At 41.4% G+C, this 144,179-nt stretch overlaps 1 protein-coding gene across 1 annotated transcript; it reads left to right on the top strand.

Moving 5' to 3' along the window:
* The first annotated feature begins 87,237 nt into the window (after nucleotides 1–87,237).
* Nucleotides 87,238–141,098, top strand: LOC149450657 (hematopoietic prostaglandin D synthase-like). Its single transcript, XM_089691629.1, has 6 exons — nucleotides 87,238–87,346; nucleotides 119,288–119,429; nucleotides 120,322–120,414; nucleotides 120,926–121,026; nucleotides 128,458–128,553; nucleotides 140,788–141,098. The coding sequence occupies exons 2-6, from the start codon at nucleotides 119,297–119,299 to the stop codon at nucleotides 140,950–140,952; spliced, it is 588 nt and encodes a 195-aa protein (XP_089547755.1). The 5' UTR covers nucleotides 87,238–87,346; nucleotides 119,288–119,296; the 3' UTR covers nucleotides 140,953–141,098.
* Nucleotides 141,099–144,179: the final 3,081 nt, after the last annotated feature.

Below are 144,179 nucleotides of genomic sequence, written 5' to 3'. Positions count from 1 at the left end.
CATTCCTACACCGCAAAGCACACCCTCCTTGAGCTGCAGCGGCAGAACGGAATTCCACAGCATCGCCTGATCTGCGACGTTGCAACAAGGTGGAATTCAACCCTACACATGTTAGACCGCCTTTACGAACAACGAAAGGCCATCACCGATTTCCTGATGTTACAAGCGGATAAAGGTACTCCCCTGTGTAACTTCGATGTCAGCCATTGGCAGCTCATGCGTGACACCTGCCGCTTGCTCAGGCCCTTTGAGGAGGCCACGCTATTCGTGAGTCGGCAGGACTATGGGATGAACGACGTCATTCCTCTGTTGCACGTCCTGGAACAAATGCTGTTAACAATGGCTGGTCAGGGTGCGGTAGACGTGGCGCACAGATCTCAACGCCACATGACCCCTGTGGGGGCAGGACAGGAAGAAGAGGAGGAGGTAGAGGAGGACATTTGTGCTCAGGAATTATTGAGTGAAATGGGTGGTTTTTCCACTCAGCGGACAGGAGTGGAGGAGCAGGAGCATCTGGTAGAGGAGGAGGAGACAGAGGACCCAGACGCACCGTGACAGTATGCTGTGGAGATGGAGGAAGGGAGTCCCTCGCATTCCTTGGCACAAATGGCCCATAGCATGCTCGGTTGCTTGCGTAGCGACAGCCGAATAATAACCATCAGACAGAGGGATGACTTTTGGCTGTCCACCTTGTTGGACCCTCGCTACCGTTCAAAAATGGTGGCCTTTTTCACACCTGCTGAGAGGGAGGCCAAAATAACGTACTATAAAAACCACCTATGTAGTCAGTTGGTCTCTGCCTTTCTGTGCCAACGTCCATCCTCAGACACTGTGGGCCCTGTGCGCTCGCGTTCCGCTGCCATGGCAGCAGGGGAGGGGTGGGGTGGTAGGAGCAGTGGCAGCTCCACCAGCAGCGGCTGCCTCAGTCTGCAGTCGATGATGAGTAGCTTTCTTCACCAGCGCAGTGAGGAAACTACTAACCAGCCGCAGCAGCAGCAGCATCAGGTGGACCTGGAGCAGGACCTCAAACAACAGACTTGGGCCTACTTGGACAGCACCCTGCCAACCGAGGTAGACAATCCCCTTGACTACTGGGCAACGAAACTTGACCTTTGGCCCCAACTAGCTGAATTTGCCCTTGAAAGGCTGTCATGCTCGGCCAGTAGCGTGGCATCGGAGCGCGTGTTTAGTGCGGCAGGAGGTATTGTAACTCTGCGGAGGACACGACTGTCCACCCAAAGTGTGGAGAGACTCACGTTTGTGAAAATGAATCAGGCGTGGATTAGTCTGGATTTCAAACCACCAGTTCCTGACACAACTGACTAAATCCGCCATGAATCATGCCCCAAACATGTGCCACTTTCAGGTCTCCTCACACTGCTGGTGGGTTCCATTTTGTCATAGGGTGCTGGCAGATTACGGGCCTCCCATTGCTGCTGCCAGGCCTGTAATCTGCCATGGGCCCCTGTACCGCCTCCGCATGCTGCTGCCAGGTCCAGAGTCTCTCATGGGTCCCTGTACGGCCTCCCATTGCTGCTGTCCCCATCGCCACACTCTGCCATGTGCCACTTTCAGGTCTCCTCACACTGCTGGTGTGTTCCATTTTGTCATAGGGTGCTGGCAGATTACGAGCCTCCCATTGCTGCTGCCAGTCCCGTAATCTGCCATGGGCCCCTGTACCGCCTCCTCATGCTGCTGCCAGGTCCAGAGTCTCTCATGGGTCCCTGTACGGCCTCCCATTGCTGCTGTCTCTTTCGCCACACTCTGCCATGTGCCACTTTCAGGTCTCCTCACACTGCTGGTGTGTTCCATTTTGTCATAGGGTGCTGGCAGATTACGGGCCTCCCATTGCTGCTGCCAGGCCTGTAATCTGCCATGGGCCCCTGTACCGCCTCCTCATGCTGCTGCCAGGTCCAGAGTCTCTCATGGGTCCCTGTACGGCCTCCCATTGCTGCTGTCTCCATCGCCACACTCTGCCATGTGCCACTTTCAGGTCTCCTCACACTGCTGGTGTGTTCCATTTTGTCATAGGGTGCTGGCAGATTACGGGCCTCCCATTGCTGCTGCCAGGCCTGTAATCTGCCATGGGCCCCTGTACCGCCTCCTCATGCTGCTGCCAGGTCCAGAGTGTCTCATGGGTCCCTGTACGGCCTCCCATTGCTGCTGTCTCCATCGCCACACTCTGCCATGTGCCACTTTCAGGTCTCCTCACACTGCTGGTGTGTTCCATTTTGTCATAGGGTGCTGGCAGATTACGGGCCTCCCATTGCTGCTGCCAGGCCTGTAATCTGCCATGGGCCCCTGTACCGCCTCCTCATGCTGCTGCCAGGTCCAGAGTCTCTCATGGGTCCCTGTACGGCCTCCCATTGCTGCTGTCTCCATCGCCACACTCTGCCATGTGCCACTTTCAGGTCTCCTCACACTGCTGGTGTGTTACATTTTGAAATAGGGTGCTGGCAGATTACGGGCCTCCCATTGCTGCTGCCAGGCCCATAATCTGCCATGGGCCCCCGTACCACCTCCTAATGCTGCTGCCAGGTCCAGAGTGTGTCATGGGTCACTGTACGGCCTCCCATTGCTGCTGTCTCCATCGCCACACTCTGCCATGTGCCACTTTCAGGTCTCCTCACACTGCTGGTGGGTTCCATTTTTGTCATAGGGTGCTGTATGGCCTCCCATTGCTGCTGCCTCCACCGCCACACTGTGGCTCCACACTCTGGTTTTGGCCCCGTGACTGCCCAAATGAGTGTGCGGTGATTCTAAGATCGACGGCACTCATCTGCATGTCATACTGACTGACAGTATTATTTCTCTTCCCCAGCAGACTCCAAGGGCATTTAAATTAAAGGTACAGTGTTCTGCACTAATATAAAGGCTCTCTGAAGCCTAGAAACACCCTTTTATAAGTTAAATTCGCAGCGAATATATTCGCATCGAATCGAATTTATTCCTCGAATTCGCCGAATCAGCCGAATCGAATATTTGAATACTTCGCTCATCTCTAATTTTGACCATATCCCAAAGCTGATGCCTCACTCTAAGCACAATACAGCTATGAACATATTCTTTACCTGGCTTCATCCAGTGAAGCAGTCCAGGGATCCAAATCGGTAGAAGCCACAGAGTACACTTGAAGAATCAGATGGTGAGTCACTCTGCTACCTTCTTGGCTTCTCCACCATCAAAAACTAGCAGTTGCACATTTGAAAGCTGTTGACCTCCATTGTTTCTGACACCCTGCATCAACATATGGGAAGATCCTAAATGCCCAGGTCAAATTCAGGTTGTTGAGCTTAGTGTAGACGAACTGATAAATCAAGTTAATCACTTTCAGCAATCAACCAACTGCAATGTAAACCATGTAAAGGTCCTTACTGAAAAGTTTAAATATAAAGCAGATCATGTCAAAACAATTTAAGAATGATAGGACTTCCAAAAAACTTTGTCCTACGCAACCTCCAGAAATTCTGTGCAATTACCATTCCCCAAGCACTTTGCCTCTGCGGGGTGGAACATGCCCAAATTACCTTGATTTCTCCAACAAACAGAAAATATTGTGAGCATAATGCACTTAATGCAACCAAACAATCAGGGCAGGGGGAAGGCATCTTATGAGATTTGCCTAGCCTTAGTGAAAAAAAGGATCAAGCTTGCCCCATCCCTGCCTGATATCATAGTCACACCCCAAATAGCAAAATTATACCATTTACATCTGCTGATCAAGCAAATCAATTTATTCTCACCCTGGCCAACAACCTACACAACAGCTAACCTAAGCGGGGAGATCCTATGATGCCACTGTAGGAGCCTAGAGCCAGGCTACAAAAAGCAAATTTTGTCTTCACTAGACACTTTCTTCTGGCAAGGACATATTCTGCTAATTTTTCTGAGATTACAGTTAAATTCCCAATAAAGTAGCTGCACAATCTTGCTGGTAGGATGGGAACAATTTGTTACTACACCTGCTTACAACTACATTCACCTTGGTCTTTTTGGTGTAAAAAATACTTTCATTCTGTATTGTATCTCCCTACTGGGAAAAAGAAGGTCACCTAAAACCACCTTATGTTATTTTTTCTTTTGTCACAATCAGGTATCAGCTCTATGTTTACCAACCAGCAATCTACATCAATTTGAGCAAAGGGGAGACTGGCACAGATCCCCACACACACCCACCAGTTAGGAAATATACAACTGCATGCCATCATGAATACTTTTATGTGTACATTGTGGGATCCAACACGGAAGGATAGTTGGAAGCAATGAAGGGATACCAATCTCCTCCAGAGATTAAAACACAAGAACAATTAAAGTGCTGGATTCAGATGTTCTAATGGTCGATGAAACTGTCACTGGACACACTGGCTTTTATTCTCATTTTAACAATGGTTGAATGACTATATCGTATATAATGTTGAACATGCTTATGATCTAGTTTTGTTTAGTTAAACTGCTAAAGTAGTGCTGCATGGCAGGTTTCTGGTCTATGTGACCCATCAGAAAAAATGACTAAAAAAAATACCCTGAGACCTGTAAACCGACACAAGTAACATACTGTACATTAAAAAAATGGCACTTGACTGCAGATATGGGAAAACTGTCTCAAAGCCAAATGCAGCTGTGACCATTAGATCTCTCACCATGATCAAAATAAATAGTTTCAATAATGGCTGTGAAGTTTTTAAAATTTGGAAACAAATTGGGTAGATTTTTAGCCAGCCTAGTAAGAGATAGGAACCCCTTACCTCACATTGGCAGACTGGCAGACCCTAAACTATTTTGAACATGTTAGAATAGCAAGTGCACGATTTCTATGTCAGCTGTTTTGATCTATGTATCTCCACTGATCAAGGTTTGCTCTATAAGTGTGTAATGCAAATCTGTAGCGTAAAGACGTTAAGACACTAAGTAGCATGGTAGGGAGCAAGCACATTTTCTCCATACTTTGAAGTAATGTTTTCCTTATAGGTAGAAACCCTGGCAGCAAATCGGGCATGATCTTAAAATATACATTTTGGCATCAAAAGGTGCCCACTAAAACTACGTAATTTTGCTTTCAAGCCCTATATTACAAGGTTGAGTTAATAGTTATAAATGTGACAAAGTCCCTGATAGATTTTGCACAATGTTGCACAATGAGTTTTGTATTAAACATTTTCTGAAACCTTTAGACCTTTAATATCCCTCTGGTTTTCCTTTAGCACATATTCTTAAAATGTAGCCATGCATGTCTAACACACAGCCTTCAACCCACTGTGGTCCCAATTAATACATCAACTCTTTGATGGACATTTAATTAAATTATAAAAGAATTGTTGCATAAATGTAAAAAAACAGAGAGTTCGATTTTATGGCATAATCATAGGCATAGAATATGAAACATCTACTCCTGTATGAATTCGTAGCCTCTATTCTAATCCAACACAATGGTTTGCATTACCATTATATGTGAGTGTACACTCGCACATTGATGCCACATAGAAGTGCAAATTCTATTTGCAAAGTCTACATAGTGCATCAGTAGAATTTATCAAATAGTTTGCTAAAGACTGTAAATTCTAGCATCAAGACAGATGCCAGTCAAGCCTAAAATAAATATGTGCTTGTTCTCCAAGGAGCTGCTATGCCTATATCTCTAGTGCCCAACCTGCAGCATTGGGGCCACATGTTGCCCTTTCTTATTTTTTATGTGGCCCTCAGGAAGTCTAAATTTTTTCTTACTTTAGCAAGTGGAGGAAAATATTTTTTTAGACTGGATTACACAATTTAATTGGTTTGGTTTATTTTGTGTACCCCATTTGAATCATGTTCAATGCTGTTCATCCATTTTCTCATTTTATATTTTTATAACGGATCTTGTTGAGAGAAATACCAAATGTGGACCAAGAAAGTTTATTAATACTTGTGAAAAAGTTGATTTTTAAAGGTGAAATAATGACAGAGATCTGTATCAGTTTTCTGTAACTTGTCTCTAGTCCATGGCTGTCTCTTGATGCATGGTCCCAGTCTCCTACAACCCTTATAACATATACAATATGCTCCTATAGCTCATCTGCAGTCCTTGACCCTCTCTTGTAGCATATGTGTAGCCATTGACCATCTCCTGTTGCATGTCTGCAGTCCTTCACAGACTTCTGTAGTATTACATTCTCTGAATATTATGTGTGGACCTTTAGTGGTGTCATAGGCAGCATTTGAGGCCTTTTATGTCCACTAAGTTGACCACTACAAGTCTATGTTATAATTCCAACGATTTGTTCAAAACAAGTTTACTTTAATGACCTTGTCAGGCTACACTGTTTTTCTGCAGTGAAAAACGTTATTGTTAATGCATGAAAATACATTTAGAGTAGAAAGCTCATTCTTTTCTATATTGATCATTCACATCCACACAATAAAGTTTATTGTGTGTGTTTTTTAACGAAACATAAGGTTCCATTTACATCTACAACTGCATGTTACAGCATGTGCTAAGCTGCACTTGTCTGACTCACAACTCCTTGCTTCCTAGGTGATTTTGCAATCTTTAACATTGTATATTTCTGAGGTTAGTTTATATTCTAAGGCATTTAATGACTATACACCACACATGTTCTTAAAGTGATTCTAAAGGTTGTAATAAAAAAAAATTGTTATACTTTTGCACAGAGCAGCCCGATCCTCTTCTTTTTGGGTCCCCTGCTGGCAGTCCTGACTCCTCCTGGCAGTCCTGGGGCTAAATGCCCCCAATTGCAAGCCTTTTGCTACGGAGCACTCGAGCCACGCTCCCTGCCCCCGGTCTCTCCTCTCGCATCGCTGGATGGAGATGGGGCTCAGGTAAATAAAGGGGGGGCGTTGAGGGGGAAGTTGCATCCAGAGGGTTTATTACTTTAATGCAAGAAATGCATGAAAGTTAAAAAAAAAACATTCTGCCTTTAGAATAACTTTAAATAATTGCTGTACATAACATACTATTTCCGGATTAGAGTTTTCAGAGTTTGCCTGAGTGTGCTTTTTGTCTATGAGAGCACAACTACATAATGCCTAAAGCTCAGATTCAGGAAGATAAAGGAAAATACCAGCTAACACCCTTATGTATTTATATTTGAAAGACAAACTGCAGTTAAAATTAGTTATGGATAAAGCAGGGAAGAGTTCTCTTCTTTATCCAAAACTAATCTTAACTGTCGTTTGTCTTTCCAATATCTTTAAAAAATACATAGGGTGTTACCTGGTATTTTCCTGTATCTTCATAAATCTGACCTCTGTCAAGTTTTAAAGTTAAAGTTTAGTTAACTCCTTCCAATCAGATGTACACATATATGCAGCTTTAAGGCCCATCCACCGAGAGGTCGCATATATGCGTACCTAAAGAAAAGCAGTAATGTGCCAAGAGCTTGCACCATGTGCACTCTCGACCAGGGGCGGACTGACCATTTGGAAACTCGGGCATTGCCCGAGGGCCCGGGGTCAGTAGGGGGCCCCATGAGATGCCCCTGGTGCCTTTTTCATAGGCTTTTTTGAGTTTGGGCAAGGACACAGGGGCCCCATGATCCCCTATTGCCCAGGTGCCCCATGATTTGTCAGTCTGCCCCTGCTCCTGACACAGTTACAGGCGGCTAATGGAAAGCTCCTGATTTATGATCAGGAGCTTTCTGATCATGTGATCATTGTGACAGCCATATGATCAGAAACCCTGCCCCACCTTCCGGCATCTGAAACCTCTTAAAGAACCAGAAGGTGTAGGTGCCAAGTGGTTAAACATTTTTTTTTCCAAAACAACTTTAGTTCTATAACTTATCTATAGGGAAATATGTCCTATAATATGCAGGCTGCTGGATTCTTTAGAAATCTTCACTGAAGGGCTGCCCTGTCCTCTTCCTGCTGCTGTACTTCCACTGTTATGTGGGTGAACAGCATCGGGTGTCCAGTCTCAGCTGCACTAAAGATGATCTGATTGGGACTTTACGCCTCCTGCCATCTATTACATTAAGAAAAGTTATTTCACTAATTACACTGCCTGTAACCTGAGATGTGAATGGGTGAGAGAATCCTGTGACTCATCAGACTTTAAATATTACATGTTTGGGTGCTCCTAATGATGTAATCTATGATGTAATGTGTAGGGCATAGTAAAGAGACATAAGTGGGGGTGTAGCTTTAAGACACAGGGAACAAGTTGGGAAGCACAAAGCTGGAGAGAGACAATGTCGGTGCTCATCTGTGAATGTTACACCTTAACACTTTCATGACAAAGATAAAACAAATCTTAATGCCTGAACACAATTTTGCAACTTTGACATGTGTTAGTAAAACTGTACATATCAATGCAACTACTTACCTTATCTATCTAGGTATCTAGTGTATCTAGGTGAATTATACCTTGTTTTTTTTTCAGGACAAACTGGACTTTCATTTGCTGGTAAATAGTAATGGATAGCTCCTGATTTTCTCTGATTATCAAAGGAAAATTGTCACAAAATTATTCAAAAATATTATTTTTTAAAAATGTAGTTGCACATTTCTTGCTATTACCACCAAAGAACAACTCAAAATAAATAATCCACACTGGCACTAACATTGATGCTAAGTAAAAAAATTATTTTAACCTCTTCACGCTGACGGTTCGCAAATATGCAGCCTCTCGGCGGCTGGGTCTTGACGCTGAGTGGCCACATATTTGCATACCATTTGTAAACAAACATGTGCTAAGAGCGTGTGCACTGTGCGCTCCTTGCACATGTGTTGGTGTCCCACAGAAAAGTCCTGATCTCTCCTTGTGATCAGGACCTTTCCGATCATGTCACGGCGGTCACATGACCCTAAACCCAGCCCCGCCTCACGGCATCAGAAACCCCTTAAAGGGCTGGGAGGCTAAGCCTACTTGAAATACACTAATCTTGACCTTTGACCCAAGTCTTTGACCCTGACTTTGACTGAGCATGACCTATGACCCTAACCTTGACCCTAAATCTAACCCTGACATGGACCTAAACCCTGATGTAGCTATTGTATCTTTCTTTTTTTTTTAAATGCACACACTCTTCTGTTTCCAATTTTCTCCTCTAGCAAGGAGAAAAGATACAATGTAGCTTTCTCTCAGCTCTGATCGCAAATGCTTTAAAATGGCAACCAAAACCCGAAAGACGTGGAAGAAAGCAAAAAACTACCATTCGAATGGATAGAAGAATAGCCAAAATGGCAAGGACTCAGCCAACAATCAGCTCCAGGAAGATCAAAGGTCTAAAGTTACCTGTGAGTACTGTTACAATTAGAAGACGCCTATGTGAAGCCAAGCTATCTGCAAGAAGCCCCCGCAAAGTCCCACTGTTGAAAAAAAGACGTGCTGAAGAGGTTACAATTTGCCAAAGAGCACATTGACTGGCCTAAAGAGAAATGGCGCAACATTTTGTGGACTGATGAAAGTAAGATTGTTCTTTTTGGGTCTAGTGGCCGGAGACAGTTTGTCAGACGACCCCCAAACACTGAATTCAAGCCACAGTACACTGTGAAGACAGTGAAGCATGGTTGTGCAAGCATCATGATATGGGGATGTTTCTCATACTACAGTGTTGGGCCTATTTATCGCATACCAGGGATCATGGATCACTTTGAATACATCAGAATACTTGAAGAGGTCATGTTGCCTTATGCTGAAGAGGGAATGCCCTTGAAATGGGTGTTCCAACAAGACAACGACCCCAAACACACCAGTAACCGTGCAACTTCTTGGTTCCAGACCAACAAGATTGACGTTATGGAGTGGCCAGTCCATCTTAATTCAATAGAAAACTTGTGGGGTGACATAAAAAATGCAGTTTCTGAGGCAATACTGTGGAATATAGTCCAATCATCCTGGGCTGGAATACCTGTTCACAGGTGCCAGAAGTTGGTTGACTCCATGCAACACAGATGTACAGCAGTTCTCAGAAACAGTGCTTATACAACTAAATATTCATTAAGTGATTCAAAGGAAAGCAAAATCTTCAAACATTGTTCAGTTTATATAGTGAATGTTTGAGTTTGTAAAGAAGAATACAAATGCTGCTATTTTTTTGAACAGTCTAATATTTACTTTTCTTCAACTTTTTTAGAGGAACAACACAAATTTGATATATTTTTCTTCATGTTTTGATTTGGAATAGAATGTGTAGTGTTCCCAATGCATTTGTGTGTATAGAAATAAAAGCTATCAGAAGGATTTTGAGCTTTATTCACTTTTTTCAACACACTGCTATTATTTTGAACACAACTCTGTATATATATACAAAAGGGGAGAGGAAAAAAAAGAGAGCAGCTATCCTTGGAAACCAAGTTGATATATAAAGATAAATAATTAATTAGAACAGAAATCCTCACCAAACTGTCTCATACCCTCTTTGTAATCAAAAATTGTATGTTCATCATTATTAGTGCAAAAATACTCTGCTGTACAAAATATGTGTAGTAACCATCCCATGGTTGTATCCCATGATGTATGTTTGATGAGGAGCACTGTTCTAATTAATTATTCATTTTTATAAACAATAAGCAAGGCCTGGAAATGCCCCAATATTTGTCTTGCAGAACCTAAAAAAGGCTATGATCTCACTCTTTTTTCCTCTTCACAGGTTTGCATTGCTGGTCTACATAGGCACACACTCATACCAATGTACAAAGTCTACCTAATACATTGTTTATTTGCGATACTTCACTGTGGGTTAAGGTACTTAACATGCAACTATACCCCACTCTGTCTCCAAATACACATGTACCACTATTGCAACTTAGATTTAATACTTAACCTCCCTGGCGGTATGATTATTTCAGCTTTTTGGTACTGAAAGCGGTACCATTATTTTGCATGGAAATTTGGCGTTTTATATTGTAGGCCTGTAATTCTTAGGAATAACTCACTGAAATCTGTCCGAACAAGAGTCTAGTAAACATCCCGGGTAGGATAAAACTTGAAACACGAAATCATAAATTATAATTTAATAAATAATCATAAAAAATAATAATATAATAATAATACATTTAATTCAATAATATAATCCAACCAAAAACACTCAAATATGAAATATAGCGCCAAGTTCGCACATCACTGAGCAAAGTCGCAAAATCTTTTTCAGTGTCTGATGACGAATTTCCCCACAAATCATTATCACTCAATTCTGCAAGTGGTTCTGATGTTCTCTAGCCGGTCTAAAACCACTTTTGACCTAAAGGGACGCTTTTTGGACGCCATGGACTTTTCTCAGTTTCCAGGCAGAAAGAACAGCAATAATGTAGGCAGGGCACAGGACAAAGCACTCGGGACAAAATGTATGTGAAATGGTTTGATACAGTAATGTTTTACTATGTGATTTTAGTGATTTTAGTGAATGTCACTTTTTGTAATTTTCAAATTTCCCGCTGTTCCGTCCCCCGTACGTCCCGACGCTCGCAGGGGATGGAACCCAGATGACAGATGCCGGCATCCGCCGGATTACATTGCCGGGGACACTGCAGGAGGGACATCGCGGTAGCGAAGGACAAGGTAACTGATCGAGGGATCGCAGAGCAGCGCCGCATGGTATTCCCGAGTGTAGCTCGGGGTTACCGTTTGTGGTACTGAAATTTTACCCCGAGCTACACTCGAGAATTACCGCCAGGGAGGTTAACAGAAACATTGAATATGAAAATCTATGAGCCAAATCCAAAAGGTTAGCAACAAGTAACAATGTAGATAGTATTTTTCCCTGAAGTTTACACCTGGACTGCAGCCTGAGGCGCTGCCCGCAACCTCATCCCCAAAACCAATCCGTATCACTTCTGCTCTGGCTATCTATAACTGTGATCATAAACACATTCCAATAACAGGAACAGTGGTGAACTGCATAGCATGTTGTGTCTCTCTTTGATTATAGTTATCATAAAATCACACAGACCAAAATTATCTTGGGGCCATGTTGCTACTATGACCTACATACAATGGGGCAAAAAAGTATTTAGTCAGCCACCAATTGTGCAAGTTCTCCCACTTAAAAAGATGAGAGAGGCCTGTAATTGGCATCATAGGTAGACCTTAACTATGAGAGACAAAATGAGAAAAAAATCCAGACAATCACATTGGCTGATTTGGAAAGAATTTATTTGCAAATTATGGTGGAAAATAAGTATTTGGTCACCTACAAACAAGCAAAATGTCTGGCTCTCACAGACCTGTACCTTCTTCTTTAAGAGACTCCTCTGTCCTGCACTCATTACCTGTATCAATGGCACCTGTTTGAACTTGTTATCAGTATAAAAGACACCTGTCCACAACCTCAAACAGTCACACTCCAAACTCCACTATGGTGAAGACCAAAGAGCTGTCGAAGGACACCAGAAACAAAATCGTAGACCTGCACCAGGCTGGGAAGACTGAATCTGCAATAGGCAAGCAGCTTGGTGTGAACAAATCAACTGTGGGAGCAATAATTAGAAAATGGAAGACATACAAGACCACTGATAATCTCCCTCGATCTGGGGCTCCAGGCAAGATCTCACCCCATGGGGTCAAAATGATCACAAGAACGGTGAGCAAAAATCCCAGGACCACACGGGGGGACCTAGTGAATGACCTGCAGAGAGCTGGGACCAACCTAACAAAGGCTACCATCAGTAACACACTACTCTACCAGGGACTCAGATCCTGCAGTGCCAGACGTGTCCCCCTGCTTAAGCCAGTACATGTCCGGGCCCGTCTGAAGTTTGCTAGAGAGCGTTTGGATGATCCAGAAGAGGATTGGGAGAATGTCATATGGTCAGATGAAACCAAAATAGAACTGTTTGGTAGAAACACAACTCGTCATGTTTGGAGGAGTGAGAATGCTGAGTTGCATCCAAAGAACACCATACCTACTGTGAAGCATGGGGGTGGCAACATCATGTTTGGGGCTGTTTCTCCACAAAGGGACCAGGACGACTGATCCATGTACAGGACAGAATGAATGGGGCCATGTATCGTGAGATTTTGAGTGCAAACCTCCTTCCATCAGCAAGGGCATTGAAGATGAAACATGGCTGGGTCTTCCAACATGACAATGATCCCAAACATACCATCCGGGCAACGAAGGAGTGGCTTCGTAAGAAGCATTTCAAGGTCCTGGAGTGGCCTAGCCTCAACCCCACAGATAACCTTTGGAGGGAGTTGAAAGTCCGTGTTGCCCAGCGACAGCCCCAAAACATCACTGCTCTAGAGGAGATCTGCATGGCGGAATGGGCCAACATACCAGCAACAGTGTGTGCCAACCTTGTGAAGACTTACAGGAAACGTTTGACCTCTGTCATTGCCAACAAAGGATATATAACAAAGTATTGAGATGAACTTTTGATATTGACCAAATACTTATTTTCCACCATAATTTGCAAATAAATTCTTTCCAAATTAGCCAATGTGATTGTCTGGATTTTTTTTCTCATTTTGTCTCATAGTTGAGGTCTACCTATGATGCCAATTACAGGCCTCTCTCATCTTTTTAAATGGGAGAACTTGCACAATTGGTGGCTAACTAAGTACTTTTTTGCCCCACTGTAACTCTTTTTGCTAATCCACTCTCTGGTATCTTTGTATTAACAACATGAAAGAATCATAACTACAATACATTAAATCCTCATGTTTAAAAAAAAATAACAATGATGCATTTTAGTATGTAGCAATCTATATTTTGCTTAAAAAGCTGATTGCCGATCAACTTCAAGTTGTAACCTAGGAAACCAAAAAAAGGTCAAATACAGCCTCAATGCCTATGTATCTGTAGTAAAAAAAAAAAAAGAAACTGCTTCAGTGAAATGTAATTTAGTAGGCAACTATTTTCTCTGGTACAAAAAGGACATAAATTAGAGAATAGACAACCTTGAAGCAGACTTGGTTGGCGTATAGTAGTAATCCTCTCCCTTCCAGTTTGACAGCAAATTACATGAGAACAGTACCAAGTCAAATTAATGCAAAGCTCCAAACAATAAATGCCCAACTAAAATGTATATATGTTTACTGATTATCTGAGAAAAAAGTTGAAATTGCTTACAGCCTTGTAATTTACACACACTTTACACTGTGCACAGCCAAATAAGTGACTTACATAGCTCATAATTAAAGGGATACTATAGTGGATTTGGGTTATGTTTTATGTATTGTTTATGTATTTATTCATTGCTTTACAAATAAACATTACATGACTAAGGATTCCAACAGCACGATGGGTTAACTAAAAAAAATCATAGCAGATGTTGCTTGCTTAAAGGCTGTATTTTTCTCTCTGAAAGTTTGGAGTAATTTATATCATAAAGTGCCCCCTCAGCTTCACCTATTGAGTTCTGTAAATAATGCTTTTTTTCATCAAACTGGAGAATGATTTATAGCTAAATATATGCATCTTTATTAAAAAACCGCTAAAATTAATTTTAGTGCACACAAAGCCAATTTAATCCCCATTTTTTGTACAAAATAAAAGATGAGGTGGTGTCAACTAAATAGATACCAATTATATCAAGTCTCAAAACTAAGTGCATCCAGTGTAATGACAAATCATTTGCAGTTATCAGCAGGTTATGCTTTTAATGTCCTTATAGCTCATCAGTGTAGAGTTAACCATAGATCATTTACATACACGTGTGTGTGCTATGTGTGCATTTGCGGTCATATGTGTGTGTCTGGAGCGACAGGTATGCTTTTATTTTTTTTTTGTTATTCTATTTATTTTATTATAGTTCACATTTTACATTTTTACTTTTCTTTCTTTTTTTTCATTGCTATCACAAAAGGGCTAAAAAAACCTCTATGTGATAGCACTGGGCAGTTGGCAGGTACCCTTTATGAAAACATCAAGGGTTGATTAGCCCACTAATGTCACAAGTGTCATCCACTGCAGCTGATTAAGCACAGACTGTGCTTGATTCACTTAGTACCCATCTTTCTAACCAGAATTCTGACAGCTGCGAAAACAGAAACACTTAGAGCTAAACACTTTTGGGTCACACTGGGCAGATGAGTTGAGGGAAAGGATGTTCCTCAGTTTCCTCCCTCTACCCATCCTGACATCATCTGGCATGGTCCTGGGCTTCCAAGTGGAGTGGGAGAACACATGAACCACTGATTGGGGGGCGTAGCAGGGTGGTTTGAGTTTTCTATCTGCAAGCACTGTAAAAGTGATTGGGCGGCTCTACTACTGCTCAGATTGTTTTTACAGAATAGCCCTGATCTGGCTGCACAGTGCAGAAACAAGCTCACAGCTGCTATGGCAGCCATAATCTTTTTTAAATCTGTTCCCATTTTGGACATGCTACACACATCCAAAACTGGACTGGAAACAGGATAAAACAGGCCTTTTAAGCTAGGCTAAATGTTCTCTGGCATGAGTTCTAATCTACCTGGGGATACTGGGAGTGGTGTACAGATTATAGAAGTGAAGCTGCAACAATCCTGTCTCTTGAACAGCAGGAAGGGAGTCATGAGCCAGATGCATACAGCCTAATGGGCAAATCAGAGCCCTCTGAGTGAGTACTAGTGACCCTGGGAGTAAGAAAGTAACATCAGGGAGTGCACCCAGCTGGGTAGAGCTATGAAGTGGGACACAGAAAGAGAGACTGGCACTATAGAATGTACCTTGTTAATCTCAGCTAGCAGAGCAAATATAGTATACAGGGGAAGGAGTCTCAACACTGTGGGCTCCCAAGAAGTGTAAAGATACTAAGGGAAGATGACTCATCAGTGATGTTCAATGTGCAGCTTTCACAATTGACTGCTACGGTCCGTCCACTATATGTGATTGGTGAAGTATACCAAGAGACACTGTCTACAGTATGTGACATGATATTATAATATTACCAATACATGTGGCAAAGTCATTTTTACGTCCACCATTTCAAGAACCTGTCCTTATGGCAACAACAGATTCTGAAAGAATTACTGCCAGTTTGCTGATTAGGAAACTAGTGGTAATTAAGACCAACAGAAGTACGCCAGTACTCAGCGTGGGGCATGTCTGTTCTGAGATGCTGTCATAAATGTACAGGGCTGTCTTAATGTCCAGGTGCGCAAGGTGCATGGGGGCCCCATGATAATCCTGCATTACTTCATACTTGCCAACTGTCCTGGATTTTCCAGAACAGTCACGCTTTTTACTAAGCTGTCCTGGGATGGCCCAGGCAGCATCCCAGAACCTGTACTGTACCCTCTTGATCCCAGTATTGTGCCCTCCTAACACCCCCCCCCCCGTACTGTTACTAAGAAAACACAAAATGATAAATCAAAATTGTAATCCCAGTTAACCTTCACCTGAGTTAGGTGCTGTCTTCGTAACCCTAAAGCCTATCACAATACAAACTAATCCCCATAAAGGGGGTATAGAGGTTACTTTTGAAGACAAATAATAGGAACTGGTGTAGAAAAAGTTAATAGGGTTTATTATAATATAAATCCGTTATCAAAATCCAATACCACATATGTAAAAACCATAGAAAAATACCAGTGTGAATAACAAGCATTGACAGGCTTAAGACACTTGTAAACACACATATAATACAGGTAAACAGACAAGACAAAACATAAACAAATAATCAAAATTAAATACGTCTGGACGCCTAAATAATACCATACAAAGGAATATACCGTGGCCCATGCTATATGTAACTGTTAATAATTCAATAGAATATTTCCAATGTATGGATATCGGGGATATGTAGTGGCCGCTATGCCAGTAATTGGTCAAGTACACTAAAAGTCCCATATGGGTAATTTTAATGACCCGGATGGTAATGATAACTCAGTAGAGATGGATAAGTGAACCACAGATTATGTTGTGTTATTGAAGTCCGTTCCATCTATTGCTAACAACCTCATTGCCAAGGCATAATATGTTAGTATGAAGTCCACAGAAAGTGAAATAGCAGTAGGATAGCCGTAACAGAATGAATACCAGCCAATCTTTCTTCTGAATGCGGGTAAAGCAACAGTTAGAGGCACAGCAGGAATTAACCAAGAACATACAACGCAGCATAGCAGCAGCGGTCAGAGCAGACAGCAAGATGTAGACAAGCAAATCTGGCTTAAATGTAGCTTAATGGAGTGGGAAACTCATATAGGTTAAGCTTCCATGGCCAAGTACAAACCCGGCTTACCCATCCACCATTCCAGAATACAGTCCCATTCATCTCCAGCATGTGTGTACAATTAGTCAAGTAAGGCTGCTCTTCTATGTTCTACTGTCCATACTGCTTTGGTTGTGGCATGTCCCGCGATCCTTGGATGTGCCAGTAAGCCATCCAGTGGACGTCCAGATGAAGCTACTTTACTTTCCAGCGAAATGTGTTGACTCACACATCACGTCACTTGATGCCATTTTCACTACGGGGTACTTTACTTTAGTGGCAGTTTACTGGCACATCCAAGGATTGCGAGACATGTCACAACCAAGTAGTATCATTTGGGCATCCAGACGTATTTAATTTGGATTATTTGTTTATGTTTTGTCTTGTCTGTTTACCTGTATTATATGTGTGTTTACATGTGTCTTAAGCCTGTCAATGCTTGTTATTCACACTGGTATTTTTCAATGGTTTTTACATAAGTGTTATTGAATTTGATAATGGATTTATATTATAATGAACCATATTTAGTTTTTATATACCAGTTCCTATTTTTTGTCTTCAAAATTAACTTCTATATCCCCTCTATGGAGATTAGTTTGCCCCCCCCCCTGTATTTTGCCCTTCTGCCCTCCCATACTGCGCCCTTTGTGTAGATTAGTATTGGATTTATGGCATGTCTTCATATTTTTTTAAATACATTTTATTGAAAGTGCTAATACATACAGTGGATATAAAAAGTCTAAACTTTCCTGTTAAAATGTCAGGTTTCTGTGATGTAAAAAAATTAGACAAAGATAAATAATTTCAGAACTTTTTCCACCTTTAATGTAAGCTATAAACTGTACAACTCAGTTGAAAAACAAACTGAAATCTTTTAGGTGGAGGGAAGTAAAAATAAAAAACTAAAATAATATGGTTGCATAAGTGTGCACACCCTTAAACTAATACTTTTGTTGAAGCCCCTTTTGATTTGATTCCAGCACTCAGTCTTTTTAGGCATGAGTCTATCAGTGTGGCACATCTTGACTTGGCAATATTCGCCCACTCTTCCTTGCAAAAACATTCCAAATCTGTCAGATTGCGAGAGCATCTCCTGTGCACAGTCCTATTCAGTTCACCCCACAGATTTTCTATCGGATTTAGTTCTGGGCTCTGGCTGGGCCATTCCAAAACATTCATCTTCTTCTGGTGAAGCCATTCCTTTGTTGATTTGGATGATTGTTTTGGGTCGTTGTCATGCTGAAAGATGAAGTTCCTCGTCATGTTCTGCTTTCTAGCAGAAGCCTGACGGTTTTGTGCCAATATTTACTGATATTTGGAACTGTTCATAATTCCCTCTACCTTAACTAAGGCCCCAGTTCTAGCTGAAGAAAAACAGCCCCAAAGCATGTTGCTGCCACCACCATGCTTCACTGTTGGTATGGTGTTCTTTTGGTGATGTGAAGTGTTGTTTTTGCGCTAAACATATCTTTTGGAACTACGGCCAAAAAGTTCAACCTTTGTTTCACCAGCCCATAACATATTTTCCCACATGCTTTTGGGAGACTTAAGATGTATTTGTGCAAAATTTAGCCGGGCTTTTTCTTCGTAAGAAAAGGCTTCTGTCTTGCCACTCTACCCCATAGCCCAGACATATGAAGAATTCTGGAGATTGTTGTCACATGTACCACATAGCCAGTACTTGTCAGATATTCCTGCAGCTCCTTTAATGTTGTTGTAGGCCTCTTGGCAGACTCCCAGACCAGTTTTCTTCTCGTCTTTTCATCAATTTTGGAGGGACGTTCAGTTCTTGCTAATGTTACTGTTGCTCCATATTTTCTTCACTTGATGATGACTGTCTTCACTGTGTTCCATGGTATATCTAATGCCTTGGAAATTCTTTTGTACCCTTCTCCTGACTGATACCTATTAACAATAAGATCCCTCTGATGCTTTGGAAGCTCTCTGCGGACCATGGCTTTTGCTGTAGGATGCAACTAAGAAATTGTCAGGAAAAACCTACTAGAACAGCTGAACTTTATTTGGGGTTAATCAGAGGCACTTTAAATGATGGCAGGTGTATACTGATTCCTATTTAACATGATTTTGAACATGATTGCTTAATTCTGAACACAGCTACAGCCCCAGATATAAGAGGGTGTGCACACTTATGCAACCACATTATTTTAGTTTTTTATGTTTACTTCCCCCCTAAAAGATTTCAGTTTGTTTTTCAATTGAGTTGTACATTTTATATTTTATACTAAAGGTGGAAAAAGTTCTGAAATGATTTATCTTTGTCTCATTTTTTTACATTATGCAAACCTGACATTTTAACAGTGGTGTCTAGACTTTTTATATCCACTGTATATGTTTAATTCTATCAACTATTTATACTTTAATTCTTGAGAGTAAATTGGAGCAGACTGGTAGAGGCCCCAGAGCAATACTTTGCCCAGGGGCCCATGATGTTATTAAGGCGGCCCCGTAAATATGACAGCTTATCCCCAGTCCCATTCACCTGTTTGTCAGGAGATTCCCCCCGGCCGAAAACTAAATACACAATAGGGACCAGGAATAGTGGTGATCTTTTAACACAAATACAGCAATGTTCATATTCAGAAAATGACTTGTCACTAGGTTGATGGAGCCCAAAAGGGAACTGAGAGACTTGTCCCCCATTAGGTCCACTCTTCTTTTTATTGAAAATGGCAGTAGGCAGTAAATGGCAGTTGGTAGATTTAAAAGCCACTATTGGACTGCGTAGCCACTATGAATCTGCCCATTGCCATGCTCTGTCAATCAAAGTAAAGTAGACCTGATAGGGAACTATTTTCTCACTTGTTCCCTGACACTTTTGGTTCTGTGCCCCAATGGAATTCTAAAGGGTGTCTAAGACACACTTTATGAACTTCAAGCAGATAAAAAGACACATTCCTGAAAAGACTTTTCCTGAAACATTTAAAAAAAAAGCTAGTATTTTTCTTTCAGTAAAAAAATGGTTAACACTATTATATCAGTTCGGTACAGTTGCTACTAATTCTGTGGGCCAAGGAAGGAAATTATTTTCTGTGCCTGCAATTTTTTTCTAAAATACAAATTATCTGCTCTCAAACTGCAAGTAAAATAGATAAATTTGTTTATTGGTTATATTTTTTTTTGGTTAACCTCTTCCCATCCAGCCAATGTACAGTAGACTGGAGATGAGGGTGGACAAACCCGTACATCCTTCACAATCGGCAGCTTGCGCGCAGCTCCTGGAGCATGCACCTTGGATTTCAGTGATCTCTACTGTTCCCCAGACACAGCGGATCACATGACTGGGTACAGGAACAATTAAATCGGTCCTGTACCATGCAATCACTGTTTCTAATCACAGTGATCACATGTACAGTAAAAATAAAGAATGTGAAAGTAAACATTGGTTCTTTCTCCTTCCACAGAGATAGTCTGTGGAAGGAAATAGAACCGCTACAGCACACAAAGTGAGTGTTACACAGCCTGTCACACAGTGCCAACCACCACACCAGTGCCAACCAGTGCCAACCAGCTTACAGTGTCCCTAACCACTAGCCCCCAGTGTAGTGTAAATAAACAGTGCAGCCAGCCACCTGTCACACATGTCCCACTTCACCAGTGCTGCCAGTAACACTGTACCTTATCACTAGCTACACTGGTCAGTGCCACAAGATCTGATCCTGATCACCGCCATACCAGTGCCAGTGTCAACAGAGCCAGTGTCCCTATTTGCAGTGATGCTAGACCAATATACGCCAGCACCAGTCTCCTGATCACCATCACACCAGTGTCATTGTCAACAGAGCCAGCGTCCCAGGTTGCAATGACGCCAGAGCAGTATACCCAAACACTAGTGTCCTGATCACTGCCATATAGTGTAATCATCAACAGAGTCAATGAAGCAAGCAATACTGTTATGATCGCTAGTCAGCAGAGCCGTTCAAACCAGTAACAATGATATGATCACCAAAACACCAGTACAGTGTCACCAGAACCTGAACACCATTTCCAAAAAGGTTCAAAAGTGAGGAAGCCTTTCTGATTCTGAGAATGACAGATGAGAATAGTGGGGAGCTCTCACAGTCAGATTTGGATTCTGAATATGAACCTGTGGAGAGCAGTGGTTTAGTAACTACCTCTGAATCAGAGAAGAAAAGAGTCTCCACAAAAAGAATCAGGTGTTCTGAACATCAGCATGCAAGCACTAGCATCACACTACATCCTGGTGAAGTGGCTAGCACCAGCAGTGCAATACACTCGGATAAAATGCCAAGTACAAGTAGTGGGGTGTCACACCAGCCACAAAGGATTAGGGTCCATACTAATGTTCCAGAGGAACTTTCAAATCCTTTGTTGCTACCTTCTAATTCAGCAGCACCTATCATCCCCCCATGTACAGCCCAACCAGACATTCCTTTTTGTTTCACAGAAGATTTATTTGATTCAATTCACTGTGTACTAATATAATCTGTATGCCCAACAGTACATCACTAATAATCCCAGTTCTGTTTATGCCAGTCCATTTGTGTGGAAGCCCATCACAGTTGAAGAATTTAAAATCCTTCTTGACCTAACGCTAAATATGGGACTCACAAAATACTGTACAGCATATTGACCATGCTTCTGCCTGACACCTGAACTGACCATGGCATGTTTATCAACCATGTTTCTACCTGGTGTCTGAACTAATCCTATGTCTGTTTGCTGACCACATCTCTGCCTGCCACCAGTACTGAACCATCTGTCCACCCCACTGAGTATGCTCCCGTGAGACACCAGTCTGATCCATCTTCTGTGTAAAGCTGCACTACTGGAACCAAAGGAACTCTTTTGTTCACCCTTGGTTCAGCCTCCTGTACTTCCTGGCCATTGATCATAGCATTGTGCTATGGGGTAGCCGAGTACCAGTATGTTAGGACTGCTTAACTTTTTGGAACAAGGACTGCTGTAGGCAAAGCTACACCAAGCTACATTCCCTGACCACTCATACAGAGGCAACCATAACAGTACTTTGTTTTGTATGCAGTGTTGATATATTTTTGTATTACAAAAGATGCAATGTCAGCAACATAATCAGTCCAAACATTGAAAAGGTTTTACACATATGGTATCTCCATGCTCAGGAGGAGTAGCAACATGTGTTTTGGGGTGTAACCATAAGTATGCCCAGACTCTGTGCTAGAAATATCTTATTAATTGACAGCTTTGTGTTAAAAGAATACATTTTAATTTATTTCCACATTTCAAAAAGCTGTAAAAAAATTACAGTTTCAAAAGACTCAACATACCTCTAAAAATACAGTGGGGTGTTTCCTCTTAAAATGTGGTAATTTTGTGGGTGTTTCCACTGTCCTGGTGCTCCAGGGCCTCATGAAATGTGATAGGAAGAACTTAGATGCATAATTTATGCATCTAATAAGTAAATAAAGTGGTTCTGAAGCCTTAACCTCCCTGGCGGTATTCCCGAGCATTTCAGTACCAAAAGCGGTAACCCCGAGCTACACTCGGGCTTACCCTGAGGCACTGCTCCGGCAAGTGTTCTTCACTTACCTTACCCTGCGCTCCCACGATGTGTCCCCTGCAGCGTCCCCGGCCATCTCCTCCGGCCGATGCCGGCATCCGGCTTCTGTGTCCTGTCCCTGTGACGTCGGGACGTACGGGCGCCGCAGCCGCCGGCGGCGGGAAATTTAAAAATTTTAAAAAATGTCATTTTTTTTTTTTTACATATTACCTAGTAAAACATTGCTGTCTCAACCAATTTCACATACATATTGTCCCTAGTGCTTTGTCCTGCGCCCTGCCTGCATTTTGTCTGTTCTTTCTGCCTGGAAACTGAGAAATGTCCATGGCGTCCAAAAAGTGTCCCTTTAGGTCAAAAGCGGTTTAGATCAGCTAGAGAACAGCGATAGTAAATCAGAACCACTTGCAGAATTGAGTGATAATGATTCGTGGGGGAAATTCGTCATCAGACACTGAAAACGATTTTGCGACTGAGCTCAGCAATGTGCAAACTTGGCGCTCTATTTCACATTTCAGTGTTTTTGGTTTGATTATATTATTGAATTAAATTTTTTATTATTTTTATATTATTTTTATGATTATTTATTAAATTATAATTTATGATTTTGTGTTTCAAATTTTATCATACCCGGGATGTTTACTAGACTCTTGTTCGGACAGATTTCAGTGAGTTTTTCCTAAAAATTACAGCCTACAATAAAAAAAATACATATTTCCATGCAAAAAAATGGTACCGCTTTCAGCACCAAAAATCTGAAATAATCATACCGCCAGGGAGGTTAAGGATTTTACCTTAACCCTTTGAGGACCAAGGAATGTATTTGTCCCATGTTTTTAATTGCGTGTATCATCTGATTAAGAACTTAAAATTCTTTTTTTTTTTTGGTTTGAGTCAAAATATTAGTTTTTATCAACAAACAACAAATGGGTCTAGCTTTTTTTCCAATTATTTCATGAAATGGCTTAGTTACAGCAACTGAAGTGTACGAACTTTAAAAACAAGAAAATTGATTCTTTTGGCGTTCCAAAATCTTACGGTCCTCAAAGGGTTAAGGCATTCTATGCATTAAGGTAAAAAACTTCTGTGCCTGGGATCCCCAAGCCCCCCTTATACTTAACTGAGGCCCATCACGATCACAAGATCAGTGGGTCTCTCTGTTCTGTCTCTCCTCACTGGGCAGATCCATAGTAGCAGGAGGCATTGACTACCGCTGCTTTCAATCAAACTCTGTGATGAGGGTGCGGAAGAAGGGGCTAGTCTGTGTCTATGGAGGCAAGCATCAGGGCCATACAAGAGTGCCCCCCATAGAAATTGGTTTTCTTTGGGGGCACTGGCTGAAGATGAAGAGCCAGGAGTGGCAGTGGGGGATGTGAGAAGATGAGAATCAGGGCTGCTCTGTGCAAAACCATTCATGTGCAAAAAGTATAACATGCTTCCTATTTTAATTTTAAAAAAGGTGAAGTTTTACAATTACTTTAAGATGCTCCTTGGATTTTCGACCTCTCTATGTGGTTAGCCTGTGAAAAAGTCTCACACATATCGTCATCCTTCCCTGATCACTTATATAGCAGTGACAATTACAGTACATTGGTTTTGATACAATTGTTTGATTCGCATGATACACAAGATACACCCACTCTCACTGACACTGAAAAACACAGCGTCCACAGTCCACACATGTTGTATCGCCATACTCAGGAGAAGTATCAGAATGTGTTTTGTTGTGTAATTCTAAATATGCCTATGCTATGTGTAAGATTCAACTTGTTTAAATGACAGCTTCGTGGGAAAAATAATTATTTACTTTCATCATTTTCTAACAAATGTTGGCAAACAATTGCAGCTTCAAAAAATTCACCATGTGTCGTACTAAATACCTCATACTGTTTACTTTCCAAATAGGGGTCATTTGGAGGGTATTTGTGCTGGCCTTACAATTTAGGGCCTCAGGAAATTTTCAAATATACTGTATACCATAGTTTGTAGATTCTATAACTAGGTTAAATAATTTACACCTGTTTGTTATTTTTTTCATCAAAGACATGTAACAGAATACATTTTGGCCTAAACCAGGGGTGTCCAAACGTTTTTCAAAGAGGGCCAGATTGGATGAAGTGAACATGGTGGAGGGCCGAACATTTTTCCGAACATTCTTTGAACCATTACAATAAAATGCAAATAAATTATTTTATGCCAAGTTAATTGCAAACGACATACTCTTCATTTCATAACATTAAGATCAACTGACAGCTGAGTTTTCACAATGTATTGAAAATAAATTTAACAAAAACTTACCTGCACTAATGTGAAGGGTCAAAAAGGTAGCTGGAGCTGAAGTCTCTGCTCGGCAGCCGGGAGGGGAAGAGAAACACACTTCACGCTGGAAGCCCGGCCCTGATGTCACCGCCCTCTGTGGCTCCCAGCGCGGCGCAGTCACGCATGCGCACTGCTCTCAAGCAGAAGACTGTCTGCCACAGAAGGGAGGGCCGTGCTACAGCCGCATTTACACAGACCAGGGAGAACGCGCCGCAGTCAGGCATGCGCACTGCCCTCTGCTCTCAGGCAGAAGACTGTCTGCCATAGTAGGGAGGGCCGTGGGAGGGCCACATTACACAGAGCATGGAGGGCTGTTGGAGGGCCGTATTAAACCGACCCCTGGGCCGTAAATGGCCCGCAGGCCGGATTTTGGACATGCCTGGCCTAAACGTATGAAAAAAATTATTTATTTGCAAAACATAACATAATAGAAATTAAGAATATGTTTTTTTCAAGATTTTCAGTGTTTTTCCTTTTATATACATACAATAAAAAACTCATTGGTGGTTAAATGCCACCAAAAGAAAGCTCTATATGTTGTGTTAAAAATGATAACATTTTCATTTGAGTACAGTTCTGCATGGCTGATAGATTGTCATTCAAATTGTGAAAGCTCTGAAATCTGAAACATGTCCTGGACTGAAAGGGGGTGAAACAGTCTGGACATGAAGTGGTTAACCAATTGACCTCCAGAAGGTTTTACCCCCTTCATTACCAGAGCATTTTTTGTTATTCAATGAAATGTATATCATTTTAATCACACAAATAGAGCTTTCTTTTTGTGGTATGTGATCACCACTGTGTTTTTTATTTTTTATTAGATAAATGAAAAGGCAGAATTTAAAAAAAAAAAAACAATATTTTCTACTGTCTGTTGTAAAACATAGCCAATAATAATAATAATTTCTTTATAAAGTAAGATAAAAATGTATTCTACTATGTTTCTTTGGTAAAAAAAAAGCCCAATAAGTGTATATTAATTGTTTTTTGTGAAAGTTATAGCATTTACAGATGATGGTATGTATGCTGAAATTTATATAGCTATGACACTATACTGGTAATGGTGGTGATCAGCGACTTATAGTGGGACTGTGATAGTGTGGTAGGCAACCTGGTGCTAGCTGATGCTGGATGTGAAGAACACTAATTGACACTGACATCAATAGTAATACTAATACAGTGATCAGTGTTAATTCTGTACACTGTACACTGTACTAATGACACTGGCTGGGAAGGGGTTAAAGTGTTACTAAACTCAGGACCCTGCATTCACTATATCTGGTCTCCCACATTACAGAGAACATGGAAATGCAATTATTTTAGTAAATATAAACTGATAAATACCTTTTCTCATTAGCAGTTAGAGCAGTCTTGTGACTACTATCAGTGTCCAGCAGAGCACATGTTAAAGCTTGTAGGAGGAGTTTTCCTTCTTCTCTAGGAGGATGCAGAACCCCTGAATTCTGTCTGTACAGTGCTAATTGACCCTGTGCTGATCACATGCACTCTGCCAAGAAAACAAAAACCTCTCTAGCAATACACATCAAACTGAGCATGTGCAGAGTGTCTCCACACACTATGTCTTATCAGAAGATAAGAGGGGGACACCGGAAGATGGGGAGGATCTGAGAAGAAAGGATCAAACAGCCTTTTGAGTGTAACAAGCATGCTTTACTGCATATACAGACTGATTTTACTGTTGTGCATTTAGTAACATTTTAATATCAAAGGACACTCAAAGGGTTAACTGTGTGCCTAACAATTGTAATATATGCTGCTTTTACTTACAGATCTGGCTGTTTTTTCTCCCTGCTTTTCACTTGGACTGGTCAATTTTCAAATTACCTCACTGAGCTACAGATGAACCCAGGGACTCAGGGATGCATGTATAGGGAACTGTTATTTTATACACTAGTTGTGGTTTGTTTACATTCATATACAGCCACTACCATAGAGGTCCCATTACAGACAAGTCCCTAGGTGTGCTTCCTGCCCCTACAAGGAGGTCAAGAAACCCCAGGATGTTATATAGTTTTTTTCCAGGACGTATCAGGCAGAGGGTGCCAGCTTGCCATGTGCTGTGTATCTGGGGAGAACTGTGTGGTGATTCTGTGAGTAATGATCCAGATTAACAAGGCTGCTATCTATGTAGTTGTTACTGAAGCAGATTAGGTCTGCCTCTGTTATATTTCAACTTCTGTATAGGAACCCTAATATCTCTGTAAGAGAGAGATTTGTGGTTCATTATCATTATTCTATTTACACACTGCAGAATCCTTATAGTTGTCTATATAGATATATATCAGTGTTTTCACTTGCATAAGACTGTCAGGTGAACTTTCTGTTAATTGCAGTGTATCTTTGCAGCCTCTTTGCTTAAAGCCATAACATCCTTATTGGTCTGGATCTCCTTTTAGCTAGGATTAACATAGGGAGCGTTGGATAAGATTAGGCTAGAGGTAGGTTAGGCATCCGACGGCCACTTAGACAGATAGAGGCCCGGTTGCAGTGACAGCCCAGTTTAGGGATAGGGACTAAGAGTAAGGCTAGATAGGGCATTTTATCCTTTTAGGTGATGCATCGCTGATCTTCAGACAAGCAGTGCAATCATCATGTTACTTGGACGCCATCACAGCATCTAAAGTGGAAGCGTGCATCTTATTGACTCTCACCTCTCCAGGGGCCCCTGCAACCGGACTGCGCTATAACCCATGGTTGGAGGTATTCTGTATACTACATGCACATATACCCGGGTATAATTGCAACCTCCCAATTTATGCTAAATTGTAATTCCTGAATGTTATTCTTATGCATCCTGTTTTATGTGGCTGCTTTATATAAACTTTGCATTAATCTCATACAGTTGTGGTGACATGTTTTCATGTTAGAAATATAAGCTGGGTGCATTAATACTGCTACGTATAGTTACTTTAAGTTGTCTACCTGTTACATTCCTAGAAAGGGGTGAGTCTCCTCAATTGCAGGATCCCTATTCTAGGTGGAGGCACTGCCATTTGTATTATTACAACCCCCTCTTCCATATAGCGAAGGCTCAGGATTGCCTACTCATATACAGGTTAGCACCATAGCTTGTTTGGTGTGGGCCATTTCACATAACCCCCCCCCCCAAAACAGGGCTACACATGTATTGCTACTTCTATTATATGTTATGGTCTTGCAGAGAAAATATGTCACCTGGAAGGTGAGTCTAGCTAGGAGGAGTAGGGTTACTTGAAAAAACACAAAAATAATATTTTATGAAAAAATACATAGTAATTATTTGATACACAGCGCTTTAGCAAATTAAATGTTATTCAGGTAGGATTCAGATCTACTTTAATCAACAAGTATTTAAAACATAACCTCTCTACAACACCTAACCTCTAAATAAGCTGTCAACCACTGCTAACACTAGCAAATACACTAATTAAAGTTTATAAAAGGTTCAGATTTTTTTAAAAATACAGTATATATAACGAGCATGGTTTTGCAATGTTTTGACACATAGCAGCCCCGATCCTCCTCCTCTTGGATGCCCCGCTGGTGCTCCTGACTCCCCACTCCTGCAAAAAGCCCCCAGAAAATGACTGTGCTGCTCATAAACACAAATATCAATATACCAGTCCAAGAGTCCCAATCAGCCATCCAGTGTGCATGGTGACTTATGTCAATATGCACCAATGAAAGTTAATAAAAAAATAAATTTACATCAAACAAATCACTGCAACATTTGTGATCCAAAAAACACTCAAAATGGCACTCCACTTAAAAGTATCACAAACATATGTTCTCCAATAATATGTGATAATAAGGTCTTAAAAGGTCTTAAAAGTTTTTTAAAGTGTCCACAGAAATCAAAGCATTCATAAATATTCAACCAAAGTGCTCTTCGTTCAGTGTCACCCTGTGATCACCACACACATCCTTACAGCTTGTTTAGCTGCTCAGTGTATACCGTATTTTTCGCTCCATAAGACGCACCTGACCATAAGACGCACCTAGGTTTTAGAGGCAGAAAACAGGAAAAAAAAATTCTTAACTAATGGACTGCAGACAGTACAGGAGATGACCAGAGACTGCGGACAGCACAGGGATGACCAGAGACTGCGGACAGCACAGGGATGACCAGAGACTGCGGACAGCACAGGGATGACCATAGACTGCGGACAGCACAGGGATGACCAGAGACTGCGGACAGCACAGGGATGACCAGAGACTGCGGACAACACAGGGATGACCAGAGACTACGGACAGCACAGGGATGACCAGAGACTGCGGACAGCACAGGGATGACCAGAGACTGCGGACAGCACAGATGACTGCTGACCTTTGGGGAGCGGGTACCTGAATTTGACAGGTACCCGCTCTTACTTCCGCAGAGTTTTTGTTTGATCTTACCTGTTCCTCGATCCAGCCGCGCGCTGTCTTCCCGGCTTCTGTAATGGCGCTCGGCATGACAGCCGGGTGCCCAGTGCGCATGAGCGAGAAGCACTTGCGCTTTGTGATTGGTCCGGTGGCTTCTGGGATCTGTCATGTGTCCCAGGTACCGCCTTACCATTCACAAAAAGCACCGCTCCTTGCGCATGCGCACTTGGCACCCGGCTGTCATGCCCAGTGCCCACACTACAGAAGCCGGAAGACGCACGCCGCTGGATAGAGGAACAGGTAAGATCAAAGAACAAAGAAGTAAGAGCGGGTACCTGTCAAATTCAGTTACCCGCTCCCCACCTCCCCAAAGGTCAGCAGTCATCTCCATAAGGTCCCGCTGCAGAGCTGAGCGGCCGGCCCGGTATTCTGACACGGCCGCGGTGGAAATACCGGACCGGCCGCTCCATATTCGCTCCATAAGACGCACTGACATTTTCCCCCCTTTTTTTGGGGGAAAAAAGTGCGTCTTATGGAGCGAAAAATACGGTAGTCGTCATTACCATCTGGTAAGCAGCTTTTGAATCACGGTGGTGGATTGTCCTTTCCACATTATTTGTTCCATGGATAAATGTTCTTTTTTTCACAAGTATTTTGAGGTATTTCTTGAAATTTATATTTAGTTGTTAGATGTCAAGGCTTGCATCACATATTGTAGTATGTGTAGTGGCACAGTTTTTTTATTTTACATTTTTTGTTTATGTATAAATTGGGATATTTGTTTTTTCGCTGATAACATTTAGTATATATTTTTATTTATATTAATTATGGTAAACATTTTGGGTTTAGCAAAGCACTGTCTCACCTCATTATTATTAATTTTATATCAGGATAAACTGCACACAACTAACCTGAAGGTGATAGCTAGACCCTCTCTGTTTCTTCCATGTTCTCTCAGTCAGTGTTAGCTCTTTGCAGAGACAGGACTTGGGAAAATCAATAGGGTAGATTTACTAAAACTAGAGAGTGAAAAATGCGGTGCAGCTGTGCATGGTGGAAAATCAGCTTCTAACTTCAGTTTGTTCAGTTAAGCTTTGACAAAGAAAGTGGAAGCTATGCAGCTATGCACCGGTTTTACACTTCTCAGGTTTAGTAAATCAACCTCATTGTCTTCTTACACTTCAAAGACTGGAAAAACATCCTCTGTGTTGCAATTAGCTGGAGTAAAATTGTGTTTGATTCAACATCTGTGTCTTGTTAAGAGTTAAGCTGCCTGTGGATGGTGCCAAATCAGTAGCTGAACATATTGCCTGGACAGAATGGGGTTGATTTACTAAAGGAAAAAAGATTGTTCACTTTGCAGGGAAAGATGCAATTTACAAGGGAATTTTCCCCAGAGCTAAGTGAAACTGTGATTACTTTAACTCCTTCACTCCGATGTAACACAAATATACAGCCTCACAGAACTGGGCTTTTTTCCGTGAGCACAGCACGCTCCAAGCACAAAGACCGGGGTGTCACTGAGAGCCCGGGGCCCTGTTCTAACAAATCCAGGCCCCGTTCTAATGATTCCATGTCACATGATCGCTGTGATAGCCTCTGATTGGTGATCAGTCACTGTACAGCCCGCCCCCCTTGTTTTTTTTTCTCTATGAATGGAGGAGAGAGATATATTGTATCTCTCTTTTTCCTTGCATAGAAGGAAAAAAAATTTTGTTAAAAAAAAAGATACATAAATAAATATGAAAAAATAAAAGAAAAAATACCTAGATAAAGGTTTGATCTAGTTCAGTGCCAGGGTTAGTGTTTGGGTCAAGATCAGGGTCAGAGGTCAAGGGTCAGGATTTAAAAAAATTGGTGTCAGTGTGTTTTAGGTAAAAAGAAACAAAAAACAAAATGCGCACTAATGTTTCTGGGCTGTACTGTGGGTACAAACAACAAATAACATACACATATATGGTATCACTGCGATCGTCAAGAGCTGTAAAATTTATTTTGGGTTGTTCTTTGGTGGTAGGTTATGGTAGTAGCAAGAAATACACATCTACATTGAAAAAACATTTTTTTTACTATTTTGGGCTAGTTTTCCTTCAATAATAAAAAAAATCAGGAGCAATCCATTACCAATTACCACCAAATGAAAGCCCAATTTGTCCTGAAAAAAACAAGGTATAATCCACCTGGATGTACAAAGTAGTTGCGATGACATGTACGGTTTTACTAACACATGTCAAAGTTGCAAGATTGTGCTTAGGCGCTAAGATTTGTTTTAACCTTAGGCATGAAGGGGTTAATCATCCAATCATATGTAAGCAAACAATATGCTTTTTTATTATTTTTTTTTCCTTGCATGTAACTAGGTATACTTTGCAAAGTGAATTATACCACATTCACTAGACTCTGGGGAAAAATCCCATGTAAAGTGCAACTTCATTGCAAAATGAACAGCCTGTTTGCCTTTAGTAAATCCACCCTGCAGGGTCTAAGGAGGTAAGTCAATGCATAAAGTAATATTTGAAACATAACAGTATTAAAAGAAACTGTTGTTAACTACTACTGAGCAACTTTGCCTGAAACACAAACCCAAGCAAATAATGCAATATACAAGTTTATATTTGATATAGAAAATGTCTTTTATGTTCAATTCAAGCTGCTGAATACCAAGTGGGAAATTATGATATATTCCTGGCTCCAATTGATATTTAAATGTGTTTGACTTCACATCGGCTGTTTATGTTCCTCCAAGGCTTTATTGATAGGATTTATTGTCTTGAAGTGCTAGCTCATTATTACTGTTTTGCTTAGAATTAAGACAGACTAGATGCTTAAACTCCTTTCAATGAAATTTTTAAAGGTGCGAGAGATTTGCTTTTTAATTTAAAAATAAACTTTTTTTTCATACCTGACAGTTGTGCTTCTGTTATTAGCAAAAGAAGAACTGGCACACAAAATGTTCTTTTGTGTGCACGTGTATTTTCAGTGCAAATGATACCTTACAAATTCTTTACTCAGGAATGTCATTGCACAAGTAAGAGGTGGTAATTAGAGGTAATTTGATAAGTTAACATTTTCATTTTGTCACATTCATTATATTAAAATTATTAGTTTTATGAATTCTTTTTGTATATTCGGATCCATTTTACATATTCATTATTTGAACAGTTTTGTCTCTTTGAATCTTCTTCAGTGAATTCTCTTCTTTAAAATGACTCTGCCATTAAAAAAAATAAAGCTGTCAGCAATTATAAAGTGCAGGCAACTTGCCATATTCTTATTGGCCATTAAGGCAACCCATCATAGTAATGGGTGAAAAAAAATGTACAGGGAGCAAAGAGGGATTGGTCAAACCCTGATGACATTACCCAGATGCGTTGGAACTTTGCCTATTTTAGAATCACCCATTGAAAGTAGACAAAAAAATTCAGCTGCAGTATTAATATGCGATGTGCTTAGCAAAAGGCATATGGCACAAAGCAGGTTGAGACATGACCCTGGCACTAGTACCTTTCATATAAGCCTCTCTGACACAGAGGAAAGCTGGAAGTACAGATTCTGCTGTGCTTTCCAGGGAAGTTAAAAACAATTAGTAAATAAAGGTCAGAAGTACACAACATTAAAGTGTTACTAAACCCACAACAGTAAAACCAGTATGTATATGCAGTAAAGCATGCTTCTTATACTCACTGTGGAACCTAAGGGGTTAATCAACTGCATTGTGTAAAAAGGCTGTTTGATCCTGACTCTTCTGATCCTTCCCTTCTTCTAGTGTTTCCCTCTAATCTTCTGATAAGACATAGTGTGTGGAGACACTCTGCACATGCTCAGTTTGATGTGTATTGCTAGAGAGGTTTTTTTTTTTCCTTGGCAGAGTGCATGTGATCAGCACAGAGCCAATCAGCACTATCCAGACAGAGGTCAGGGGTTCTGCATCCTCCTAGAGCAAAATGAAAACTCCTCCAACAAGCTCTAACATGTGCTCTGGTGGAAACTGATAAAAGTCACATGACTGCTCTAACTGCTGATGAGAAAAGGTATTTATCAGGTTATATTTACTGAAATAATTGCATTTCTATGTTCTGTGTAATGTGGCAGACCAGATATAGTGAATGCAGGGTCCTGGGTTTAGTAACACTTTAAGCTATCTAAAAAAGATAAAAAATTAAAATATTTCACTTAGAGCTCTTTCTGCTGGCTAATCTTCAACTCCTTTTTTATTTAATCTAACCAATGGTGCTTTTTTGCCATTGGTTCTCTTGGTGCTACTACTGGTCATATATTTGGCAACATAACAATTTTATAGAGTGTTACATAAAGTTCAATCACCCATGTCACTGGTGGAAGATGTGGGCTTATGTCAAGTCTAAGGAACAGCCAGGCTCCAAAACTGTACCTGCAATGAAGGATGGAGTTGGATAAATGCCAGTACCTAGTTTGTATCTTTTAGGTTTGTACTGCTGATGACATTTAACAAGCAGTCAGAAAGTAATTCAAATCTCCAATTTATAAGGCAGAGACAAATTTTAGGCCAGGTCAAGTGTAGATGTAGCAAGTAAATGAATAGACCTCCCAGTAATGCTATTACTAGGTTGCAGCTAGAGGGAGCTCTAATGACTTGTAGTGTGACTGCAGCAGACTGATACCAACAAGCTCACATTAAACTCAGAATGCAAGTGATCAACATATTTTCTGTACTCTCCTCTTTGATACATGTTAGCCACACATTGTTTATGCTATCTTTGTTCAGCTTTGTGTTTGTTCTGACATTCACTTTCTCTGTTTAGTACCCTATATGTTAGTAATGAGAACTTTCTAAGGCTCCATGCACACTGGGTGTTTTGATAACACTGGTAACGTTAGCTGTGTAAAGTCACTTTAAAAATGTGAGTTTTTCAGCTTTTTTTTAGCATTTTTGCATTAGCCTTTAGCGGCATTTTGCTGCGTTTAGTGGAGTTTGTGTTTTGAGTTTGTGTTTTTTGGGTCAACCATCCAAAAATGCCTGTTTGCGGCATTTTACCGTGATTTACCACATTTTGCCACGTTTTTCAGTGTTAGAGTGTTTTTACAGCTAAAAAACTCCTCTAGAAACCCACTAGTCCTGGGTTTTTCTCCAGCCAAAAAACATCCCTGCCAAAATATATTGATTACAGTCTATGTGTGCATGGACACATAGGATAATATGCTGGTGCATTTACTAGCTGTAGTAAAAAATTTAAAAAAACGTCAAAAGCCAAAAACAGCTGTAAAAATTTCCAGTGTGTATGAGGACTAATACAAACTGATGCACGTTTCCATGTGGCCTGCGCTGCCACCAGGGGCAGACTGACAACTCATGGGGCCCCCGGGCAATAGGGGATCATGGGGCCCCTGTGTCCTTGCCCAAACTCAAAAAAGCCTATGAAAAAGGTACCAGGGGCATCTCATGGGGCCCCCTACTGACCCTGGGCCCTCGGGCAGTGCCCGAGTTTCCAAATGGTCAGTCCGCCCCTGGCTGCCACTATGAAGTAAATAATTATCTGCATAATGTAATCCATTTCTGTTTGATACATTAAGCTCTGAATGCAAGTAAGCAACATGTGTTTTGTGCTCTCCTCTTTGACATAGGTACTGCAGGCTGCATCTTTGTCCTACCTTGTACTCAGATCACCGATAATTCTGTAACAGACAAATGTAGTTGCATAACCAGGTAGAAGGTCAAAGCAGGCAACAGACAAGAAGTACACCTCTAAAACTTCTAAGTCCTCATGCGTACTGGATGTTTTGATAACGCTGGTAACATTAGCTGTGAACAGTTTTTCAGCTTTTTTCAGCATTTTTGCATTAGCATTTAGAGGTGTTTTGCCGGGTTTGCCGCATTTTCCTGCGTTTTTCCGTGTTTGCATTTTTAGCATTTTTTTGGACCTAAAAACATTTTTTTTTATAAAGAAATCCAAAAATGCAGTTTTGCGGCGTTTTATAGCATTTTACTGCATTTTGTCATGTTTTTTAATGTGAGAACATTTTTACAACTAAAAAAACTCCTCTAGAAATCCACTAGCCCTGGTGTTTTTTTCCAGCCAAAAAACATCCCTGCCAAAAAACGTTGATTACAGTCTATGTGTGAATGGACACATAAGATAACATGCTGGGGGGTTTACTAGCTGTAGAAAAAAACATCAAAAGCCAAGAACAGCAGCTGTTAAAACATCAAGTGTGCATGAGGACTAAAACTGAAGTTTTCTAGAACCTTTCCAGTAATGTTGGTTCATACACTTTGATAGATCAAGTGGTTTACTTGAAGAGTCTGCTACAATGATAAATTTGATTGCTTTATTCTTTACATTTCTATCTCACTACAAACTCATTCCCAGACTTTCTGCAAGTGATTTTAAAGAACAATTCTACTTTTCTGAGAAAAAACAATCCTCTCTAGGTGATCAATGTACATTGCGGGGATTTTAACAAACTATGTTGCATATTCCTACCTTTTTGGTTGTGAAGAAATAGCTGTCTGCTTCACCACACTGAAGAAACAGGAACAATGCTGGAGGCATTTTACAGCACACACTAATTTTGGTAGCATTAATATTAATGCGGAATGTATGCTCCATGCTGAAGAACATTATTTTTCATCAAACTATTATGGGTAAAGTTCCACTTTAAATTACAGCATGGCTTGTGCAGCAATTGTACATGTTATACTATTTTTTTAGTTACAATATTTGTATCCATGAAAGTGGAGTTACTCTTTAACAGCTAATCCATATTACCGATTATAAATGATTCTCTCTAATTTAGCAGTTCCTGCTCTCTCCTGTGAAATACTGATTTTCAGCAATGCAAAGTATACTCGCTTATCTCCTTTGATAAACCAGTGTCTGTTATTATCATGCACCGCAGACTGTTGAAACCCAGCTATTGGAAAACACATTCCGCCTAACGTTCCTCAAATGCAAAGCACTTTCACAGTGTACAGAACTTTATTACGTTTTTTTTCTCAAAGCTTATTTTAAATTCCCTAACTACACATAAGGCAACAATCTCCACATTCTGAAATATCAGATAATTGATCAGTGAAACATACTTTAGTATATGCATAATCATTTTTACAGACATAATAGAGTTGAAAATTATATTTTAACATGCAAATGTTTTATTTCCTGTAAAATAAATACTAATAATAATAATAATGTATATGCCTCTAATAATACAGTTGCTTTCATTTAATTTTTATTAATTAAAATGCCTGACAATGGGCAAAGAGCAAGATTATTCACAGTAATCACATGTGTTTTGGGCAAAGCAAAATGGCTACCCAAATTTGGATCTACAAATACTATACTGTATATGGGTTACACAATTTAATGATGATCCATACTGTAGAATTGAATTTCTAGGACTGTGTATTTTGGTCTTTTAATAAGGAGGCATGTTGATGAATGCTCATGAGATACAAAAGGAATCTTCTCTTGCATTAGCTGAATACTTCAGTACTTAATGGAAACCATTAAGGCAAAGAAATAAAATATATTATTATATGGTCCCAATGAGAGGTAAAGGTCTAATATAAGACAGTAAAGGTCAAGCTACTTACTTCAGGAATGACTATGATGTTATAAAGTGAATACACAGTCTTGACAATCAATCAGACAAGTGAAACACTCTTCCAAAAGGGCAAAATTTTGCTTATCGTGGTTTTGGGAGTCCCCCTATTTTAAAGGGGCAACTCTCTTTTTATAAATGTCCACAATATCCTGATGTAGTGTTTGACAACCTATATAAATGCATATGGTTTTATTATCTGTTCTCTCTTCCTAATGCAGTTTGTGTTGCCTAATCATCCGCAAAGAATTATAGAAGACAGAAACCATTAGGTCAAGTTTAGGGAGCATTATGGTTAGTGAAGAACCAGAGAAAGTCAATGCAACATTAATTAACCACAGGCAGGAAAGAGGGGAGGATGTTTATAAACGGCCTCCCGCTCCTGCAATGCTCCCGTCTGGTCGTTTATATACATGGGTCAGATGGGAGCATTGCAGGAGCGGGTGGCCGTTTATAAATGTGCTCCCCGCTTCCCTGCTTGTGCGTGCTCCCTATGAACCCCGATCAACGTACAGGATCTCTGTTGACCAATCAGTGATCACATGAATAGTAGCAAGCAAGATGTCACTTCTGACATCATTGCTTACTACTAGTGAAATCTGTGAATGATCACAGAAGTCACATGGTAGGCTAGTCACAACAACCTTGTACCATGTGACAAGCTGTGACCAATCACAGCTCACACAGTATTTCTCAATGGCTGCAAGAATGCAGCCAAAGAGAAGGAGAAATGATTGCTTTTACAGCCTTTATGGGTGTAAAAGCAATCAGCGTAAAAAAAAAATAAAAAAATCTTCATCACCCCCCACAAGTAGTACAGTGTCACTGTACTGCTAGGGTGACAGTATGTTAAAAAAAAACAAAAACATAAATAATAATATAAAAAATTAAAATTTTTGAAAAATTATAATTTTTGGTTATAAAGTAATTTGTTTTTTTTTTTACTAAAAAGATAGATGAATACATTTTGGCCAAGATTTATGAAGAAAGATTATTTATATGCAAAATTTTATAAGAAAAACACTTTTTTTCAAAATGTTTGGACTTTTTCATTTATATAGCAAAAAAATTAAAATCCCAGTGGTGAATAAATACCACCAAAATAAAGTTTTATCTATCTCAAAAAAATGCTAAAAAATTCATATGGGTACAGTGTTGCATGACGGCGCAATTGTCATTCAAAGTGCGATAGCACTGAAAGCTGAAAATTGGCCTGGACAGGAAGGGGGTGAAAGTGTCCGGTCTTGAAGTGGTTAAAAGGGTCAGTGTGTAATATGTTCAGAAGCATGGGGCAGGCGGAAAATAGATAAATAGATGGTCTGGAACTGTCTGAAGATACAGTTAGCATCCATTCCGGCAGTGAAAGGGTAGGTGTTGCACCACCAAAAGGATTTAGTGTAGCCAGAGGCTTCTCCCTCCCCAGGTGAGACATGCTTCAGGAAACAGCAGGTGTATACAGTTGCTATCTGTGTTCTAACCTATTGGCCTCAAAGACAGATGTTCTAACTATGGCCATTGGCTGAGATAGAAAATGTGTGAGTCTGTGCAGAGACAGACTCAAGGTCTGAGGGGACCAAAAATAGGCAGGGGGCTGAATACTTTCTGTTTGACTGTTGTGTTGCTAACATTCCCCTTCAAGGGGAACTTGCTGTAAAGTTTATTGTTGATTAATATAGTGGGAAGAAAGCTCTACAATGCAGGTTGGTGAGATGACTGAGTCCTTATAGATGTACTGAATGGATTTGTTTTTATTTTACCTGGTGCCATGATTTAGCTTTAAATGTAGCCACTTCCCTACTGCGCTATAGCCGAATGACGGCTACAGTACAGTCGCCCAGTTCTGAGAGGGCATCATATGACGTCCTCCCAGAACACGCCCCCCACGCGCTCCCAGCAGCGTGCACCCGCCTTTGTCCTTTGGACACAGCTGATCACATGACATGGTAAAAGGCCTATCATAGTGTCCTTTTACCACTTGATCAGCTGTGTCCAATTACAGCTGACTACCATGTAAATACACTTGTCGGTTATCGGCAGTACTTTCCTCACTCTGTCACAGTGTGAGAAAAGTACTGCCGATAACTTGCAACTGTCAATGGAGACATTTGCACTGATAATCAGGGTTGGGTGGGGAGCATCGGTGCACAGTCATTTTCAGATGTTTATTTGGGTTCAGGGCTGGCTGGGCCACTCCAGGACATTCACAGAGCTGGCCTGTAGCCACTCCTTTGTTATGTGAGCTGTGTGCTTAGGATCGTTGTCCTGTTGAAAGAGATGAACCATCACCCCAGTTTAAGGTCCAGAGCACTCCGGAACTGCTTTTCATCTAGGATGTCTCTGTACATTGCTGCATTCATCTTTCTTCGATCCTGACTAGTCTCCCAGTTCCTCCACTGAAAAACATCCCCACAGCATGATGCTGCCACCATGCTTCACTGTAAGGATGGTATTTGCCAGGTGGTGAGCGGTGCCTGGTTTCCACCAGACATGACGCTTGGCATTCAGGCCAAAGAGTTCAATCTTTGTTTCATCAGACCAGAGAATTTTGTTTGCCTTCAGGTGCCTTTTGGCAAACTCCAGGGGGCTGCCATTTGCCTTTTACTGAGGAGTGTCTTCCTTCTGGCCACTCTGGCCTGATTGGTGGAGTGCTGCAGAGATGGTTGTCTTTCTGGAAGGTTCTCCTCTCTCCACAGAGAAACACAGGAGCTCTTTCAGAGTGACCATTGGGTGCTTGGTTACCTCACTGGCTAAGGCCCTACTCCCTCAATTGCTCATTTTGGCCGGGCGGCCTGCTCTAGGAAGATTCCTGGTCTTTCCAAACTTCTTCCATTTACAGATGAGGGAGGCCATTGTGCTCACTGGGACCATTAATGCTGCAGACATTTTTCTGTACCCTTCCCCAGATCTGTGCCTTGATACAATCCTGTATCGGAGGTCTACGGACAATTCCTTGGACTTCATGGCTTGGTTTGTGCCCTGACATGCACTGTTTATTGTGGGACCTTATATATACAGGTTTATGCCTTTCCTAATGATGTCCAATCAACTGAATTTCCTACAAGTGGACTCCAATCAAGTTGTGGAAACATCTCAAGGATGATCAGTGGGAAGAGAATGCACCAGAGCTCAATTTTGAGCATCATGGCAACGGCTGTGAATACTTATGTATGTGTGGTTTTTTTAGTTTTAACATTTTGCAAAGATTACAACACAAACTTCTTTCACATTGTCATTATGGGGTATTGTTTGTAGAATGTTGAGGAAAAAAATTAATTTAATCCATGTTGGAATAAGTCTGTAACATAACAAAATGTGGCAAAAGTAAAGCGCTGTGAATACTTTCTGGATGCACTGTATGCCTTGCCATGGCAGCAGAGAACATGGGCATCTGATGAATCGGGTATATGGACCAATACAACCACAATTCATTTTTTTTAGTAATGCCCATGTTGAAGGTTAGGCCCAAAAAAACTTTAAATTCGGAAATTGTAATAGGTTTCTTTGCAAATGGTCTAGCAAGGTTTGAATTTGGGTTGGTGGTGATAAACTGTTGTGCATATAAATTGCTTTGATCCACAATCAATGCATACAGATCTTCCATGAAAAACAGCTCCAAAAAAGGGGAGTAGTTACATTTGTTGTTTCCACCTGCATTCTGGGTTGGGCAGATAATGGTGGAAGTACGAGTGCTGCAGAATTTGTGAGCTGCCAATCAGGATTTGTAAGCACATCCAGAAAGACACTAGGGGCTCTACAGGCCTGTGTGCGAATTCTTGGTGGCTGCAAGACACTGCAAGTGCTAGCCACTGCACCAGCTTGTACTGTACTTATGGGATGTCACCAAGTGATACTGCAGTGCTGGTATGTATAAGATCAGGATGTACTAGGCCGCTGGTGCTCGCCAGTCCACCAAAAGGTACAGTGGCGCTAGTACTGGCACTCTCATCTGACATGCTCAGAATCCTGTAGGCCTCTTCACTAGAGTACCTTTCGTTGGACATTTTGGACACTAAATTTATAGGTACCTGGTGCGACTCACGGGAAAATAAGCACCTGGCTGTCAGGGACTGCTTGAACTGCTACAAAAAAATTTACCTGCAAGTGCTAGCAGTGATCAGACCTGATTATGTGAACACTGTGGTTTTGTGTGCAATGTATCATGTGACAGTGACCTACTGACACTGCAGTTGCTGGGGGAGAGGGTGGGAGGGGGGTTAAGCGTAGGGGCTAAACGCAGGTTCTGGCAGGTGCCAGGGCTGATCCTGCTAATGCTGCATTTTTGGGGACACTATACTAATGTGAACGCTGGTATTGTGCTGATCTGATCAAAGATATTGATCCGTTCAGACACTATACTAGCAATAGAGGTTTATTTTGAATGTGTGCATGTTCCTGGCAATCAAGAGCTTAAATGTGATGACTGATGTAGTCACGGGCAATCAGACACAATCTAGGTGGGACGCTAACTGATGCTAATACTATCTGAAGTCACTGGTGACACTAATACAGTGATCAGTAAAAAAAATCTGTACATTGTACTAGTGACACTAATACAGTGATCAGTAAAAAAATCTGTGCACTGTACTAATGACACTGGTGACCGGGCAGTGATGGGGTTAACTGGAGGAAATCGGGGGTTAAATGTGACCTAGCAGTGATTTTAATGTAAATGTTTACTCATGTGGATCTGCTTTCTTCTCTCTCTGGAACAGAATGTGCTCAGAGAGAGAAAATGTCATAATTTCCTGTACCTGTGTAAATGTAAACACAGGTACAAGAAGATCTCTGATAGGGCAGAGATCGATCATCAGATCCAGGCCAAACAACACTGGGCTGAATCCGATGATTGATCGGTCAGGCACCGAATCACGGCACCAGCAGATCAGCGCAGTCACCACAGGAGCGCAAATCACGTATATATACATGATTTTGCACAGGGAGTCCACCCTGTAGCAGTATTTCTGCTATAGGGCAGACTTAAAGCGGCTAAAATGCATGTTTCTACATTGTTTATCACTTTAAAAACACTCTAAGGACAATAAAATACCTGTTGATTTACTAGAAATGTAGTACATCTAAAAATCCAAACTCTGTTGTCACCCTTGTCTGTGGGACTACAAAATTCTGCCTATCTCCACTCCTCTCTGTCCTATTTCACGGGATTTTCTCTTCCAGCAAGAAAATGCTGCTGCTTTAACTCCAAGAACCTTCCCATACACTATGCATAATTAAAGATTTGGAAGATGAAGTTTTAGAAGCACACCTACATCATTATGGTCTAAGCTCCCAGTAGCTGCCCCTGCCAGAATTTTACAAGCCTGATGATGAGATCACAGTGAATAATATACACAGTTTCTTTCTTCAGGAGCTAGGTGAAAGAAAAAAAATAATTTTGAAACGTTCTAGTTGGGGAGAGGGAACAGATAATGTACGCTTTCATTTAAAAGGTACCATGTCTGTAGCTTCCTGCTGTAAGAAATAGCCCTTGTGAACAGTGTTTCAGAAGCTCACTTTAGAGACACATTATTGTGCATGAATGTTCTTTAATCTGCATGTTAGTTAAAGCAACCTTACAAGTAAAAAAGCCCAGGAAAAAAATGTGTCCCTATTTAACACCTTAATAACATTTAGTTAAACCTATTCAGACAAAAATAATTACTCCCTATCCTTTAATTTTTTATTAAACTATTAACTTTTAAACTTTTCATTGGGGTTTTATTTTAGTTTTTATTTGTTCTGTTCAAATATTTTTTGAGACACATAGTTAAAAATGCACACAATTTTAACAAAGACTTTATTTCATATGTAAGTAACTTTGCATTACTGGAATTGTAATTTTAGTGTTATTTTAAAAGAGACAAATAACTGAAGAAAATAAATATTTTTTTAAACAAACACTGATCAAAGTAGAAAAGATTTGTTTTCAAAAAGAAATTATATTTTTGGTCTATACATTCCATAGGAAATAAAATATTTTTGCTAGACAATATTACCATAAAAAAGCCTTGTCTGTCCTGAAAAAAATTCAATATACAGTATGAATTACTTTGTTATCTTAAGTAATCACAAAGTTATCTTGAATAAATAGGGGATACAGGTGCAAGAGCAGAAGTGCTTAAAGTGTAAAAACTTAAGGTTTGGCTTCTGTCAAATGGGCATGCTGGAAAATCAGAAGCCAACCGGCATCTGATCAGAGCTTGCAGATCTTAGAGGGCTGACTGTGTTCTGGCAGGCTGGGGAGGGGATTGCTGTACTAACATCACATAGATAGTACAGTGAGCTCCTCACAAGCTCCTCAGTTATTTTTTGGTTCAGGTCACTGGGATGAAGGAAAAAAAAAACTACCTTTGTGTACCAGGCTTTACTCCGTAAAAAAAAAGCATGTGTTATTTCGTCTAGGGGCATCACATTGTTTAAATATTCATAGCAGTTTCCTTTCTCAACACATTTCACATGTCAAGTTTCTTCAAGAGCTTTTTCACACCCAGCCCAGGCAGGCCATCTATCTTTCTTAGCGCTACGCTGCAAGGGATTCTTTTCTACTTTTCAGCCCTTTGTTCCTTGTAGCTGCCTGCTCAAGTGAGTCTGAAAACCACAACCTGGGAATCGTTTGCAGTGCAACCTCTCTCTATCTTCAGGGGCTCTGCAGACGACAAGGTGGTTCCTTAGACTCTGCTCCTTAGGCTTTCCAATGCTATCACATTTGCTATAAGTGTGGGCATGCTGCGTTCTCCTCAGAGAGTACCAATAGGTATCCTTCCCATACTAAACTCCTCATGGACCTCAACTGTATCCCAGGTTCCTGCATTCCCTTGGACCTCTGTGTACCTCAATGTTCCTCATACATATTGCCACCTCTGTGTTCCTGTATGCTCAGCATCCCACTGCTGCTAAGATACTCTTGTACTTTTGCCTTCCTGTGAGCTCTGCACCCTCAGGGCAGTAAGTGCCTCTTACAAGTGTTCTGTGTCTTGACTTCGTGAAAGACCTGCACCCCAGTGCTGAACTAGACTAGAGATTCTGCATATAGCCCTACAGAACAGACAGTGGACAGTCTACATGTGTTTATCTGCTGCTACGCTACTAAAAGGAAACAGATACTTTTATTATACAGAAAAAAACAGAGTTCTATCATCCATGTAGCTACACATTTATAAATGCTGCCATCTACTGGTAGAAGAATATATCTCTACTGAATACTGTTGTTGAAGTTGTTGCACAAAAATACATCAACATTGTATTCTAACACCCCCACTCAACAACTACTCCTCATATTAGTCCCATTTCAGATCTCAGTACTATAAATCTCTAGGCTCTGAAAATGTCCATGTCTGCACTAAGAGATATTCACTAAGAGATGTCATCTCTTCATCAGTAGAATGTAAAGTTGATGCAGCGCTAAAAGACTAAAGCCTAAATACAGTATATAACCAGATAGTAAATATGAGTAATAACATGACCCAAAACCACCTAGGGATAAACAGAAAAACAATGGCCCTTAATAGACTAGTAACAGTGGTTAAGTGCAGGATAAGGTGTCCATAGTTCATACAGGAGTGTAAGTGAATCACAGCACACTTCAAAGAACGTGACCCCGGGCAGTCTTGCTGCAATGGCCTCTCACCTCCACTCTACGACCCTACAGGGCCATAAAGCGTAATGTAGATCACCACGGAATCCTCCAATTCAGGGGCTCTTTAGATAGATTGGCATCACATAAACAGGGACCGAATTCCTCCAGGCCAGTAGGTGAATAAAATAGACTCTCCTCCGATGTCACAACCGCTCATATGCTCATAAATGAGGAGATAAACACAATCCTCATAGTGTATTACCGCACAGTCTCCAAAAAACAATAGCCATACGCTAAGACACGCCCCCCAAAGGATACGTCACATATGTGACGTATCCTTTGGGGGGCGTGTCTTAGCGTATGGCTATTGTTTTTTGGAGACTGTGCGGTAATACACTATGAGGATTGTGTTTATCTCCTCATTTATGAGCATATGAGCGGTTGTGACATCGGAGGAGAGTCTATTTTATTCACCTACTGGCCTGGAGGAATTCGGTCCCTGTTTATGTGATGCCAATCTATCTAAAGAGCCCCTGAATTGGAGGATTCCGTGGTGATCTACATTACGCTTTATGGCCCTGTAGGGTCGTAGAGTGGAGGTGAGAGGCCATTGCAGCAAGACTGCCCGGGGTCACGTTCTTTGAAGTGTGCTGTGATTCACTTACACTCCTGTATGAACTATGGACACCTTATCCTGCACTTAACCACTGTTACTAGTCTATTAAGGGCCATTGTTTTTCTGTTTATCCCTAGGTGGTTTTGGGTCATGTTATTACTCATATTTACTATCTGGTTATATACTGTATTTAGGCTTTAGTCTTTTAGCGCTGCATCAACTTTACATTCTATTCATATTGCCCTTGTTTGGTATGGGACAGATGCTGGCTGCTTTTTAGTTAGTTTTTTTATTCACCACTTACCATAAGAGCGCAGGAGGATTTTTTATGTTATTTAATCTCTTCATCAGTAGCTCTGATCCACTTTTGTTTCTTGTGGGGTGGAAATCTTTGCATCTCATCTCATGAATCTGGTTTAATGCTACGCGAGCAACATAGGACAGACGTTTTGCTTAGGTGCCTTTATTGCTTCTGGTGGATTTTCTGATTAAAGCCTCTTGTGGTTCTACTGTTGGTTACCTTATTTTTGTCTTGGTGCAGAATTTTGTATACTTTTTCACTGTACCCCACAAGTACACCTTCCTTTGACCAAGCATCCCATTTTGTATGTTTTTTTTTTTTTAGATGTACATATAGGCTTTGCTTCCAAAAATGTTAAGATGGCTCATGTTTGGGGTCTATCCATTCCACAGTTCATATGGAGTTTTCTCAGTTGATTTTCTTGGTAGTCAATTTTGGGGATTGCGGTCATAATTGCCTCCCCCCAGTATGTGGTTGGCATATCTGCATCAAACAGCATGGTTCTTTCACTCTCATATAGAGTACAGATCATTCTTTCTGAAAATCCATTGTGTTCTGTGTTCTATGGTACAGTAGTTTGAAATATTATGCCATGCATTCTGAGAATTGCCTGTGTATTATCACCTGTATATTCAATTTCATTGTCTGTGCGCAATACACTCAGCATTATGCCAAATTTGTTGCTTACTTGAGCTAAATACTGTTAAAGTTTCTCTGATACTTCACTTTTGTTGTGAAATAGATATAGTGTGGTATACCTGGAGTAATCATCTATAAAAGTGAGAAAATACCTCTTCTTTCCTGGAGCCAATTTTTACATTGTTCCACAAAAAGCTGCATGAATTGTTTGAAGAATTTATCTCTACTAAAAACTTTTATTATAGTTGTTGCACAAAAATATATGAACATTGTATTCCAACACCTATAAGTCCTGTATTCCGTGTTTTTGAAAATTCTCATCTTTGTGCTTCCCTGTATGAGTTCAGTTGTAACCTGCACAGGTGCGCTGTCACCACCATCAAGCGTACAGACTGCACAGAGGATCCACCATCCCAGTCATACTTGACCGCTGCCCAATCGTGACAGAGAACAAAAAGAGAAAGATTCTACAATATCATTAAAGTCAGAAGTTATTTTAGTTAGATATTTACATACTATTTCATGTCCTATTTTTTTCAATACAATCAATATTTGTATAATTTACACCCACGTGTTGGTCATTTGTTCACACATTTAAATGCATATAGGACTCAGGAGATGTGTCTCACCCCTTGCGTATCCACATGCAGGAGTAGAGGGAACGAAGTCCCTCTGGGATAACTAAATTGAAATGGTGATTGTCACATACTACTCATACTACTGTACATATACAATCCTAGTGTTGCATGCTCTTAAGCCTTGTACACGCGATAAGTATATCGGACAAATGGTTATCCATTTTTTACTTGCATGCTAGTCACATATCAAAAATGAGGAGATTACTAAATTACTAATGAAAATTTGCATACAACAGGATACAATTTTGTATTGTATTGTATTGTAATCATAAATGAAAGAATGGGGTAAGTGAGCACAATCCACAGAGCGAGCAGCTAGCATACAAGGCAATCCTCAACACCTCAAATAACAAGATAAATTAATGGGGTATGCAGCGCTATAACATGATATGGCAAATTAAATGATACAAGGATCAACCACACATCACTGAATCAGCATATAGTAATCCTTATAGTGAGACTCATATAATCAGCCTATCAAGCATTGACAATACTTATAGTGATATAAATAATATATATAAGAGAAGATAAATGCATAAAGTGATGACAGTATCAAATGGTGCTAGATGTACTCCAAATCCAGTTTGACTTTTCGAAGAATCTAGTGCAATTATGCGCTTACCACAAAAACATACAAACTGAGCGTTGTATGTATATCATCATGTATATCATCATCAGCGGACATCAGGGCCTGGTCAGCAGTTTAGGCAGCATCCGGTCACCATGGTAGACACTCGGGGATGACGAAACACACTCGGGGGTCACCTCAGGCTCACCGACAGGTCCAACAAAGTCCAGACTCCTAATGGCACTCTTCCCAAAAAGCTCCACCTTGTGAGGCTCGTAAATAACGAGCCGGGGGGCAAAATGGTAATTTGAGCACAAAATGGCCTCCAGGCCTTATTCCTAGGCTCCCTGGTGGCTAATGGCTCTTTGGTGGCTAATGGTGTCAATTGGGTGGATCCTTTGCTGGTTGGGTGGATCCTTTGCTGCTTTTGCATAGCCCTGACCCTGGAGAAGTCCTGTCCCTATTAATGGCTTCCTAAGACCCCCCATAAGAATCAGCATTAACACTGTTATACAAGTAGCATTCTGGTGAGTGTACATCCATATAAAGTGGTGGATTCCCATACTGGAGCATGAGCACTCTTGAGCATCCTAGCTGGTATTGCTGCACCTTGTAGTTACACGATCATCGGGCATTGCTGTGACCTGTATTGCCACGGACTATGTATAATCACCATTATTGCTGTATAAGCACACATATATCACTTGGCACTTCTATGACCTGCAGTGCCATGGACTATCCACTATTTATATTCAGAATTTTAGAGTTTTTTATGATTTTATGATTCTATGTGATCTGAGACGTTTTATTTGATTTATTTCACTGGAATATCGTATGAACACTTCTATTCACATAAACGCTCTATGATTGCATTTGTCACTTATGCTTTAGCGCTGCACTTACATTTGAATTGATTACTGTGGGTTTGTTACCTTGCCTTTTGTGCTAGTGGCTACCATATTATCTGCGCTCGCCTCATATCTTGTGTTATATGCAGCAGAACCTGATTGGCTCTTGAGTTCTCCATTACAGGAAATTACAGAAGGCCTGCACCAAGTCAAATTCAGGTGCTTACACTAGATGCATTTCAATTAAATTTCATATTTTAAAGGAACGCATGGCTGCAATAACTTTTTTTTTAATATCTGCCTGGAGTTCAGGTTAAATAAATACATTTATGTAAGTTACAACTATACCATTTGTACACAGTTGTAGCTGGAACTACCAAGACAAGTTGTGAACAGGGAAAAGAGCTGCCACGGTGATGTTAACAGAACTGGACACCCATTCTTCTGAACAACAGTGCTTTCCGTTTGATGTCACAGCTTATTATAAAATCAATTTGTTGTTTTCATGCTTCATTGGGTTTATGGGAAATTTTGAAATCAAGTATACTGTATGTCAGATTTTACCTTTAGAATGATTTACAAACTAGCGTTCTCAGCTCTGAAGCAATGTAACACACTCTGATTTTCCCATCAATGCATCTCAACCCCTCCACAATACAACTAGCTAAAATAAAATTGTATATTTTCAAGTTCTTTTAACATTAGCTCTGTTAAAGTGACCTTAAACTTTAAATGGCGGTCGTTTTGGACTGAGGGAATAGCAGAAATAGCACCTGACCTCAGAGAAACATGTTGCACCTTTAGTTCCCTTCTGTTCAAATGGCAATCAGCAAGCATGCTATGAACTCCCAGTTATCACAACTTGCTATGTCCCAGTTAGCAAAGCAGTATATAGTGATATTTTTCCTTATGGTACAAATTGTACTGGAGATATGGGGAAGGATTTACTAAAGGCATATACACTGTTCACTTTGCAAGGGATGTTGCCTTTTGCAAGGGGATTAGCCACAGGGCCTAGCAAAGGAAAGGACGCTCTGCTGACTTCCATCATCCAACCATGTGCAAACAAAAATGCTTTCTTTTTTTTTTCTTTAACGTGATTGGGTATTTTTTGCAAAGTGAGATTTCACCCCATTCACTAAGCTCTGCGTAAAATTCCCTCAAGTGAATAGCGTATTTGATTTTAATAAATCAACTCTGGTGCCTGGAAAAGAATGTGCAATTATTATACAGTACAGTATTATTATACAGTATTTATAAAGCGCCAATAGTTTGCTCAGCGCTGTACATTACAATGGAGACAGAACAATAACAATACAATACAATGCAAAACATGAGGGGATCGAGGGCCCTGCTCTTTCGAGCTTACAATCTAGGAGGGAGGGGATGGTGGCACAGGAGGAGAAAGCTGTGGGGGATGGAGTGGTAGGGAGAGTGGAGGAGGTCGGCAAGTTAGCAGGAGGTGGGGTAGGCTTCCCTGAAGAGGTGGGTTTTCAGAGTGCGCCTAAAGGAGAGGAGAGTAGGTGATAAACTGATGGGTTGGGGCAGGGAGTTCCACAGGATGGGTGACACCCTGGAGAAGTCCTGGAGGCGGGCATGGGAGGAGGAGACCAGGAAACTAGAAAGAAGGAGGTCTTGTGAGGAGCGGAGTGTGCGTGTTGGGTGGTACTATGCATATTAGGTCGGTGATGTAGTTCGGGGCAGTATGGTGGACAGCTTTGTACGTCAGTGTTAGGATTTTGAATTTGATCCATTGCGCAGTCGGAAGCCAGTGGAGGGATTGGCAGAGGGGGGTGGCGTAAACGGAGCGGTTGGAAAGGTGAATGAGTCTGGCAGCCGTATTCAGGATCGACTGAAGCGGGGATAGCCAGCAGCGAGGCAGGCCAGTAAGGAGGGAGTTGCAGTAATCGAGTCGTGATATGATGAGGGAGTGGATGAGCTGTTTAATCAATTAAATATTTCTACGGAGAACCTCACTGGAAGAAAGTTATAGGGTACCAATCAGGGGCGGACTGACAATTCATGGGGTCCCTGGGCAATAGGGGATCATGGGGCCCCTGTGTCCTTGCCCAAATTCAAAAAAGCCTATGAAAAAGGTACCAGGGGCATCTCATGGGGCCCCCTACTGACCCTGGGCCCTCGGGCATTGCCCGAGTTTCCAAATGGTCAGTCCACCCCTGAATGGAACACCAGTATAATCCAGAAGCCTTCAGACACTCTTGTCACAAACAAATGAATACGCACACCACCAACATCCAGTAATGCAATCTTGGGGCCATCTTGAACTATTAAGAGGCAGAAATATTGCATTTTGATATGCAGGAAAGTGAATTATACACTGATACTTTAACAAAAAATGTTGCTAACAGGTATAGTCTTTACATAGGGTGCAGGGACAAGCATGATTAGCCAACAAGTATTACGTGATGTTGGTGCCTCTTCATACACACATCTACCATCAGTGTTGACAACAAAAATGCCACTTAGGGCTTGTCTTCTTAGCATCTGAGTGATAATTTAAAGCAATTTGCCTGTGTTCCAAGCTGATATTTTGTCACTGCTTTTAACCATGCTCTCAAGTTCTCCCTACCTCTGCCTTGACCTGTAATTGACTGCCCACTTGAAATGTCACTATTTGTTAATGACTTTGGCCTGATCCTTAAAGTGGTTGTAAATCCCTACATATATCCAGTAAAGTGATTAGCCTCAGGTGATACACAGAGATAAAACAAATCCTCCTATATATGTTGTATCTGTTTATCTGCAGTTGTCTGTCCCTTACATCCATTCAAAGTGCTGAATTTATAAAGCTTGTCTGAGAGTTCAGAAAAAAGGGGACAGAGCTAAAATTACACTCTACAGAGCTCAGTGAGCAGAGCTCTGAAAGCTGATTGGGGGGAAGAGACACTTAACTTTCAGGTCATAGGAACAGAGCTGAGGCTGTCAATCTGCTGGAGGTCCCTCCCATGTCACCATTTTATCTCTTGGTGTCAGGAAAACTTGTCAGAAGTGATTCATGCTGATAGCAGAGGAACGAAACAGTGGACAGAAATGACACTTATTGCTCTGGATTGATACAAGTACACACTGAAGAGGAATATGCTTTGTTCATATTTCATGTCTGAGGCTTACAACCACTTCTCTCTGCTGTGTGCTGTGCAGAGAAATACACAGCAGCATGATACTGCTGGCAGGAGAGAGACCTGTGTTGTTTACACACAGGTCTGTCCCCTGTCAGTGTTACTCAGCGATCGCTGAGCCAGGACCTGGTGACTGACATCTGTAGCCGTCAATGGCAGCACGGGTAGGGCGGTACACATGTACACCCTACCCAGACATGCAAATTGCATTTTGCGCAGCCCTGTAGCCCTGTAGCAGTATTTCTACTATAGGGCGGCGGGGAAGCAGTTAATCAGTGCAGTAGTCATCCGAAAATACAATACAAATGCAATACATGACATTACTTCTGAAATTCTATTCTGTTGTATGAGAATTTTCATAAGTTGAGTAACCTCTTCATTTTCAATATGAAGAGTAGCATGCAAAAATAAAACCAGATGATCATTCGTCCAATATTCTCATCATGTGTACTAGACATTAATGATGTTAACAGCTTTTATTGCCTTTTTTAGCTGTTATTTTACTTTTTTAGTTAACCACTTGCCTACCAGGCACTTATACCCCCTTCCTTACCAGGCCAATTTTCAGCTTTCAGCGCTGCCGCACTTTGATTGACAATTGCGCGGTCATGCAACATTGTACCCATATGAAATTTTGATCATTTTTTTTCTCACAAATAGAGCTTTCTTTTGGTGGTATTTAATCGCCACTGGGCGCTTTACTTTTTGCGCTATAAATTAAAAAAAGTGCAAAAAATTTGAAAAAAAAAGTTTATTTGTTTCTTTTATAAAATTTTTCAAACAGGTATTTTTTCTCCTTCACTGATTTGCGTTGATGAGGCGGCACTGATGGGCACTGATAGGCGGCACTGATGGGCACTGATAGGCAGCACTAAAGGGCACTGATAGGCAGTACTAATGAGGTGGCACGGATAGGCGGCACTGATAGACAGCACTAATTAGGGGTCACGGATAGGCGGCACTGATATGCAGCACTGATAGGCAGCACTGATAGGTGACACTGATGATGGGTACTGATAGACGGCACTGACTGGCATCACTTCTGGGCACTGACTGGCGGCACTGACTGGCACAACCCCTGGGCACTGACTGGTGTCACTGACTGGCAGCACTGCTGGGCTGCACTGGTGGGTGGCACTGGTGGACAGCACTGGTGGGTGGGCACAGGTGGGTGGCACTGGTGGGCACAGGTGGGTGGCACTGGTGGGCACAGGTGGGTGGGCACAGGTGGGTGGCACTGCTGGGCACATGTAGGTGGCACTTCTGGGCACAGGTAGGTGGCACTGCAGAGTGGCACAGGTGGGTGCACTGATGGGCACAGGTGGGGGCACTGCTGGGCACAGGTGGGGGCACTGCTGGGAATGGGTGGGCGGGGCTAGTGGGCGCACTGCTGATCGGAACTTGTGGGGGTCACTGCTGGGCACCGATCATCAGGGCACTGATCATCAGTGTCCTGATGATCGGTGCCGATCCCCGCTCTGACAACAGCCGGTTCTCGGCAGTACTTTCCTCACGATCTGACAGCGTGAGGAAAGTGCAGCCGAGAACCGGCACTTGCATTTCCCTGTGATCAGCGTGTCATTGGACACCGCTGATCACGTGGTAAAAGGCCGGTGGGATCGGCCTTTCACCACATCACGTGATCAGCTGTGTCCGTAGGACACAGCGATCACGGAGAACGCCGGGTGCGCGCCCCCTGGGGCGCGCAGGAGAGCGCGTTCTGGGAGGACGTCATATGACGTCCACTCAGAACTGGCCGGCCACGGTGAAGCCGTCTTTCGGCTATGCGCGGTCGGCAAGAGGTTAAAGAGTACCCAAACTGTGGAATCTGTGCCTAAAAAGGTAAACGGGCAAAGGCCTAGTTACTAGTAGTCTCCCTGCAGCTGATCTATCCTCAATACTGACTTACCTTTGCTTGTTCTGCTCTGTAGTTTGTGAGGAGATGGCCATCTTTGTATAGGCAGATCTTTGCTTCATCATGTCAGAGCCCCTGATGACTGGAGATCTCTTGCATGGGGAGAAATATTCAAGAAGCAGCTGGAAATATTCAGAAGGCACAGATACATAAAATGAATAAAGTAGAAGCAGTGAGATATTTGCACTGCAGGTCCTCAAGGACAGTTTTCTCTCAAGCATGGAGATATAATTACATTTTGTTAACAGAAAAGCTTTTTGAATTGAAACAAAAAGGTAACAGTAGTGTATGACTATTTTATGCCAACAGATAAATAGAAATAAAAAAAACAAAGCGCTCAACCTCAAAGTACTCCTGCCCACCACAATATTAGTCTACAAGTCTATAATAATTTTTTTTTATAATTCTATATATTTAATCATTTTATTGAATATATTTTATAATATTAATAATAATTTTACTCCTGTATGGTCTCATATCCAAGTTTGGAGCTGTCATCCATTCAAGCTCAGCTTATAGAAGTAGGATCACATCATGGTTTACAGAGTTTATTGACTCCGACCTCTGCCTGCCTGTTCTTATTATTTATTAAGTTTTAGAATTTCATCTGTTATTCATGATATTTTATCATGTACTAAGATCATTGCTCTGTTATGGCTTTTGGAACTTTAATACATTGATAATGTGTTTCCCTGTTTACTGCAGTGTCAAATTGCAAACATTTTAGTGCATTTTACATCGACTGTAATTCTTGCGATGTACATATTATTAATCTAGTTGATATCTGCCCATAGACCCATTCTACCTATATTTACCTTATCCAGTTGCCTTTTCCACTATATATAGAGTTACAGCTAGTTCCCAGAGAAGCTTTTGATTTTATACACACTACACTATGATCTTTTGTGCTGGTCTTTTTCTGTTCTTATGACTATTTCATGCACTCATCTACTTTTCTACTGGAGGCAGTAGTAAAAATCTATAGCTCCACCTGAAGCCATATCGTATTGGCAGTATTGGATGAGAGTGACTTTGGGTGGGAACACATGGAACACAGCTCACTTTAGAGCTCAGCTCCCCATATTCCTCTTATGTGTAAGTCAACCTGTGCCTGTTGTTAGGGGTACAGGGTGGAATGTCCTGATATTGTGTAGACATGTATAGGTGGGGTGTGGGGGTTGTTCATTGTACTTCCATGTGGTGCATCCCATTGTTCTATTGTGTCCTGCTTGGGAGCAAACTATTATGGGATGTATGTGTTTGTATATTGGCTTGATGGGAGGTGTTTCCGGCAGCCCTTCCCCCTGATGGGACTGTCTGCTATTGTGTTTCTTATTGCTAGATTTGGTTTGCCCCACCCTGTGTCCTTATGCAGGGAGGTAGGTTGTTCTCTTGAATGTTTATATCTTGTGTCTGTGTTAAAATAAAGCAGTTTATTTATTGGTTTCGTTCAAGCGTGGTGTCCGTGGCTCTGTGTTCGGACTGGGGCGTCTAACGGAAATACCCTAGTGCAGTAGGGGTTCAGTTCCGTTACGCAGTACATTGAACCTCACCAGCAAGGAGAACAGTAAACAGTGGTAACATCACCAGTCTCACTCCAAATCTCCTGCCCGAGAAGCTCTTCAGACTTTAGGGGGGCTGGACTGTGGCCAATGCGAGTAGAAAATGCCCCAGCATCAGTGTCAGTAGACAACATCCCAAGATTGGTGGTCACTGGGAGTTAAAAAAAAATTACAAAGCACCTGTGGTCAGTGCAGGAGGAATCATTGATGTCAGGAGGAATAGTGCCTTGTATCAATTGGAGGAACATTGCTCCAAGGGCCAGATGAAGGCAAGCAAAGGGCCACATCTGGCCCACGGGTTGCAGTTTTGGAGACCACTACCCTAGATGATCTTACAATGAGGATATTTAACTATGAGGCCGTAGTCACAGGAGCACTTTGGCGAAGGAAAAGCATTGCTCTTTTCCAGAAGAAATTCAAGACAAAAGCTTCACTTTTTGAGTTTAGGTCCATTTAAAAGCCCAACTGAACTTCCAGTTGAAATTAGCTAAATATATTTCAGGGGAAACAAAACAGAAAGTTTGCAAAGTTTTACAGTTGGTTTTCTTATGAAAGCAATTACTGCCTGAGAAGAAAAGTCTGCCCCCCCCCCCCGGCATGCTGCAGAAAAGCACTCTTGCTCTCCATGTAGAAGCAGTGGTCTCTCTTTAGTGGTCCCACACACCACCTGCTGAGGCAGATATTAAGAAACTTTATGCTCATTGCTGATTGGAGAGCTCTATCTCTGACTCAGCATGAAGTGTGTCAGACTTCTGCAGACTTTCATACTAAGGATATGGCAGAGGTTAAGTTAAAGCAAACCTGTTATTTTGGCCTGATACTTAAAAATATCCTCATTTTCTATACAGACAGTCCCTGAGTTACAAACATCCAACTTACATACAACTCGTACTTAAGAACAGAGGCAGCTTGATGTCACTCTGGTCCCAGAAATCGTCAGGTGGCCATCTTGCTGCTCACCGCATGTTGCAACCCACTGTCTGGCGGACATGTCAGCAATCCCACATCACTGCATGGCGAGTTAACCCTTCCCTATTCCATCCAAAACGTAAAAATTATTTTTTGGCTGGAGTTACACTTAAAAAATTTACTTTTTCCAACTTACATACAAATTCAGCTTAAAAACAAACCTACAGAACCTATCTTGTTCGTAACCCGGGGACTGCATGTATATATTTTTATGTACTATACAATGCAGTGTACACCATTTCAATTTTCCTAATCCTTTTGTTTGTTTACAGCGTCTTTTCCATTGAGGAAAGCTTAATCCCATGTAACAAGAATTCTGTGGATCTTTCAAATCAGTTTTCCAGGGCTCCTATCAAGAAACACCAGCTGTTATTAAAACATTTCTGAATCAAGCAATACTGACATTAAGCACAAAGATTACTGTACAGATTATTGTTCCTTAAAATAACATTATTTTCAAGTTGGTGATAACTATAGTCTCTGTAGGCATCTTTTGAGGAAATAAGGAAAAACAGCCATTAACCATAATGCTTTATGAGAACAGTTAAGCACCAGCATTTTTGCAGAAAAAAGGGATAACATACCAGGTGATGTTTAAGTCTGTGAATTGTAAATTTTTAGAACCCTTATAATCGTTAAAAAAGGAATAGAGTTAAAGGTAGGAGCTTAAACAATCTTAACAAAATAAACATTCAGTGGAAAAGGTGTGGATGGTTTCTAGGAAATGTTTGCAATGGGCTTTACACTTAGACCCAGCATCGGTTTAGATTTACTAAACTGGTGTGCTCAGAATTTAGTGCAGCTGTGCATGGTAGCCAATCAGCTTCTAACCTCAGCTTGTTCAATTAAGCTTTGGCTAAGTTGCACCATTATTTTCACTGTCCAGTTTTAGTAAATAACTCCCATTGTCTTAATCTTTTGACTTTCAAGCAGGCCCATACTGGCCATAGGGCACATTGGGCATTGCCTGGTGGGTCAGTCCGCCATGCTCAACCTCCCAGCTGGTACCGGTCAGTGGCCTGTTGATGACTGGGCCACATAGCGGGAGGTAAGTGGCAACCGTGGCCGTGCCTGTGTCTCCTCTCCTGTTCCACTGTGAGAGGAGCTAGAGATCTTCACTGACACCCTCCCCCCCTTCCCCAACTGATCCAGCCCTAATCCCCTGGAGCAGTGCACAGATCAAACACAGAAGACTGAAGAGCAATGACACTTCAGGAGGAGCATTCAGGGACCACACCATGCCCGGTCATAGGCTGCAGAGCGACGACAAGTGACCTGTGGAGAGCCAGAAGAAATAGTGGTACAGAGAGAGGCCTCAAGAGTGTGTAAGAGAGAAATCTACTACAGAGAGAAATAGATATCTAAGAGAGAGAGAAATAGAAGGATAGAGAGAGAGGGAGGGAGAGAGAGAAAGAGAGAGAGAGAAGAGGAGAGGAGAGAGAGAAGGGGAGAGAGGAGAGAGAGAAGGAAAGAGTGGAGAGAGAGAAGGAGAGAGAGGAGAGAGAGAAGGAAAGAGTGGAGAGAGAGAGGAGAGAGGGGGGGGGAGAGAGAAAGAAAGAGAGAAGGGGAGAGGAGAGAGAGAGAAGGAGAGAGAGAGGAGGGAAGGAACGAGTGGAGAGAGAGAGGAGAGAGAGAGAGGAGAGAGAAAAGGAAAGAGCAGAGAGAGAGAAGGAGAGAGCGGAGAGAAAGAAGGAGAGAGAATAATAGAGTGGAAAAAGAGAAGGAGAGGGAGAGGGGGGGAGAGGGAGAGAGCAGAGAGCAAGAGGGGGGAGAAGGAGAGAACAGAGAGAGAATGAGAGAGAGAGAGTAGGAGTGAGAGAAGGAGAGAGACAGAATGAGAGAGAGAAGGAAAGAAAGAGGAGAGAGAGCAGGAGAGAGAGAATGAGAGAGAGAAGGAGAGAGAGAGAAGGAAAGCAAGAGAAGGGGAGGGGGGGAGAAAGAGAGAAGGAGAGAGAGCGAGAGAGAGAGAGAGGGGGAGATAGAGATGAGAGTGGAGAGAGAGAGAAGGAGAGAGCGGAGAAAGAGAAGGAAAGAGAGAGAAGGAGAGAGAATAAGAGAGTGGAGATTGAGAAGGAGAGAGTGGAGAGAGAGAGGGAGAGACAGAGAGAAGGAGAGAGAGATGGAGAGAGTGGAGAGAGAGAAGGAGAGAGTGGGGAGAGAGAGAGAGAAGGAAATAGAGAGAGGAGAGAGAATAAGAGAGTGGAGAGAGAGAGAGAGGAGAGAAGGAGAGGGAGAGAGAAGGAGGGGGAGGGGGAAAGAGAGGGGGGAGGGGGGAGAGAGGGGGGAGGTGAGAGAGAGAAAAGACAGAGAAGGAGAGAGAGACGGAGAGAGAGATAAGGAGAGAGAGAGAGAAAGAGAAGGAGAGAGAAATAGAAGCAGCTAGATCTGATAAATAGAGAAAGGTCCCATATTTAAAGAGAGAGTGATATATTTAGATAGACCTGTTATACAGAGTGCTCAAGAGAGGGGGGTGCTATGCGGCCATGCTTGTGTTTCCTCTCCAGGGTCTCCCGCCCCACCCATCTGCACAGAGAGTGGGAGCCTTTTCGTATTCACAAGCTTCTCCCTGGCATATTAATATGATCCAGATCAGAAGCTCCTCCCGCCCCTGCTCTGCTGATAGGATGACATCGTCAGTGGGGCAGGAGACCCTGAGAGGACACACAGGCTGAACCCTGCCTCTGCCCTGTCAAAAGTAGGACTGTGCAGGGGAGGCAGAGTGTAAAAGGGGGAAACTGTGATTAGAGAGAAAAGAGGCAGGGGCATGACTGCAGGGGGCACTGTGATCGGGCACTGTGATATAAAGGGGACTACACTGTAATCATTTCATCATTTCAGTGCCCCTTTACATTACAGTGCAGAGGACCTAAGGACCTACTCTGTGAATATCCCATCACCACCGTAAATGCCCGCTAGCTCACCCCAGAAAAATTGGCTGCTCAGTCTAAAATGCCCGGGCCTATTTTTTGTCCCAATTTGGGCCTGCTTTCAAGGATGCATTCCATACATCATGATGGTACCTTATCGTCTTATCCTAGATAGGCAATGATGCACGCACATGTGTACGAATCTATGCTCCTAGACAGTCTTCTTCCAGGATTGTGCATCCATACACATGCATGTGTTCACGTAAGTTATGGTGTAAACCTGTACAAAGCCATTTTTTCTATAAACAGCACTTGTAGATCCCAATCAGGAAAATATGCTTGAATTTTACGTTTTAGAGCCACTGTCACCAAGACAAAAAGTAATTTACAATCCAACATTTTGAGAGTTTAGAGAACAAAAATAGAGGGAAAATCTTCCAGTGAGGACACTTGTACAGATGATAGCTGTCTAAGAGGCAATTTTGCTCCTTTTATGCCTCATTCACATGGAGCAGTTACATTTTCTACTGACACCATGATGTAGAAGTGTTGCATGCATCCTCGTTCTGGCAGTCCCATTCATGTCTTTTGGGACACAGCAGCTTAATGGGCACATCTGTGTGGGTGTGGGGGCATGTCCCCAAATTAACCCTGGGAGCATCCAGAGTGTACCCGCACATATGTCATACCTGGAGCAGCAGCTGTGTCTGTGAAGCTGCTGTGTCCCAATAGACATGAACAGGACTGTTGCTGTTGGGATGCACGGAACACATGTGCATCCCTGTGGTGGTAAAACATGGTCCTTCATGGGGCTCAGATGTAATCCCCTCGTGTGATAGAGGCCTTACAGACATTTCATCTCACTTTATGCTAGGTCTACAGAACAGAAAATGAAGGGACACCTCCCAAATAACACAAAGTTGGCAAAAAAAACCTAATAGTAACTTACACTATTCTATACTATATACAAAACAAAGAAAAATGTTTTGGTTTTAACCACTAGCCTACTGGGCACTTATACTCCCTTCCTGCCCAGGCCAATTTTCAGCTTTAGGCGCTGTCACACTTTGAATGACAATTGCACGGTCATGCAACACTGTATCCATATGAAATTTTTATAATTTTTTTTGTGACAGATAGAGCTTTATTTTGGTGGCATTTAATCACTTCTGGGTTTTTAATTTTTTCTTAAACAAACCAAAAACCACTGAAAATTTTGAACATAAAATGTTTTTTCTTAGTTTTTGTTATAAAATTTTGTAAATAAGTGATTTTTCTCCTTCACTGATGTGCGCTAATGAGGCTGTAGTGATGGGCACTGATAAGCTGCACTGATGGACACTGATAGGTGGCACTGATGGGCACTGATGAGTAGGCACTGGTAGGTTGCACTGATGGGCATTGACAGGCATCACTGATGGGCACTGAAAGGCAGCACTGATATATGGCACTGATAGGCGACACTGATAGATGGCACTGATAGGTGGCACTGACTGGCCCTGTTAGGTGGCACTGACTGGCACTGTTAGGCGGCACTGACTAGCACTGATAGGTGGCACTGACTGGCACTGATAGGTGGCACTGAGTGACAGCACTGATAGGTGGCACTGATTGGCATTGATAGGTGGCACAGACTGGCACTGATGGGTGACACTGAAGGGCAGCTCAGATGGGCACTGATATGTGGCATTGATGTGCACTGGTAGGCACTGATATGTGGCATTGATGTGGCACTGTTCAGCACTGACAGCTGGCACTGATGGACACTGACAGGTGGCACTTCTGGGGCCACACTGATCATCAGGGCACACTGATCATCAGTGCCCTGATGATCAGTGTACATGTCCCCTCCGCGGAATGCAAATTACCGGCTCTCCTCTCCTCTCGAGCTGTCAGCGTGACAGCTCAAGAGGAGAGAAATGCCGATAACTGACATTTCCCTGTTTACATGTGATCAGCTGTGATTGGACACAGCTGATCACATGACCAAGCCGACATCTTCGGCTCTTTCAGTGGATCGGTGATCCGCTGTGTCCGAGGGACACAGAGCACCACCGATGTGCGGTGAGTATGGAAGGCCGTCATAAGAACGAGAGAACCACCTTGCGCCCATCATTGGACTATATGGCGGGCGGGAGGTGGTTAAGGTTAGGGGTTAATTATTATTTATTTTACATTTAATTATTCATATATAATTACTATTTTTTAAAACATATTTTCATTTGAGCAGACAATCACGCAAAACTTGTGTAAAAACACATAAAAATGGGCCAATTGCGCATTTATATTCTTTTCTATGAGAATAAAAGTGTGCAAATCTGCCCAAGTTGAGCTACAAAAGTAGCTTCAAAACTTTTTTGAGTTTCAGGCGTTTTGCTTCAGGTGACTTGGAGTGGAGATGTGAACCATCTCCATAGAGTAATATTGATTTTTTTTCCCCCCATGAGCATTTTGGAGCTTCGAGCTACAAAACGCTCAGGTGTTAATGGGGATTTAGTAAATTGACCCCAATGTGAGTAAAATGGTCTGCCAACACATTAGGTCTGATTTATTTCATATGGGTACAGTGTTGCATGACCGCGCAATTGTCATTCAAAGTGCGACAGCGCTGAGAGCTGGAAATTGGCCTTGGTAGGAAGGGGGTATAAGTGCCCTGTAGGTAAGCGGTTAAAAAAGGGTTAGGGTTGTTGTTGTTGGTTTGTTTGTTTGTTTGGTTGGTTGTTGTTTGGTTGGTTGGTTGTTAGTTTGGTTGTTGGTTTGGTTGTTGTTGGTTTGTTTGGTTGGTTGGTTTGTTTGAATGTTTGTTTGTTTGTTTGTTTGGTTGCTGTTGGTTTGTTTGTTTGTTGTTGTTGTTTTGTTGGTTTTTTGTTTGGTTGGTTGTTGTTTTTTTAACTTTTTTAGGTTTTAGGGCATTTAGGTTATGGGTTAATTTTTTAAAATGTAATGTTACATGCATTTATTTATAATTATTTTTATTTGCGTATTTTTTTATTTATTATTATTATTGTTGTTGTTGTTATTATTATATTTATGTTTGGGATTAGGTGTGTATTATTATTATTATTATTATTATTAACAATAATAATAATTACAAAAATACAAAAAATTATTATAATTTTTTTTGTTTGGGTGTAGGTGTTTATTATTATTATTATTATTATTATTATTATTATTAATAATAATAATAATTTGATATATTTTTTAAGGTTTAGGGGGTTGAGGTCAGAGGTTAATTATTATTTATTTATTATTACATAGCATTTATTTATGATTATTTTTATTTACGTGTGTATTTATTTAACATTTATTTTATTATTATTATTATCATCATCAGCTATGTAAATCCGGTATAATAATAATAATAATCACCCTAACAAACAAAATAAACAAATAATAAACTAATAAAATAATTAATAATGTATTAATAATAATAATAAAAAAATAAACTATTAATAATAATAATAATAATAATAATAATAATTATTATTATAATAATAATAAAAATAAAAGCTGATGGAAAAGCTGAAGCAGAAAAACCTAGCAACAAATGATGCAACAGATGATATTTTTTCTCTATTGGCTAATAAAAAAACAGCAAAGCTCAACTACGCTGTATGAAAACGTGCAAAAACGCACAAAATGCACGAAAAAAAACACGCAAAACACTACACTCAGATATGAATGGAGCCTGAAGGTTACCATAAATATAGAATTAAGACCACGTGTTGCTTTTGGATGATAAGGCTCCCCTATTGATATGCAAATGAACCTGTTGGACGTATTTATGAGCTCAGCACAGGAAGTCAGGCTACAGGATATGATGTAGCATGAAATAGGGGGAGGGAAATAGAACTTTGAAAGGTCATGTGCTCAGACAAAGAGTTGTTCTGAAAGACAAAGAAGCAACAGTTGTTCTGGAGACCGAGAAGGACTTCTGAGGAAATAGATGCTTTGTGCTGGACTCTGAAGGAAGAAACCATGAAGAAGATTCCATCAATGGAAAACTTAAGTTAGCTAGCTGATTAGTATACTTATACATCACATACATGGTCCATGGTTATTTGTTGGGAAGGATAGTTTGGGTATGTGTATATTGTATGCATGTTTTGTTATACTTTGCATGCTATGAAATGCGTTTCCTGCAGTTGTATGTGCAGCCTTTTTGTATAGTAAAGCACATTAATACAATACAGAGTCGTAATTACTTCCTTGGGTTCACTGCAAAAACCTTAACAGACCAAGTCAGAACAATTGGGGGCTCATCCAGGACTTGCACTGCAGTTCAACTGAAGAAGACCTGTTTTCTGTGGTGTGTTCTGTTGCTTGAGCCAAGGAAAGATGGTGCATATGTTTAGGAAACGTAAAGCTGCAGAGATTTCTGGTGTTCAGGTGTGGTGCACCCAGGGGCGGACTGACAACTCATGGGGCCCCCGGGCAATAGGAAATCATGAGGCCCCCTGTGTCCTCGCCCACACTCAAACCACACCCAAAAAAGCTTATGAAAGGTTCCAGGGGCATCTCATGGGGCCCCTTAATGACCCCGGGCCCTCGGGCAGTGCCCGAGTGGCTAAATGGTCAGTAAGCCCCTGGGTGCACCCTGCCTACCTGGGCCAGATACAGTAAGTGGATGTCTGTTGGAAAGAAGCTTGCTAGGTATGCTTCTCCTTTCAACAGTGTGGAGTGATGGAGTCTTTGATTTTTGCTGTTTTAGTCTTGGAAGTTTTGGATTCAGTAGGGGAGAGATGTGGGTAGCTGTGTTTGGTTTGCACTTCCTGCATGATTTACGTATTAAATCTGAAAAGAGGAAAAATGCAGAGTCTGAAAAAGACTTATTGAAAGAGCAGCTTTCAGGGGCAATGGAGTGTTTGGAAGACACTGCAAGCCAGGCAAAGGGATTGGTACAGAACATACAATCTGCTTTGTATTTTACTCTTTTAAGGTAATGAACATCAAAGAGGGGGAGCAAGCAGAGCAGATGACCAGGCCAGATGGGATGAGGCAGACCAAAAGAGGAGATGAGAACATGAGGAAGATGCGGATGATTTCCTGATGATGGCTGAATTGCAGTGGACTTTCATCTGAGAATTTCCTTATGAACTGGAGGACAAGGGACTTACCTGACAGTGGTGGGTGCTGCTGTCAAAATGCAGTATCCACCTAGTTTTCGTGGATGGAGAAATCAATCCCTTTTTTTTCATGAAGCCTGCTGGTGGAACGAACAAAAACATTCATGGCCAGCTTTAGAGCCCCATCTTGATGTTTTCAAAGGGAGCTGCTCATCTAAATAGATGCAATGTTCAACACTGGGACTAATTCAGTGATTAGCAGAGGAAGAACCATGTGTCACAATCGTGGAGTCAAACCCCAGACCTTCTCACCAAACTCGTGACCGAAGGACTGGCCAATCCAAACCGTGATGTGACGTGTGTAACAATACCACGCCCAGCTGCACCCTGCACAAAGATTTTCCAGCTAATGACTACAATCTATGTACCTGCAACCTGAGCGATTGTTACTGGGTCCGGTTAATTACGCAACTACTCCTCCACACTGCCACCACCTCCTTTTTATACAGAGAAAGAGGAAACTCGCGTTATCAGTTATAACACTATAATGATTGAAATGATCGTCTGTATAAAACGGTCCGCAGGCCGGTTATACAGAGGTTTAAACAAACAGTAGCGTCTCTTCAAAGGCAGGGATTCATAAATTGCAATTAAGAACTATAGAAACAGTTCAACACTTTCAGAAAGAGAGATTTATTACTAAAAGGGTCAAACAGGTGCAATAAAATATTTACAGAGAAGATGTAACTAAGATATATATATAAATATACAGAGAACCATAGCACAGTAAAGAGATATCAGAGAGAGGTGAAAGGCTTGAAGTACTTGCCAAAGTCCTGGGTTTAGCAGATCCAAGTCAGAGCAGGAGGGTGCTTTGATCTCCATATGTTACGATGGAAAAATGGGAGACTTCTTCAACTCACTTCTCTTAGGCTTGACAGCCTGCTTTAAAGTTTTGCAGCAGGGGGTGGTTCTGAGTAACTGACCAATACACTGTTTAGGGAGGGATCGGCAGGCGGAACCCAAAATTGGAACCAACATCTTTCCTAATTCATATTCTGGTCTATAACTTCCCAGCTGCACACGCGACAATTTACCTGCAGGTAAATTATTATGCAGACAAGTCTGAGGATTATCTAGATATGAATTATGAAATTCTGTGTTGCACGGTTCACAAGTTCTATGTTTCGGCTCCCCTGATGGTCCGAGATAATTCGAATGACTCATCAAACTGTTCGCCTGCTCCTAGCCAATCTGATGGGATGTCTGGTTTTTATATAAGTCTCTCATATTCCAAGATATGAGACATAGTGGAAAAATGAAGTTTAACAGAGTTTATCTGATTTTATCACCTCCACTGAGTTCTGCTCATCAGGACAGCATTTCTTTCAACTTCTGGGAAGGCTCGTTATCTGTTTTATGAGGTGTGAAACTACACAGGCAGCTTGGTCAGTGAGGCTCCAATTCTCTTGGGAACTCTGGCCTTATCCTGGCCTAGGTGAGAAAGGCTACACTTTCGCAGACCGCTCTGCACGGAGCTAGAAATGCCTTGCCCGGCCAGTGACCCATAAACAGTACACATACACACACTGGCCAGAGGTCTCCTCTCAATGAGAGGGAGGGGTGGAAAGATGAGGGGAGAAAATGGAGATGCCTAACAAAATGGTTGAACCGCCTCCATCTCTGATGTGCATGTTTGCGACACCATGTTAGTGGTTTTAAAAAGTTTACAGTTAGGTCCATATATATTTGGACAAAGGCACAATTTTAGATTTTTTAAGTTATTTACCAAAACATATTCAAGTTATAGTTCTATAATGGATATGGGTTGATATTGCACACTCCCAGGTTTAATTCGAGGGTATGTACATTCAAATTGGAGGAAGGGTTTAGGAATTACTGCTCTTAAGAGTAGCCATCCCCCCTTTTTCAAGGGACCAAAAGTAATTGGACAATTGAATCAAAAGCTGTTTCATGGCCAGGTGTGGGCTACTCCTTTGTTAATTAACAGTCAGTTAAGCAGGTAAAAGATCTGGAGTTGATTCTAAGTGTGGTACTTGCATTTGGAATCTATTGCTGTGAAACTACATCATGCCTATAAAGGAGCTTTCCATGCAAGTGAAATAGGCCATTGTAAGGCTTCAAAAACAAAACAAATCCATGAGAGAGATAGCAGCAACATTAGGAGTGGCCAAATCAACAGTCTAGTATATTCTGAGGAAAGAAGAACGCACTGGTGAGCTCAGCAACATAAAAAGGCATGAACGTCCATGGAAGACAACAGTGGTGGATGACCGCAGGATCCTCTCTATGGTAAAGAAAAACCCATTCACAATGTCCAGATAAGTGAAGGACACTCTCCAGGAGGTGGGCGTATCATTGTCAAAGTTTACAATCAAGAGAAGACTTCACAAGAGCAAATACAGAGGGTTCACCACAAGGTGCAAACCATTCATAAGCCTGAATAATAGAAAAGACAGATTGAACTTTTCCAAAAAAAATCTAAAAAAGGCAGACCGATTCTGAAAAAGCAATCTTTAGACGGATGAAACGAAGAATAATCTGTACCAGAATGACTGGAAGAAAAAATTGTGGAGAAGGCTTGGAGCAGCTTATGATTCAAAGCACACAAAGTCATCTGTAAAACATTGTGGAGGCAGTGTGATGGCATGGATATGCATGGCTTCCAGTGGCACTTAGTCATTGGTGTTTATTGGTGATGTGACAGAAGACAGAAACAGCCGGATGAATTCTGCAGTGTTTAGAGATACACTGTCAGCCCAGATTTAGCCAAATGCAGCAAAATTGACTGGATGGTGCATCCCAGTACAGATGGACATGATCCAAAGCACACTGCAAAAGCAACCCATGAGCATTTGAAGGAAAAGAAGTGGAATATTCTGCAATGGCCAAGTCAATCACCTGATCTCAACCCAACTGAGCATGCATTTCACTTGCTGAAGGCAAAACTAAAGGCAGAAAGACCCACAAACAAATAATAACTGAATACAGTTGCAGTTAAAGCCTGGCAAAGCATCAGAAAGGACGAAATACAGTCTTTGGTAATGTCCATGTGTTCCAGACTTCAGGCAGTCATTGCCAGTAAAGGATTCTCAACAAAGTATTACAAATGAACATTTTATTTATGATTATATTCAATTGTCCAATTACTTTTGGTCCCTTGAAAAAGGGGGGATGTCTACTCTTAGGAGCTGTAATTCCTAAACCCTTCCTCCAGTTTGAATGTACATACCCTCAAATTAAACTTGAGAGTGTGCACTTTAAGCCCATATCCATTATATAACTATAGCTTGAATATGTTTTGCTAAATAACTTAAAAAATCTAAAATTGTGCCTATGTCCAAATATATATGGACCTAACTGTAATTCAATACCTACAGAAGCAAGTAAGCATTTGCAATAAAGTTTGCAAAAATATTTCAATCTATAGCGCTGACCTGGAGAGATTTGTTTTTTATTTTAACAAAATTGAAGTTTAACTTGAATCCACCCTTTTAATGTTGATTTTTTTCTAGTCTAAACTTTCATCATTATCTTCTGGTCCCTTCTCTTATGTCTATTATTTAACAGAGCCCATCTTAGTGCTTTGAAATATACATGAAAATAAATTGTTGTTAAAATGATTTGTTATGATCAAAAGTATGTAAATACTAAAACTAATAGCAACCAAATGTACGATATATACAGTATATGAACAAAAACATAAAACAGTAATATTTATTAAAAGCATATTATTAAATACATGGCTGCTACAGAAATGATTTTACAGAAAAAAAACACAAATCAATACAAATCAAAATCAAACATTCAGTATGTCATATACTTCCAATCAAACAGATCTTAACCGATTGTTACATGTGAGTCCAACATGTTTCAATTTCTAAAAACATCTTCATCAGGATAGATGGGTGGTTTGTAATCACAGCTAGAAGCATATAAAAAAATTGTCCAAGATTGAAAACTGCTGCATCAAGATGGTTGCTGGTAACCCACACAGTGGACTATCTAGGGTCCAGGGGGCACAAGGAGCGCAGGAAAACCTCCCATTAGGGCTGTCCCACTACAAAAGAAAAATACATAGAATGGTAGGGGGAGAACCTAACATGTAACTTGAACATATGAGTCTGCCATGGAGCTTCGACCTAAAGGCATAAACAATGTGAGACCTATAGGGAGCAAGGGCAGAACCTCCAGTTTGCACAGATCTATCCTGGGGTACCAGACTGGGAAGACAGATGACAAATACAAATGCAATGTGATTCAAAGGTCCCAATGGTCTCCCCAAGGTAGCAGCATTATACAGTATATACTGTATTATATATTTACAAAGTAACTACAACTCAGTAAATACTTTAAAAACTAATTCTACCTATTGGACCATGTTGCAAATTAAACTCATATTCAGGATGTAACATGCACTATGTTGACAAGCAGACACCCTTGTACTTCCCAATGGAACATAAGTGCAGTGATTAATGAAAGAAGAGTTTGCAGGAGCCTGTGCATTGCACTGACAATCAACTGTTCGCAGTGGTTTGATGCTTTGCAGACTCATTTGCAAAAAAAAATGCAAATTTTTTTGCTGCAAATACATATGCAATTATTATTTTTGTTACAACAGGTGGATTTAGCCTTTAATACAACTTCTATAGCTAATGATGGTAAGCAAAATATAACTAAGAAAAAATAATTATTTTATTATTGTTGATGTTGCCATATTACATTTTTTTAAGTTACTTAAAAAAATAATAAGCTTTCAACATAATATATATATTAGTCTGACTATCCTAGATATAGCTGCAAATGTGGTACATTGGAGATTATATATTTTTAATATCCTGTTTATTAGAGGTTCTACAAACCACTATTGATTTTTTTTTCCAGCGTTCCCGGGTTTTCACCAGTTGCTTTTGGTTGTAATTGATTATGTCTCATTTAATAAACATCATTGCAACTGTAGGTCAATCATTTATTCAGCGTGAAGACATCAGAAAAGGTCAGATGCTATATATAGACTTTTTAAATACATTAAATTGATGCTCTGAGTAGTGCATGCAGATATTATGTGACTGTATCATTGAATGTTTGTGATCTAAAAGTATGTTTTGCTAAGGGCAATGGGGTAAATTATAATGTATTTGGTTAGTTAACAGCCTCAAAACCATCAACATCTGGGGCAAAGGCAGACTTTGAAAATTAAGATTCTCAGATTCACGGGATAGAATTGTATCATGAATGTCAACGTTAGAGAATTGACAGATAGGCTCATACATTATGAAGCCCATTTGTTTCTTGAAAAATGTTGGTGATTAACAACTTCTTAATCCTAATGTTCCCTAGTCTCCATTCATATTAAAGTTTCTGATCCCATCTGCCATTTTCTTTTTTGACTAGGACCTATGGGAAACAGTAACATTTGAAAAAGATGAACGTTTGCCAACAAAACATAGCAAAATAATTTACATTTTCATATTTTCGATGTTTTATGTGAAAATAAAATGTAGAATGCTAAAAAAAATAATAAAATGAACTGTTCTGCTTTTGGACATTAACATGGGTGATGCTTGCTTACAGTTCACGAAAAAAGACACTTATCGTGGTAAGGAAAAGTATAAGAAAAATAATTATCTAATAAACAAACAGGGTTCTAATGAAGCAAAATATTGATATCACAGTTATCTCTATCCCTGTGCAGTAAGCTTTGTGTTTATAATAGTTGAGAATATTCATATTTTTAAAAGATGCAATAGAAAATATAGAAGTATGGCTACAATGTTCACTAAATACACAGGTGAGAAAGGTGGCCCCTATAGTTAGTTTATACTAGTAGACAAAATTGAGAGACAGTGATTGGGGGGCTCATGAACAGCACACAGATGGGGAAAAGTGCAGGAGCCATCCATGCTTCCAGCGCCAAGCAGGCCGATCCGGACTGTGCGGCCTACCCACTGGCGGACTCCCTGAAAGTCCCAGCCTCGAGTTTGGAGCTGTTACCGCCTATGTTTACAGGTGGCACAGATCTCCCTTCTGATGTCGAGAATGTTTCTGAGACTCCGCTGCCACCACCTTCCCCAGTCTTGAGGGACGCAAACTCTTGTGCCACTTCAAAACCATGCTGCAAAGTGAGTTATCAGCTGCCACCTCCAGGCTTGCACCACCACCAGGGAGATCTGGGAACTGCACGAACGACCTCGAGGACAAGATGGATGTCACAGTCATGATGATTGAAAATCATGAACAAGACCTGGCTGACCTTAAGAAGGAATTGGCTGATGCACTACTGTAATAGAGATGCTGGGTGCAATAACTAAAAGAAAGTCATATACATGCACACAATCAACATGTAGTCACGCAGATACCTTGTAATCAGCATTTAAACCATTACATATTCTATGCATGTGAAAGACCATCTACCAAATGAACACCTGCCCTGGCACATCATAGCATTTACCCAGCACTCCTAGAAATAACAGAATCCAACTGCAATATTCTTGCACTGTCAAAACCTCCACTTTTATCATCACACGACACACAGCAGGATACATCTTATAGTCAAAAGTTGGTTCGGGCCAGCTCAGTGGATTGCTTCAAATAAGGCCTGGATTATTTCTTAGATACACAGAATATAACTGGATGCTGACATTTATAGGTAAAGTTGATCTAGGGAATATCCGATTGCCTCTCGGGGGATCAGGAAGGATTTTTTTTCCCAGCAGGTGCAAATTGGATCATGCTTTGCTGGGGTTTTTTTTTGCCTTCCTCTGGATCAACTGTGGGTATAGGATTATAACTTTTTTTTTTTTCTGTGGTTGAACTGGATGGACTTTTGTCTTTTTTCAGCCAGACTAACTACTGTATGTAACTATGTCATCACAATCTGCATTATAACACACACCAGTAAGAGTGTGAGCATTAAAGCATGAACTAGACACATCATTTGACAGCGTCACAGCATAGAATTAATACATTACCAAAGCTATGTTAGAAGCTGGGAGGAACAAATCCCATTGGAACCAAACTGCCCAGGGAGTCACGGGGAAGCTGTAGGCACGACCAGTCAATAAGCCCATATAGCCTTGGCAAAAATCCCAGTTTCAGAGTGTCCTCTGGCCACTAAGGGAGGCTTCTACTGGTCTTGCCCAGAGTTCTGCCTTATAAACTAATTTTCTGGAAGCTGTCCAATAGAGGCCGGCGCCACACCCACCACAGGAATTAGCAGAAGGGTTCCGCGAGGATAACAGTCACGTACAACCACCATGTTTGTTATCTGAAGAGTCACACTTTTGCTTCTTATCTACCCCAAAACCTCTTCTCATCTCCCCCAGACTTAAGGATTTCTAACTTAGACATCTTTAAACAGGTTTTTATCTCCTAATGTGAGGTTACTAGATGTTATAAACACGTTTCATTCCATAAACAAGTTTTTATCTTGCTCTCAGCAGAATATCTTGTGACTTTGTTCCTTTGATCTAGAGCAGGGGTGTCCAAACTTTTTTCAGAGGGCCAGATTGGATGAAGTGAACATGGTGGAGGGCCGAACATTTTTCCGAACATTCTTTGAACCATTACAATAAAATGCAAATAAATTATTTTATGCCAAGTTAATTGCAAACGACATACTTTTCATTTCATAACATTAAGATCAACTGACAGCTGAGTTTTCACAATGTATTGAAAATAAATTAAAAAAAAAACTTACCTGCACTAATGTGAAGGGTGAAAAAGGTAGCTAGAGCTGAAGTCTCTGCTCGGCAGCCGGGAGGGGAAGAGAAACACACTTAACGCTGGAAGCCCGGCCCTGACTTCACCGCCCTCTGTGGCTCCCAGCGCGGCGCAGTCGCGCATGCGCACTGCTCTCAAGCAGAAGACTGTCTGCCACAGAAGGGAGGGCCGTGCGACAGCCGCATTTACACAGACCAGGGAGAACGCGCCGCAGTCAGGCATGCGCACTGCCCTCTGCTCTCAAGCAGAAGACTGTCTGCCATAGAAGGGAGGGCCGTGGGAGGGCCACATTACACAGAGCATGGAGGGCTGTTGGAGGGCCGTATTAAACCGACCCCTGGGCCGTAAATGGACCGTGGGCCGGACTTTGGACATGCCTGATCTAGAGAAATGACACATCAGTCTCCTCTCATGCCCCTGGCATTTGGGCAACAATGCTTTAGTGTAAAAATTACCCAAGAAACAACGGGTCCAAGTCCAACATATTTCATAGGCATTACAATTAATATGGCATGAGGACTTTGAAGACCGTTCTCGCCGAGGAAATTTGCGCCTAAGAGGTATTCTGGAAACCATGCTGAGCCAATGCTAGTGTAACTCTACACTGGACCCTATCCTAATTGGTGTTTGCCACTATGACCGTGAGTTTTGGCTGGCAGGCTGTTATGTTGTCGCATTGATGTTCCTATGTGACTGTTTTATTTTGCCGCTCACCTAGCGAGTTTACTTGCCTCTTCCTTCTGGCAGAGGATTGCCTTATGTCCACTGATGCACCACATTTTGGTCCCTGTTTGCACAGGACCTTTTACATCTATGAGACCCCCACACGGTCTCGAAGACAACACAGTTACCTGTTGCTTTATTTTAGACACTTGTTCAACTTTCAGTAGGATCACTCCTGCAAGTCCTCTTCAAGACCAGATAAGGCCTAACTTCCTTGGCTTTCAAGTGGACATCATCCTCTCTTGATTTGCAGCTAATTATTATCCATTGCTTTGCTCTTTATCTACTCTTAGGCAATCCTGGCAGTTCCCGCACTTGTCCTTGATAGGTTGCATTAACTCAACTGTAAAAATGACTATTCTGCCCAAACTATTATATTACTTTCAAACCCTACCAGTGGGGGTCCTATCACATTTTCTCTGTGTGCTCTAGAATAGGATCATGCACATTATCTGGGCCAATAAACGTCCTAGGGTCTCTAGAGCCACCCTTTTTTGTGCATTTATTACAGAGGGGCCTAGGGATTCCTAATATAGCTAAATACTACCATGCTGCTCAGATTTCTGAATTATGTTTGCTTCATGCTTCAGTCGATGTTCCCTTATGGGTTCTTCTGGAGCTTCCCAATTGGGTCCTCATTGCCATGTCAGTGCTTCTCTGGCTCCCTTCTAACCTCTTCCCGGCGACACTGAGTCTGCTTATGCATCATAGCCTATAATTATGGGACTCCATTGCGGTACTCTAGCTGTCTCATGTCACCCTTTAGGCCCTTGCTCTCTATAACCAACAATCTTCTCTTTTCACCTTAGACCAACCACAGGCGCTCTCTTGGTGGGTGGCCAATGGACGCTTCCACATTTGATACTTTCTAATCTTCAGGTCCTTTCCCACATGGGCCTCTCTTTAGGAGACTCATGGCATCCCTTTGAGTTCTTCCATTATCTCCAATTACAGCATTGACTCATCTCATTATGTAGAACATCCAGATATCCATTCCAGAAAACTGCCTTTGAGCACACATGCCAGCATTACCCTGGTTCTCCAGGTCTTATCTCAACCCCTATGCGTATCTGAACGGTTTCCTTTTTTATACTTCCCTTTCCTATGTTACTCAGTGGGAACGGGATCTGGCAGTTGAAATAGACCTAGCAGAGTGCAGTAAGGCTTAGTCTTCTGTAGCTAAATGTTCATTTAACAGCTACCGGAGGAGTCTGATCATGGCGCCGACAGGGTGTTCGTTGTGAGAGCTCCAGAACAACAGGGCTCCTGTGACTCGCCAGAAATAACTATGCCCAGGAGGGTGTGAGTTACCGGGGTGTCTTGGGCTGTCTCACCTGGAGGTGTCCTGCTTGTGTGGGGTGCATCGCTTGCTGTCGGCCTGGGGTGGTGGTGCAGACGGAGGACAGTCTGCTGGGTGCCAGCTGGAGAGGAGGCGGACTCTGTCGAGGAGTGGAGTGGTAAACGCTGGGTAACTACGTGGCTGCCATAGAGGAGCACTGTGAAGCTCAGGCACTGGCTGGGTATGAGTGGAAAAGAACCTGCCCACCCAACTCTGGTTTAATCAGGATCCAGTGGACCCCACAGAGGGTGGGCCCCCTTAACATTGAGCACATAGACCAGATTGGACCACCATTGAATACCCTGGAAACCTCCATGGGAGGAGGAAGGAGAACAGTAGCAGTGTTCAGAGCAGCGGCAGTAAAAGCAGATGAAGGTGTAGTGGAGGAGATATTCGAGGGGCTACAGAAGATGGTGAGTCAAAAAGTTTAAATGGACTAGAACTGTTTAAAGAACATTTGGGCGATCACCCGGTGGGCTCAGAAGAGTGGAAGCAGGAGACACAAGAGAGAGAAAAAAAAAAGTTATAGAGACCATCAGGGAGGAAATTGGCGGAGGGGTAAACAGGAATAATTAATGGACACTAGTCCAGGTGAGCCATAACCCCAACGTATTCTGCAGAAGTAACCCTCTTGCCTTGGAATTAAAAAAGATAGAGAAAATACACTAAAATCATGAAAAGTAAAGATGCGAAGGGGGGAGGGTCTAAAACATCCCAAATAAGTACAATCCAAAAAATATATGCCTTCACAAGAGAAAAGTCCAGAAGGTCAAACCACAGAGAGAATACAGGGAGTAATCGGAAGACGGGAGATGGAAAATAGCATCGGCAGTCGCTCCAGGTTGTCTCTGGGAGTAGCCAATATGAGTCAAAGTGTAGAAACTGAAGATATAGAAAAAGAGTTTGCCATAGAAAATGTTGAAGAACAAGAGAAGACTTCACAAATGCCTACTAAAAATTAAATAGCAGAAATATTTATGAGATTGGAATGATCTATCAAACAGGAGATGGCAGTAACACATAAAGACCTGGGGCAAGTTCTGTCATAGTTAGAAGAAACTGAGGTTAAACTGGATAAACATGCCCAAGTAATAACCAATCTAGAAAAACAGGTGGAGGAGATGCGAAAGGAGCAAAGGAGACTGCTATATAAATTGAAAGACCAAGAAAACAGAGATAAAAGAAGAAGATTTGATGGAGATAACAAGGAAAATGTTCAATGCAATAATGGACAGATCAGTAACAGAGCACTTGAAAATCGATAGATTACATAGAATAGGAAGAGCTCAAGGAACTGCGAGTGAAAATCCCAGAGATGTGATCGTGTAATTTCATCAATACAAAGATAGAGTAGATCTATGGAAGAAGATAAGAGGGATACCAGTAATAAAATATGACGATGCAAGTCTACAAATTTTAGCTGATATAACATTGAAAACACTGGCCAGAAGGAGACTGTTGAAACCACTATTAGAACAAATGAAAAAACAAAACATACAATATAGCTGGGGATTTCCAGCATGTTTAATTGGATGGAGAGATGGCCGCTCCACAAGACTGCGGTTCCCAGAAGATCTTGGTGACTTTTGTGAGAGACTAGAATTACAGAAAATAGATGGAAGGATGGGAAGAGGGGGGAAAGGAGAATAGGGGATTAGAGAATGAGAGATGGCAGTCAGCCCCCAAAAGAAGAGTTCATCAGAGATAAAATAGGACCCGGGAGGGAGGGAATGGGGGTAGATTTTTGGAAGTCGTGAGAGGACTTTTTTTTTTTCTTCTTCCCTTTCCTTCTCTTCTTCTCTTCCTCTTCAGAAGGGTGAGAATATTAGAAGATAGGCGGGATATGGGAAGCCATATATACATCCAGACACATGACCCAGAGATTGGGAACACAGCCAGGGTGGACGTATGTGATCAGAGCTCCACCCTAGTCCGGAATCGACAGCGGGACTAGGACCACAAATGATTCAAAGGCAAAATAAGAGCCTAGGGGTAGTAGGGGGTGATATTGGGTTGGTGGGAGAGGGGGGATGGGAATTACGGTGGGGATATCTTCGTGTTCCTTCAGATGGACAAATGTACTCTCGCTGGGACGAAAATGGGTTGAGAAAAAAGAAAATATGGGAAATGGAGGAGGTTAATTTTATGACCTATAATGTAAAGGGAAGGAATACCCCAGGGAAGAGGCATAAGATTCTTAGAGAATTACAACAGCGATCTATTGCAGTAGTGTTTCTACAGGAAACTCATTTATTACAGGAAACAAACGTTAAGTTACACTCTAAGTATTATCCAACCTGGTATTATGCAGATTCACCAACTAAACGTGCCAAAGGAGTAGCAATTTGTTTAGCTAACAATTTAAGATTTAAGATGGAAGATAAAAAGATTTCTGTACCTGAGGGGGAGATTACAGGAAATAGAATGTACAATGGCAAATATCTATTACCCCAATAGAAATTCAATGGCCTATCTGAAGAATATACTAAGGAGGCTATTGGATTTTAAGAAGGGCAAACTAATTGTGGCAGGAGATTTTAATTTGTGCATGGATTCTCAAATCGATACGACGTCGCATGTGCAGAGAGATGGAGGTAGATGTTTGAAATCTATGCAGAGAATGCTATATCGGTGTCAGCTTCTAGAAATTTGGAGGATTAAACACCCTGGAGAAAGAGATTATACGTTCTATTCTCCTGCACATGCAATGTATTCTAGATTATATTATATATTGATAGAACACAGACTATTGGAGTCGTTGGTTAAAGTGAATATAAAGGTTACAACAATATCGGACCATGCACCTGTCACTTTTAAGTTATTATAGAAAGAGAGCAAAATAAGACAAATATGTGGAAACTAAATGAGACGCTCCTTCAGGATCATGAGATGGAACTGAGAATTAAAAAAGAAATAGAACAATACTTTAGAATAAATGAGACTGAAAGTTTCAATTGCTACAGTGTGAGAAGCACATAAGGCAAATATCAGGGGAATTTTGATAGCTATTGAAGTAGAAAAAAAGAAAGAACGGCGAAAGAAAATGAATATGTTATTAAGGGAATTATATGAACTGGAACAATCACATAAAAAGAGAATAGTAAATGATATACAGCAGAAAATAATAAAAAGAGATAAATTAAGTATCTTAATGGAGCAAGAGATGAGGAGAATATTTAACATGATGGTAAGAAAAAGATTTAATTGGGGAAATAGACCTGGTAAATATTTAATGAGAGCACTAAGAAATAAGTAATCAAGGAACTATATAGAGAAAATTAAAGATGATAATGGTGAAATGGTATACTCAACCACTGATATCGCTAATGTATTTAAAAAAATATTATACAAAGTTATATGAAGTAAACCCAAAAAACCTAAAAGAGGGGGAAGAAGAAAGAACTAGTAAAAGACAGAAGTATCTAAAAGAGGCGGGATTACTGAGATTGAGAGAGGAATGTTTAGCATTTTTAGAAAACACAGGAGGAAATACAGGAGGCATGGAAGGGCACAGTTGAGGGGAGGAGCCCTGGGCCAAATGGGTATACTGTGAGATATTACAAGAAATTTAAAAAACAATTAGTTCCTAAGCTGAGTATATATATGAATGCACTAGGAGATGAACTGGAAATGAGGGAGGAGTCATTCCAAGCACATATTACAATCATACAGAAAGAGGGGAAAGATAGAACCCAAAGTGCTAGCTACAAGCCTATATCACTGTTAAATATTGATACAAAACTATATGCAAAAGTTCTGGCAACTAGGTTGAAAGACTTAGTGCTAGAATGGATTAATTTAGATCAAGTGAGATTTGTCCCTGGGAGGGAGGGAAGAGATAATGGGATAAGATCATTATTCCTCATACAAAAAAGTAAGAGAGAAAAACCCTCAGTTTTGACTTTATCGATAGATGCTGAGAAGGCATTCAATAGGGTAGATTGGGGCTTTATGATGGATACATTGTAGGCTTTGGGAATTGGCCCCAAAATTAGAGAATGGATAGGAAAGCTTTATAGTCAACCTTCAGCAGCAGTAAAGGTCAATGGTTCACTATCAGAGTTTTTTAAAATGTATAATGGGACAAGACAGGGGTGTCCGCTTTAGCCTCTGTTGTTTGTGTTATTTTTAGAGCCTCTATTGGCAACAGTATGAAACAGTCTGGATGTAAAAGGGATACAGATAGGAGAGATAGAACATAGAGTTGCAGCATATGCCGTTGATATGATTTGTTATGTGGTAACTTCTAGGCTGACACTACCCAATTTAATGAGAATAATGAAATATTATGGAGATTTATCAAATTTAAAATTCAACACGTCAAAATCAGAGATTTTAAATGTTAATGTTCCGATAATAGAAAAAAAGTTTTTGCAGAGAAAATTTCCCTTTGCATGGAGGGAAAAAGAACTAAAATACCTGGGAATAAAAGTAACCTCGTCCTCTCAGAACTTAGATAAAATAAACTACATCCCATTAATAAACGAGATAAAGGATGAATTGAGAAGAATCTCAGTAAGACCACTCTCCTGGACAGGACAGATAAATTTGGTAAAAATGATAATTGTCCTGAAAATTCTATACAAATTTCATGTCTTCCCATACATCTTCCGGGATCCTATTTTAAAATTATTTAAAAAATGATATTGAGGTATTTTAGAGGACATTAAAAACTGTAATAGGTTATGAAGTGCTGTGCAAAGATAAGGAAAATGGAGGTTTAGGTGTACTTTAAGAGATATTATCATTTTGTAATAATGTCACGTATTTTTGATTGGATATACAATGCACCAGGGAAAAATTGGGTTAATATAGAAAACACATTAAGTGGGACACAACTTGACAGGACTGTTTGGTTGCCACATTAGTATAGTAAGTTGGCTGAAAACACGAGCACTTACACGTGAAATGTAATTAGAGTTTGAGAGGTAATTCACAAACAAATGGTATGGGAGTTTAATTCAATGTTAATACCGCTGGTGGGAACAGATTTCTTCCTGCTAGGGAAAGAGAACATTTCTGATAAATGGATAAGAAAAGGGAATACACAGTTGAAAGCTATAATGAAAAAAGGAGAAAGATGCTCCTTTCAGGAGATAAAAAATAAGAAAGAGGTGTTTTTTATGTTAGATGAGTGGTGATACTTTCAATTAAGACATTTTGTTGCAATGCTCCCAAAGCCGCTAAGGACAATGGAGGATTTTAATCCATTTGAACAACTGTTTAGTGCAAGTAAGACACAGAAACATGGTACTCCCCGAATCTATAAAATCCTTACTGCAATCAAGGGATCTACTTCCCCGCCATATATGGCGAAGTCCAAAAGGGAACTCAGAATATCATCTAATGAGCAACAAAAAAAGAATATATTTAAATTAATGCACGGGGCTATAGACATGAAGGTGGTGGAAATAAACTCTAAATGTTTAAGTAGGTGGTATATTACACTTACAGGAGTATTCGGAAGAAATAATTCACCAAATACAGGATATTATGGGGATTAGTATTTCGAAAGATCCTGGCATATGCTTATTCCATAAAACTGAGGTTACAGTAGAAAAATATAAGAATTTGATATTTAATTTAATAAATGCAGCAAAGGGATTGATACCCAAATTTTGGCAGGCACAGGAGGCACCAAAAATAAAAGATTGGATAAATAAGATAGACTGTATTTATAGGATAGAGGAACTTTACCACATTAAAGAAGATAAAATGGAGAGATTTAAAAAAAGATGGGGTAAATGGGATGAGTTTAAAAGATCAAATAAATATGTTGAATTAGTAGGAATAGAGAATGACGAGAAGAGAGAACATGTCTAAAAAAGCTGGGAAATGAGAGACAGGAACAAAGGAAGGAGGAGAAGGAAGTCCCAAGAGTAATAATGGGAGGGTAGGAACTGGGAGAAAAGAAATGAGAGTTAATAGAGACAGGGGTGGACAGTGGGGGAGAGTAGTGGGGGAAATGTGAAAATTAAATGTTTTGTTGTGTGATAATTTTGTTTTTTGAATGTTACAATGTTGACATTAATCAAGTATGAATTAACCACTTGCCTACCGGGCACTTATACCCCCTTCCTGCCCAGGCCAATATTCAGCTTTCAGTTCTGTCGCACTTTGAATGACAATTGAACGGTCATGCAACACTGTACCTATTTGAAATTGTTATAATTTTTTTTTCACACAAATACAGCTTTCTTTTGGTGGTATTTACTTGCCTCTGGGTGTTTTATTTTTTTGTGCTATAAACAAAAAAAGAGCAAAAAATTGGGGATAAAAAAATTTGCCTTTGTTTCTATTATAAAAGTTTGCAAACAGGTAATTTTTCTCCTTCACTGATGTGCCTTGATGAGGCTGCACTGATAGGCAGCACTGATGGGCACTGATAGGCAGCACTGATGAGGTGGCATTGATAGGCAGCACTGATAGGCGGTACTGATGAGGCGGCACTGATGATGTTGCACAGATATGAAACAATGATGGGCACTGATAGGTGGCACTGACTGACGGCACTGACTGGCAGTACTGCTGGGCACTGACTGGTGGCACTGCTGGACACTGATGGGCAGCACTGATGGGTGACACTGCTGGGCACTGAAGTGCACAGGTGGGCGGCACTGCTGGGCACAGTTGGGCAGCACTGCTGGGCACAGGTAGCTGGCACTGGTGGGTGGCACTGCTGGGCACTGATCATCAGGGCACTGATCATCAGTGCCCTGATGATCAGTGCCGATCCGTCCTGACAATTGCTTGTTATCGGCAGTACTTTCATCACACTGTGCAGCCAATAACCGGCAACTGCATTTACCGGTGATCTGCTGTGTCATTGGACACGGCTGATCATGCGGTAAAAGGCTGCAGTGATTGGCCTTTTACCACATCATGTGACACAGCAAACTTGGAGATCGCCGAGTGCCCGCCCCCGAGAGCGCGTTCTGGGAGGGCATCATATGACGCCCTCCCAGAACTGGCCACTCACAGTGAAGCTGTCATTCAGCTATCTGCGGTCTGCAAGTGGTTAAAATAAAAAAAATTATTTAACACAGCTACCTTGGAGGCAGCATATAAGGTGCTATTACGTTGGTACTGAGTTCCAGCCCATATCGCTTATGCAACTCCATACTACAGTGACCGCTGTTTTCAGGGTTGTGGTCATTAAGGTGATGTTATACATGCATGGTGGACATGCCCTAAATTTATTGGATTTTGGTCCAGCGTATTTGGTCTCCTCTTTACACTGTTCCATCTACCTATACGTAGAGAGGCCAAGTTTGCCTTATCACACTGCCCCATACTAGGTTTGTTTGCTCATCAGCAGAAGCTTGCCTCCTATCTTTTTCTGTAAGCTACCAGAATGATAGCCCAAGTCTGGAAAAAAACATCAGTCCCCTTCCAGGAGGTGCAGGATTGTACGACTGCTCTGATGCTCAATGAACAGATGTCTGGTATCCAAAATGACTCTCAGGCTACGTTTCTTAAAATCTGGGAACCATGCTGACGTACGCCTTTCCCACTGTCCCTTCAGCTAGCTTGGGCTTACTCTGATGGAAAGTCCTGGTGCTCCCGTGTACTTGTCCCTGTCCTTCTTTCTGGCTTCTGGTCATACGGCTGACTCTTCTTTCTCTCTGTTCTTTCTCTCTTTTTTTCTGCCTCACAGGTGTGCGACTCTTTGCCCCGTCACATCATCTTTTAGCCTAGTTTGTTTTTTTTACTTCTGCTCCACTCTTCTACCCACTTTTATCTATACAGTATGAGCTACAGACGGCAAACTCGCATGGGTCTAGGTGGATCCAGGGGATGCCCCGCTGTCATGGAGGGGACCCTCCTAGCCATCCACTCTGTAGCTAACGATGTGCATTGAGTTATTGCTGCTGTGTCAGTTTCTGACTAATATCCAATGTCTTTGTCTGTCTTTTGCCTTTATGTATGCTCACCTCTTTTGCACATACCACTGATAGCCCCTGCGTGGGCGAATCTATTGCTTACCTATTTTCTGTTAAAACCAATTAAACATTACTGAAATAGAAAAACTGTGATTGGCTGCAGTATGGTCAATAGCTTTAGCTCTCACACTGCACCCAACAAGAGGTTTCAAAGTGGCTGGGACCCATGAGTAGAGCAGAGAGCCCACTAAGGAGCTGAAGGAACCTCTTCACCAGTAATCTAAAGAAAGGCCTCAGGGGGTTTCTGCCACTGGTGTAGTGTGCCTGTTGTCTACAGGGGCTCATGGCTTCTTCTATCACTGCCCTTTTGAGATAGATTGCCTGGAGTCTGGAGACAAGACTAAAAACTTGCTGCTGAGAGCCGGGTGCTGTTGTGATGGCTGCAGAGAGCCCTGCTACTATGTCATGTAATGTAGTCCAAACAAATTGTAACTGCCCTAATCTATAACTGGCCTTTGCAGCAAGGAGCACATGAAAGGGCAACACATGTCAAACAACAACAATGAAAATTCCCACGTCAACTTACCAACCAGCCTTCAACCAACCAAATTATCCTATAAAAGTTCACGTTAAAAACAGGGGTTTAGTTTGCACACATTTGAAAATACATGCGTAGGCTGCAGAGCCTCTTCATGGCATCCCATTATTATCTGCAGTCCTAACTCTTTACATTTTGAGAGCCTCCATAGTAGAAGAACATGTGTTAAAATAGATAGAATGAGGGCAGGTAAGCCTGGAGGGAGCCTACCTCTCCTTAAAGGCACAGGGGCACACTTGACATCCAGCATGTAGTACAATGGCAGCTAAGGTGTCCAGTGCGCCCTTCACCAATATACCAACAGTACAAACAAATGGCAACTGCCCCAATCTATAACTGGCATTAGCAGCAAGGAGCACATAGCATGGCGATGCATGTAAAACAAAAAGAAAGAAAAATTCCCAGCTCAACTTACCAACCAGCCTGCAACCAACCGAATTTTCCTGTCTAACAGTCCACATTAAAAACAGGGGTTTAGTTTGCACACATTTGCAAATACATGCATAGGCTTCAGAGTCTCTTCATGGCACCCCAGTATTATCTGCAGTTCTAACTCTATAAATGTTGAGATCCTTCATAGTAGAAGAACTTGAATAATAATGTATAGACTGAGGGCATGTAATGCTGGCCCACAGAGGGACTGATGCTGCTTGTCCGTGTTGTAGGCCTGCTGCTTTTCACACATCAGCCCTGCTAAACAATGACCATAAGAAGCTGAAGCCAGGTCAGGTTAAGAGTGTGTTGCCAGCTGCTGTTCTAGTATCCTAATGTTTGGGTATTCTGATGCTCCATTTTCCTGTTGTTCCAGTGTAGCCCTGGTATGCAAGACTGAGAGATTCCTAGGTAGGTGCAGATTGGAGTAGTTGACCCAAGGCTTGATGGGCTACCTTTCACCTGACTACACTCATGAGCTGTGGCTTTGTTCCTGTCAGTTACCATCTGGATGTAAGAGTGGTCATCCAGGGCTGGACTGCATTCACTACTACTGGAATTGTGAGAGGCTTATGGGGTACTATCTGTGAATAGGGGAAAGAGAATCCTGTGAATTATCAGACTCTTTTCCCTGTTCACAGGTCATGTTACAGTTAGTGAAAGTAATGAAATGTAGCCAGGTGCTTAGCTAGGGATAGAGAGTAAGAAACACTGCCTGCAGCTGCTCTCTGTAGCTGCTGCCCTGTGGTTATGAACTGGTTAACAGCTATATTATCAAGAGGTGGGCATTGCTGAGCAGGAAGAGTTCAATAGACTGAGTCAAGCTGCACTGCACTGCACAGCACAGCACAGCACAGGAGAGAGAGCTGTTGAACTGCATTTCCCAGAGAGAGAGATTGTCAGGAGGAGGGAAAAGAGCTGCATTTTCTCAGGCTGTACAGGACACACATCTTCCTCTTGCTGGGAGGGAGACTGGAGAGTTTAGGTGTGCCGACAGCCAGAATCATCTAAGTGCAGAGCAGAGAGTAGACTACTTGCTGTGTGTGACCAGCTGGTAAACTGCAATATCACTGGGACTGGTTATCTGCTGCTAGAGAGACTGAGCCTTTTAGGATTTGACCATACAGCCATCTAGTAGTCTCATTGTTGCCTGCAGGCTTGACTGGGACTATTCTCACGTGCACCAACGGTACAACTGAGCCCCCATACTACCAGGCTGAAGAGTTAGGACTAAAGACTGTCCCTTTTACAGATGCTACATAAGGACCTTCACCTATTGCTTATTGTAAGAAAAGGCTCTCATTGGACATTCCACCATATTCTAGCCCTTCTCCTAGAGTGCACTATAACTAGACTAGTTATAGTATTATTATTCACATTGCAGTTAATGTTTATACTCTGTTTATTGCGGGCTTTGCTGATTTATAAGATAATTCCAGTCTATTCGTTCACGACTCCAAATCTAAGTTTCCTTGGCATAGTGGTTATACTGTCTAGCAGACTGTGTCTGAACCTACCTTCTGTATGCTCAGTTATGCTCAAACCACCATTTATTCTTACACGTACCAATACATTGAGTACATTTACCACTATACAGTCTTGTGTCTATTTCTTGGTGCTAATTCACAGCCAAGTCCATACTTGTGCACTTATATGTACTTGCATTAACTTCCATTCAATCAGGTGTGTTAGAGGGGCTGAGGTTGTTCTTGGAGTCGAGGCACAGAACAGAGAACCAAATTATCAAGTGGCTCCTGCAGGGGTAGAGCAGCAGAATGTTTCTCAATGGAGGAGGAAAGAAGAGGGACCACTTTCCTTGATAAGAACTTTTTAATAGCAGCTTCACAGATGACCCAAAGCAATTATCCCCACCAGTTCAAGGACAGGAAGAGGACTGGACATCCCTGCAGTAAAGATTTCTCTAGGATCCAGCTGGATCCCTCCTCACTGCCTGTGATTGAGAACAGCAGGAGCCAAGGGCTCTTGCTAATGTGTCTGAACCAATGAGGATGGAGAAAGCTGAGAGAGAGCCTCTGCTCTTGTGCACATTGCTGGGTCGAGATAAGGCTCAGGTAAGTATGAAGGGGGCTGGGGACGCTGCATACTGAAGATTTTTTTATGTTATCTATGCATGAAGAAAACAAAATACAGCCTTTAGAACCACTTTAAATGTCATGGAATGTAGTTTCTACCTGGCCAATGTGCCTAATAAATACAGCGAATTTATCCCAGTTGAGAAAATGTTCGCATAGAATCTTTTCAGATATGCTATTTCCAATTACATTCATGGCTAAGCTGTGGAGAGCAGTTAAAGTAGTGGTGATTAACATAGCTTTAAACCCTAGGTGGGTGGCAATTTCTTTGCTAAAGCATGTTACTTTAAAGCGGTTGTAAACCTTTACACTGAAGCAACTAGTTTCAGGTGATACACAGGTAAGAAACAAATGCTCTTGCATAGGTTGAACCTGTTTATCTGCAGCCTATTCCTCTATAACTGTTCAATACAGAAATCAATAGCTACTGCTCAGCAGTAGAAGGCAGTAAAGGTAAACTAACCCTTTAAAAGCATGGTACATTATTAGTAGGTATAAGTGTAGTTATATTTGTTTGTTTGACTTTCCTTGGAATGTTGTGGCTGCAGTTTGTAGTTTCATGGATGATCAATCTCTTATGCCCATGGCTACAGCTACCTTGTCCCTAATCGCCAAAGTCACAAAACAACTTCCAATGCATGCGACTTTGTGTTTCATCACAAATGTAGTATTGCTTATGTATAAAAAAAACATCGTCCAGTTGCATGATGAGCTCTTTGTGTGTCTGTAAATGTTCCAAATGGAAACATTTATTATATTGCAGCTTACCATTTCTTAGATATGATGGCTGCATTTGCTTTCTTTTTCAGGCTTTCTTTCTTTTATTTTCATATGGTGGTCCAGCCAGTAAGTCTGTTTTTTTCAAAAAAACAAGCTCTCCAGGAGAATGTATCAGTTACAGAGATGAGACAAATCATTTACCACTGACAGGGGTGCTTACAATGATCAGCTCAGGGGCGGACTGACCATTTGGAAACTTGGGCACTGCCCGGGGTTGGTAGGGGGCCCCATGAGATGCCCCTGGTACCTTTTTTATAGGCTTTTTTGAGTTTGGGCAAGGAAACAGGGGCCCCATGATCCCCTATTGCCCGGGGGCCCCATGAGTTGTCAGTCCGCCCCTGGATCAGCTTTTATATATTAATATAAAATCCTTATCCTGAAAGGAAAAAATAGTTTGCTGTAACTGAATACAAAATATTAGCTGGATTTCAGCTTTAATTTGTTAGTTTATTTACATCTGCTTGTACATCTAAGACTCCCCTTCCCCAGACTGAAAATGCTGCTGTCCAAAGGTGCTCCTGTGCTCCTTCATACAGAGTCGGGGTACTGTAATACAAATGGTGTTTTACTGGCCAGATCACCAGGTGAAAACAGAGAGTAAAAAAGAAAACTAATGCAAAATATTACATTTTTGGCTTTTGGTTTAATACCACTTTAACTCTCCCCTGCACGAGCACTAGACAGAGTTCAGAGGATTGTGGGCTTTGTAGTTTCTTCATAGGGAGTGTCAATTCTTAGGCTATGTTCACACCTGTGTGATTTGTAGTGCGTTTACTGAACTGCAACAACACATGACAATCCATTTAACATTGTTTTCTACCAGGTCTGGAATTTGCTACAGGGTTAATGTCAGCTTAATTTTTATGTTGGATGTCTGTGGCTCACTCTCCAATTAAACAAACTCTTGCTGCTAAGGGACTTTTACCACTCAACAAACTATCACCTATAGACAACTTGTATGCAGGCCGTTGGATTCATTATTTCTAACTTCAACATTTTTATAAATATTTCTCGAAAATAGGCTCATCACATAGAGATCTAACCCATTTTTAATCACTCTGTATGATGAGTTCGATTGCAACAATATATGGCATATTACTATCGCATGCATACCCACATCAACGTTATTATACCAGAGACTGGGATAGAGAATTGGCCCATAGATTAACCAAGAAGAAGTGGAAAAGATTGTTCAGGCTAACTTTTAAATCTAGTATCTCAACTTATATTCAAGAGAAAAATTATAAAATACTTACAAGGTGGTATAGGTGTTCAGTGGGAATACATAGGATAATTTCAACCTACCTTGAAAAGTGTTGGCGCTGTGGGGAGGATAAAAGTACAAAGACTCATGTATGGTGGTCCTGTTCTAGGATCAAACCATTTTGGGAATTAGTATTTCTTCTTTTTCTTCTGAAACAACCACAGTTTAGAGTAAACTATAACTAGTATTCTTTAGAAATTTTCAGAGGCAAACGCAGTAGCTTTATTTTTTTTTCTTTTCTATAAACACGGGGTAGAAAATTTGTTATAGTTGTACTATTTTTATATCAATCAGAATGAAACTATGAAACTTAAAAAGGTATTTTGTATATGACTGTTTGTTGGTTTTTGTCAAATTATAATAAAGTTTAATTATAAAAAAAAAAGAAATGCTTGTTGCTTTATATTATTATTCATTTTTTTTTTTCAGTTCATGGTAGCACTGCACTACTTGAGTTAATGGTTAATTATGCAGGTGAAAAACACAAGGGGTAGGAAAAAAGTTTATGATGCTTTTAAGTGACAGCTGCAAATTAAAAAAAAAAGGTCAATAACCTTTTTTTGAAATTTCATTTAACATGTTACCGATTATAAAATATTTTAATGATTGGCTTTCAATCATTCACTAAAGGTTTTTTTACTTGTAGCTTTGTGTAAGCATAATTATGTGTAATGTATTTATCCAGCAATAAAAAATAGAGTACAGAATATTGTTATTGGAAATTAATTTTTTTTCAGACCCCTTATTTGAGGCTCACTGTGAGCATTACATAACACAAGCCTGTTTGTCTCATGTGCATTTTTACCTGCAGAGGGCACTTTGCACTGGTTGCAGCCATAGTTGTACTGTGGGAGGATATCATCAAAATTCAGAGAGCCTCCAACTGCTTTGTGACAACGACACGCAAGCTGCTACAAGTTCTCAAGACTTTGGACTGCTGAGGTAATGTGAATATAACCGTCATGTGCCTTTCTGAACTTAGGAAATGATTGACTGTTTTGATTAAATATTAAGTCTGAATGCAGTTCTGATATAAATCTGCAAATGTGAAATATTTACTTAAAAATTATCTAAATGAGGCAGGATTTTTTATGTAATGATACCAATGAGTGTTTTGTAGCTCAAAGCTCCAAAATGTTCAAATATAAACAAAATCAGTTTTTCTCAATGGTGGTGGTTCTAGGGTTGCCACCTCATCCCTTTAAAACCAACACATATTAATTACAAAACTTATGTGGCTGATTAAGATGGTGATTAAACTCATTTAATGCCTTATCTGCATTAAATTAGCCTCAGAATCTGTGTAATTAATATTTGCTTGGTTTTAAAGGGATGAGGTGGCAACACTAGGTGGTTTGCATCTCCACTCCAAAACGCCTGAAGCTCCAAGTTTTGGAGCTACTTTTGCTGCTCAATTCGGGGAGATTGGTATGTTGTCGAAGCAGCTGAAAGCAGAAACGCATAGCAACAAATGATGTAAAAAAAGATAGATATCTCTATTGGCTAATAAAAATTCAAATGTTCCAAAACACTTGGAAAACACTGTACAAAAAGTGCATACAAGACCAAGCATTTTCTGGGATGTTTTGTTTACATGTTTAAAATGGTATTTTTTGCTAGAAAATTACTTAGAACCCCCAAATATTATGTATTTTTTTTTAGCAAAGACCCTAGAGAATGACATGGTGATTGTTGCAATTTTTTATGTCACATTGGTTTTTCAAATGCTTTTTTGGGGGAAAAAATACACTTTAGTAAATACAAAATAAAAACACAAGAGTTACCCCAAAATTTTTTAAATATGAAAGAGTGTGTTACGGCAAGTAAATAGATACCTAACATGTCATGCTTTTAAAATGCACATGCATGGGGAATGGCAACAGTGCTTAAAAATCTCCATAGATGATGCTTTAAACATTTTAACATGTTACCTGTTTAGTGTTACTGAGGAGATCTAGTGCTAGAATTATTGCTCTCGCTCTAACATTCCTACCGATACCTTACATGTGTGCTGCGAATACCGTATACATATGTGTAAGCCATTTACGTATGAGTCCACTTGTGCGCACGAAGACGATTGGATGGGGGTACTTAAAAAAAAAAATTTTTATCTTATTTTTTTTTTTTACACTGTCCCTTTAATTTTTTTTTTAATCTCTTTTATTCCTATTACAAGCGATGTAAACATCCCTTGTAATAGAAAAATGCATGACAGGTCCTCTTTAAGTGATTTAAGAGATTTGGGGTCAAAAAGACCCCAATCTTCCTTACCTTTAAAAGCCAAAGATGAAAAAAAAATGTTTTTTGAACTTTTGCTTTAAAAAAAAAAAAATCTGTTTACTTCCAACGGCCACCAGATGTGACGTCATGAAGTCACTCCAGTCCTCCATCATGATAGAGGCGATAAAAAACCAATAGAGTCTTTCATCACTGCCATCTTGAGGAGGCCGCACTGTTGGACTGTTTCTTGGGCTTGTGGTGTTAATGGTAAGCCCCAAAAACTCTGGCAAGCAGTGGGAGGGGTGTTACAGAAAGTGATCTAGCGACTCAAGAGCTGCTAGGGCCGCTTTCATGTGAAAGCTGGCCATCCACTGAACAAAAGGATACCGGGGTTATGGCTGATTTCTTTTCCACTTGAAACCTGCAACATTTATATAAATATTGCCAGCAGGAACTTGGGAGAACGCAGTTCGATCACCTCCAGCACTGAATATATCTAATGGCAAAGGGTGCTGGTGGGTCTATTGATGCTGGCTGCTGGGGTCTTTTTCGCAAGAGGGATCTATTTTTGTTTCGGAGGGTTGCTATTGCTGCTGGGGAGGCCTACTGTTGCTGGGGGGGGTATCTGTTGTTGCTGAGGGGGTCAACTGTTGCTGGGAGGGATCTACTGCTGAGGGAGGGGTCTATTGATGTTGGCTGCTTGGAGATCTGTTGTTGCTGCCATAGGCCTATTGTTGCTGGGAGTATTTTGTTACAGGTAGTCCATTGTTGCTGGGCGGTCCACTGTTCCTAGGGGGGGGGGTCTATTTTTGGGGATCTATTGTTGCTGTGGGGGTCTGTTTAACTGCTTTCCTTGCTATCGTTAACACATTCCATACAAATTACTTTTAATATATTCTCTGAAACGAGTGGTACTGGGAGGTGTGTAGGGGGTGGAACCAAGGAATGGTGTTCGGAGGTGGGTAAAGGGCGGAGACAAGGGGTGACTTGAAGAGGAGAAGTTCCTGCACCTATTACCTGAGAAAAAAAGTCCTGCGTTTTGCAGTCATCAAGTGGTTAAAAAGCCCCCAAGTACACGGCACTCAGGTGTGAATGCAGTCTAAGCCGTATATTGGCTGATGCATTTTTCTAACAGTCGCTACTGATGTCTTATTAACATATCTGCAGCAAATAGTTCAATGATCACATTTAGGCCCAGCATACATATTACAATCTATATGTACAATCTTCTCTAGATCTACCGACAAGTATGTAGTGCAAGGGCCTGCCTGATTGGATACGGATTGGTTGCATAGATTAGGCAGTTCCTCATATTTCATCATATCTAAAGTCGATTGTAATATGTGTGGCGAGCCTTAGGTCTTATTTACATTGCTTATATATACTGTGTATATATATATTATTTTATTTCAGGTACTTATATAGCGCTGTCAATTTACGCAGCGCTTTACATATATATTGTACATTCACATCAGTCCCTTACCCTCAAGGGACGTACAATCTAAGGTCCCTAACTCACATTCATACATACACATACTAGGGCCAATTTAAACAGGATCCAATTCACCTACCAGCATGTCTTTGGAGTGTGGGAGGAAACCGGAGTACCTAGAGGAAACCCACACAGGCACAGGGACAGCATGCAAACTCCAGGCAGGTGGTGGTGGGGTTGGGATTTGAACCAATGACCCTAGTGCTGCCAGGCGGAAGTGCTAACCAGTTAGCCACTGTGCTGCCCCAATATATATATATTTTGTGTTTCCTTTGTGTATGTTAGATTTTATAAAAGCTTCAGGGATGCAGACTAAAGGCCTACATAAAGGCTACACAGGAGGTCTGTCTGTTGGCAAATGTGTTATTTGCAGCCCATTGAAAGTAATAACATCAGCCAAGACACTAATCTCAAGCTATTAGATGATTGAAAGTCTAGTGTGTAATCAAGTGCAGATGTTTAGGAAACTGTCAGCAATTCTCATCAGTGTGGTGCATTGCTCCGTAAACTGCTATACAACGAATGTGATAAGACCATCTCTGGTGCTGATCTGTTTAAGAACTGTAGGAAGTTTCTCTCTTTCTAGAAGCCCATTCATGAAAATGTCATGTAAGCTTTAGCATGAAAATGTCATTATAAAGTAATGATAAAGCCTCCTCATAAACATCAAATAATAAATGCAGCCTTAAAGCCCCTCTCTGAGCAACAGCAAAAAAATTACACTTATAGTGAGACCTCCCTGCGCTACAAGGCTTAAAGGCTTGTTAAAGCGGAGCTCCACCCAAAAGGGGAAGCTGTGGGGCTTTGTCCCCCGCTCCCTGTTAAGGACTGGCACCCTTGGGGAGAGGGTACCCGAATTTGACAGGTACCTGCTCCCACTTCCAGTGCGAACACCTAAGGCGATTGGAAGTAGAAGTTGTCCTCCCCCCCCCCTCGCTGTAGTCTTCTGGGACACGTGACAGGTCCCAGACGACTACAGGACCATTCACAATGTGCAGCGCTTCTCGCGCATGCGTAGTGGGCACCCGGCTGTAAAGCCTCAAGCCATCAAAGCTGGGTGCCCACACTGAAGATGTCGGCACCGGGGACAGAGGACCGGTTTGAGAACACTGCAGGATCAAGGGACAGGTAAGTGTCTGTATTTTAAAAATCAACAGCTACAGTTTTTGTAGCTGCTGCCTTTTATTTTTTTTTAATTCAACTGGAACTCCCATTTAAAGCGGGGCTCCACCCAAAAGGGGAAGTTCCGCTTTAAAAACTGGTCCCTCGCTCCCCATAAACCACCTCCCGTCCGGCTGTTGTATATAAACGGCCGGATGGTGGCAGTGCAGGGGCAGGTGGCCGTTTATAAACGGCCTCCCTGCACCTTGCTTGTGCGCGCTCCCTGGGAGCGATCCGGTGCGATCCTCCGGACACAGTGGAACACCGATCGTCGTACGGGACCTCTGTGCGAGGTCCCGATCATGTGATCACTGATTGGCCAATCAGTGATCACATGCAGAGTAGTAAGCAAGATGTCACTTCTGACATCATTGCTTACTACGTGTGAAATCTGTGAATGATCACAGAGATCACATGGTACAAGGCTATTCACAACATGTACCATGTGACAAGCTGTGACCAATCACAGCTCACCCAGTATTTCTCAATGGCTGCAAGAATGCAGCCAGAGAGAAGGAGAAATGATTGCTTTTACAGACTTTATGGGTGTAAAAGCAATCAGTGTAAAAAAAAAAATCTTCATCACCCCTCACAATTAGTACAGTGTCACCATGGTACTGCTAGGGTGAAAGTATGTAAAAAAAAAACCATAAATAATAATATAAAATTGTAAAACAAATTGTAAAAATTATAATTTTTGGTTATAAACTAATTTGGGTTATTTTTTTCTAACTAAAAAGATAACTGAATAAATTTTGGCCAAGATTTATATTATTTATTTGCAAAATTTTATAAGAAAAACACTTTTCAAAATTTTTGGACTTTTTTCATTTATATAGCAAAAAAATAAAAATCCCAGCAGTGAATAAATACCACCAAAATAAAGCTTTATCTGTCTTAAAAAAAAGCTAAAAAATTCATATGGGTACAGTCTTGCATGATCACGTAATTGTCATTGAAAGTGTGATAGCGATGAAAGCTGCAAATTGGCCTGGACAGGAAGGGGGTAAAAGTGTCCGGACTTGAAGTGGTTAAGGATTTGCACCTTTGGGAAGCGGGGGGGGGGGAATCGGGTACCCAAAATTGACAGGTACCTGCTACAACTTCCGCTACAATCACCTAGGCGATCGGAAGCGGAAGTTGTCCTCTTACCCTCCCTCCCTGTAGTATTCTGGGACACATGACAGGTCCCAGAAGACTATGGGCCATTCAGGAAGCGCAGAGCTATTTGCGCATGCACAGTGGGCACCCGGCTGTGAAGCCGCAAGGTGTCACAGCCAGGTGCCCACACTGAAGATGTCAGCGCCTGGAACACCAGACGGCTGGTGAAACGGGCTGCAGGGAGGACACTGCTGGACCGTGGGACAGGTAAGTGGCTGTTTTTTAAAAGTCAGCAGCTACAGTTCTAGTGTGAACCTAGCCTTAATGAGCATTTAACCCTTGCAGGGCAGGGAGACCTGACTACAAGTATAATTCTTTTTTGCTGTTGCCCAGAGTGGGTTAAATTTCAGGTTTTTTGGAGAGGACTTCTAGCTAGTTGTAATGAATCCATGCATCTCTCTCACATCTGACTGTCAGTTGAATTCAGGTTCAGGCTGGTACACACTATGAGAAAATTGGATGAACAATTGTCTGATTCTCTACGAAGGTGCATATCATGATGTAACCGGCAATAATAACAGTATTAGAGCTGATTCACACATGTGCGGTGCAGATTGAAGCTCAGGTTTAACAGCTAATTGATACAGTAGTTGTTCAGCAGTTCAGATCAGGTTTACATTAGGTTCAGGACAGGATTTTATTCTGTTCACAACTGATGACGTGCACTTTAGAAACGGTTCTCATAGAAGTCAATAGCCTGTAATCCACATCTGAACCAGACAGCACTGTTCAGAAATCGTACAGGATTCTTTTTCAATCTGTACTGCCACCATAGGAAGCAATGTGATTTCACATGTCAAGCGGATTGGATGCGGTTCAATATGTGAACCGGAACTTAAAGTATAACAAAATGCAAAACTTTTTTTAGTTTTGGATGAAGTAACGAGGGATTAGAACAGCTATTAGGTTTTTATTACTGCCTGTGCCCTAGTTAGGGAGATTCCCTCTTTCTCTTTGTCCTTTTTACTGTTATCATCCAAAGTAAAAGAAAATCCCAAATTTTGTGTTGTCCCCAGAAAAGTAATAGAGGGGGAAATTTTCCAATGGGGACACTAGTTCTCGTGATTTGGGAGTCCCCAAGGAATTCCCTTAAATTTCAGGAATTTCCTCTCACTTCCTCTTTGGTTATGGGATAGGAAGTGAAGGGAAATCTCTGCAATGGGATACAGATGGTGAAAATAAATCTGACATATTAGATTTAACCCTCCCTTACTCTATCCAAAATGGAAAAAAAAAAGTTTTGCCTATAATTCTACTTTAACTGGTACGAAAATTCTCAACCGGCAAACATAGCTACATGCTAGCATAGTAGAAGAGGAAGTGTAGGGTTGGTCTTTGCTTCTGATCATGAATGTTTTTTTGTGTTCTATTATTTCCATGTGATTACTGTACACATTGAACAAAAATTGGACATTGTGTTCAAGTACAAATAAAATTTTCTAGCTTCCTCAGTTTTTGCTGTCCGAACAATCGAAATTGGGTTTTGAAAGCAGTATTCTATCAGATAATCAATCGATCGTTCCTTGTACGATTTGTCATATGACTTTCTTATCATGTGTCCGGGCCATTAAAAAGAGGCGCTAATTGGCTGCAACATATAAAGCCCAATTCACACTTGGACACTGAAAAAGTGTTACTTAATGGCACCACAAACAGGGTGCAATTTTTCCAGGTGACAAAACGATCAAAATAGTGTCAAAACGCATGCTGAAAAAATATGTAACACCCCACGTCAAAAAAGGAGCTTCTTTGGCAAATTTTATCACACATATGGCAGCCCATTCAAGTGAATGGGTTGCCGTATGCATGGCAAGTGGAAACATGGAAAACACTTACAAAATAAAATGCACACACATTCCTGCTTTACAAGGTGTGAACGGGGCCTTAGTGTCTTTCCTTGACACAGAACCTGCCCTTTAGAAGATACATAGGCACAGCTGGTGAGAACCTGGAAGAGCCTACTCCAAATAACCAATACGTTTTTCAGGGCTAAACAGGTTCACTACTACAGTCTACTTGTGTAGCTTATAACATAGGAAACCATTTGTTCCATGTGTGACTGATACACCTGTTGACTCTTTCGCATGGGTGGTGGTGCTTACCGTCATCTGATCCATGGTGGATCACCTTTCAGAGGGTAGTATAGCAGCATCTAGCAGGCACTCAGGAGGTGATCCTGCATCCTCCTGAATGTCTGGGGGTTTTTTTTTTGTTTTTTTTAATCCCCCAGGGGAACTACGTATTAAAATACTGCACTGCAACTGCTTGGCTCATGGATGCAACACACTCCCATTACCCAGAGTGCTTAGGTTGGCAACCGGGGAGTTGCTTGTTTTACCATTGTCTGTTCATGTGAAACAGCCCCATACTGAATGATTGCTTGTGGGGTTTTTTGGAATGTTATCGGGCTGCCCATTGTGTGAAGTCAATCAGGTTGTGTCAAATAAACAATAATATGGTGCAGCGCTATATATATATATATACTCTAAATAAATAATAAATGAACCAGTGATATGATCCTCACAGGATCTCTATTAGATGTGAAAAACAGTGAACAGATGTGAATGCACACACAAGGTCCTATGCTTGGACCCAATAAGTGAGCTAGTATATATAAGTGATGAACAAAACGCATGTAATCAACCCAATCCCTGTCACGGGATGAATAACATACACCAATTGTGTACACAGTGAATCCCAAATGTGGGATATGAATATGACATAGTGCTGTAAAGTGTATACACCTGTCTGTGTATACAGTGAATCCCAAATGTGGGATATATTACAACTGTGTGACAAAGTGCTCAAAGCAATAAGCATGTAAAAAAACACAATCAATAAATCAATACGTGAAAAAATATATTAAGTCCAATTAAAGTGCAAATATGCAACTAAGGTGCTTCACTGCTCCAGGGAATGCAACATGTGCAGTGTATGTGCACACTACATTGATAGATAATCCTTCACTGGCTGAAATGGCCTCTCACCTCAAGCCGGCGACCCCAAAGGGCCAATGCGCCTTTTGGTCCACACCTGGATCCTTCCTGAATGTGCACTCCTTGCTATCCGATCTCCTGGGACTTTATCCACAATGGCACCACACAGCAACACTGGTATCCCTTCCACTGGATAGGTAGGTAGGTACCCTCAAAAATGCCAACTTACTTTCATGTAGCTCATGAAACAAGAGAAAAGATCCTCCATAGTGCAAAATAGCTTTTTATTCCATGTAAATAGCTCAAAAAATGCCAAAGATACACTCACATTTTGATGGTATAATATAAGCCTTCACACCACATGTAATAGGTGTATCTGCATGAATCAAAAGGTGTACCAAGATGATGTTCCGCCAGATGTACGTCACCACGTATACACATTACTTCCTCAGGACAAGTCTCAGCTGGCAAATGGACTTTAGTTGTCAGTGGAACACACGTACAATGATTACCACACTCATAGTCTACTGAGCCTTTTTCTGGTCTCTACCTGATAGTACGTACTTTGGCACAATTGTAGTCAGGCCCAGTCTACTTTGTCCACTGCAGGTAGCACTCCTCCACAGGGAGAGGAAGTCAAGAGGAACAATGCTCTTCCATGGTTTCCTGGGTCAGTGAAGAAGCTATCTGGTTGGATGCTGTTGCCCCATGTGACCCTGGTGGCCATCTTGGGTCAGGCAGAGCCTATATAGGACTCTGGATCTTGGGTTTGGTGCACATTTTGCAAGGGGGCAATGTAGAGACAGGTTACACATCTGTCAAGGAATGTAAGTAGCAGCAGGGAATGGTTCCAAACAAGTAAGGACTGGATAGGGACACGCCATCTAGAATCCTCCTATTTGGGTACAAACCAGTTAGGCCACATTCTACCCTCAGAGACAGACGCTGTCGGCACATCCTAGACCTGTTTCGTTCTACATTGATGTTGCAACATTTGAGTGTGCCCAGATGGGTGCCTTCCTGTCGTGCTGTTTGTGAAGTTAAATACAAGTTTTGTTACTGCAACTGGACACTGTGTATTTACTGCTGCCACACCTCCCAACATGTTCGAGGAAGAAGAGCCTGGTGGAGTCTATGCACTGCACCCACAATCCAATGGTCACGGCTGCAATGCTTTGCAGGCACATTTGCAAAAAAAAAAATAGTAAAAGGTGGTGTTAACCTTTAATTATTCAGTGTTACCAAACCCACAACAGTTAAATCAGCCTGTATTTGAAGTAAAGCATTCTTGTTATACTGTTGAACCTAATCCTCCGCATTGTGTAAAAAGGATGTTTGATCCTGACTTCTATGATCTTCCACTTCTTCCACAGACCCCACTCTATCTGCTGATAGAACAGAGCTCTAAGAGGCACTCTGAACATGCTCAATTTAGTGTGTATTGCTAGAGAGGTTTTTTTTTTTTGTGTTTGTTTGTTTTTAGGAGGGTGCATGTGATGGGCACAGGGCCAATCAGTGCTGTCCAGACAGAGCGTCAGGGGACATGCAGCCTCATAGGACAGTCAGAGGAGAATGAAAACTCTTCCTACAAGCTTTAACCAGTGCTCAGCTGGACACTGATAGAAGTCACAGGACTGCTCTAACTGCTCATGAGAAAAGATATTTAGCAGTTTATATTTACTAAAATAATTGCATTTCCATGTTCTGAGCACTGTAGGAGACCAGATATAGTGAATGCAGGGTCATGGGCATAGCATCAAGGGTCTCATGGGTCACAACTGTGACCCTGCTCATGCTCTGGGGGGCCCATGCTGTCCCCCTGTCCCTATCACGGGCAAAGTGGAGTCCGGAGCAAAGTGGAAGCTCTGAGCCGGAGAGTAGAAGAGGAAGGATGGGGTGAGGCCAGCCTTGCTGGACGGGAAAGTGTCAGTGCTGACAACCACTGGACACCGAGCTACCACTAGGCTGAGTGAGGGAGGAGGAGAGCACCATCCGAAAGCTGGTACTGCTGCCATTGGGGAGGTACAAATATACCAGTCGGATCCATGCAGAGAACAGACACACACCGCCCCACAACTCCTGCTGACACACAAAAATTCTCACAAAATCCCGTGGGGGGGGGGTGGTATCTGTCATTACCTGGTGGGGGAGAGGGGTGGTCATCTGTCATTACCTGGTGGGGGGAAGAAGGCCATCTTTCATTACCTGTTGAGGGAGAGAGGTCATTTTTCATTACCTGGTGTGGGTTAAGGATCATCTGTCATTACCTGGTGGGAGAGGTCATCTGTCATTATCTGGTGGGAGAGGTCATCTGTCATTATCTGGTGGGAGAGGTCATCTGTCTTTACCTGGTGGGGGGGGGGGGAAGGTCATCTGTCATTACCTGGTGGGGGGAAGAAGGCCATCTTTCATTACCTGTTGGAGGAGGGAGGTCATTTGTCATTACCTGGGGTGGGGTAAGGGTCATCTGTCATTACCTGGTGGGGGATGGGCTCATCTGTCATTACATGGTGGTGGGAGGGGGTCATCTGTCATTACCTGGTGGGGGAGAGGGGGTCATCTGTCATTACCTGGTGGAGGGGAGGGTCATATGTTATTCCCTGGTGGGGGAGGGGTCATCTCTCATTAGCTGGTGGGGGGACACGTGTCATTACCAGGAAGGAAAATCATCTCTCTTTACAGGAGGAGGGGGCCATTTACGATTAGCTGAAGTGGGGAGCTCTTGAAGGAGGGTCATCTGTCAATACCAAGAGGAGGCAGGAGGGCATGTGTCATTACCAGGAAGGGGGTGTTACTTTTCCCTAATATCCTGCATCTCTATATCACCGCAGCCTGGCCATGAGAGAGGTAACTGGGTGCGGTTTCATAACATATAAAAGAAAGGTGTTTTTTAAAAAAATTGTGATATCTGCAGTGGCACACTCTCTGATCAGCCCCCCACCCAGCCAAGTAGAGTACCCCCCTCCTACCCCTGCTCAGCCCTGCATATGCACGCAAGGTAGGGGCAGGCAGGCCACACTGTAAGCTGCTGGATGAAAACGGTGGGCAGTGTGGTCTCCCTCCTACTTGTTTCTCCAGTATTTGCAGAGGGCGTCACTTGTCCTTTTAGAGTTGATCAGGTGGCAGTTGCACATTGAGCACTTGCCCTTGGGTACCAGTGCTCTACCCCCCAGTTTTGACCATACTGCTATACATTTGTGTTCTTTTCCTGGTGACAGAGTTCTTTTGAGAACACTAAGGCTCTGTTACATGGACTCAGGTATAAAATATGCTAAGTTCATGTGGTTTTTCTGCATGACTTGGGATCATTCAGGGGCTCTGACAATTAGAATGTTTTCTTGCCATAGATGCCTTGTAGAAAACTTTTCAGACATATGCCTTCTGTTCAATGCTATGTTGTGTCTAAAGGTCCTGTGGGAATTTCACACTTCCTATGCAGACACATAGTACACAGAGACACAAAGATCCCTTCAGTGCTGCAGTAGCAATGGTAAGGTACTGTATATCACCAGCATTACATTGTACGTTTTCTCACTAAGGTAGCCTTGTTATAGTTTTAGAAGTGCTTAGTGTCCCATAATGACTGCTGCAAACAAATTAGTGATACTAAACACACAATGCTGAATTTACATGATCCTTTCTTTTTATGTATATGAATGATGACACTGTACTTGTTACAAAAAAAAAAAATCTAAGCACCTGTTGTCATATACAGCTGCCATGTGACCCAGCTCTTTTTCAGCCTGTCTGCAGGGAACCATCAGCCGGAGGCGCTTCTAGTCCTCTGCTGACAAAAAAACATCCTTTAGAACACAGAGGAAAAATACATAACAGTAAAATGTTTTAAATCGTCATACAAATATATATTTACATTCAAATCTTTATTATTTTTGGGCAAAAACATGGTGTGGGCCATCTAATGGGAGGCTCTGCTATCCATAACCTTCAGCCTGTGTCTATTTTTTGTATGTGCTTAAAGTGGAACGTTAGGTAAAATAATAAAAATGGGCTAACAGGCAGGAATTTTAGTGCAGAAGAGACATGCTTTTTCTCTTTTACATTCAGTTTACTTACTTGCCTGTCCATCCATCCCTGTACAGTGAGCCATGCATGCGCAGCTCACTGTACAAATTCGGCAATGACAAATCTGACTGGACTCCCACGCATCCGCAGGGGTGATATCATCCCTGCCCAGCCAATAACAACAGCCAGAGATCGAGACCCACAAGCCAGCTTCTAGAAGATTTGAGCAGCCTGGCAGAATGCAGAGGGTCACCGTATTGCTGGAACTGAGGTGAGTATAGTTCCACTTTAATTGATATTAAACTTTTTTATTTATTTTTTTAAATAACAAACAAGTTTTACTTACCTGCACTGAGCCATGGTTTTGCTCAGAGCAGACCAAATCCTTCTCTTGTCGGATCCCCCACGGGCGCTCTTGGTTACTCCCCCTTGACCGGTGACCCCAATAGCAAGCCACTTGCTATAGTGGCACTGGTGCGTACTCGTTCCCGAACCCCACTCTATGCATCCATAACACATACAGCTGTGGCTCAGCACTGCCCCCTGCTCTCTCCCCACTGGCTGTGATTGACAGCAGTGGGAGCCAATGGCTCCCACTGCTGTGTCTCAGCCAATGAGGAAATAGAAACATGAGACAGCCAAGGACCCTGTGCACATCGATGGATTGAGAGGAGGTTCAGGTGAGTATTGGGAGGGAAGCTGTGGGGGAGCAGTACAAACACTTTAGAGTTACAGGCAGGGGAGGACTGACAACTCATGGGGCCCCCGGGCAATAGGGGATCATGGGGCCCCTGTGCCCTTGCCCAAACTCAAAAAAGCCTATGAAAAAGGTACCAGGGGCATCTCATGGGGCCCCCTACTGACCCCGGGCCCTCGGGCAGTGCCCGAGTTTCCAAATGGTCAGTCCGCCCCTGGTTACAGGCAGATGACACCTCCATCAATTAATATGTCATATCCCGTCCCCATAGTGTGGAGGTGTTTACTGAACATGAAGGAGAAGGGAGGGAGTGGGCTGTCATTTACCTGGAGTGTATATGCCCACATGTGTGACTCTATAGTCACATGGGCAGCACAGATAAGAAAAAAGGTTGTATGAGACAAGGAACAGTGATGATCAGAGAGTCCAGCTAATGGAGAAATAATACTAAGGGGTCATGACGTCACCAGAACTTGAGGAATGGAACTTTTCCCTACCTTTCTCTACCACTATTTGCTTTCCATAACAAACGGGATCTCTCTTCCTACAGTAGCCACTCAAAAAATGCTCTCCAAAACCCAGGGGCAGGGACTTATATAGACCCTGCTGACTCAAGATGGTCACGAAGGGTCACATACAATAGCTGCAGCATAGCCAACCGGGACGCTGCTCCATTGACCCAGGAAACTATACAGAAACCCTTTGACTTCCTCTCCAGGCTGTGGTACCACTCAGGTGGAGCGCCATCTACAGTAGAAAAAACACACTGCACCTGTCTACACTCCCCCACCCCTACCCTCATCCCCATCACCTCTTTAACAGATGCTGTCCTCAGCACTGCAACATCACAAAATGTAAACAGTAATATGATAAAACAGGTTAACGCAGAACCAATAAACACAGTTAAACAACATAATCATAGAATCTTGCAGGTACTTTGGGCCACACAAGGTGGCGGTTGTCTGGGCTTCCCTCAGAGTCACTTGGCAAAGTTTCATCCACAGGTGGCAAAGGGGTTGTTGATGTCCTCTGGCTGCTCTTCACCTGGGCCCTAAGTAGGATTTTTCTACGGACCTGTATAGTCTGTGGCACTAGTCGGGGTGACCAGCTCGGCTGAACTTTCAGCTTCAGAGCATTTGGATTGAGGGTCACTGGAGGCTCCAGCTCAAGGGATGGCAAGAACCAGTCCAGGGGTGCCTCTTGCACCAGTGGAAGGTTAGCAGGGTCAAAAGCTTTTGGGTCCTTGGGAGACTTATCTGAGCACTTACCATCCAGTACGCAAGGTCTCATAATATTTTGGTGCAGTTTTTTTTTATGAGGCCAAACACCTCAGAGACCAGGTTTTAGACAGGGGTAGGTGGTAATAGTTGCCCAACTACCCAGTATGGGGTGTGTTCCCACTAATCCTTGAGTTTGTTTGGCCAACACTAGCAGCTTGGCCTGTTGCATCTGCTCCCAATGTTCTTGTATCCAGGTACTGGAGGTGGAAGCTTTTCAGGGGTATCCAAGAGGAGGCATACAGGCATGCCCAAACATGAGGAAGAAGGGTGTATGATCGGTGAATCGGTGGACAATGTTGTTGTAGGCCCACATTGTGGCCCCCTCTTATTGATGCCACTGGTCTTGGTAAGTCAGTTCCAAGGTTCATAGCATGCCCAGCAGCATGCAGTTGAACAGCTCACAAGCCCTGTTACCATGAGGATGGTAGGGAGTGGTGTGGTGTGGGACTTTTGTATATCACTCAGGTGGCACAGTTCTGTCATGATCACTGACTCAAAGTTTGGGCCTTGGTCCAAAAGGATTCACTTTAGATATCAGTAAGACTGGATAACATGCTCCCAAAAGAGTAGTGATAGCTGTCTGGTCTTTGATAGGCACCACTACTGCAAATTTAGTGAAGTGATCAATGAATACCAGCACGTACAGGAATCCAGTGGAAACTGTGGATATTGTGAGGTCCATAGTCACCAACCTAAAGGGCTCAGAGATAGTCATGGTGGCACGTTTTCATGAGGAGTCTTGTGGATGGTACAACATATGAACCCAGTGTGACAGATGGGGCAAAAAAATATCTCCAGACCAGTGTTTCACTTCGGTCTACCCCAAAATGGCCAACTGTGGCATTTAGTAGTAGGCAGACCGTCAGTATATGTAACTGGGGGACCTGACCTGTAGAATATCTCGCTTTTCAGAAGGGATGCAGGCTTGCCCAAAGCTCCAGTCCGTCCCACAGTCTCAGGATGGCCCGAGCCACAGAGCACAGTTTCAGACACTCCCAGGTGAACTGCCTATACATACAGAAAAGGAAGCACTGCACCTGTATGACTTCTGGGTCCTATTGCTGGATTTGAGTCCAAACCTTCCACCCATAGAGCTCAACCAACTTGATTCTTGGATCAGGGCATGTGAGGCAGTTGGTACAGGCAAAATGGGTGCGACCTCTATGTCTCCCAGTCTGGAATCCACATATTTGCCAGGACACTCCACCAGAAATCGGGAAAGGGTGTCTACACAACCGTTGAGTTTCCCATCCCATTGCTGGTCTTGGTATAGTCAGCATAAGCCAGCAACAGGGAGGAGGACAATTTTTGCTTCAATGTCTCAAACGCCTGTTGCTGTGCATCCTGCCACAAGTCTTAAATGGAAGGCAAGAGCCCATCCTTGCTTTGGGTGCTGTACCCACTCAGTAACTGGGTCAGTGAAGTAGCTACTTGGGCGATCTTGGGAATGAATTGCCAGTAGTACCCCACCATTCTTAGGGAAGAGCACAGCTCCATGTCAGTCTTTGGAGGCATCCAGTCCCTGACAGCTTGCACCTTAACTGGGTTCCAGAGACATGCCCCAATCTTCAACTACATACCCCAGGTACTGCATTTTCTGTCTCATCCTGTGGAACTTAATGGGTTTCAGGTTCAGTCCATACTCTGCCATTCGTAAGAACACCCATTCCAGATGTTTGACATGGTCCTCAAATGTCTTGGAAAAGATTGTATTATCGTGACAAATTAATACAGTCTCACAGTTAAAGTCTCTCAGACATCATTCCATTAAGCATTGGAAGGTACTGGGGGCAATGCTGAGGCCAAAGGGCATTTGTGTAAACTCAAACAGTCCCAAGGGTGTAATGAAGGCGGTTTTCTCTTGGTCTTGGTCCTGGACCGTGAGCTTCCAGTAGCCACTAGACAGGTCTAGGGTAGAGAAGAACTTTGCTTGCCCTAATGCGATTAGGGACTCTTCTACCCAAGGTAGGGGGTAGGCATCCCTATGGGTGCAGGCGTTACGTTTGCGACAGTTCACACAGAACCGTAAGCCACCATATTTCTTGTGCACGAGGATGATGGGGGTGGCCCAAGGACTGCAACTTTCCCGGATTATTCCACCTAGTGCACTCTGGATAAGGTTCGGGCCACCATCCACTCCCCCGGCATTACTGTATCCTTGTGGGGCTCAACCATGACAATGGTGCCTTGCAATTTACATTCTGTCTGGCTGAAAAAGGACAAAAGTCCATCCAGTTCAACCACTAAAAAAAAATAAAAGTTATAATCCCATATTCACAGTTGATCCAGGAGGCAAAAAAAACAGCAAAGCATTACTCAATTTGCTCCTGCAGGGAAAACAAATTCCTTCCTGATCCCCTGAGAGGCAATTGGATATTCCCTGGATCAACTTCACCTATAAATGTTATTATCCAGTTATATTCTATGTATCTAAGAAATAATTCAGGCTTTTTTTAAAGCAATCCATTGAGCTGGCCAGAACCAACTCTTGAGGGAGTCTATTCCACATTTTCACAGCTTTCACTGTGAAGAAACCTTTGAGGGACCAGACCACCTCCTGTAGGGGTGCTAATAATAACTTCTGTTTGGGGGCATGTATATCACCCCTACTTGTTCTGGTTGTTTCTTTGCTGCCTTCCATTGGGCTTCATAGGCCTGGAGCACTGAGAGCCCAACTGCTCTCAAGCCATATGGGCCAACCTACCAGAGCATTCATATTTGGCCAGCAGGTAGGGTAAGTCCAAGTCCTTCAATACATTCATTTACCAGTACAACAGGTACTGCCGGGTTTACTAGACTGGGGGTCACCACTGTTCCTACTCATTCCATCACTTGGTCTTCAATTTGGATTCTCACCCAAGTGATGCCCTCCTCCAGGATACGCAGGTTGTTGGCTGCCTGGAGTGAAAGCCAGCAGTGGCCTATCTGCTCTTGTACCCCACATCTTCATACGTAGAAGTCATATTCCATAATGGTGACCTCGGACCCAGTGTCAATCAAGCATGGGACTTCCTGTTCGTTGACCAGGGCAGACACCACTGGGCTGGGAGCAGCCATAGCTTTGGGCCTACAGGTACTTTGAAGAGCTGGTCTCGGGGGTAGATATCTCCTTCCTAAAGCGTTGATAGCCAGCTTAACCACTAGCCTGGCCTAGTAGAGGATTATGGACCTAGTACAGGTGTATGGCAATCTCCAGCCTCTCCTCCCATTCTGCCAAGGGGATGTTAAAGCAATTGAACTTGGGAATCAGAGCTAAGGCTGACCCTAGCGGAGCCATGCTGGAGCCCAGTTCTGCTTCTGCACCTGCTGCAATGGACATATCCTGCCAATTGCTGCCAAGTGTGGGGAAGTGCAGCAGCAGTGAGTCCGGTTGTAATGAACTGAAAACTTGTATCGAGCAAAATGCCAACAGTACAAACACCCTAGTGGAAGGCTACCTCTACAGGCTGTGGTACCACTCAGGTCAAGCACCACCTACAGTGGAAAAACTGACTGCACCTGCCTACAGGTATATCACAAAACCTATGATAATCTTAATCTGCCATGTTGGTAGGATAGATGTCTATCAAGAGATTTAGCAAGTAGTGATGATTGATCCAAGCAAAGTTCGGTTCGCTGGAGGTTTCCAAAAAAAAGAAAAAAATCAACAAACCCCAAACATAGCACTCAAACCCAAATGAAGTCTATTGAAGCCTAATCTTGTATCTTATCTGGTCTTTTTTTAAGGCCAGTTATCAACATTTTGGTGCAAAAATGGACATGGGTAGCTGTCACTACAATGGAGGACATGTACCAATGCAAAACAATTTGGGCTATGGGTCCTTTCAAAAGGCATAAAGAGCAACATTAAACATACTGTATACAGTTCCATTAAACAACATTTGGTGCTTTCTGAGATGAGAAGGAGGGACACAAACGTCTGTTGGCAGCACTGTCAAGCCCTCTATTACATGGATCATGTAAAATAAAAATTGTTGATGGCACATGAATATGGCCCTGCCTGGTCCTGAGCATTAATGAGCATGCACACACATGCAAAAGGTACTCCTACATTCAGGGTGAGGTGGCCCCGCCCACAAGCATGTTTCTTATCAACACAGGAAGGATTGGCTGTGCTGCTCCTTCCTCTCCTATTCCAGCTCTGCTGTACAGGAATTCAAGGGCTGATAATAGGTCAAATACAGGTCCTTACACTGCTTTGTTTTCTTATTTTAATATATACATTTACCTTTGTAATATGATTACAGAGCTGCATTAATTTGTGTTTTTTATATCTGCCTGAAGTTCAGCATTAACCTTTCACTGTCACCAAATGTAAATTGAGATGGGCAGCAGTGGGGGTGTTTACATACAATCTGTGCTTGTTCAGCTTAACTAACACCTGACATCTTGTAAGAGGACCTGCCACCAGCAAAGCAATATTCTATCATATAGGGGGCTATTGCCCCCATGTTAGAATCCATATCTGAACCCAGGTTCTCTGTTGCATCTGGCAGTAGCTCTTCTTACTGTTCAGTCTAAGATTCTGAACAGCTCCCTGCCTGATCCCTTGGACAACTTTTTTTTATCTTGTTTCTGGGGAACCTTGAACTCCTTGCTCCTTCCATAAACCTCCTTTTTAAGCCATGTCTTTTAACTTCCTGTTTGCCAGATTATTGTGCTCTTCTTCAGCCAATATCTTGCTACTTATGCTTTTGCTACGCTACACTACCACTCATTACCAACCTTTGGCTTGTTCCTCAACTACTCTTCTGCTTGATCCAATAATGCCACCGCTTGTTCCTGATCTTTGGCTTGTTTTCCGACTGTTTCTGCTGGAACCCTACCTACTACATCTGCTACCTGACCAGTAAGAGCAATAATTTTAGGGTCGTTATTCACAGTTACCTCTAAACTGATGATCTGTAAAGGCTTTTAAACTGTCGCTTATGGACAATTTTGGGTCCCAAAGTTTGTCGCAGCTGCACTGGAACGTGTAATTTTATGATTTGATATGTTGGGTATTTACCAATCTAATGTAGCACTACCCCCTTAGGAGTTGCTGAGTTATTTTCGGGCTCCCTGTTGTTCTGGAATCCTTTCGGCTGGCTTTGGGAAGAACAACTTCTTTAATGCTTGTATTACATCAGTAGTAGGGTCTGTCATGGACTCATTTTGTGGGCATTGAGTCTGGATGTGTTCTGGCCCTCCACACTGGAAGCATCTGGGGTACCCAGGGCTGGATTCTCCCTTGCCTGCTGCCATGGCTGACACAGTTTGTCCGATTTCTGACATGGCCTTCTGCATAGCAGCATAGGCTTCCATGACTTGTCCTACTGTCCTCTGGACTTCATAAAAAGACATTGAACCATGGCCTGAGCTTGAGCTATCTGGGACAGGGTCTGCACTTTACTGTCCAGCCATACTCTGCATATCAGGCACTCCTTCCATAGTCGGAACAGCTTAAGTGACACAAGAGAAGGCCCTGGGCCGGGTTCCAGGCTGAACATCTGCCTTCCTGGCCTTGGCTACAATCAGAGCTTCTTCCTCCTGGATGGTCTTCAACAACTTTGAGGACATCACAGTGCCATAGGGATAGCTGACCCTGAGCTTCTGTGCAATCATATGTAAGGGTTGAGTCCCCTTTTGTACTTGGGTCCAAAGGGCCTTGCTGGCACTTTCCACCTTCATTCCTCCCTGGACAACCACCTGGTGCAAAATCTTGTCCAGCCTTTGCACGTAATCAGACAGTTTTTCCCCTTCTTGTAGAGCCTCATTTCAGATCCTGTAGAATCCCATTTTAGATCCCACATGATGTCAGAGGCAGGAGTCCCTAAGCTCTCCACTATTGTCTCTTCCCAGCATCTGTCACTTTCCACTCTTCTATGGCCTGAAGGGCTTGATCAACCCAGGTGTCAAAGTCATCCTCCCCTGGAGGGGTAGGTGCCTTCCCAGAAAAGAATCTCAGTGTTCGGTAGTTGTGACTAATGATAGAAGAGTTCTTTAGTAGAGTCTCTATAAACTTCCCCAGCTTGTCCAGTGTGGTGGCGAGTATGCCCCCAACAGCATCTGATGAGGTGGACAGCTCGGGCTCAGGGGTTCTTTTCTTTGGATTCTCTGTGTCATCATCAGCGTAGCCCGGCCATGACAACTGTGCCACCACTGTGTTGGACAGGTGTATACTTCCTTCTTCAAGTAAAGAAGGAACTCCTTTCTTTCATTCAGTCAGCACTAACACATTAGATGCATTGGGACTTCGTCTTATATCTAGAACACTCACTCTCTGTTCAGGGATGTGAGCCATCAGCATCCGTTCAACCTGTTCTTCAGTCCAGCCATCTCCTGGGATACTCAGCACCACAAATCTGTCTGGTCTTCTATTCTCCTCTTGGCACCATGCGGTGTTCTCGGAGGGTTCCGAGCTTCCTTTTTGGAAGGAAGCATAGACTTTCAGGACAAGGGTTCCCTGGACAAGCAACCAAATTGTAGAACTACCCCCTTAGGAATTCCTGAATTATTTTGGGCTTCCTTTTTTTCTGGACCCCTTTCTGAAAGCCCAACCCCTGCTGACACCACAGGATTCAGGAGTAAATTACCACCAGAAAGTAGACTCACACACAAATTAAACTGATTTGAAGTTTATAGTAAACTTCCATGTAAGCTTGGTTAACCAGTACAAAATTGTATTGGTACATGTAATAGCAATTATTACTCTTAACAACTCTAAGCAAAGAAACAACACATACAGTAGAATCTCAATCAGTGTTAGCCTGGTTTTCAGAAGTTAACTTAATACCTCCAACCTGAGGTGTTATCAATCCCCAGTGTCAGCAATGAAAACTAGCAACCATTGAACTAGTTCACTTTGGGCCCTCAGAATCTGATGGCAAGGTCTAAATCTGAGATAGAAGGAGCTCTTTAAACAGGGTTGTCAATGTCTCTTTAAATGCAGTGAGGTGCACACGTAAAAAGTGATGTAAGTTACAGTTCCTTAAAGGATTAACACAAGGAGAGGAAGAAGAAAGGTCCAGCTCTTTCCCTTTACATGGCACTTGACTTGGGTGTTGTCCCCTTTTTGTACACTGAGGAAAAAAAGGGCAGCTTTAGGCAAAACTGGCAGTAGGGCTTGTTGGCAAAAGGCAACTCCACTCTGGGCTGCAGTAACAAATGGCAACGGTGATAGAAGTTCCTTTAAGAGGGTAGGCCAATGGTTAAGGGAGCACTGATGTGATATGGACTGCAGTAGGAATACACTGCGGTCAGCTCTGATGATTGGACTATGCTGCAACTGTGTTCAACAGTAGTGGCTGTGGGAACTAGGCCGCAAAACATATTAACTAAATTCAGTGCCAGCAACCATGTGCAGGAAAAGTTGCAGATTTGAGGAGAATGTCAGTGTTCTCTTGTTTAACTGGTGCATGGGACTCTTTCACCTGATCAGTGGCTTCCAGTAGATCCTGGCTTTCTCTCTCTCTGTCAGTGGATGGGGGCCCCCACAGGTTCTCCAGCCTCACTTACAGCCTTCTGTCTGGTCACCTGCTGGCAGACTATCTCGCTGAACAAGTTGGCAAGGCTGGTGATCAGTGACTCTTCCTTGCCTCTCCTCTCTTTAGCTCTGTGGCCTGGTCTGGTTCTCCAGCAGTCAGCACAACTCTTTCTGCCCTTCCTCTCCAGCTCTCTCCAATCTTATCTACTGTTTCTGTTCAGGGACTTCCCCATTTATATGCCCCCACCCAAACGCCTGCTGTTCTGGGAAAAATGTAGTCCCCCAATTAGCAGCTTTCTAACAAAGTCCTGCAGTTCAGCCTATAAGATCCATAAAGCTTTTACCAGAGTGTGTGTCACTGAGTTGCAGGACACTGTCATCTAATGTCTGTTTCAACATCCTGCGACTGTCATTGCAGCAGGGCATTACACAAGTAAATCAATTTACTCAATGCAACCTCATCGAAACAAATATGGTAATATATTGTGCTTGTGTGGCATAAAATGGGCTTTTTTTTTTTTTTTATTTAAACATATGCATTTGCTAAACAATTGGAAAATACTGTAATATGAAGTCTTGCAAAAGTAATAGGAACTATCTTACATTCCTTCCAGGAAATCTCAATAAAAATATTTCTTGGAAATGTTGTGCTTATATATCCTTGAGGTAGTGTTGACATGAGTAGGAAGCCAGTATTTCCCATGAAATGAAAGCTTATTCTTCTTTGCCAGGAACACAAAGATGAGTCTTGTGTTCTTGCTAAGACTATCATTATGTTATGTTATCCACTTGGACGTTGATGTGCCTTCCTGCTCAGCTTGTGAGCCATGAGAAATGATAAGTTAGAGACACATCCCAACTTTACTTACTGTATGTATGTACTGGTTTGGAATTGATGTGTTTCAGTATTATGCTGTATGTGTTCTTGAAAATACAGCTCAAGAATAATAATCCGTAGAAGCTGTTCTTATTAATGATACACAATCTCGCATCAAATACAGACCTCTATAGTTCTTTGCTCTAAAGCAGTGATCTCCAAATTGTCGCCCATGGGCCAGATGTGGCCTTTGCTTGCTTTCATCTGGCCCTTGGGGCACTATTTCATCCACTGATACCAACTGGGTATAATTTCCGCCAATGACACCAATGATGAGGCACAATTCCTCCCAGTGCCGCAAATGATAGGGTCCAGTGACATCAATGATGGGGCAGAATTCCTCCTACTGACACCAAACAAAGGAGCGTTATTTTTTCCCCTCTGACGCTGGGACCTTTTTTACTCCCACTGGCCGCAGTCTAGCCCTCATAAGTCTGAAGGACAGTAAACTGGCCTTTTGTTTAGAAATTTTGGAGACCCGTGCTCTAAAGCAATAAATCCTGTACGGCACAGAAGTTCTGTGGTTGAATTAAGTCCTTCTTTAACCACTTTCCTAACAGGGCAAAATCTTAGTCTTTCACACATGTGTAAAAATCTGCACCTGCTGTGGCAGGTTTGGCTCCCATATCAATAATAGCACAACTCTATTGCAATGTTGACCCTGGTTATATTGTGAGTGTATTGTGGTATATGAGGGGTGTGATGCAGATATTCAATTGATCGATGGATAAGTGGTTGTGGCATGACCGAGCTATTTTGCACCAACACTTAAAGTGGTTGAAAATCTCAGACATGAAATATGAAGAAAACATATCCCTCTATAGTGTGTATTTTCTCAATTAAGAACACTAAGTGTCATTTCTGTCTGCTGCCTCGTTCCTCTACTATCAGCATGAATAGCTTCTGACAAGTTTTCTTGACCCCAAGAGAAATATGCTGACAAGGGAGGGACCTTCGGCAGATTGACAGCCTCAGCTCTTTTTTTGTGAGCTGTGTGGAGGGGGGGGGGGTGTCTCTTCCTCCCAATCAGCCCTCAGAGTTCTCCTCACTGAGCTCTGCAGAGCTCACAGTAATTTCAGCTCTCCACCCCCTGTTTTCTGAACTCTCAGACAAGCTTTAAATTCAGCACTTTGGACAGATGTAGAGAAGATTGCAAATAAACAGGCACACAGCTTATCCAAAGATAAATGGCGAGCATTGCAGAGATGGAAGCAGCGTGCACAAAAAGAAAGTGACAAAATCTCAATACCTGTGTAAATAACAAAACCGTGCAACGCATAAATATCTATCATAATAAATGGTGTACCAAAGTGGAACAATATGAATAAATTATATCCAAAAGTATCAAGTGCTACAGACAACAGAATTATGTATAATAGTCCTTCCAGTGTGAATCTGTATGCTTGCCGTGCCAACCAAGACAAACTGTGTTCAATCCCACCAAGTGCTCCTTTCCAGTGTGGGGTCCTCCACTACTATGCACTCACCAGAAAGCTACTTGGTCAGTAGCATGTAATTCCTCACCATGAGATCTATGTTATCCGCTCTCCAGCAATATTACCAATACGGTTTGGACCTTGAAAAAAGATGCTCACCACACAGGGCCCCAGAATTTGCATATAGTGTAGCAGTTTAATGATCATAAAAGCATTCCATACAAAGCATTCCACGTGGAACAATCAAAATCACATATACTGTACCAAAATGGTCATGGCTCCGATTCGCAGACATGGCGGCATGACGTCAGCACATAGGCTCCACCCAATGCGTTTCATGCACATGCACATCCTCAGGGGCACGCCAGTTTGTCTTGGTTGGCACGGCAAGCATACAGATTCACACTGGAAGGACTATTATACATAATTCTGTTGTCTGTTACACTTGACACTTTTGGATATAATTTATTCATATTGTTTCACTTATTAGAGTTTACAACCACTGTAAGCACTGATACTTCTGTGCAGACAGTATGTTAAAAGGTTAATTTAAGGTAAAGTAAAATTAGAATGTGTTTATTTTTGAAGAAGTCCCCTGCTATGGTTTATTATGCTTGTGAAAAATTGCGACAATATGAAGAAAAATTTGTATGTGCCTTTTATACCAGTTGTGTGAAAACTGCTGTTACTGCTTTTCCTTGTCATTATCGTAATATTTGTACTCTTGGAAAACTTTTGATGGTGGTTTTCACATAACTTGATTGAGTGTGTATGTGTTTTTGTATTGTAAAACTGAAAAAACAAGCATTTGGGAGGAAAAATGGACTTGAGCTACTCCTGCTTAATGAGTTACAGTGGTTTACTACCCAGAGGAATGGGAGTTCCCAGAAAACACAGCAGGCATTACTGTCAGGCGGAGGGTGTTCCCTTCTCAGCACTGTAGAGTCACCTAGATCACTTTCACTTTTTACATGGCAGCTGATAGCTAGCTGAAAAAGTAAAAGCTCATGACTACGTCCATGACGTTTATAAGAACGTTTCTGAATGAACCTTCGTAGACATCACTGATGTTTCACATGACAAATTCCACAATATCTTCAGAAATATATTTGATATCTTTAACCACTTGCCCTCCAAAGCATTTACCCCCCTTCCTTACCAGGCCATTTTTTGTGATACATGATGCATTAGTTTAACTGACAATTGCACGGTCATGCAACGCTGCACCCAAATTTAATTTATGTCCTTTTTTTTCCACAAATGGAGCTTTCTTTTGGTGGTAATTGATCGCCTCTGTGCTTTTTATTTTTTGCACTACAAACAAAAAAAGATGACAATTTTGAAAAAAAAAAACAATGTTTTTGACTTTTTGCTATAAAAATGTATCCAGTAAAAAAAATCAAAAATCAAATTTCATCATAAATTTAGGCCAAAATGTATTCTACTACATGGCTTTGCTAACAAAAATCCCAATACGTGTAAATTATTTAGTATACATGAAAGTTATAGCTTCTGCAAATGGCGGTATATATACTGGAATTATTTTTTTGTACATTTTTTTATGCTAGTAATTGTGGTGATCAGCGACTTAGAGCGGGACTGCGGCGGGCATTCTGACACTGGGGGGAACTGACTGTCACTGACATCTCCAGTGACACTAATACAATGATCAGTGCTAATAAAAAGCACTGACACTGTACTAATGACACTGGGCAGGAAGGGGTTAACATCTGGGGCAATCAAAGGGTTAAGTGTGTGATGTGTACTGTTTTACTGTGTGCTGTGTGTGTTTTTTAGTGAGGCATGCTGTTTTGTATTGCTCTGCTCTCCTGTCATGCTGGAGCTGACAGGGGACAGGTCTGTATTATTTACATACAGATCTCTCCCGTGTCAGTGATACTTGGGGAATCTCCAGCCAGGACCCAGTGATTGACAGCAGTAGCCACCAATGGTGGTGCGGGTAGGGAGCGCACGCAGTGAGCGTGTGCCCCCTACCCATAAATACAAAATGACGCATATATATATATACATTATTTTTCCCAGCCCTGCCACCCTGTAGCAGTATTTGTGCTATAGGGTGGCAGGAAAGCGGTTAAAGTTAGTATGTACTGTATTGAAACACAGGGTTTCAATATGATTTTACATCTGTCATGGTGGTTGTGTTCATTCTTATACACATTTACCACTTGAGCTACGGAAGGTTTTACCCCCTTCATGACCAGGACATTTTTTGCTATTCAGGTGGCGTGGTTGCGTGGTTATACAACACTACCCAAATAAATTTTTTACCTATTTTTTCACACAAATAGAGCTTTCTTTTGGTAATATTTGATCACCATTAGGTTTTTAATTTTTTTGTGAAAACTGAAAATTTTGGAAAAACAACATTTTCTACTTTCTGTTATAAAACATATCCAATAAAAAAAATTTAAAAATAAAATTTCTTCATTAATTTAGGCCAAAATGTAGTCTGCTAAATGTCTTGGATAAAAAAAAATCCCAATAATTGGTTTGTGTGAAATTTATAGTGTCTACAAACTATAGTTTATACGCTGGAAGTTATGCAGCTGATACTATACTGGTAATGGTGGTAATCAGCATCTTATAGTGGGACTGTGAAAGTGTGGCGGGTAATCTGGCACTAGTTGACGCTGGCTTGGAGATACACTAACTGACACTGACATCAATAGTGACACTAATGCAGTGATCAGTGCTTATATTGTACACTGTCACTGTACTAATAACACTGGCTGGGAAGGGATTAACATCTAGGGGCAAAAAAAGGGTTAACTGTGTGCCTAACAATGTGTAATGTATGTAATATGTGCTGCTTTTACTTCACTATCTATCTGTGGAAGACCACTGTTTGTCTTCTCTGTGATGCTGCACTTTGGAGGAGTAGAGGATAAGAGTGGCTACTTGCTGATGGGCAGAGGATACCATTTAAAGGGACCACACACTGTCTTTTGATCACTGAAGAATAAAAGGAGCTGGAGGAGAGAGGATCCCATTTAAGGAGGACACATGCTATTTATGACCTTACATAGTATGGGGGTCATAAACGTAAGGTCAACACAACTGGAGATGGAGGAGTGGAGTAAACACATTATAAGAGCATGAATGCACAATACAAAATTACTAACCACTTGCACTCCAGAGGATTTACCCCCCTCCCTGACCAGGCCATTTTTTTGCGTTACTTTAACTGACAACGCTGTATATAAATGAAATGTATGTCCTTTTTTTCCCCACAAATAGAGCTTTCTTTTGGTGGTATTTGATCACCTCTGCATTTTTTATATTTTGTGCTATAAACAAAAAAACTGGCAATTTTGAAAAAGAACAATATTTTACTTTTTGCTATAAAACATATCCAATACAAAAATAAAAAAAATCTAATTTCATCAGAAATTTAGGCCAAAATGTATTCTGCTACATGTCTTTGATAAGAAAAATCCCAATATATGTAAATTAATTGGTTTACGTGAAAGTTATAGTGTCTACAAATGGTAGTATATATAATGGAATTTTTTTTTTAATACTAGTAATGGCAGCTATCAGCAACTTATAGCAAGATTGCGGCTGGCATTCTGACACTGAGTGAGAACTGACTAACTGCCACTGACATCCCCAGTGACACTAATACTGTGAGCAGTGCTAATAAAAAGCACTGAAACTGTACCAATGACACTGGGCAGGAAGGGGTTAAGCTTTAGGCGATCAAAGGATTAACTGTTTGCTCTTTTACTATGTGTGCTGTGTGCTGTTTTACTACGGAGACATGCTGTGCAGAAAAATACAAAGCAGCATGTCCTTGCTGGCAGGAGAGAGACCTGTGTTGTGTATACACAGGTCTCTCCTATCAACTTTAATCAGCGATCACTGGGTGCCAGCCGGAAATCTCCAGCCGAGACTCGGTGATTGACATCCACAGACACCAATGGCGGCACGGGTAGGGTGGCGCACGTGCACCCTTTTTCGATCACACCACTAGCAAGGATACATAATTGTGAGTGACTATTCAGGACTCTGTTAACGGGGTTGATTTTTGTCAATACTGCCATTCACAACAGATCATTCAGCGCTACAGGCTGTGTGTCTTTCTATGGAGAAGTGTGATCTATCTGCCATGGTTGTATATGTTTACAAGCACTTGCAGATAGACAAACAGCCTGCAGTGCTGAATGATCCTTTACCATTATGAATGAGCAATCAGCACTGCCTACTTATATAACCAATGGTGAAGTCTCTGTATGTCATGCAGTTTGATGGCAATCTATCTCTTTGGTTAAAGCTGAAAAATACAATATTTGAGGGAGTAGGACTTTCTTGGTGCTGGTGAACTAACCATACACAAAAAAACAATTATATCAAAACAAAACTTTTTTTAATTAAAAAAAACATTTTCTATTAAAAACAACATAAACTCAGTCATATTTACACGGATTCCCATATGAACTGTAAAGCCATACCCATGCATTATATATTCATAATTGGTTTATCACAATCTTTTACTTGATCTATCAACAGATGCCATAGAATAAATACAACAAAGACGCATTAGAAAGCCTTTTCGCAGTTGAGGTATTTTTACATGAAAAAACATCTACAGAAAAAACAAGACAATATATTACATGCATAATACATATATATCAAGAAAACCCTACCACTGGGCAGGGATCTAAATGGCTTGCAGGGTTAGAGATTGGACCGATATGCCCCAAGCTAGAGTCCAGGAAGCCACATTCTACCCCTGGAGGGTATGGGGGACCCACAGACAGATCAGACAGCTGATAAAAACTCTAAATAGAAGAAAATTCTGATTTCAGTAAATAGTAGCCGTTGTAAAGAGTTAAGTTGGTAATCCTGGTATATCCAAAAGAAACCTACCAAAAGGATATGGTATCAGTGTTTATGGGTAGGCCATATTAGGGCGGGACATGAAGCACTCAAAGCTCTTCCAGCTAAATCCAATTATGGTGAGACGCATCCTAATAAGCAATCCTAGTGTGATAATTGATGGGTTGAACAATAGAAATCTAATGTTATTTGTGTGCCTACATGAGTTTCTTCTGGGTACTCTGGTTTCCTCCCACACCCCAAAGACATGCTAATAGGTTAATTGGCTCCAGTCTACTTTGGCCCTAGTATGTGTATGTACAATATGTATGAATGTGAGTTAGGGAGCTTAGATTTTAATCTCCTCGATGGTTAAGGACTGATGTGAATGTATAATATATTTATGTAAAAGCGCTGTGTACATTATCAGCGCTATACAAGTATCCGTAGTAGTAGTAATAATTATAATAATAAATTCCTCCAATTACACTATTGTATCCTCCAGCTGCTGTAAGAATACCTAGACAGTGCCTGTATCTGATTGGATGCATCTGATTGTTTTCCACTTGGACCCTTCAACAAATGTTGATTGTTCAGTCAACCTTTGTTGAGCCTGGTGGTGCCGACAGGGACACTCATAGCATGAAGTTGTGTACATTATCAGCGCTATACAAGTATCTGTAGTAGTAGTAATAATTATAATAATAAACTCCTCCAGTTACACTATTGTATCCTCCAGCTGCTGTAAGAATAACTAGACAGTGCCTGTATCTGATTGGATGCATCTGATTGTTTTCCACTTGGACCCACCAACAAATGTTGATTGTTCAGTCAACCTTTGTTGAGCCAGGTGGTGCCGACAGGGACACTCATAGCTTGAAGTTGGACCAATTCAGCACGAACTTCTCAAAATTCAAACCATGTATGGCAGCCTTTAGCTAGAAAGAGTCCATTGCAATAAGATAGTTATTCTTATGCCTTGAGATAAGATTTAATACACAAAGTACATATACAGTATACTAAGATGTTCTTAGTAGTGAATCCTTGTTGAGAAATTGACCATACCATCATATTTTGAGTTTATTATAATGTGCCTAAAAACATTTATGTTGATAAATAATCAAAATAATTTAGATATAGTTATTAGGAATAGGAAATGCATAGATTCTGTTGTAGCTCCACCAACCACCTTAGTGCAGGGGTGGACTGACAAATCATGGGGCCCACGAGCAATAGGGGATCATGGGGCCCCTGTGTCCTCACCCACACCCAAAAAAGCCTATGAAAAAGACAATGAAAGGTACCAGGGGCATCTCATGGGGCCCCCTTCTGACCCCGGGCCCTCGTGCAGTGCCTGAGTGCTCAAATGGTCAGTCTGCCCCGGTGCACATTATATTACTAAAGAGAATGTTTAGTACTTTTTCACTCTTTATGAGAAATATTGAGATTGATTTATAAAACGGAAATAGACTGTGCACTTTACAAGTGCAATAGTAAATGATGGGAAGTTCTGCTGACTTCCATCATCCAATCATGTGCAAGAAAAAATGCATTTTTTTAATTTTCCTTGCCTGTGATTGGGTATTCTTTGCAAAGTGAAGCTTTACCTCATTTAAGAAGCTCTGAGGAAAATGCCCTTGCAAAGAACACATTCTTTTTGCCTTTAGAAAGTCAACCCTATTACATTTTGGGTCTCATGCACACTGCTGCTCCTATACATGAGTTTAAGAGCTTTTGGCATTTTTTTTGCCAAAGCCCCTGAACTGAACTCAACAAAAGCCTGTGTGTCCATGTGTCCATGCACACATAAGCTTTTATCAGAGTTTAGCAGCAGCAGAGTTTAGGGGCAGTTAAATGTCCCTGTCCTGAACGCAGAAGACTCATGTTCAGGAGAGGAACATTTTGGCCAATAAACACCAAATGCTGCAAAAAGCTTTTGGTATTTTTTGGTGTCCAAGTGCTAAACGCAATACCTTGTTTACACTGGTTTTTGCCACAGTTAGCATTTTTCTGCTGCTGTGATGGCCATTCCAGTGGCTATCAAAATCTGTCAAAAATGTTATCTGGCTTTTATTTCTTTTTATTGCCTATTGATCAGATAGATGCCTGCCTCACCAGAGTTACGCTTAAATATAAATAGTAGAGTAACACAGGTATGTCTTAAAGAACTGTCCTATTCATGGCAAACAGTCAGACGATTTATTGCTCTAATACAGGTCAAAAAGGGAAGGAGTAACCTGATTGCTTTGAGAATCACAGTGGTTCTATGTGTTTGCTCACAGTAACAATTTTTAAAATTGCACTGGAAAATTCCAGCTAGAAACTTGTTGATTGCAATGAGGACACACAGGCAATTCTTATTTCACACATACTGATAAATGAGGCCAAGTATTCTTTAAAACACTTTATGTGGCTGAATGCAGCTTCCTGATATTTATGCACTGATATACCTTCATGTTTCTGCATGTGGTTACCAATCCCTTTTTCTCTCTTACCTGCTATCATAATTTTTTTGTTTATCATTACCAAAATTAACTTCTCCATTCCAATCTGCAGTCAGTTTTTCTAAATCTCAAAAAAAAAAAATTCATTCGGGATCCTTGAAATCATGGAGGCTTTTTTTTGTACATGGGAACTCTTTTTTTTTTTAAGGTGGCTCAATTTTCCTCTTTCTTTTCATGTAGCTGGCTCTTTTCCTGCCTTCCTTCATTGGTGAATTGCCTTTCAAATTTACTGCACATATGAAAGAATCCAAACCTTTTTTTTAATTACGCTTGGGCTGATTATGTGATAGTTGTTATAAAATATCTATCTATCTATCTATCTATCTATCTATGACTTATCCAAGAAGTATTTTTTTTTTTTGGGGGGGGGTTCATCAACAAAGTATATATGAAGCTAAACCTTTTTTTGGAAGTGATTGGAAATCTCTCCAAAATCAGGGAAATCCCATTTAAAAAGTTGTTGCCAGAACAAATGTTCTCTCCATTGTGGGGACAACTAATAATTTGGGGTTTTCCTTCACTTTCAACCTTGCTGAAAATGTTTACCAGAAAAATTAGAAAGTGTGAAAATCCATAGGGGATACAGTTGGCAGTAAAAACCTGACCCCTCATCACTCGAAATCAAAAACTAAAGAGAGAAACTTTTGGCTTTATGTAGACTTAAAACATTAGCATGAAAAAATAGCTTTTGGTGACAGTTATGCTTTAATGACCAGCACTGAGAGCAATTTTAAAATACATTTCCAGCTAGGTATGGGGAGTAATGTATTTAATAAATTCCACTTTTTGCAGAAACAAGTCATGCCAATCTATAAGCTCACCTACTTCAATTTCAGAGGAAAGGCAGAGCTCCTTCGCTACCTATTTGCCTATATGAATACAGAGTATGAAGACTGCAGAATTGAAGAAAATGACTGGCCTGAACACAAGTCTTGTAAGTGTTCAGATATTATACAGGTTTTCAACAGATTATTGTGCTGAGCTAAACATCTGATATTTTGCAAGTAAAGCTTTTTTTTTATCCTTTCCAAAAGATAGAAATAAAAGGTGACATTAATAGGTATTTATAGGAGAAAAATGTTGATAAGAGGCTGCTTATGGTGTGTCTATACAATGTAACAAATTCATAACTGCTTAGGATGTGCCTGTACATCTTTTTAATCATGATGTTTTGTGTGTTCTTATTGTAGCCAGTTTTAATATCCATTTATCCTTAGACCTGTAGAAGGAACACAATGGAGTTGCTGCCTTTTTACTTATTGAAATTGCTTTTTTTTCTTATTGAAAACCAAATTGCAAAACCGCAGTTACATTAAAATCAGTATTGTACATATCAGATATAGTAGTTTTGGTCATGATAGTTAATTGACCAGCAATTGAGTTATTGTCCACTCTCTTTGTCCAAGGTGCTAAGCATCTTACAGGTGTCACAATTAATAATGCTTCAAAAATAACCATATTTGCATTTAAATCCTGTTATGACAGGTTTTGCTCTAAGGAGTTTTGTTATATTAGGCTAATGTGTTGCATTTAGGGCCAGATTTACGTTCCTGCACCCTTCAGGCACAGAAAATCAGGAGCCTTATGTCCCAACCATGCCAGGCCCCTGTTGTACTGCTTACCTTGTTCTTTCTCAATCACCTTTTTTGTGATTGAGCAGTGTTCAAATAGTTTAAATGGCTATGGAAAAAAATTGTAAAGTAGTGCCCATAGGCATAAGCTTGCCATGGCTTCTGGAAAATATTTTCATCCAATCATAGGTATAGAAAAAGAAGGGAAGTGTTATATTTTATTGCTCAGCTGTGCTCTTTTTTTTTCTCCAACAGCTTATCCATTTGGGAAAATCCCAGTTTTAGAAATTGATGGGATTGTTTATTATCAGAGCCTTGCTATAGGCAGATACTTGGCCAGGAAAGCAGGTAAATTCGTTGTAATGTAAAACATAACTGAATTGGGCATAATGATTAACAATAATATCTAAAAATATATTTATATCATGTATATAGTATGTGTTCGTGTGTGTGTTTTTATACTGTGAATACCTGTAAAGAGAAAGTATGGAAGCCACCATTGTTGACCCACCATGCTGAAAATACAAGTTCCTGGTCTGTCATTCTGGTCCAATGGCTTTCGGAGCATAAGAAAAGTATGTAGATTAAAGCCTGTGATTTTAGTCTAACTTTTTAGATATAAGTACAAAATCTTAATCAGTTTAAGAGTGAATTGATGTTAGGGACAACCAGGCATAAAAATATGTATGGTAATACATAGAAAAAGATTTCCTTTAACTTAGAATGGGTTCTTGCACATATTTCAGAGAGCATAGACTGGCATCTGGTTTATACAGATCTGAAGACGTTGAACCCAATATATGGACTGCATGTATTTATAACCATTGTGGTTTTTCTTTTCTTTTCTGTTTATCATCAGGACTGACAGGGAAGACGGAACTGGATGACCTTCATATTGATGCCATATTAGACACCATTGATGACTTTGTGTCACGATTTCCCTGGTACGCAGAAGACAAAGTATGATTCTTTTACTGTACTATAATATAATGTTTTATATGCAGCATACATACAGTATATTCCATCAGTGCTTTCAGACCCAGTTGTGTATGTGCTTTTCATGCAAAAATAAATATGTAATAAATGTCCCCAAATCAAAAATGCATTAGATTTCTATACTATTTATTCAGGGAAACACAGTGATTGGTAGATACTGAACAGGGGTGCATGCATGCCAGTAATGTCCATAAGTGATAAAAAAAATAGATGCTGCAAATGCCTGGGTGCAAGGAAAGACCACTTAAAAGTAAACACACACACACAGTAAACTGTCTCCCACTGCTAGCTTGCATGGATGTACACACTTATACAGACGTACCTCGGTTTACAAACGCCTCGGTTAACGTAATTTTCAGGTTACGAATGAAAATCCATTGAAAATAATGCCTCAGTTTACTAATTTTTTTCACAATACGAATGGATTAATTGGTTTTCAATGCATTTACAATTTTTGTTTTATCATGTCCCTGTACAGTACTATGCCTTTAAAGTACACTTTATAAAGAGTTTTGAACAGATAAGACTTTTTTAAAACTTTTTTCTGACGTCCGGAACGGATTAATTGGTTTTCAATGCATTCCTATAGGAACCACGTTAGGTTTATGAATTTTTCGCAAGTCCCGCAGAACTAATTCAATTCATAAACTGAGGTACGCCGGTATTCACCACAGAGGGTGGAATGGGGAATTTTCTTGTATATCAGTGACAAATCAAGAGTTCTTATAAAAAATTCAGCATGCCAGTCACTCACCCCTCACAGCAGTTGGGAACAACACATCCCAGAGTCCCATTCTCATCAGTGTGCTGGACCCTGTCTGCTTTCTCTATTATGGACAGGACCTCAACAGGGCTTAAACTAGTCACTTTTGCTTGGTGCCTCTCCAGCTGCAGTTTACAGTCTGTTATATTCATGGGGGGAAAAATGATGGTTTCCTTCCAGGTTGATTACATCTCGAGTTCTGCTCACATGACTGCTCATTCTCAGCTCCTTTAAAGGAAAGTTCACTTTTCATAACATGTTACACCCATGTTCAGGGTGTAACATGTAACATGTTATAATCAGACCAGCCCCGGATCCCTCCGCTCTGACAGCTCACGGGGAATCTTCTACCCCCGTTGCTAGTTGTCAATTTTTTTAAAAAAACTTGGCCATGCAGGGCTCCGCCTGCCCAGCCACATCATTCATTCACAGAATTCTGTAAGTGAGAAACTACTAATCCCGACAGCCTTAGCAGTTGTAGGCTTGTAGTTCTCAATGAACAGCAGTGTGGTAGTTCATTAAGTCTTCTTGTCAGTATATCAGCTTGCCTGTACGGGATACACGGGCAGATCTGCAGGAAACCTGCATGGCACCAACGATCTAATGGTTTACACGCTCCTGCAACAAAAAATAATAAATGCACATTTATTTTACCTGCAAAAAAGTGCATTTAATATTTTTTGTATAAAGGTGAACTTCTCTTATAACCCTCTTGTCCATAGCATCTTCAATACTTCATACAGGTTCCCTTTTTAGTGCAGGTGCAAAAACTGAGTTTCACACAATCAGATTTATGAAAAGTATAAACCTTTTTTTTCCTGAAATGTTTTTCTTTTGAGCCAAGCATGACATCGCATTAAACTGGTGACAACAGTCTGAGAATGCATCATAATTCATGTTATCAACTTCTTACGCTGCATGGACACACTCACTCTTCAAGAATATGTAAACCCAACATTTTTATATTCCTAATATGTGCCTGCTGTACCATGTACTTGTGTGGAAAAGTATCCTGTTCTCTTTGTATTGCGTCCTTTGTGTGAAATCACTGGTGTTCCTTCCAGTCACTCTGCTTTGCTATTAATAACTGACTACACTAGGCATAACAGCACATCATGGTCAGTTTTCTAGCTGTGCTGGGAACTTAGTCTGTTCTCCTCCAATGATCAGGCTTGTGTTGACACTTCCCCTTCCCCCAGAACAGCCATTCACGGGGAAGATCAATGTGCTGCTGCTGCTTCTCCTCTCATAGCTCTCTATACCCAAAAGAAAAAGCAATTTAAATAATGTGAAACAGCACTTTTGATGTGATCTCTTAATTCACCATAACTCTGTACCAAGTGCAATACTAATCATATCAGCCCGTATATATATTGTATCTTTTATGCAATGCTATTGGTTTTTGTTTAAACATGTGCAATAAACAAACATATAACAAAAGTATACAGGCGAGCGCTAGTAAAAATATATAGAAGCAGCTAGCACTCAAGGTATACGTAACAATCCCAACAAGAATATGTATATAGAAGCACAGTGCTAAAAACACATAATAAATATATAAAGTGGAACTATATATATATATATATATATATTATTTTTTTTTTTCAATCCTCATATCCTCAAATAAAAATTAAACATAATTCAATGAAGTATTCTTTGTGCTTCAGTAAAGTCTCTCTGTTCATATAAAATGCCCAAGTGCTTTCAGTTATTCACAGTATAATGCACAATGCCTTCAAACTTATAAAAGTGTCCATGGTCAAAAAAGTGTTCCATTTCCAACAATCAGTGCCACAGTGTTCCCGAAATCCTCCACCATAATCACAGAACACTCACCAGATTTATATGACTACCTATCACAGGTGAGTCATACAGCACTTAGTATCATGGATAACCACCATCAGCCTTCTTCTTGGGCCAGTTGCACTCTTTCCTTTTAATTGTCTCACACATGTAGGGAGAGATGGAGGGAGACTACCATAGTGTGAAATTTTTAAAACCTTTTAATTATTAAAAACCATTTCAACAATACTCACATTGTTAGGTGCATACCCTTGCACCAGGATAAAAATGCATGTTACATTATTAGTAGAGATGAGCGAATTATTCAAAAATTCGATTCGGCTGATTCGCCGAATTTGAGGAAGAAATCCGATTCGATGCGAATTTATTCGCTACGAATTTAACTTATAAAAAGGGTTTCTAGGCTTCAGAGAGCCTTTAAATTAGTGCAGAACACTGTACCTTTAATTTAAATGCCCTTGGAGATGAGGAAGGAGAAGGAGAAGGGGAAGGATGAGAAGAAGGAGAAGGATGAGAAGAAGGAGAAGGATGAGAAGAAGGAGAAGGATGAGAAGAAGGAGAAGGATGAGAAGAAGGAGAAGGATGAGAAGAAGGAGAAGGATGAGAAGAAGGAGAAGGATGAGAAGAAGGAGAAGGAGAAGGATGAGAAGAAGGAGAAGGAGAAGGATGAGAAGAAGGAGAAGGAGAAGGATGAGAAGAAGGAGAAGGAGAAGGATGAGAAGAAGGAGAAGGATGAGAAGAAGGAGAAGGATGAGAAGAAGGAGAAGGATGAGAAGAAGGAGAAGGATGAGAAGAAGGAGAAGGATGAGAAGAAGGAGAAGGATGAGAAGAAGGAGAAGGATGAGAAGAAGGAGAAGGATGAGAAGAAGGAGAAGGATGAGAAGAAGGAGAAGGATGAGAAGAAGGAGAAGGATGAGAAGAAGGAGAAGGATGAGAAGAAGAAGAAGGATTAGAAGAAGGAGAAGGATGAGAAGAAGGAGAAGGATGAGAAGAAGGAGAAGGATGAGAAGAAGGAGAAGGATGAGAAGAAGGAGAAGGATGAGAAGAAGGAGAAGGATGAGAAGAAAAAGAAGGATGAGAAGAAGGAGAAGGATGAGAAGAAGAAGAAGGATGAGAAGAAGAAGAAGGATGAGAAGAAGAAGAAGGATGAGAAGAAGGAGAATTCCAAGCCGGCAAAAAGTGTATCTGCAGAGCTCCGCTATTTCTTAGCGGAGCTCTGCAGATACACTTAGCGGAGCTCTGCAGATACACTTAGCGGAGCTCTGCAGATACACTTAGCGGAGCTCTGCAGATACACTTAGCGGAGCTCTGCAGATACACTTAGCGGAGCTCTGCAGATACACTTTTTGCCGGCTTGGAATTCTTCTTATTTTCATCCTACTTCTTCTTCTTCTTCTTCATCTTCATCCTCATCCTCAGAAGAAGAAGAGGATGAGGATGAGGATGAAGAAGAAGAAGAAGAAGTAGGATGAAAATGAGAAGAATTCCAAGCCGGCAAAAAGTGTATCTGCAGAGCTCCGCTAAGTGTATCTGCAGAGCTCCGCTATTTCTGACAGTTCTCTGGCATTCACTCCATACAGCGGTTGAAACATTGTATCTATTTGTTTCCATTTATGGAAACAAATAGATACAATGTTTCAACCGCTGTATGGAGTGAATGTCAGAGAACTGTCAGAAATAGCGGAGCTCTGCAGATACACTTAGCGGAGCTCTGCAGATACACTTTTTGCCGGCTTGGAATTCTTATTTTCATCCTACTTCTTCTTCTTCTTCTTCATCCTCATCCTCTTCTTCTTCTGAGGATGAGGATGAGGATGAAGAAGAAGAAGAAGTAGGATGAAAATAAGAAGAAGAAGAAGTAGGATGAAAATAAGAAGAATTCCAAGCCGGCAAAAAGTGTATCTGCAGAGCTCCTCTATTCTGCAGATACACTTAGAGGAGCTCTGCAGATACACTTTTTGCCGGCTTGGAATTCTTCTTATTTTCATTCTTCTTCTTCTTCTTCCTCTTCCTCTTCCTCTTCCTCTTCCTCTTCCTCTTCCTCAGAAGAGGATGAGGATGAGGATGAGGATGAAGAAGAAGTAGAAGTAGGATGAAAATAAGAAGAATTCCAAGCCGGCAAAAAGTGTATTTGCAGAGCTCCTCTATTTCTGACAGTTCTATGTCAGAGAACTGTCAGAAATAGAGGAGCTCTGCAGATACACTTTTTGCCGGCTTGGAATTCTTCTTATTTTCATCCTACTGCTTCTTCTTCCTCATCCTCATCCTCATCCTCATCCTCTTCTTCTTCTTCCGAGGATGAGGATGAAGAAGAAGAAGAAGAAGTAGGATGAAAATAAGAATAATTCCAAACCGGCAAAAAGTGTATCTACAGAGCTCCTCTAAGTGTATCTGCAGAATAGTGGAGCTCTGCAGATACACTTTTTGCCGGCTTGGAATTCTCCTTATTTTCATCCTACTTCTTCTTCTTCATCCTCATCCTCAGAAGAAGAAGAAGAGGATGAGGATGAGGATGAAGAAGAAGAAGAAGAAGTAGGATGAAAAGAAGAATGAAAAGAAGAAGAAGAAGAATGAAAAGAAGAATGAGAAGAATGAAAAGAAGAATGAAAAGAAGAATGAAAAGAAGAATGAAAAGAAGAATGAAAAGAAGAATGAGAAGAAGTATGAAAAGAAGAATGAAAAGAAGAATGAGAAGAAGAATGAAAAGAAGAATGAGAAGAATGAAAAGAAGAATGAAAAGAAGAAGAAGAAGAATGAAAAGAAGAAGAAGAAGAATGAAAAGAAGAATGAAAAGAAGAAGAATGAAAAGAAGAAGAAGAAGAAGAATGAAAAGAAGAATGAAAAGAAGAATGAGAAGAAGAATGAGAAGAAGAATGAGAAGAAGTATGAAAAGAAGAATGAAAAGAAGAATGAGAAGAATGAAAAGAAGAATGAGAAGAATGAAAAGAAGAATGAAAAGAAGAAGAAGAAGAATGAAAAGAAGAAGAAGAAGAATGAAAAGAAGAATGAAAAGAAGAAGAATGAAAAGAAGAAGAAGAATGAAAAGAAGAATGAAAAGAAGAATGAGAAGAATGAAAAGATTCTTCTTCTTCTTCTCATTCTTCTTTTCATTCTTCTTCTTCTTCTTCTTTTCATTCCTCTTTTCATTCTTCTCATTCTTCTTCTCATTCTTCTTCTTCTTTTCATTCTTCTTTTCATGAAGAAGAAAAGAAGAATGAAAAGAATGAAAAGAAGAATGAAAAGAAGAATGAGAAGAATGAGAAGAATGAAAAGAAGAAGAAGAAGAATGAAAAGAAGAATGAAAAGAAGAAGAAGAATGAAAAGAAGAATGAGAAGAATGAAAAGAAGAAGAAGAATGAAAAGAAGAAGAAGAATGAAAAAAAGAAGAAGAATGAAAAGAAGAATGAAAAGAAGAATGAAAAGAAGAAGAAGAATGAAAAGAAGAAGAAGAAGAATGAAAAGAAGAATGAAAAGAAGAATGAGAAGAATGAAAAGATTCTTCTTCTTCTTTTCATCTTTTCATTCTTCTTCTTCTTCTTTTCATTCTTCTTTTCATTCTTCTCATTCTTCTTCTCATTCTTCTTTTCATTCTTCTCATTCTTCTTTTCATGAAGAAAAGAAGAATGAGAAGAATGAAAAGAAGAATGAAAAGAAGAATGAAAAGAAGAAGAAGAATGAAAAGAAGAATGAAAAGAAGAATGAGAAGAAGAATGAAAAGAAGAATGAAAAGAAGAATGAAAAGAAGAATGAAAAGAAGAAGTATTCCAGTACAGCAAAAAGTGTATCTGCAGAGAGCTCCGCTATTTCTGACAGTTCTCTGACAGTTCCTTCACATGTACAGCGGTTGAAACATTGTATCTATTTATTTCCGAATAAAAACATCTGTATCCTAAATGGAAACAAATAGATACAATGTTTCAACCGCTGTACATGTGAAGGAACTGTCAGAGAACTGTCAGAAATAGCGGAGCTCTCTGCAGGGACACTTTTGCCGGCTGATCGGGAAAAATCCGATTCGCGCACCCGAATTATGCAAATATTCGGATTCGACGCGAATCGAATTTTTCCTGAAATTCGAAACGAATTCCACTTCGCCTGGTTCGATTCGCTCATCTCTAATTATTAGCATAGGGATAACCCCGATCCGGCTCTAGGCTCTCTCTCTACCACCTTCTCCTGTATTAACCACTTCCAGTGTCACTGTGTTGGCTGACGTCCCTTCCAATGCGGCGTTTTGGCTTCCTGATGTTCTCAAAAGGCACCAAACAGAAAGTCATGGAATTTTCCCATGTGGCATTTCCAGTTCACACACCTCACTATATCCAAAACTACCTGGTATTTTCTTTACTTCCAGCAGCTGAACAGGGTAGGAAAGCAAAGGTAAGTCTTGATAGTGAGGTTGGATTAACACAAACCTGTTGCTTTCCCTTCCATAGTTTGCTTTAAAGTTTATTTGCTAATCTGCTATGTATATTGGTAATCTGGCATCACATAAAAGCAGACCCCTCCTGGTTCCATATTTCTTCTTAGTTCTTAGTTTCTTACTGAGTTCTTACAGTTCTTACTGACGTCGGATTTGCAAATCTCGGCTTCATTGGAAGCTCTATTCTTATCATCTCTTACAGCTACTCACAGCCACCCATCACTTTATCTGGCCAATAAGGAAGAAGGGGGGGGGGGCAGTTGGCCGAATTCTAGATAAATCAAGATATACATATTACATATTATAGTACCCCTGGAATTATATAAGAAATAGTATGTAATTCAATGTAAATATTTGTGGCATAAAACGTGTAGATTTAATTAGACTGATTTATTTTTTTATTTAGACGAGGATGAAGGAGTATACGGATAAAAATGGTCCTACAACCCTGTCTGGTTTAGAGAAGGAACTGGGGGAAAAGAATTGGTTTGGAGGTGACTATGTAAGTACCGTATATTTTTGGACTATGATCTCACAGGCCTCAGACTGGGGTATTAAGATCTTCAGTGCACATCCATGCACCAGATAAAATACCTGAACCATTTTTTCCCAAAACAGTGCTATACATGTTTGCTTCCATTAGAAATGAATGGGAGTATTGCCCAAACATGCAAGTGTCCAACGTATTCACATGCATTACAACATGCATGAATAGGTGTAAATCTACAGAAAATGCCATTAACTTCAAAAAAGAGTATGCAATACACATACGTTAAAAAAAAAACAATTTAGGAAGTATTCAGGTGGCGCATACATCAACTTTCAGTGCAAAAACTCTATAAAAATATAGTATCCCAGGACAGGCGCTCCTGAACTCCAGTGTACAAATTCCTCCTCCTAATACTCCATACTCAAATGACCATGTAAGAGAAAAAAACGAGAAAGCCCCAAATGGTGCAGTACCAACTAGACAATTCTTTATTGCAGCAATTCTTTATTGATTATTTATTGTGGCAATAAAGAAAAGTCTAGTTCAGGGGTGGACTGACAACTCATGGGGCCCCCGGCAATAGGGGATCATGGGGCCCCTGTGTCCTTGGCCAAACAAAAAAGCCTATGAAAAGGGTACCAGGGGCATCTCATGGGGCCCCCTACCGACCCAGGGCCCTCGGCAGTGCCCGAGTTTCCAAATGGTCAGTCTGCCCCTGGTCTAGTTGGTACTGCACCATTTGGGGCTGTCTCGTTTTTTTTCTCTTACATGGTCATTTGAGTATGGAGTATTAGGAGGAGGAATTTGTACACTGGAGTTCAGGTGCGCCTGTCCTGGGATTCTCATTTTTCAAGATATAAGGAGAATAAAACTTCACAGTGGTCTAATTCATTTCTTGGAAAATCATCTATTAAAGCCTAGTGTGCCAACCAAGAGAGTGGGAGGCAACACTCTTTAGTGAGTGCACACCTGAGGGGGGAGTACTGCACATATAGTTATGTATTTACTCATTCTGCACAAGTTCTTCACACGGGGTGATCATCTTGTGGACTGATTCATTTGGACTTTTTGGAATATAATTATTATTAATTATTGTAATTTCATTAATTATTCCTTTGTGTGGAAAATTTTATTCATTATATATATATATATTATTTATTTTTTTTTTTATAGAGCTTTTGCACTGAAAATTGATGTATGAGCCACCTGAATACTTCCTAAAGTGTTTTTTTCTTGATGATTTGTTTATTTTTTAATGTGGCAGCGTAGTGGTTATATACAGATGTTATTCAATAGTGATAAGTATCGCTTATTTATATATTCAGTGCAGTTTGTTGGTTATACACCTTCATCACTTTCACAATACACATACATTGCCTACACAAGTTATGCAGTGTTCTAGCTATAGTATCTTTTTAAAGCGGAGCTCCACCCAAAAGGGGAAGTTCCACTTTAAGGACTGTTCCCTTGCTCCCCATTAAGGATCGGCACCTTTGGGGGGTGGGGGGGGGGGGCGAGTACCCAAATTTGACAGGTACCTGCTCCCACTTCTGGTCCGTAAGCCTAGGTGATCGGAAGTGGAAGGTGTCCTCCTTCCCTCCCTGTAGTCTTTTGGGACACGTGACAGGTCCCAGAAGACTACAGGACCATTCATGAAGCGCAACGCTACTCCTGCATGCGCAGTGGGCACCCGGCTGTGAAGCTGCAAGCTGCACAGAAGATGCTGGCCTCCTGGAATCCAGGATGACCAGTGAAACAGGCTGCGGGGGACACACTACAGGACCAAGGGACAGGTAAGTGGCTGTTTTTAAAAAGTCAGCAGCTACAGTTTTTGTAGCTGCTGACTTTTATTTTTTGACAGAGTGAGTGGAACTTCGCTTTAACATGGTCACATGGCTTGGACAAGTACACAACTGCCACTGTTTCACCTCAAAATTGCATAGATGGAGAAAGCTGCTCTAGATTTCAGTGGAAGATTAGTCAACATCTTTGTTATTTTTATTGATTTGTTACAGCAAGTAGTTTTTTTCTTGCTGAAAACAATTTCATGTTGAAAATGTTACGTTGTTCCAAAGCTACAGAACAGTAATTGTGCTTTCAAAACCATCATGAGAAAATGTGTTTTAAGAATTGCTACAAAGGGCAAAAACTAGCCTATATTTTTAAATGTAATTTCTGTGACAACGTGGCAATTGCTGTGTTGTTGAGCCTTGACGTATCAAGACAAGCAACTAAATTGTATCAAGATAGTTCTGTAGAGGTCTCCAGAGCAGAGAATTGTCACAAAGGAGGTCTGTTCTTGCAGAACTAACATAACTTCCCAATCCTTGAAGAAAATCTCCCACTCCTAAGGAAAATGCTACTTTTTTTTTAACACAATAAAGTTGCATCCTTGAAACACAAGAAGATATAATTATGTGCAGGCCTCAGGCCAAAGATAACATCTGTGAAAAGGATGGTTTGCTTTAACCCATGACACCAAAGGGATGATAAGTAACCTTTTAAATCTGCGTAGGCTGCATATACAGAAATGTCTGCAATACTGGACAAGAGGATGCTTACTAATATGTGAATATTACCTTAATGTACAGTGTTTTTAATTAATAAATATATAGATAGATAGATAGATATAGATATATCTATATATACATATATATATTGTGGGGTTAGCTCAGGTGGGGGATCTCCTTCCCTGGGACAAAGGTAGACCGCACAGCAGGCTTTCGTCAAAATCTGACTGTTTGTCAGTTTTATTAAAAGGTTTGCAAGAAATATCAAAATAAAACAAAACATCAAAAATAAACCCTTGCCATTCAGGCACTAACTAAACAGAAGATGATTCCTCTCTCAGAGGTGAAGGGCTTCTCCCTGTCACCAAAACAAAATAACAGCAAACCTTTTCTTGTAGGTATAGTCCATACACACAGCTCTCTCAGAATACCTCTCTGAGTCCCAGGCCACGAGCAACTCCTTGCTCCAGCCCTGCCCTTTTATATCACCTGTTGGTGGAGATCAGTGGAGTCCAAACTCTGGTCCGGAACCACCTGCTTAACTGTGGTCCCGAAAACCCGGAGTGGACTCCACCTAAACGGTCAGGTATGAGCATATGCGAGGTGACACATAGCGTCCCTCTATCACCTCGCCGTTCATCCTGTCACATATCCCCCCCCTCTGCTCAAGCCCCTGCGGCTGAGCAACTGTTCCAACCAGGCAATGGACCCGGGAGAGGGCATCTACATTACTTTGCAGTTTCCCCGCTCTGTGTTCCACTGTAAATTTGAACACTTGTAGCGCGAGAAACCACCTTGTCACTCTACTGTTTTTCTCCTTATTATCACACATCCATTTGAGCGGGGCATGATCAGTCACCAACTTGAACGGTCTTCCTAACAGGTAATATTTCAGGGCCTCCAAGGCCCATTTGATGGCCAAACATTCCTTCTCCACAATGGCATAGTTTCTCTCATGTTTGTTGAGCTTTCTACTTAGGAAGACCACAGGGTGCTCCCCCCCATCTCTGATTTGGGACAGTACCGCACCTAGTCCCACGTCAGAGGCATCAGTCTGTACCACAAACTCTGTTGTGAAATCTGGAGTCACAAGCACAGGTTGAGCACAGAGAGCTTGTTTCAGCCTTTGAAATGCGGTCTCCGCCTCAGGATTCCACTTAATCATGACTGACCCCCTACCTTTTGTCAGATCTGTCAGTGGGGCTGCAATGGTGGCAAAATTGGGGATAAACCGCCTGTAGTACCCCGTGATTCCAAGAAATGCCCGGACTTGTTTTTTATTTACAGGTTGGGGCCACTTTTGAATTGCCTCAATTTTATTGATCTGAGGCCTAATGAGACCTCGACCAATGATGTAGCCAAGATATTTGGCCTCCTCTAAGCCAATGGCACACTTTCTGGGGTTGGCGGTAAGACCTGCTTCCTGCAGCGAATCTACGACCGCTTGCAAGAGGGACAAATGAGATTCCCAGTCGGGACTGTGGATGACGACATCATCCAAATAGGCAGCTGCATATTGGCGATGTGGTCTCAACGTCTTGTCCATCATCCTTTGGAATGATGCAGGAGCCCCATGCAAACCAAACGGCATCCGCTTATACTGAAAGGACCCCTCGGGGGTGGAGAATGCTGTCTTTTCTTTTGAAGCTTCCGTTAAAGGAATCTGCCAATAGCCTTTGGTCAGATCTAAGGTGGTTATGTACCGAGCCGTTCCCAACCTGTCAATGAGCTCATCCACCCGAGGCATCGGGTATGCATCAAACTTAGACACACTGTTCAGTTTCCTGAAATCATTACAGAAACAAATGGTTCCATCTGGTTTTGGGACCAACACTATGGGACTCGACCACTCACTGTGAGATTCCTCGATCACTCCCAACTCTAACATGTCTTTTATTTCCTTTGCCACTGCTTCCCGCCTGGCCTCGGGTATTCTATAGGGCTTTACGTTTATGCGGACCCCTGGTTGGGTAACTATGTCATGCTGTATGACCGTAGTCAGTCCAGGTAGGTGAGAGAAGAAATCTCCATTCTTTCTCACAAACTCCTTAACATCATTTTGTTGGGCTACTGACAAGGTTTCCGTTATAGGTACCTGAGGGGCCACGGGAACCACGTCATTTTGGGGGCTTGGTACTGCCAACAAACTTTCCCTGTCTTTCCAAGGTTTTAAGAGATTAACATGATAGATTTGTTCGGGTTTCCTTTTTCCTGGCTGGTAAACTTTATAATTTACTTCCCCCACTTTCTCCCTAATTTCAAAGGGACCTTGCCACTTTGCGAGGAATTTACTTTCCACGGTGGGGACTAGCACCAGCACTCTATCCCCAGGGTTGAAGGTACGGATCCTGGCACCCCGGTTATAAACCCTTCTCTGGACCTCCTGGGCTTGCTCCATGTGTTCCCGAACAAGTGGCATGACAGCTGCGATTCTATCCTGCATCTGTGAGATATGCTCGATGACACTTCTATAGGGCGTGGACTCTGTCTCCCAGGTTTCTTTTGCAACATCTAGCAATCCCCTGGGATGTCTACCATACAGTAATTCAAAAGGTGAATATCCTGTAGAGGCCTGAGGTACTTCTCGTATAGCAAACATGAGATATGGTAGCAAAAAATCCCAATTTCTCCCATCTTTGTCCACCACCTTTTTTAACATATTCTTAAGGGTCTTGTTAAACCTTTCCACAAGCCCATCGGTTTGGGGGTGGTAGACCGAGGTACGGAGATGGGAGATTTTGAACAATTTGCATAACTCTTTCATAACTCTAGACATAAATGGCGTGCCCTGATCCGTTAATATCTCCTTTGGAATACCTACACGACTAAACACCCGGACAAGCTCTTTGGCGATATTTTTAGCGGAGGTATTACGCAAGGGGATGGCTTCAGGATACCGGGTGGCATAGTCAAGTATCACCAGTATGTGCTGATGGCCCCGGGCAGACTTTACTACTGGACCCACTAGGTCCATGCCCACTCTTTCAAACGGTACTTCAATTATGGGTAGGGGTACTAGCGGACTGCGAAAATGGGGTGAGGGCGCAGAATATTGACATTCCGGGCATGATTCACAATGCGCTTTGATGTCTCCATGTAAGCCTGGCCAGAAGAATCTCTGGGTTATTCTCTCCTTTGTTTTCTCTACACCCAGGTGTCCACCCATTATATGCCCATGGGCTAAATCCAGTACCATCCGGCGAAAGGGTTTGGGGACCACTAACTGTTCTACCACCTCCTCCCCTTGCTTTACCACTTGATAGAGCAAGTTATTGTTAAGAGCCATGTAGGGAAAAGACACCGCTACATCATTTTCCACTGGTTCCCCATCAATCATTTTAATGTTTTCACGGGCTCTATTAAGTGTGGAATCTTTCAGTTGTTCCGTACAAAAATCCTCTTTTCTGACCTCTAGGTCAGGCACCACATTCTGTCCACTCTCACTAGAGCCAGCGATCATCTCTTGTTCCATATCTTCAATGTCTGGGGTTGGATCCAACTTCTCCTGCTCCCCAGCCATTACAGAGAAAGGGAAAAGATCTACGCCTTCCTCGGACACACCCACAGTTTCCACTTCCACTCGGCAGTCAAAGGGGTCAGGAGTGAGTTCAGGAGTTTCCGGCGTTTCCCCAGCAGGGGGAGCTCGGTCTTCCTGACTCCCCTCCCTATCCCATAACTTCCAGAAATGGGGAAAATCTCTCCCCACTATGGCTTCATGAAGCAGAGAGGGCACCACTCCCACAGAATGGGTCACAGGGCCCCAGGGAGTACCAATCTCCACCAGAGCAGTCTGGTAATTACGTGTATCACCATGAATACAAATAACCCCAATCGTGCTAGGGTGTAAGCTTGCAGGGTTTACCAAATCACTTTTTACTAAGGTCACAACACTACCCGAGTCTAGCAGAGCAGTTACTGGCTTTTCATCAATGGCAATCACACACATTTGTTTTTCCATGCGTTTCTGACATGCTGCAGTACATACCACCTGTGCAAAAAGAGACATGCGTTTTCCTAAATAAGCATTTTCACATTGCATAGGTTCATCATTTAAAGGACAGTTTGCAGCAATATGACCTAACGCATGACAACGATAACAGATTATATGTTCAGTGCTTAGACCTCTAAATGGCTTTGGGGACCTTCCTGACCTATTTGGCCAGTCTCTAGGTCCTAAGCCTACAGTCTCATTATCTGACACAATAGTCTTATCATTTTTTCCTGAGCCTTTGGCCCATGGAACAGTCTTACCGGATCCTCCGGATAGTTTTCCACCCCTAGTGACCTTGGGGTACGGCCCAGGTAAATGAAAAAAGTCCTCAGCGGCTGCATATCTCTCCACCAGGTCCACCAGCTCGTTTGCAGATTTAGGGTCTCCACGGCCGACCCACTTCCTCAAAGTGGCAGGGAGTGCACGCAAATATTGGTCCATGACCACACGCTCCACAATCTGAGGGCCTGACAATACCTCTGGCTGGAGCCACTTTTTGGAGAGATGTATCAAATCGAACATCTGAGATCTGGGTGGTTTGTCAGCCCTGAAATGCCACTGATGCACCCACTGAGCCCGGACTGCAAGGGTGACACCCAGGCGTGCAAGGACCTCAGCCTTCAGTTTCTCATAGTCCTGGGCATCCCCTGGTTCCAGGTCATAATAGGCTTTTTGGGATTCACCTGTCAAAAATGGTGCAAGCAGTCCTGCCCATTGCTCCTTTTTCCATCCTTCCCGAACAGCAACCCTTTCAAAAGTTGTGAGGTAGGCCTCCACATCATCCGCAGGTGTCATCTTCTGCAAAACATAGCTGGCCCGCGCCATTTTCTGCTCCACTGGCAGTGGATCTGCAGATTCCTTCTTTAATTCTAATAGGTGTTGGGCCACCTGCTTAAGGAGCTCTCGGTCTGCTTCTTGGGCCTCTGCAAACTGGCGATTTGTCTCCCGTTGTGCTGCATTGGCCTGCAGCAAGGCTCTTATTATTTCCTCCATCTTCCCACTTGCTCAGGAAGTGCCCGCCAAATCCACCATATGTGGGGTTAGCTCAGGTGGGGGATCTCCTTCCCTGAGACAAAGGTAGACCGCACAGCAGGCTTTCGTCAAAATCTGACTGTTTGTCAGTTTTATTAAAAGGTTTGCAAGAAATATCAAAATAAAACAAAACATCAAAAATAAACCCTTGCCATTCAGGCACTAACTAAACAGAAGATGATTCCTCTCTCAGAGGTGAAGGGCTTCTCCCTGTCACCAAAACAAAATAACAGCAAACCTTTTCTTGTAGGTATAGTCCATACACACAGCTCTCTCAGAATACCTCTCTGAGTCCCAGGCCACGAGCAACTCCTTGCTCCAGCCCTGCCCTTTTATATCACCTGTTGGTGGAGATCAGTGGAGTCCAAACTCTGGTCCGGAACCACCTGCTTAACTGTGGTCCCGAAAACCCGGAGTGGACTCCACCTAAACGGTCAGGTATGAGCATATGCGAGGTGACACATAGCGTCCCTCTATCACCTCGCCGTTCATCCTGTCACAATATATACAGTATATATATATTTTTTATATTTTCTCTTCCCTATTTTTCTTTTTCTTTTGTTCAGGACTAAAAAATACCTAAAAAATTTGTATATGAATATTTCATGTTTAATTAGTAGATCAAGCTCAGATTAACTCACAGAACTGAAGGGGTCAGAACAACTTCTCACCCTGCTCCCTTCCCTTCTATGCGTGCATGTTTATAGGGGCCCTATGGCATTAGAAAAAAGTGCATAAACCTCTATGGAATCGTTTATCGCATCCTGTGTAAAATGTTTATTTGTAAAATATAGATTTTTATATACATATTTAAAAAATGCATCAGTATGAAAAAGTTTTTCTTATTTTTTAAACAATCAAAATAAAACTGCCCCCATATATTGTCAGGTGACTGAAAGGATAGGTTCACCTATCAAGAAGAAAAAAAATTTGAATGTATTATTATTTATTGTAAAGCATTCAATCCATGATCAGCAGAACGTGGGTGCAGTGTCAGGCTTTTGCAACCTCTTAGTACACTGTCTACCCCATTCCTCGATATGGGCAGGCAGTTACTGAACAACGGGAACATCAATAAACTACCAGATCGCTCATCAGTGTCCTGGTAGTTTATTGAGAACTGCAAGCTGTCTGCCACAATGGTTGATGGTACTTGTAAGCATTTATTCACAGAACTCTGTAAATGGATGACACAGGTGTGTGGGCAGAGCTCCCCACACTCTTTTTGAATTGTGGCAGTGGGTGCGGGGAGAAGATCCTTGGCTTGCTGTCACAGGGCGTGGTGGGTTGGGGGGAGAGGAGGCAGATGCTGAGCATGTTACATGCTAAATATGGGTGTAAAATGGAAAGGGTTCACAAAAGTGAACTTTTCCTTTAAAGAAAACAATTAGCAGAAAAATAAGCATGATGCTGCATAGCAGGCACCTTAAGATGGTTGCTCTTATCCTTACTTTTCTCTCATCTGACCCCATGGCCTACTGTGCACACCAGGTACTTTAGGTATTGGGGCAAACATCTGCAGCCTCCCTGCTTCCCACAATGCAGCACTCTGTGTCAGAGCAGGCAATTGCCAGACTTGAATACTATTGAGTGAGTGGTGGTGGTGTGAGCTGGCTTGACTCTTTGCAAGTTTTGACTTTATAAGAAAGTTGAAATTTGTATTGACATTGTGTTGGTTTCAGCAGTGGTGTGTTAAAAATGAGAGCAGACATTTTATAATGCCTGTTATGCAATGCCCTGCTTAGTTTGATTTTCCCTATAGGATCACTTTAACTAAAAGAATATTCAAATATACACTATATTGCCAAAAGTATTGGGACACCCCTCCAAATCATTGGATTTAGGTGTTCCATTCACCCCCCTGGCCACAGGTGTATAAAATCAAGCACCTAAGCATGCAGACTGCTTCTACAAACATTTGTGAAAGAATGGGTCGCTCTCAGGAGCTCAGTGAATTCAAGCGTGGTACTGTGATAGGTTGCCAGTTGTGCAATAAATCCATCCATGAAATTTCCTTGCTACTAAATATTCCATGATCAACTGTTAGTGGTATTATAACAAAGTGGAAGCAACTGGGAACAACAGCAACAGAGCGGGGTCAGCACACACTGAAGTGCACAGTGCATCGAAGTTGCCAACTGTCTGTAGAGTCAATAGCTAAAGACCTGCAAACATCATTTGGCCTTCAGATTAGCACAACAATAGTGCATAGAGAGCTTCATGGAATGGGTGTCCATGGCCGAGCAGCTGCATCCAAGCCTTACATCACCAAGTGCAATGCAAAGCGTTGGATACAGTGGTGTAAAGCACGTTGCCACTGGGCTCTAGAGCAGTGGAGACGTGTTCTCTGGAGTGGCAAATCATGTTTTCCTCTCTGTCAATCTGATGGACGTGTCTGGGTTTGGCAGTTGCCAGGAGAACAGTACTTGGCTGACTGCATTGTGCCAAGTGTAAAGTTTGGTGGAGGGGGGTAATGGTGTGGGGTTATTTTTCAAAGGTTGGGCTTAGCCCCTTAGTTCCAGTGAAAGGAACCTCACAACCTCAGGAATGCACTTCTAGAAGAATGATCAAACATTCCCATAGACACACTCCCAAACCTTGTGGACAGCCTTCCCAAAAGAGTTGAAGCTGTTATAGCTGCAATTTGTGGGCCAACTCAATATTGAAACAACCAACATGGTTGAAGTCACGCACTAAAGGGATGTATAGGTGTGGCAAATGCCAAATTTGTAAGTTTGTAGATCGTACAGATATATTTTCTGATTCAAATAATAAAGCTCATTTTAAAATTCAAAGCCTTGTACACTGCTCCACAGCTAGAGTACTCTACATGTTGACCTGTCCATGTAAAAAAAAATGTATATTGGTAAAACTAAAAGGCAGCTAAAAGTGTGAATAGGTGAACACTTTAGGGATGTTAGGTCCAATGACCCTGAAAGCAATTTGGCTCAGCATTATGCTAAGTACCATGGAGGTAGGTTAGAGGGCACTAAGGTTAAAGGAATTTATGCACTTAATTTCCCACAGAGGAGAGGTGACTTTGATAGAGAACTTCTAAAACGTGAAAAACACTGGATATTTAAACTAGATACTCTATTTCCAAAAGGGTTAAATATTGAATGTGATCTCCAAGTGTTTTTGGAAAAATAAGTAGATGTATAGTACAATAAACTGGTTGCGCCATCTTGTGGTGTTTAGGATGGCTATCACCAAATTCCTCTGGCTAATGGCAATCTGTAAGAATGAATAGTTCCCCTCTCAGTGTACCCAGGTATCTGTCCTTTTAATTGTAGTATATGACCAGTTCTTTTGCTAAGTAATTAGCTCTTTTTTTCCCATTGAGTACTATTGCCATTAATAGATTTGCATATTAGAGTGGTAACAAGCCCATTATAAATAGAGTGTGAAAGGCAGGTGTCTCATTGGTCTTGACGAAGCCGACTGAGATACTCCCATCGGCGAAACGCGTTGAAGTCATACGTCAGACTCGTCATTCCCGGCCATACGCATTAGCGCCATACACGCTGACCAGCAGGGAAGCCAGCCATACACGCTGGCCACAAACGGTGCAAGGCTGCACAAGCACCAAGGGAGGAGCGGAACCTACCGGATCATAGTCCTAATGGTGGCGGCTGCCTCCGGGACTACGCCTGGTAACCCAGATGAAGGAAACGCTGAAAAAGTATCACCTATGGCTTGGGTGGTGAGTGAATTGTTGTACAGCAAAAAGGAAATAAGGCGCATGCCCACCATTTAATACGTTTACTACAAGGAATATGCATTGATTGACTGTCCATATGTTACCTATTTGTTACAGGATGGGGACAGTATGTTTCACTATATAGGTGCAAGGCACCCTATATATAAAACAAGACACGGAGGACCCAGCAGTCTATACAATCACATCAATACTAAGGTGGTTAATAGCCCGCATGTCGCAGTGAAGAAACCCCTTGGAGCAGGGCCCTGCCACCTCTATTATATTGAGGACATTAATGGTGATTCTTTCATTACTGACTCTGTATCCATACAATATGGACATAACTACTGTAATTTCATATTTCACCACCTACTCTTGCCTTAAATCATAATTTTTGCAAAAAACTCATCTGGTTAAAATAGAGGTATCCGCATCCCTATATATGTTTTTACTATTTTTCACCCACATTGCCTGGTTAGGTTTCTGGGCAATAACATCATTGTTACTTGGTGCTTGATATGAGCCATTATTGCTAAGCATATCATGCCTATATGGTATCATTTTTTGATACACTCCCTTCATGGTGGTGTAACCAATGGGCTGGTGCTGCAAATGTATTAGACAGTATTTCATCACTATGTCTGCAGCACATTATTACAAAAACCGGTCTTGATATTGTTTTTATGTGATTTTAGGTCTGTTTTTGTATTATTTCTTACTGAGGTGATGGTGAATCAAGGTGTTTACCTTAATTGTCCACATATGTATTGTGTAATAAAGCATAATTTTTTAAACTACTTTTTGTATCGCATTCTGTCCATAATGTAACCACTTTTTAGTGATTCTCTTTTCACGTCTTCCTTTTTGTACAACTCAATATTGAACTCTATTGACTAAGACTGGGATGCCTTTAAAGTTCATTGTCTAAAGTGCTTGTCTAAAGTAACTGTTTAAAATTGTATTTCTATTCCTTATAAGTAGCCAAAAATAACATAGGTCTGTTTTCTCTCCAGGTAACATGGGCTGACTTTTTCTGGGATATCTGCAGTGATAGTATTGATTTTTATGTACCTGGCTTTGCAAAAGACTACCCAAAGCTGATAGCTCTTAAAGGAAGAGTAAAAGAAGTCCCAGCTATTGCAGAATGGATAAAGAGACGCCCACAGACACCTCACTAAAATATTCTTGTTACAGTTAAGAGCCTAATAAAAATGTACAGAAATGGTATATTTAAAAGCTGAAACTCTTTGGTAGAGCTTGTAATTTTCATGTCTCTCAATATCCAACAGATGGTTATTAAAACATAATGTATTCTTAAAGGAAATGCATAGTGGTTTTATACATATTTTTTCAATATGGATTTCAAAATTCAGTGGTAAAAAGCGTTGTAAGAAATGTATATTGAAAGTAGTTCTTAATTGCTAGGTATTTTTAGGCCTAATGCATTTACAGTGTTAAAGTGCTTGTAAATGGCTGAAATGAAAAAGTGTATCCTTCTATGTGTGTACTAGCCTAGTGTGATTTCTGTCAGCTCTCTCCTTCCTCTGCTATTTACATGAATCACTTTTGACACTCTGTGCTAGCACTACAGAATCCTGGAGGACAGCCCTGCCCCCCCCCCCACCACCACCACCACCACAAAGCAAGTGATTGACACCCTCAACTGTGCATGTTTTTCCTATGAGACTGTGTAAACCTCCACATAGGTCTCAGATTACACTCAGTTCTGTACTTTATGCTGTGAGAAAGATGTGTAAAGTGTATGCTTTAGGAGGCCCTGGAGAAGAGAGGCCTGCAGATAAATGGAGAATTTGATTCATCTCTGTGTATCACTTAAGGCCATTCATTTCACTAGGGTTTAAGAGTTTACAACCAACCTCTTTAAATGAAAAGTGGCTTGTACATTTGTAAACCCCCCTGTCCACAACACTTTTTTTCTTTCCAAGAAAATAGATCTTATGCGCTGCCAAACAGAATGAATGGATCACTCTGACATCTACTGTGTAAGCTGCACACATCGACACGTGTTCCCACACACAAATTATGACATAGAAATACAGTTGTGTTCAAAATAATAGCAGTGTGTTGAAAAATGTGAATAAAGCTCAAAATCCTTCTAATAGCTTTTATTTCCATACACACAAATGCATTGGGAACACTACACATTCTATTCCAAATCAAAACATGAAGAAAAATATATCAAATTTGTGTTGTTCCTCTAAAAAAATTGAAGAAAAGTGAATATTAGACTGTTCAAAAAAATAGCAGTTTGTATTCTTCTTTACAAACTCAAACATTCACTATATAAACTGAAAAATGTTTGAAGATTTTGTTTTCCTTTGAATCACTTAATGAATATTTAGTTGTATAAGCACTGTTTCTGAGAACTGCTGTACATCTGTGTTGCATGGAGTCAACCAACTTCTGGCACCTGTGAACAGGTATTCCAGCCCAGGATGATTGGACTACATTCCACAGTTCTTCTCTATTTCTTGGTTTTGCCTCAGAAACTGCATTTTTTATGTCACCCCACAAGTTTTCTATTGGATTAAGATCCGGGGATTGGGTTGGCCACTCCATAACGTCAATCTTGTTGGTCTGGAACCAAGATGTTGCACGTTTACTGGTGTGTTTGGGGTCGTTGTCTTGTTGGAACACCCATTTCAAGGGCATTTCCTCTTCAGCATAAGGCAGCATGACCTCTTCAAGTATTCTGATGTATTCAAACTGATCCATGATCCCTGGTATGCGATAAATAGGCCCAACACCGTAGTATGAGAAAGATCCCCATATCATGATGCTTGCACAACCATGCTTCACTGTCTTCACAGTGTACTGTGGCTTGAATTCAGAGTTTGGGGGTCGTCTGACAAACTGTCTCCGGCCACTAGACCCAAAAAGAACAATCTTACTTTCATCAGTCCACAAAATGTTGCGCCATTTCTCTTTAGGCCAGTCAATGTGCTCTTTGGAAAATTGTAACCTCTTCAGCACGTCTTTTTTTCAACAGTGGGACTTTGCGGGGGCTTCTTGCAGATAGCTTGGCTTCACATAGGCATCTTCTAATTGTAACAGTACTCACAGGTAACTTTAGACCTTCTTTGATCTTCCTGGAGCTGATTGTTGGCTGAGTCCTTGCCATTTTGGCTATTCTTCTATCCATTTGAATGGTAGTTTTTCAGTTTCTTCCACGTCTTTCAGGTTTTGGTTGCCATTTTAAAGCATTTGCGATCATTTTAGCTGATCAGCCTATCATTTTCTGCACTTCTTTATATGTTTTCCCCTCTCCAATCAATTTTTTAATCAAGGTATGCTGTTCTTCTGAACAATGTCTGGAACGACCCATTTTCCGCAGAATTTCAGAGAGAAATACATTGTAACCAGCATGTACAACATTTGCTGCCTTCCTTCCTTAAATAAGGGCAATAATTGCCACCTGTTTCTCAAAGAATAAATGACCTCACTAATAGAACTCCACGCTGCTATTACACACAAAAGTGCATAAGAACGGAGGGGCTAATAGTAAACACCCGGCTGCTCTACTTGATAAAAATAAACATTTCTACCATGTAAAAACAAAACCATGATTTAAATAAATATATATCTCAAGAAAATAATGATAATTCAAAAAAGTGCATAAAGACGTAGGGTATATTAGTAAACACCCAGCAGCCCTCCTAGGCAGAAATACAACACCGTATATAAAGTAAACCTGGTAACAATAATATTAAACATACAGCATAAATTAGAATATCATAATCAAATTAAACAAAGTATACAGTGCAAGTGCACAGTGATGAATCATAAAGTCACAAATAAGTATCAATTCATAATATGTGAAAAACTCTTCAAGGTGTCCACTTCAAGCACCGCTGTGTCCATCTTCACCAGGGGTGTGCACTTAGCTCCCAGTTTTGACCTAAAAACCAGGTCAAATTGCGCTCAGTTGAAATTCTCCATCACTTTCAATATCACAGTAGTAGAGGTCTGCTTTGATAAACCATGGTTTGGCGATGAACTCAAACAGAAACACAGAGACTCCTCATAGTGTAGTAGGTAATGATACTTAATAGTAGAGATAAAAAAAATACACTCACATGGAGCAAAGGGCTAAGTGGCCCACTCAAGCATATATACAGAGGTAAACCAAGATGGCGGCTGGCATTGCCACACTGGAAATGACGTCACCACACTTCCATCCGACGCATTGCTTCACGCATCACATAACTTCATCAGGGCTATCCTGTAATTCATCTTGCTGAGAAAAAAGCATGCCTTGCCGGTACTGTGTGCATCTATGAATTCACACAGATCAGCTCAGGTACCATGCAGCTAGGCATGAGTAGGCACAGGTGTCTCCTCAGCACTTGACCAGCTAAAAGAGATACCTGCAACCAGAAAGGTG

The sequence above is a fragment of the Staurois parvus genome, unplaced genomic scaffold (genome assembly GCF_062004578.1).
Source record: "Staurois parvus isolate SC_StPar_1 unplaced genomic scaffold, SC_StPar_1.0 ptg000566l, whole genome shotgun sequence".
Taxonomy (NCBI): Eukaryota; Metazoa; Chordata; class Amphibia; order Anura; family Ranidae; genus Staurois; species Staurois parvus.
The sequence above is the reverse complement of the archived record's forward strand: the minus strand, read 5'-3'. Positions and strand labels throughout refer to the sequence as shown.

Coding starts and splice junctions, on each gene's coding strand:
- LOC149450657 (XM_089691629.1), top strand. CDS start 119,297: ATGCCAATCTATAAGCTCACCTACTTCAATTTCAGAGGAAAGGCAGAG. Junction 119,430..120,321: donor CTGGCCTGAACACAAGTCTT/GTAAGTGTTCAG, acceptor TTTCTCCAACAG/CTTATCCATTTGGGAAAATC. Junction 128,554..140,787: donor ATTGGTTTGGAGGTGACTAT/GTAAGTACCGTA, acceptor TTTTCTCTCCAG/GTAACATGGGCTGACTTTTT.